At 47.6% G+C, this 121,834-nt stretch overlaps 1 protein-coding gene across 1 annotated transcript; it reads right to left on the bottom strand.

Moving 5' to 3' along the window:
* Positions 1–4,373: 4,373 nt before the first annotated feature.
* Positions 4,374–77,126, bottom strand: TCF7 (transcription factor 7). Its single transcript, XM_059825234.1, has 12 exons — positions 76,929–77,126; positions 76,765–76,831; positions 76,257–76,366; positions 25,678–25,810; positions 22,348–22,438; positions 18,644–18,730; positions 16,539–16,649; positions 16,095–16,257; positions 15,771–15,878; positions 11,787–11,835; positions 9,610–9,682; positions 4,374–4,674 (listed from the first exon to the last, which is right to left on the bottom strand). Exons 1-12 carry the CDS (start codon positions 77,124–77,126, stop codon positions 4,374–4,376), a joined length of 1,491 nt encoding a protein of 496 aa, XP_059681217.1.
* Between the last annotated feature and the right edge of the window lie 44,708 nt (positions 77,127–121,834).

Here is a 121,834-nt window from a genome sequence, read left to right as displayed (position 1 = left end):
GATTCTTACAAGAAATAAATCCATCTGTGTGTGAAGTTAGTGTTCTGGGACACACTAGTTCATCCTTGGAGTGCTGCGTTGCTAATGTAGAAGGCTATATGGTGATTGTGTTCAACGGTAGAAGCCTATATAAATTCCTTTAGGTGCTCGTCATCAGACTAGGATCCCTGTTTGTTAGCAGCCACTGCCTCACATGACGCCTCACTATGCTGTAGGGTGAGGAAGAGACAAAGACAGTTTGTCTTCCTCATTACCTTGCTTCTACTTTGGTTGCTGTACCTGCATAAGACACAGCTGTGACCCTGTGGTAAGACTTGTTCATTATTAGAACAGCTTGCCTAAAACGTAACCCTTGGTGGTGGAGTTTCTGCTGAAGCTCCAGGGTTGTGCCAGTTGGCTGCTGGTGCGGAGGTATAGCATAGCAGCAATCAGAAGAAAGGGCTAATCCGGGTGCTCAAAGACCAGATAGCTTTGACAGATTTCAATATTCTCAGTAGTCCTGGTAGTTAGGATTCCATACAACTTACTGTCTCTAATTGAAATTTCCCTGTGGTACTGTCTCAGCTGTGTACTTTGAAATTCTCAAAAGGGGGAGAGACTGTCCAGTTTCCCACTGTGAAACTTGATATTGCTGTTTAACTTGTGTGGTGCTGCCTTAAACTTTTGTGTTTTTAATGTCGTGTCATGATCAGGGATAGCTCTTGGCTGAAGTGATTAAGCGTGGGGATAAGGAAGGCAAGGTGTCAGCAGGGACTGTAGAAGAAGGTATTTTTTTTCTTGGTCTTGGTTTGCTATTTCAGTCTTACCCATTGAAAAGCATTGGAAATTATTCTAAAAACTATTCATGCATCCAAATGCTGGGGCGGTAGGGGGGGAATTCTCTTGAATGCTAAGAAATAGTTACGTGACAGTTGGATAGGATTATAACTTCCAGTGGCCTATTTTGAATAGCCAGTCTGGCAATTACTTTATTTATAAAGCTATAAACATATTTTGAACATAAAAGCCAAAAAATACAAACTCAATGAAGTAAAAAAATTACAACAAATGATGGATAGTCACTGGACAAATGAAAGTACAGCTGCAAAACATTTATCCCTGCTACATACATACAGTGGTTTTACTTGGTTTAATGAAGTGGTACTTCCATGACTTCTACATTCAAACTGATTTCAGGAATTCAAATATGTATTTCAGGAAGAGTTGAAATTGCTGTAAAAGAACTAAAAATGTAAGGGCAAGAGTTTTCCTTCTATTAAAAAAGAGTATTAACACAAAATAGTAACACTTCATATAGCATTTCTAAAGACGCTTTTTTGGTATTCATATAGGTAACTTTGTTTTGGCATTGGTTATCAGCCATAGGGCATGTAACAACAGTTGGTCATGCTCACTGTTTTCTCTTGGAAATGGGCAGCTTAAAGTTCTCTAATCTTGTGTGGTTTGGGGGGGGAAAAAACCCAAAGATTAAAAAAACCCAAAGATTAAATTTTCTCAGTTACACCAGTATAAACTGGCTGTGTTACAGTATACCAAGCGGGTATTTTGAGTTTATACTGCGGGAGCTGAAGGCATAGGGTAAGGTCTGGCTCTAAACCTGTACATATAGAGCAGAGCACAGGGTCAGAATGAGCCTGTGCCAGAAAACGGGTGTAGCTGCTCTGGCTATCGTGCCATGAGTGCACGAGGAAAGGCTCTCGGAGAGGGGGGCAGTTGCTTTCACTAAGGAGATTTTGCAGGAATCGGATGGAATGATGATGAGTGGAGGCTGTGGCACAGATGGGCCTTTGGCCGGCCGGTGTGCCCTGAGCCGAGGCAGGCATCCACAACACGGTGGAGGGGCCAAAGTGCCTTGAATTAAATGGGTGGAAGTCCCGGTGAATTCTGAAATGAGTGACGTCTGCGTACGCTAGCACTGTTTGGTCCTTGGTCAGGATACGGAGTTTAATACTGTTCAGGACTTTCCCCTAAATTTCCTCTGGTGTTATTTAGACACGTCTGCTTTTGCTTTTATACCTGCCTTTGCTGCTAAGTTACGTGTTTCATCCAAGCACAAAATGCCAGTCGGGTATTAAGTTACGCCAGCTTTACACCCAGTGTTGTGTTACGCCAGGCTGCTGTGGCTTATCTGTCACCTGTGGTGTTTACAGTACCTGACGCTTCTACAGCACCTTAGATCAGAGGGTCTCAGAGTGACGAACAGTGAGCTGAGACATAGCTATTTAGTTTTTTAAGCAATTTTTTTGCTTTTTTTAAATCGAGTGATAAAAAGAGACTGTGTCAGATCTGGGAAGAGTCTGCTGAGTTCCTCTGTTCAGCACTGGCGCGTGCTGTTGTCTGAGCTTGCTAAAATAATTTAAAAATGAGCATATTGCATATTGATCTAGTGCTATGTAATTAACCCTCTGAGTGCAGTAAGTACATGACTCAGTGTACAGTTGGCAGGCGGTTCAGGTAATGCTACTTCTCGAAGGGTTAAAATGATTCTTTCAAACTTTAAAATCAAACTTTTCAGGTTTGTGCACGTAGCTTTCATTCAGTGCTTCTGAAGTTACATTTACACAGGAGAGGAATAAAGCAATAGGTTTAGATCTTCTAAACAAAACTGGAATTAAAAAAATCTACACTACTATAAGCAAAAGTAGCTAAATAAAGGGAATAAACCCAAAGCTGCTCTACAGACTAATCAGGTTTGTTTGTTTTTTTTTTTTAAATTTTCAATCTTTCAGGCATAAACTTGTTTAAAAAGTTATGTTTAGTCCAATGTAAAAAATTAGGGTTTTTGTTTTTGCGTTAAGAAAAAAAATATAAAAATATTTTGTACATTATAAAGGTCATCTTAAATTTCTTGCAGTTCTACAATAATATTACTACATAATTTGTATTCAGTACTCTAAAACCTATTCTGTAAAGTAGAAAAAAATAGACCCCCCTCTCCCTCTGTGTGGTGTTATTTTTCTCTTCAGCAGTCTAGAATATATTTCTCTCAAGCAGGAAAAAAGTCTGGACTGGACTGGATTGTGGTCTCTGTGAGAAGTCTGTAAACCTGAAGTAAATCAACAACTTGGATCAATTTGGGATTTACATCGGTTCAGGGAGATCACGATCTGTCCAGAGTGTTTTTTGTTTATCAAGCTCAAAATATAAATAAAATACCAGAAACTGGTAAACGTTTTCAAGCTGGAGAGAATAGGTCACCATTTGGCATCACCATCGGGGTGGAGGGAGGATCTTTTAGAAAAAGCTAGAATAAGGTTTTTTAAAAAGTTACACGCCAAATCATGAAAAAAAAAGGTTCTGATCTTGCTGAGGGTACGTACAGAGGGACGCCTGAAGCGAAGAGCAGGGCAGTGTGCCCCTCTGCTGCCGGACTGCCCTGGGGAAGGGGAGAGCCGAGCGTGGCGGCAGCGCTCGCCCCTCTCCTCCAGCCCTCCGCTCAGCAGAAGGTGGCTTGTCGGGCCAGCGCGCTCCTCTGCCTCGGGTCAGCCTGCCGCCGGGATTTCTGGCCGTCCGCGTCTGCAGGGGACAATTCCTAACAGCAAGGGACACCCTGCACCTGCCTGACGCAGCGGGCAATCGACCGCCGGACCTTCCTGCGCCCGGTCCAAGCTCCGTTCGCTGTCCGGTTGGCGCTCCCTTTTCCCCTGCCATGCTGTACGCTTGCGGGATGGGACGTGTGGGCACAGAGACCTGTTACTTGCAAACAGTCTCTTCCTGCTCTCAAACAAGAAGTTTAAAAAATTCACCTCATTGGTTTAAATATTTCATTTCTCTATCATCCCATCAGATCAGAAAGTTAGCATTGCTATGTTTAATTTTCAGACATAAGGGCTTTTTAAAAATGCTCCTATTCCAGCTTTTCCAGCTCCGTGGTGTAATGGCTACGGGAGATCTGTGAGTGAGTGACTACGCTTTAAAGCAGCTCGGAAGGCAGGGGTGGAAGCCAACGTTAGGCTGACAGCACCTACCATCTACTGCAGCAAGCTGGGAGTTCGTCTCTGCTTTCTGCCATGCTTGAAGATAATGCAGTAAGAAGAAAAAAAAAAAAGAAAACCCCCAAACAAAAAAAGCAGCACAGGGCAGGGACAAAAGGCTTGTTTACTCATCAGCACTTTAAATTTTGGCAAGTACTTATTTTTTACCTTTTTTTTTTTTTTTAAATTGCTTTTCTATCTTTAACACCCACTCCCCCCAAAAAAAAACCCCAAATGAGTTTTCCAGCATCCTTAAGTCATCCTGTTGCCTAACTTGGCAGGTTTTACAGCGAGATGGGGAATTTGGATGGGCCTCTGGTCCTTTTCAATGGGCAGCGAAACCAGGTGGGAGAGAGCCAAGTGCCGGGTGTCCCGGCCACCGCGGCTGGGCGCGTGGGACTATGTCCCCGTGGAGGCCACGCTGTACGCTGGGGACTCTGCGGGCGCGGAGGAGCACCTGGTGGTCAGCCTGGAGGAGCCGGTGGCGGGTTGGAGGTGAGCGGAGACGGGGAAGGGGTCGGGCTGTTCTCTGTGTGCGGAGTCAGCGGGGGCTGCAAGCTTGTCTGAAGGAAAAGCAGAGGAGATGCATTGGAGTGCGTCCGGAGGAGAGGGAGGGGAGTCTATAGCACTTCCATCGGAAGAAACTGGGCTGGCACAGCGTCCTTCTCCTTGTAAGTACCGAATGCACTTCTTTTTCCTCCTAGGAACAGTGGAGAGAGTTATCTGTGAATAAAGGGCGAGGCCACGGTCACACACCAGGCGTAAACCAGCGCTGGGCGCAAGCCGGGGGCAGGCGGCCGGCTGGGGACTCGCGGCCCCTCCGCGCTTCACCGCGGCCCCTCCGCGCTTCACCGCGGCCCCCGGCCCGCCCCTGCCTTCTCCCCGGCCCGGGCTCGCCCTCCACCGCGGGGCGACGGCGCCGGCCCCGGGCCGCGGCCCCGCTGCGCTGCGCGGCCCTGCTGCGCCCGCCAGGCGGCGCCGTAACAGCGGCCCCGCGGCGCGGCTGCGCGCAACCGGCGCCGGCGGTGTCCGGTCGGCGGTGCCGCCGCGGGAAGAGCGCGGTGCGCTGTGAGCGGGGCGCGGGCGGAAGGGCTTCGGCCACGAAGTGCGGAGGGGCGGTCGTGAGAACAAGAAGAAACGTCCAACCCCAGTAATCGAAATCGTCATGCAGATCAGGGAAGAAAGAAAAATCAAAACCGTAACACAAGGCGAAACAAAAATCAAAATCAAATGCGTAATACAAATAAAAAATTAATCAAAATCGTAACACAGATCCAAACAAAAATCAAAATCATGATACAAATCAAAACAAAAATCAAAACCAAATTCAATACAAATGAAAACATAATCGAAATCATAATACAAATCAAAAATCAAAATCATGATACAAATCAAAACAAAAATCAAAACCAAATTCAATACAAATAAAAACATAATCTAAATAATAATACAAATCAAAAATCAAAATCATGATACAAATCAAAACAAAAATCAAAACCAAATTCAATACAAATAAAAACATAATCAAAATAACAATACAAATCAAAAATCAAAATCATGATACAAATCAAAACAAAAATCAAAACCAAATTCATAGTACAAATAAAAAATAATCAAAATCATAACACAAATCAAAACAAAAATCAAAATCATAATACAAATCAGAACAAAAATAATAAAGATCTTAATAAAAAATCAAAAATAATAAAAATCTTAATAAAAATAAAAACAAAAGTAAAATTCATAAGACAAATAAAAAATCAAAATCACAATAGATACCAAAACAAAAAGGAAAACCAAATTCATAATACAAATAAAAAATATTCAAAATAATAATATAAATCAAAACAAAAATAACCAAAATCATCATAAAAATCAAAACAAAACTCAAAATCATAATACAAATAAAAAATAACCAAAATCATAATAAAAATCAAAACAAAAGTCAAAATCCTAGCAAAAATCAAAGGAAGGCGGTCATTTCGCAGCAGCCCAGCGCTAATGCCGCCATCCAGGCTTCCCTGCCCCGGGGGGCTGAGTGGGGCGAACGCGCTCTCACTGAGTTCAAGACCACCGCGTCCCCCCTCGACGCGCGAGCCCCCACCCGCCTGCCGCAGAGCGCCCGGGACGCGCCCGTGCGCCTGCTTGCTACGCGGCCGGGTGGGCCGAGGTGCCGCGGCACGGGGCCACCGCGCAGGCGGGTGCCCGCAGACGGCCGGCCCTGGGCTGCGCCCGCTCGGACAGGGTGCGGGGCACGCGGCACGGCTGCGGTGCGGAGCGCGGGGTCACGCCCTGCCAGGACGCTGCCCTCCGCGCCATCCCCGGCTCTCCTCCCCGGGCAGCGCAAGTCGGCCCAAGTTCTTACGGGCGTCTTCGCCTGCGGCCCGGCTCCCAGCACTTCGCTCGACTCGTGCACCACACACCTACTTAGCTCGTCTTTCTCCGGCCTCAGCCACCTCTGCATCCCAAAATACTTCCATTCACCGCGACTCAGCGACACAGCCGAGTTGAAAGCGCTCAACAGATATTTAGGAAGAGGGAAGGAAACGGCCTGGGACCGGCGGGAGGAAGACGTGGTCCCAGGCTGGCTGAGGTCCTGCTCTGGCTGTTAGACCAGTCCCGAGCCCTTCGGAAGAGCCGTTGGGCTTCAGCGGGTAGACCACCTTTCAAACTGCTAACGAAGCTACGTTAAAAAGTTAAAAACCAGCTCTGACACTTCAGCCCGTGGCCTTCCCAGGCAGGACATGTTTGCTGTCATCTCTCCCTTAGGAAGCAAGTACAAAATGCAAGGTAGCCAGGCGCTGGAGGGAACGCTCAGGCAGGAGAAGGACCTGAATGAACCTTGCAGCTGCGGAAGACTCGGTTCCGCGCTGCCTTTCTGCGGAGCGTGACAAACAGCGCTCGTCAGCCAGGGAAGATTTACTCACAAGAAGAGTTTGTTACAGAAAAGTACCCCATCGGTGCCAACCCTCCTCCCCTAGCCCCCTTCTTCCAGCAGGAAACCCACCGGGACCGCCGGCCCCGAGACAGCAGCGCCTGGGGAGCAGGGACCGGCCTCCCTTCATCCCCCCGGAGAAGATACTCAGGTTCCCCACTCGTTCGTATGTTATGAATTCGGGGGGGGTGTCTCAAAAATACAAGTCACACGTCATCCTTGCTGTAACTGGATTTGGACGCGATTTCTCCGCATCCCTTGACAATTCTGCTGTTTAGTGTGGAAAACAGGAATATTTAGCCCGAGTTCCAGCTGTCATCTCGTACACCCAAATTATTTTAACCACTCCTGGCTGTCCCGAGTCCGTCCCTGGCACTGGCTCCTGTTGTCTTTACATACTCTGTGTTGAGCTGGTCTTCCTTCCCTTCGTGTGACGGATCCCTCACGTCACCTGCTACGGATCCCTGAGCATCTCGGTATAGTTTGAAACAAAAGAGCTCTCAAGATGTCACCTTAATAGTAGCGAGGGAACAATTCCTCTGCTGGAGATGGTATTAATGACTTTACAGCTAAAACAGCTAAAAAGAAGACCTTCCGCCCGCCCGGCTGCCGGCCTCGGCTGTCTCATTTGAGGAAAACAGATCAAATGGAGAACTTGCTAATGCGGGCACACACCCTTCTTTGATCTTACTAATGAAAAACTAGACCGTGTTAGAATATGTATTAACTAGTTCAGTATTAAACATGACTGCAGTGGATGTGAACAAGCCAAGTGCTGTTACTGCTGTCAGTGGCATCGTTGGCCGTGGTGACCCAATTAACGCGACACGAAACACGACAGCCCTGCTGAACCGAGTGTGGAACTCGGAGGTTATTCTACACGGGCTGCAATTTCCCAGCACGGAGAAGCCCAAGGAGAAGCTGCGTTGCCCACAGACATCTCAGGAGTAGCTGCAGGACGGAGAGTTTCAATGGCCCGTTGAAGATGACACAAACCCATCCGTCCATTCACTGATTTGATTTAAAGTAATGGGGGGGGAGCAGATCTGATACTACGGATTGCTGATAATGAACCGGTCAGTGGGCTCCGGCTGACGTGGCTATTACACAGCGAAAGGGGCTTCTCCCTCTCCCTTTAGGAACTACAGCACCCTGGAGCGGTTTGCCCGGGGCGAGGGGGAGGAAGGTGAAAGCTCCAGAGCAGGAACACCCAGTTTTAACCAGTTAACCTCTCCTGGGGAGTGGAAATCCTCCGGCGGACGTTGCTCTCCGCAGGGGACCAGAGTAGTACGACAGGAGCCCGTGAGCCGGCAGCAGCACGTTAGTACGGGGGATTGCAGAACAGCTGTGACTAACCAGGGTTTGAGAGGCAAAGGTTAAAAAATAAAAGCATGCTAAGGTCTCCGAGCACGTCAGCAGCCTGTGTTAATGGGGAAGCAGTGCAGAGGAGAAGCTGAATTAAGAGAGTTCGACCGAAGGCAGAGGGAAGTTGAAGGAACTGCCGGAAGGTCCGGAGTCGCGCCCTGCGCTGCGGTACGGGGCTCTCAGCGCGGGGGCATTGCTGCGGGAGCGATGGGAGGGTCACAAAAATCCCTCTCTGGACATTCAAGGTGAAGTATTAATGAGACATCAAGGGAGCTCTGTCCCGGTTCTTAATCGGTTAAAAAATGGTGCTTGATGACATCACCCAGCACGTAAGGGGTGAGCGGGGAGGTTCGCTGTGGCACAGCACCCCGAGGTGCGGGATGCGGCTGCGGGCAGGGGAGCTCACCCAGCACCCCGAGGTGCGGGATGCGGCTGCGGGCAGGGGAGCTCACCTCGGGCTCAGCCACAGGGACCCACGCTCCCGCCGCTGCCGCTCGGGCTGCCAGCAAGGCCAGCGGCCAGGCACCGCCGGGACTCTGCGGGGCTGCGCTTCGGGCATCGGATTTGGGGAGAGTAAGTGATTTTAGTCACTTTAAGCTGCAGTAAGCAATACTTCCACCTTTTGCCAGAGTCCTCAACGCATTGGTATAAAAACGTGCTCTGAATCGTAGCCCTCTGTCCAGTCTGGAGCCTCTCCGTGCATCCGTGCCCAAGTCCAGAAGCCCCCCAGGAGCTTTTCCTTCCCGGCTGCATTCGCAGACCCCCTGAGCCAGGGAGCACTGGGGTCATGCACTAAGCTTTACTATCGCTTGGCCACGTCCGTTCCCTAGGAGCCCGAGGCACGGAGCGCCTGCAAACTGTCTCACTGCTGGAGGCTCTCCCACCCCACGGTGAGTACCACAAAACTTCAGGGCCAAGAAGAGGTGGATCTCAAAATACACGGTTAGCCCCAGCATAAATAGGAAAAATAAACCCATTAACTGCTCACTGCTGGCCCTATTTATGCAATAGGGAATCTCTAACAGGGGGAAAAAGCCCCACATCAGCGTCACAGAGGTCTCCACCCTGGAAATAAGCTTTTAACACCAGGGAAGTCCATCAGCCGAGGAACATGTACAGCATTACACCAACATTGTCCAGGGGGGGTAAGAAACCCAGGGTTCCGCCTGACCCTTGCAGCTCGAACAACAGCTCCTGACGATGCCCAGAGAAAAAAACCCATCCCCGCCTGGCCGGAGCAGCCCCCGCCGGCGCTGGGACGGCTGCAGGAGCACGCACGGAGCCGAACCCGCTCGCCCAGGAGCACCCCAGCAGCGAGGAGATGCCGATACACACCTGCACGGGCCGCACCAGTCCGTTTGTTGGTTGAGGCCAAAGCGAGCTCTGCATTTCTTAGGAGAGGCAGGATCTGAACACAGAAGCATGCGTGGCGGAGAATGGGCAAGGCAGAGGCACAAAGAGGAGGAGGAGCAGGAGGAAGAAAAGAGGCAACATCATTTTAGCCACTTTAACACACGACTAACAGACTACAATCCAATTTTTTTTCTGCAACAGACCAGTGCTGGCACCACCTCTCCTGGAAAAAAGTGATCGTTAGGCAAATATCAGTGATCACCGCTGGCAGCTGGAGAAGGAGGTTTGGGAAACGGCCTCAGCTCCGGGAAATATGGGCAATTATGGGGAAATTCACAGCTCTTTGAATTTCTTAAGTTTGGAAAAGCTGCCAAATCCCAGAGGCGCTGCCTGCCTCCTGTGTCTGCATCCTTACCTGCTCCCTGCCTTTCCAGCAGCGACTAACGGGGCTGCCAGCGAGCTCGGACTGCCCACGGAAAAGAAGAGGAGGAAACGTTGCAGAAGCAGGCTGAAAGCAGAGTTAGCACCAAGGAGACCCAGGCTCAGGTTATTCTACTCTGCCCCCCACCATTCCCCTTCCAGATTTCATGGAAAAGTTATTTTCCGTGGTCTTTCCTAAAATGTTGCAGTTTTACTGTGTAATTATGGGGCTCATTAGGGTGAAGCCCTGTTTGCTTTCAGGCACATCCTGTTTTTTTCTCTAGTGCTGTAAATGGGATTTGAACACCACATTTTTGTGCTGGATTCACGCTCCCTCTTCCAGCCACCACCAGTGTCTCCTGTCGTGTACAATCAGCAGTTGGTTTTCAATCCGTAACAGGTGAAATGATCATGTTTGTATCACACAGACAAGACGTATGCATGGATAATAAACATAAATACTACTTATAAGCCTAAAAGCTTGTATTCCCCTTATCAGTTTGGACACTGAATGAGAGCAACAGTGTTAACTAAACTGAAGATACTACTGGGACAGAGTCATGGAATTGCTTTTTATGGAAATTCAAAGAGGTCATCCAACGGCGATTCATTAAATTAATGAGATAATCTGAACTTTATGAATTAATGCAGGCTGCGGGATTCTGGCCGCATGGACGTGCGATGCACAGCCCTAACACCAGAGCTGGACTCCCATGTCCTAACCAACAACTGAACCGCGCAGATGCAGCCAGCTGTGCACCCTGGGGTCCCCAGCTCAGGCGGGACAGGCCTTTCCGTGGGTGTGCAAGGCCGGGAGAGCAGCAGGCTGACCCGGCACCCTCCCCAGGGAGCGTTTCTGGAGGGAGAGAGAACTGGTGTTTTGCTTAGAAAGCCAACAGCCTACCGTCTGGCTGGCTTAATTTCATCCACAAATAAACACGAGCGATGAGCAGTAATGAACTGGTAGGCTGGAGAGTGGGAAAAGCTCTTTGTAAGTCTACAGGCAATCACAGACTGGATGTACTGGGAAAAACAGGCTGCCTAACTTCATGTATACGTGATGCCATAGTGGGCCGGGACAGTCTCTCCATGTTCTATAATGAATATTCAGTGGTACAGATATTATTTATTCCCGGTATGGCAGCAACGCTTCAGAAACCAGCACAGGAATAGCCTCGGCTGATGGGAATGTGTGAGTCACCAGCTGAAATCTGTCAAAAGGGCCTTTTCTAATAAACAGTGTGGTGCAGGGAAGCAACTGGTACTGGGTTTTACCGGGACTTTGCTTGAACTCTGGGTTACTTTGAAATGAAACCCAAATTTGGGATAGTCCCATGGGTGATCTTCAAGCCTTTCACTGCATTTAGTCCTACACGCAATATTGATGCATTTGAGAGGAGCTTTCTTTAATTAATGGTCTCTGTAGGGCTGATGGGGACACTCACCCTGGATGTTCTGAATAGATTAAGTTTAGTGATAGTTTATATGAAGTTACGCACTTGCCAAAATCTAGTATTTTCAGTTTTCACGCACTACCCATGTTCTAATTCAAACATGTCTATGAAAAAGTCACAGAAATGTTAATTTACTGTGTCTTAAAAAAAAAAAAAGAAGCCTATTTCTTTTGTTAAGCTCAGGAGAATAAAAGAAAACACGGTAAAACATGACAACAGCTTTGCCTTCGGATTATCCCCTCTGAGCAGAAACGAAGGGACAGCCACCGAGCTGCACGCATTTACCTGAGTTGGAATCTTGCTGCTTTTCCCGTGTTCGTCTCTTCTTTTTCCCCTAGGAAATCAAAGGAAAGGCTGTTAGTCCGTGCTCCCAGGAGACCGAGGGTGCTGCGCAGGGTTTTCGGGGCTGGATCGGGCTGCCGGGGAAGGCTGCTGCTGCCCAGGCGAGCGGTCCGGTCCTCGGCTGTAACAGCCGCGGTGCCGCCCGCTCTGCCCATTCCAGGGAGAGATGAACTGGGAATCACTGCGAGGTGACCTGCTCAGGTTTAGCGACGTGGGCATCCCTTTCCTTTCCCCAGCTGCCTGGACCAGTGCTCCAGAAAAGAAACCCAGGAGGAACTGCCAAAGCAACCACCCAAAGCTGTGTTTGCACACATGCCGATGCACACCTTTTACACGGCACAAATTTTTCCGGGCATGTAGCTTTTCTCAGGCCTAACCCCTCATTTCCAGTACCCCCGGATCCGGCACCATAGGCACTTTGACTCATCCCCAGCATGCCAAAACCACTCTGCACGAGATCCATGCATACACAGAAACAGAAACCAAAACTCAGAGCAGACGGCAGCCGCATCCTTGCTACCACCCCCTGCGTCTGCTGCATCGTCTTCCCAACACGCTGCTCCCCTGCTCCGTTTTATGAGTCCACGACCACGCTACAAAAGGCAGCTGAGACCCTGATTTACACTGCAGGCTGCATAAGACGTCGCAAAGGAAAGCGTTAGTGGATGCAAAACAGCTGCAATAAACCCAGCGCCTGTGCCTGCGCTGCTCAGCACCTCTGCCAACTCCTGCCAGTCCTCCTCGGCCCACCCTGATGCGTCTCGCCTGGGAATCCCACCCATTATCACTTTAATTAATTAATAGATAATTTAATTAATAGATGTAACTAGATTAATAGAATTAAACAAGATTTACTGCATGCAATGGAGGCAATATAATCAACAGCTGATCCTCCTGGAATATTCTTAATTCTTCCTCCCTCTTTATGTTTCTAAAAAGCACTTGGCCCATTTTAGCACATTTCCTATACGTGCTTTAATGCGGTGCCTTATACCTGAACAGAAATTGCTCCATAATGTGCTACCAGGAGGAACATCCCTGATTTCAAATGGGAAAGAAAGTTTTACAAAATCCCCAGAAATTTATTTTTAAATAATACTTATCTCTCTATTTCAGTGCTTTCACAGCTCTGGACCCATCTCTCATTCTTCCGTTTTCTTCCCTCACTAACAAGAAAACCCCATTTTATCCCCAAACTGCCTCGCTGACTCACAATATGCAACAACTCCTCTCATCTCCTAATGAGTTTATTAATGAGGGCACGGCGGCGCAGGAGCAAATCTGGCCTGCGTGGAGCAGGCAGCTCGCAGGGCTGCCTTTGACCCGTGACTTTTTATATGACTCCTTGTGGTTTGAGCGAAGGTGGAAAGCTCCGAGCTGCGGTAAGCTTTTTCTTCGGTGTGGGACCAACTGTATTTCCTGCCCGATATCTGCACCACGTGCTGCAGAATTGACCTACATTCCTCCTCCTCCTCCTCCCTGCTCAAGCTCCGGAGAGAAAACCATCTCTCGCAACGACCATAAGACCCGAAGCAGCTGCTTGCTGGTGCTGGGAGAGCCAATGTGCGCCTTTGGAGCCCACCATCCGCTCCATCTTCCGGAACAAGGAACCAGCCCTTGCCGAGATGAAGGATGCTACAGGACTGAGATTTCCATGGAGGATACACTTGGTCTTGGAGGAATATGGTGCCTTGCTCTCAGAGATGCTGCTGCCCTCCAGATGCTGCCGACCTCCGGAGCCCCAAAGGTGCTGCCCCAGTTTCTCTAAGGGTGGCTCTGGAAGTTGGCAGCATCCAGCATGGATCCTGCACAGCTGCATAGGGATGCTGAGCTCCTGGTCTGTGCTTGCAAGGACGCAGGGATGAACATGCTGCAGCCGGGAAACGCAGGCTTCCCGTAGCCTCTGCTTTCTCTACATCACCTCTGACCTCTCTTTTTTTGCTTTTGGGGGTTTTTTTTGGTCTGTTTAAGGGTGTTTTCTCACTCTTGGTGGAGTTTGGGTTTTCTGGAAGGAGGGCTCGGGTCAGGGTGGGCTGGATGGGTGCTCGCTGTGCGGCTCCCAGGGGAAAGAATGTGGCTGCAAGAGAAATGACGGACCCTTAGATCAAAGGGCAGAGCCCTCGAATGCATGGACGGACATCTGAAGACTTACGTGTGCTTTGCTTCAGGTCTCTAATGAGCTCGTTAGGCATGTAAGATCAAAACAGTTGAGAAAGCCACTAGAAAAGACTCAGAGTGTGGCACTGCTACACCTATGCAACCTTGTTTAACACGGTGCTGCTGAAGTGATTAATATAGCTAAGAGGAAACTAATTTTTTTTTAAGAGTAACCTTTAAATGTGCCGTGCAGTAGCCCGGAGGCTTCCCAAGTGCTGGCCCTACCACCACGAGCCGCGAAGCAGCTTTGTCCCTCCAGCCAGCCCAGGAGCTGCTGCTGCTTCTCCCCGGGGAGCAGCCAGCGTGGCCGCTCCACCGCAGCCCCCTCCAAAAAGAGCCTCTAGTTTAGATGTAGAGTCAAGTCGGCTCTCCAGAAAAACCAAACGCAGTTTTTTTCTCTGGTCACGCCTTGGGGATCAGTTTGGCATCGACTGCTGTGGCAATGTACGTTGCTACAGGCAAAACCGGGGAAGACCAAGGCTTGGAGCTTCCCTTCTTTCCCTTGTACACAGGGAAAGCTCTTCTGGCTACGGGAACGCACGAGCCCAACACTCAGCATGTTTCAGGACCCTCTGCCCTAGTTAATTTTTATTGCTGAGAACCACTGCTATTTGCTGCGTGGCTCAGCTGCTCCGCTCAGCAGCCACTGCCTGGTTTGGGGGCTTTTTTTTTTTTTCTTTTTTCAATATGGAAAGGGTTTTTTTTCATCCTGTCATCAACCTTGGTTGGGAAACAGGCTCACCAAAGAGCTGGGTTGAGCTCACGAGCTCGCAGAGCAAGCAATGCTGTTGTTTGCGTTTGCTCAAATTGCATTTGAATCCTTTGAATGTGACGTGCTTCATTTGGTCAGGGTCGTCAAACAACGATTGGTCAGGGTGGGATCAATGTCCCTGAGGGACAGAAAGAAACTTGTTGACTGTCATCTTGTGAGCATCGCTTACGTGCCCCACAATACACGGGGCTGTTGCTTGGGATGCAACCCCGTGGAGAGTCCGAAATCTGAACTGAGCAGCCTGTGAGACCAAGGTTTGCACTACTACCCATACAAAGCAGCTTGTACTTTCTTACTTTGCCTTTTTAACAGTTATCTCCCATTATTATTACGCTCCTGTGAGCGTGGCTCGGGCAGACACCCTGGCAGACACCCTGTGCTAGTTTTAAACCCACAGAACAGAGCCGGCAGCCCACAATTCAGCAAATCCCCCCAAACCTGCAGCGTGTCCTTGGGCTCAGCCCCACGTGGCCAGGGCTACAGAGCCTGCGGTACCCAGCCCCATGATTTCAAGCTTATGAACAAGGTGCTACCGCAAAGCGAGCGGAGCTGAGCAGGCTGCGGGTGCCTCTTCAGCCCCCCCGGCCATCCCACCCCGAGCTTCTCCTCCCGCACCTCTGCCCCATGCTCTGCTCCTGCTGGGCAGATATCTCAGCTGCTGCCCGAGATGCTCAAAGCGGTGGGTTTCCATAAAACTATATTTCCAAAGGTCATCCACAACACTTAAAAGTTCCTCTTCCTTTCTACTTGTATTTACTTGGACAACAAATGAACAAACGGTGCACATGCGTTGCAACATTTGTGCTATACATATGCAATGAGGAACAGCCAAGCGAATATTCAAATTATTGAAATATGAATTTCTATAGGTATTATGCCACCAGGAACGCCATTACCAGGGACAGGCAGGATGTTTGGCAAAGACCAGTTGTCAGCCCCCCCTGGGTCGTTTCTGGCCATGCCATGGGGAGGGGGTCCGAGCCGCGGCAGCCACTCACGTAGTTGTCTCTGGCAGACCAGCCGGGGTAGAGCTGCATGTGGAGCTGCCGTTCCTTGCGAGCCAGTTCGTAATACTTCGCCTGCTCCTCCCGGGACAGCGCGTGCCACTGCAAGGACAAGCATGGTGGTGAGCCGTGGCCCCGCTGTCCCCTCCCAGCCCATCCCACTGCGGCTGCCCTGCTCCGGGGCACGGCAGACTCTGAGTGTTTAAGGGATAAGAGCACCCGGGTTTGAAAGCAGATGCTTGTTATGTGCTTAAGAGCAGCTGCAGGGGATGGGGATGCTGCACCGGGGCGATGGCGCTGAGCCCCACGTGCTCTTACCCTCCTTCCCAAGATCTGGTTGATAGCGGCGCTCTCCTTCAGGGTGCATTCGGCAATGACTTTCGCCCTCATTTCTTTCATATACAACATGAAAGCGTTCAGGGGCTTCTTGATAGTGGGCTTCTTGGCTTCCTTCTCTCTCTTTGGTTCTGGCTGAGGTTTCCTTGGTGGGACCGAAAGAGGAGCTGTCAGCATCAGGGCCACCCTCCAGCCCAGCTGCCTGGTGGCACCAAGCTCAGCAGAAGACTTGACACCAAACCAACCCAACGGCACGAGCACGTGGCGGGGCCTGAGATCTGCACCTCAGATGTGCGCCGTTGCCTGATGCAGGCAGAGCTCAGTGTTCATCCATCCTCCCCCCCGTGCGAGCATTAATAGGGATAAATGAAATGGGCATTAAGATGCTAACTCTGTTGAGGAGCCCTGCTGGCACTTCCAACTTACATGTTTCGGTCATAGTGCTCCATCTCTTGCTTGCCGGAGTGGGGCACGATGGCGGGGTGCGGGATGCCGGTGGTGTGCATGCCGGAGCCCAGCATCAGCGGGTGAGTGAACCTGCAACAGAGAGCGGATGAGCCACGCCGGGAGGACTGCGCTGGAGATGCTCGGGATGCTCGGGCAGCCGGAGCGGTGCGTCTCACGAGATGGCACTCTGACGTGGCAGAAGCAGACGGTAAGCGGAGGACACGGAAAGCAAACCGGCAGGCGCTGCCGGGCTGGCACGGGGCAGGCGGTGCCCACCACCCCTGGGTCACCCCCGCCACGCCGGCGGCGGGCACGGCTGGCCGAGCCGCGGGCATGTGGGTGGAAAGGGTCCGGATGCCGCACAGCGGCGAGGAAACCAGCCTGCAGCGGGAGCCAGCCTGACCGAGATCAAGGGCGCTTTCAACCAGCGGCTTCAGCTACTCAGATCTCTGTTGTTGCAATACCTTATTAGCACTGCAGAAAGGAACAACAAACTCAACCCAGGGTTTGGATGGGAGAGATTAGGACCACCCCACACCTTTCTTTTAACAGAAATAGCATAAGTCTGAACATGAACCAAACTGCAACTCTAGGAGGTGCACCTTGCCTAAGCAATATTCTCCACCAACACGGGACTGAGATCATGAGAGGTCTTCCTAGCTTTTAGGCTTCATTAGCTCTCTCGAGTTTTGGAGGGTAAAGCCAGCGCAGTCAGCTTTGCCAAGCTTGCCACTTTATGACTGCAGCTTGAGATGGCAGAATTGCCCATGGGAGAAGAACTGTTCATTAGATATGCTGGCACGAAAAAAAAAAAGCTGTTTAATTTAATCCACCAGCACAGTCTGATCCTTATCTGACCAGGTGTACTTTCTGGGCTGCAGCAGCGCTGCAAAATCCGCCCCAAAATCCCGCGAGCGGGAGCTCCTGCACCAGGCTCAGGGAGGCTGCCGGGCCTCCGCAGGGAACCGTTAGCTCCTCTCTGGCCTTCGCCTTCGAGGCCGGGCAAAGCGATGCCTCGGCGAGCAAGGAGGGCTGGCAGCACTCCCTCGCCTCTGCTGCAGGGCTAAGGGTTCGCATGGATTGAGGGTTGCATGGATCAAGGTCTTTTGCACGGGTAAGGGTTTGCATGGGTTTCGTGTGGGAATCCTCTACTAACGGCTCTTCAGGACAATACGAAGCAGAAGCAAAAGCTGGTGCATGAGCACACGCAGCGTGTAGAGGCATCTGCACGGCACTGCCGTCCTCGCTGGAGCCACGGGGGCTTTGGCCACCAGCACACCCGGAGGGGCCAGGCTCTGTGATTTCTATCCACATGGGATGTATTTTGCTCACTGGGACATTGCTGGGGTCTGGGTATATTTACAGAGGGCAAAATTTGGTCCCGGGTGACCATAAACTTGCAGTACGAATGGTCCAGGGCTGTGCTATGTGGGTCAACCCGCTCAGTATTTAAGGCGGGTCGTGCCGTAGGGCCAGGTCCTTGTGGGGGGAAGTAGGGCAGCGACGTGACCGGCTCCTGCCGACCCCTTCCCGTGCACAGGGTCCATCCAGCCCATGGCCATGTCAGCCCCGTGCTGCCCGATGATGGGACGGGCGAGACAGGAGCTGCGCTTACGTGTCAGAGGGCTGAGTTGTGCCGATGGGAGGACAGCAAATTGCTGCCCACTGCCTGTCTTGCTTTTAAGGCTGAGACCAAATAAAACGGATGACCCTCTGCAGAGCAAAACTCAGCAGTGGTGGCAGCAGGGGTATATTCAGGATTAGGGTTAGTGACAAGGAGCAAAATCCTGAGCAATGGATTTCACCTCCTTTTCCCAATGCTGAGCTGAAGGCAGGGGTTTCTGGCTTGGCTTTGACTTCTGCTGATTAAAACCCAATCGTGCATCCGCCTGTGATGCTTGATATTCCCCTGACCATCCTTTGGACCAGGCACTGCCTAAAAGCTCCTTCCCTTCCCACGGTGGCCCGGGGAAGGTGCGTGGCCATCCCTGGGTGGCCGCGGTCTGCTGCAAGCTCCTACCGCACAAACTGCAAGCTGCGAGACCAGCCGAGCTGCTGCCCTGTCTCACACAGCTCATACTCACCTGGAGAAAGAAGCCCCAGCAGAAAGCGCTGACGAATACGGCTGTCTAAATCCACATGACGGGAGCGGATAGACAGACTGGCTCTGCCTGGGATCGGGAAGAAAGAGTCTATAAAGTATCCACAGCTACGTGGTATTTCCTAAAGATACCCTTTGCTAAGGGGACTCAGAGCACAGATGCCCCAGGTGCTCTGCCTGGTGGGATGCTCGGGGTGTCCCCTGGGCTCAAGGGACAATGCGGGACTTGGACTTTATTTTGGGGGAAGCTGGGCCTCCCTGCAAGGGTTGGATCCAACTCTGACCCCCCCCTCCGTCCCCGGTGTTGACTAACACTCGGTTTTGAGTTTATCCTGTTAAAATGCAAAATGCGGAGGTGTGCTGAAAAAAAAATAAATCAGGAGACGTGGCTATTGCACAGAAGAGGTTGCTTAGAAGAGCACAGTCTGACCAAAAATCTAAAGCCTGGTCAGGACCTCTCTCTGTGCAGCACACAAGGGGCTGCACCGGGAGGATGCCCAAGCACGGGAACCTCTGTGTGTCCAGAGAGAAAGCACCTACTCTGCCCTCGTACATGCTTCAGAAACGCTCCAATTTCCCCAGCGCACCCTTTTAAGGATGCCTGTCATTTTTAAACAAGCCAAAAGCTCAGTCCTACATTTCTTTTGAAAGTCGTTTCATACTGGGGACTGGGCATGTACCAGACCTGGAGCTGGAAATTATTTTTGAGATAGTAAAATAACCATGCAGGAAGTTCCTCGTTGTTCCCAGCAAGGGAAACCCCCCCGCCGTTTTCATATGGAGATTGCTCAGAAATACCTTGGCTTGTTCTGCAAACCTGCCAAAAGATGCTCCCAGCCTAAAACTGCTCATGGAAACCAAGATGCCCAAGGAGGACGCAACGCGGTGCTTAAACCTGTGCAGATGCTCGTGCTCCTCTGGCCAGCCCGCACAGAGCGGTGCCTAAGACCAGCACCAGCTATTTTCAGCTCTAATAAGCAAAAGAAGCCCATTATCATTAAGTGCGGTGCCACCCCGCTGCCCTGCGAAGGACCGAGCTCCTGGATGCCAGGGATTTTTCAAGGCTAAAGACAGTTTCTGTCCTGAAGAGGAATAACGACAGGCCCTCGAGCCGCGCTGGGGAGGAAGGAGGTTTCTGTTTCTGCCGCTCCGGGAGCTGCTGTGTCTCGGCTTGACCGAAATCTGCAGGATCTGTCTGTAGGAAAGGCAGGCGAGGCGGCGGGGCTCTGTTTACACCCTGCCAGGCAGGAGCCCTCTCCCACCCCTTAGATGTCGGCGGGTATAAACACACCAACAAACAGCCAAGTGCTACCGCACATCGGGAAACCGAAACAACCTTTGAAGTTGAACGCGGCTGCCCCAGGGCCGAGAAAACACTCGGAGCTAATCCAGAAGCGACATGCGTTACTGCAGAGGCTGAGATACTGGGATAGAAAAGGAGCCGGGCACTCGCAGCTTCATTCAAAGTGATTCTGACGTGCAAATTAATGCAATTGCAGAATCAATCCCTGATGGTTGGGAAAGAACAATTACAGCCCGTATCACCCGGTGATGGGAGGGCGGCTTGGAAAAAAGGGCACGGGACGGCTGCGGAGGGGCTGCCGTGGCACTGCTGCCGCTCGGCCCAGGGAGCGGGTGAGCGACACGGTTCGCAGGCTCCTGGCTGGTGTTCGCTGCCAGGCTCTCGCGAGCAAAACTCACTCAACTGGACTCTCGGAGGCTTTTATCTGACTGTCATCCCAGCTAATTACAGAGAGAGTGATTGCAGCTCCTCCTCCCGAAGCACTCGGTGAGAACAAAGCCTGTTTCTGCCCAGCTCCTGCCCGCCAGCTCACAGAGGAAAAGCTGCCTCCTGCACATAGCCACCCCTGCTCGGCAGCACCGGCGTGAGCATCCCCGGCACGAGGGTCCCCGGCACGCAGCCCCTGCTGCCTCCTGCACAGGGATCAACGCCGCTGCTTCTGCACCCACCTGCACCGACGTGCTGAGCCTCGTCTGAGGACTGGGCACTTCGGGAGAGGTTTTGGGGCTCTTTCCATAAATTTTGGGCAGGCAAAAGGATGAGAAAGGTTCTATTACAGACACACACGCTTCGAGGTGCTGTTCTCCACTCCGTCAGGCTGGTCTGCTGTTTGCTGCTTTACCGTATCTGCTCTATTAGTCACTAATGAACGCGTCTGATGAGGTTGCTTGAGAATGCCAAACCCTGCAGATGCTGGAGCAGCTCTCAGCCATGCAAACTCCCTCCACCACCGACCGACCGACCCACCCTCTATGCAAAGCAGATTTTTTTCCCTCCGCATGCCCAGGGCTGTCCTTAACAGCATCCCACCCCAAGAGTGGACCTTGCATTTGGCAAACGGGCTCCTTTTTCACCCCCAACTATTTCTTTCATGTTACAGCACAGTCACCCCAGTACTTGTTTTTCCTGAGGATGAATCACATCATATGAGGAGTTAAATCATCGCCCAAGAGTAGCAGATTTAGCACAGAAGGCAAAATGTAATCTCTTTGAAGCTGAACTCTGTATCAAAGGCCTCAGCCTCTGTTTCCTTGTGGTTAAATATCTGGAACATGAAATTCATAAACAAAACAAAAAGCTAACATTTACTTTGTGTTTTAATATGCTTTGCCCCTCACGTTTTGCAATACCTTCTCGTACCTGGAGGTCTCTGCCGGGCTTTGCTGGGGTTTTATCAGCCGGCGCCAGGGGGGACCCGGCCGCCTGCCCCCGTGATCTCCCTCCCCACACTCTCCCCCTGTCCCGGCCACCCCGACCCGCTGCCTGCAGCCACCAGCCTCCCCGCGAGCCTCTGCAAGGTCCCTGCGTCACCGACCGGGATTAAAAATTAATCTGAGGAGTAATGATGCCCACACAGCACCGCCTGCCAGACCTGCTCCATCGGTGTGCTTACGATCACGGTGACAAAAGCCAGTGGCAGTGACCACGGAGCACATACCGGTGTATTTTTAACTCCTGTCCCTGGGGCAGGCTTCCCAACGGGCTCTGCTTTGTGGGATGCTCCTTGGGGCTAGCCCGTGCAGGGGGGATTTTTTGGGAGCGCTCCAGCTCACAGTCCCTCCTTCCCCGTCCCCGCTGGGGCAGCAGGTGCCACCGAGCCGGCTGTGCCGCGGCCAGGCTGCAGGTACCGGGGTTGTACCCCAGAACAGGTCTCTGCCACGGTGAATTTTTTGCCCTGCATGTCAGACCCCGAGAGGCACCATGGCCTGGCAGATGGAGCATCCCGCTGGATTATGCCACGCCGGCAGCAGGCTCAGGGAAAGCACTGTGCCAAAAACCCCAGCAAGGGAGAAAATTACCTCCTACTCAAAAAGCGAGGCTTTTCTTATGATTAAGAGAGGCGGGTAGGAAGCTCTCCCTGGGTTTTCTGATCCGCACAGGCAGCTAGACATAAGGCAGGAGGCAGTCTGGAATCGGGCAGGTTGTAACCTCGCTCCAGGGATGCCCCAGCTGGTACAAAGCCTTCAGCCTCTCTGTGGATCTGCTCCCCATCTCTGAAACAGGGCTAAATCCTCCTCCCCATCACACGGCACGCAGAAGGGATGAAGGCAGGGGAAGGCACCGTGGAGATTACGGAGAACGGCTGCACGCAGTTTGTTCAGTAAACCGTCCCCCGTACGGAGCAGCTGGGCGAGCTCGCGCAGGGCCGAGCCCTCCAAACTCACCATCCCATCGACGGCGTGATCTGTCCAACTCCACCGGGAGGGAGGGGGTAGAAACCGGGGATGTCTGAGGTCTGGGAAGGACGGTGCACTCCTGGGAGGAGGGAGAAGGAGATGAGTTGGACCCAGCACCGCGCTCCCTGGGTGACCCGGACCACTCCTGACCGAGCCCCTCGCTGTTCCATCTCTGGGCACTCATGGGCAGCAGGGAATATATGTGAAATAGCTGTCTGCAAGTGGCAGGATATTTTAATTGCCCTTTTTATTGCTGTGGTTCTCTCTTTGGGGGTGTGGTGGGTTATCCATGCTGCTGCAGAATTACAAACACCTGTGTAACGGGGTGGGGAAGGCAGCTTGCTCCTGCACAAGCATCATCCCTGCTCTGTGCCCCCTGGGGCCAAGAAGCAATTTGCTTTGGGAAGGATCTGATGGACTCCAGACACCCCTCTGCCCTTCCCAGAGAGCCTGTTTGGGTGCACAACTGATGGTCAAAGCTGTTCCTACACTCCCTTTCCATCGGTCATCCCCGGGACCCCCCACGAGCGGCCAGCGGGGATGCTCCCGCGGGTATCACTACTATCTCGATTTTAAACAATTTGAGTCCCCGTTCAAAGCAATCATTTCGTGGGCTCTGTGGGTGCCAAGGAACGGTGGAGGTGGGTATGGTGCCAGGTGGGAATTCACCCTTTGCACGGGGAATCCCTGCGTGATCTTCAAAGCCGCTGGCACGGGCGGCATGGCCAAAGGAGACAGACGCAGCATCTCTCTGTTTCTATCTGGACTTGAAAACAGCCCACGGGGCCCGGGGCTGCGGGTGGGACTCAGACAACCGTGGTGCTGCTGGCAAAACCAGCCTCCGGCTGACCCCCAGACTGGAAAACTGGAGGGGAGCTGGGGCTGAGCTCTGCCGCAGCATCGTGTAACGCAGAGCCAGGCCCCCGGGAGCAGACGGATACTCGCTGCATCACCTCTGCACCCAGCTAAGCCTGCAGGACTTTTGGCAATGTAAAGCACCAGCTCTCCACTGACTGCTAATGAGCCTCGGACAAAAATTCGTGTACAGAGGTTGTCCAGCAGCTGTCCTGAGCAATAAACACATTTACTAAATTGGTGATTAGTCGCAAGCAAACTCAGAAGTCTGGATTCTCCTAGCTATATTAATGATAAATTATTAATTAAGAATGACACCAACAGATTCCAAGCATCTTATTAGGAGTTAGCTAAAATAAATATAAAACTGAACTGAAAGGAATATGTAACTTAGCATGAGATTTACCTACAGCTGTGCTCAAGTGGGACGCAGCAGCCCACTGAAGGTCAAACAAAACCAGCATCCGCGTTAGGCAGCTGCCAGGATTTCCTGAGATTTGGACCTCCAACAATACAAGTTGCGTAAGCCAGAGCACAAGTTATTCTTGCTAGCCCAGTGGTTGGGGCACCAGCCACTGACTAAGAAGATCCTGCTTGTATTTCCTTGTCTGCGTGTCCTTGGGCTACTGTGAAATACTTTAAAGGGATGCTGTGAGAATGAGTACGGTGGTGACTCTCATGCGCTTACACTAGGTGATAATGGGAGATATTTCAGTGACGAAAACAGAGATGGGACACATCCAGAATGAACGGGGAAGGAATCCCTCGCCCCAGCAGCGTAGGGATGGGGGATGCAAAGCTGATGGCAGCTGCACCACAGAGGCAGGCCCCAGCTGGGGATGATGGTCTCAACCTCTCCATAAATAGGACCTGGGGGGGTCTCTGGGATGGACAGACTCCCCCTGCCTCCGATGTAAATGTACAGGCTAAAGGGGAAAGGGGAGACTGGAAAGTTCCTGCACTGAAGGTTCTGGTTGGGTGTGCAGCCAGAGGACAGCTTCCCAGAATTACGACCCACCGCAGAGATGAACGCTTAGGGACTACTCCAGTGCCAATCGTAGCCTCCACGGAGGGATGTAACCAGCTCATCCCTTGGGCGAGCTGCTCCCATTTCGCTTAAGGCTTTCCAGGCTAACAGTGGGTCCCTGGAGGCAGCTCACGGCGAGGGGCTTTTGTGCTCTGCAAGGCATCTGCAAAGGCAGCGTGAAGGAAGGTGTGCTGTGTTGCCTTCCCGGGAGACTTAGAAATCTGCATGCTTCCTCTCAAGGTTCAGAAATCTGCCATTAGCTGAACTTTTAATAGGTTTATTTTGTTAACTCTTCACATTTTTCTGCTGAGTTTGTTATGCTCTGGTGGCTGACAAGCAATGTGCTGGCTAGAAGAAAACCAGGATGTGCCTGGGTGTCTCTTACATCAGACCTAAATCCTCCACATCAGCATCCCTGATGTGTCCAGAACGTGGCCTCTGGGTTCAAACCAGGGATAATTCAGCACGCCCGCCAGCCAAGAGCATCCTCGATACCCCATCGTTTTAGCAATGAAGTTAACACGGCAAAGCCGATGTCTCCGGGACAGTTTGGACCACTCTTGGCTGGAGGCCTTTGCCCAAATCCCAACAGTTGCCTCCATTTCCGCACTGATTTCTGGGCTCCGATGGACCCTGAAGCCCTTCCTGAACGTAGTTTGACACAAAACTGTGACTTTGCTTGCTTTCACATAAAATCAAGACCAGGTTTGTGCAAAAGCCTGGGTAATCTGAACAGATGTTGAAAAATTCTGTTGCACTAACGTCAGGTTGAGAAAAGTTTGATTTTACACTCAGCTTGCCAGTAACCCACAAAAAATGATGGGCTGGGGTGAATTCCTGTGCACATACCTATGTTTTACAGTTCAGGGTTTAACCTCTACCTACTGTACTTTCCTCTGTAGCCTCACGAGCTAATTGACGTGTCCCGGACTCACACAGGAACCCAAAGAGCCAAACCGTGTGACAACCACATAACGTGTGGCTATGGACACACACATATAACAATCCAGTTAGCTATCAGACACCGATCCTATTTAGTCAAAATATTTCCTGTTTCAAGCATTTATTTTCTCAAAATGACAACCTGACAACAGTTTGGGTATGAGTCAAAGGAAAGATTACTTTCCATTTTCTGGTTGACTCTTACGCATCATCTTGCCGGCTCTGGTCTGGTGTCAAGCTACAGGACAGCTTGCACAGAGAATTGAGCATACTTGGTCAGCAGGGTTGGCACTTTTGATATCAAACTCCTCTTGGTGAGGATTAAAAAGCATTGCCAATAAGCTAAAAAAACTCCTACTGCTAAGCAATGCCCCAGTTGACCAAAGCTCTTGACTTTTCCCATTGATTTGGGACCAGGACGGTGACAGCCTTGATCTCCGTGGTCTCCAGCACTGTCCCGCTCCCACCACGCAGATCCCCAGCGGTGCCATTACCTTGTTTCTGGTTGATGTCCGCGGGCAAGTGGGGCGAGTGGGAGCCGTGGCTGAAATGGTCGTTGCTGTAAGGGATGAGCGGGGTGAGCGGGTGGACTCCGTGGGACGGCTGCACGACGGGAACTTTGTTGGACTGCAAGACACAAGGAAGGAGAGGGCTCAGAAGTCATCGGGCTCCGTGAGCAAGGAGGGCCGGTGCCCTTTGCAGTCCTGTCATTGCAAGCGAGGCTGGGAATTACTAAAAGTCCCCAGTGACTCTCAAGGGCAAGGCAGAAAATGCCCATGTCTACTTAAATAAACACTACAGCATCCTGCAAGAAAAATCCAAAAACCAAGCAGTGACAACAGCTGAAGACGATTGCATGGGTAGGTGGAAACCAGCCCAAATCAACACAAAGTTTTAAAAATTCAGAAGAACTTTTTTTTCATTCATTTCCAGCATCTTTTATTCCAGGATGAATGCTACAAGCATGTTACCCAATGCACTGCTCTTGTTTTCTGCCTTGTGCTACCACAGGGTCTAAATCTGGACTTTCACATCCTGCACATTCACTCTGAAAGCCTCACTCGGGCTTTCCTAACTGGGGCTCTCAAGCAGGGAGAGCCATGCGGAGGGCAATGCCTTTGAAACCCTGATGCAGTCACCAGTGACCCTGATGCGGTCACCAGTGAGCCCTCGGGCTGAAATCCCCCTGGGTCCGAGCTCCAGCACTGGGAGAAGGAGCGGAGGGAGCTGGGGCAGCGCTGGGGATGCAACAAAGCCAGGAAAGTTTAAAAAAGAAAAATCCAATCTCCTCTTGCAGCTACTCCTGGTTGGCACAGCGAGGCCACCGGAGCCCAACGTCTTTGTAAAAGGCGCTTTTTTGTGAACACAACGGGGAGTACTTCTGCGTGTTGGAGCAGAGAGAGGGGAACCTGTTCAAAAGAGCTGCACGGCTGTAAGGAAAACACACACACGCACACGCACACGCTGCTGTCTACCGCCAGCCTCTTCGCCTCGAGCGTCTCAAGCTGCTCCCTACATGCCCGGTTTCGCCCATGGTTGCCTTTAAACCCAAACTGACTTCGCCTTGGTGGTGGAATGTTAGGATTTGTCCCAGATAAATCTGGAAAGAGAAACAGGACTGAGAGCACCCCAAAACGGGGAGAAAATGAGAACGGACCAGGTAAGACAGCTCTCCAGGGGCCAGGAGCTGGGTATTGCTAGCCAGAACTCTTGCGTCCCACCAGGACACCTACAGATGATTTGCTGCCTGACTTTTGACAAGTCATTTACAATCTTTGGACTTGATTCACTGGTGCCTTTCACTTTGGTAATGATTTTGCTCAGGCAGAGCGAGCATGAAACGCCAGCTGGCTTTGGTGGAGGTGGTGCAGCTGGAGCTGATGGCTCTGGAGGACCCGCCCGGGACCTCCGCCGCAACAAGATGTTTGCCCAGCAGCTCGAGAGCCCTGGGCAAGTCCTGCGTTTTGCATCCCTGCTCCGAGGAGGAAAACCGTGAAGCGGAAAGGAAAACAGACTGATGGAGACGTCGCTTTACATCTGTCTTTCCCACAAAGGTTTGCTCATGCAAATAAAAACCAAGAGGCATGCAGGTTTGCATTTAAGAATGAATGAAAACCCTAATTCCTGATGCTTACCAGGTGTAGATTTACCGTGTACAGCGGGATACTGGGAATGTAACCCCCCTGCCCAGCACAAACTGGTGTGGTACAAGCGTTCCTCTCCTGCAGCAGGGCCATGGGCTATGTGGTTTTCCCATCGAGAGCGGCGCTGGGCTGGCTCCTGCTTAGTTAAACACATGTTTGGAGCTCTGAGCTTTTACTATTCTTGCCCATGAAATGAGATGAAGAATAGCTTTTCAGTGATATTTCTAAAATTAGCTATGGTTTAACTTATTTAAGAGCCAGAAAGCCTAAATTAGGGATATGCAGTTCTACGTGTACATTTTAAGATGACACTGGAGCAGAATGAGCTCAATGCTGAGCTGGTTTGAAAACCTCCACTTAAGCATTTCTGCCATTCAAAGTGGGGCAGATCTTTCCTTCCCATTCGCACTGTGCCTGATCCACAGCACAGCACCATCCACCCGCCAGCCCCGCCGCCTGACGACTGTTAACAGCTTTCGGAGCAATGACAGAAGACACAGACCACTACAAAGGCAGTTGAACAGTCCTGATGCTGATCCACAGGATACCTCAACAGCAAAAAGCACAGAGCACATGCGGTTACAGCAAAGGCACGGGCTGTCCTTCTTCCCCATCAAAGCAGAACATGGTAGCTTGGTGGTACAATAGGTTGCAGCTCAGTTACTCGGATTTTCCATCAGTTCAGATGGGAAACAAGATGTTGCACCAGTAAGAAGAGCTGGCCTTCCCTGTGTCCTTTCTACATTTGCACTTGCCTCACTCAAAAACTCTTCTCCTAAAGTTGTAAGAAGCTGGCGGGGAAGGATGCTCAGGAGGGAGGCAAGACAAAAATCTCTGCAAGAGTCTATTCATCCTCCTCCCGCTTCCTCCATTCGGGAGTTTGTTACAGGAACGCATCTCCCGAATTGAACCAACCGAGGGAAGAAGGAAATGTTGCACAAAGATCTGGAGAAATGGAGAAGACTCCTTCAGTGTTGATCCCCAGTTTAAACACCGCAGCTGCTAATGCTTGGGGTCCGTGGCCGTGGCCGCAGCTCCTGGTCTTCACCAGATGCGCTGTGGCTGCCACACGCGTCTTTGCTGTGAAATCATACCTCGTTTATAGAAATCTATATGCCAGAGAAATGGTATCAATTCCTCTTTTTTACAAGGTCTAGATTTAGCTCCTGCAAATCAGCTGCAGCACATGAACGGTGAAGAGGCTTTTCAAAGCCAGAACTTATCAGCTGACAATGTCTTACACCATAAAATTAACCTGATGTAAATGTTTTCTGCTGAGTGGACTGATTTAGCACGAGGGCAGGCGGTGTGGTGTCCTCTCAGCAGGTCCCCTGGGATGACGTGGGGCGGTGCTGGTGGGGGCATCAGGGCGATGCGCTGCGGTTTGGTGAAGCATCTTCTCACGTCTCCTCCCCAAAGCCGTGTTTCAATACAGCTCAGAGCCGTGGTGACGGAGCTGCTCGCTACCCACCCACCCAAAATAATGCAGCTGGTGCCCAGCGTCACGGCCCCAACCCCAAGTCACCCCAAGTCACCTCCCGTCCTTTGGCAGCTGCGGTGGGACACAAAAGGGCTCTGAGGACAGCTTTGTCTCACCTCTCCTAGCACAGCCCTTTGAGGGCAGGTCAGGGAATGAGCTGTGCAGCCACGAGCTCGCTACAGAAATGAAGAGGCGCATTTACAGCAACACCGGAACGGTATTTCCAGAGGGGACGGAGCAGCAGAATGGGTTTTGCAAGCCTAGAGGGCCTTTTTCCCCTCTCAAATTTGCTAAATTGCAACTCTCCTGAGTGCCCACCTCCCCGGCGAGCAGTGCCTGCTCCGGTCCCCGTGTGCCTCGTGCCGGCAGCCGGTGCCGCTTGGCGCTGGGGCAGACACCGACCGACCCCGCAGCGCATCACCTTGCTGGCATAAATCAGCCCCCACCAACCTGGCTGAAAATAATTAAAATAAAAAAAAAAAAGACTATGAGGGAAGAAGCTCCCACTTTGAAGCCAAGAAGTGACTTTAATAACTAGAGGTAATTGGATGAGCAAAAAGAAAACGCAGTCGCATCAATTATTAAGAAAGACTAATTGTTGGCAAGGTAAAATTAGGAGACCTCACCGCTCACACATGGGTGTCTGATTGCGATAGCAGCTCGAGGCTAGCTGGAAAACTCCCCTTTCGCTGAGCACACACAAACCCAGCAGGTCTTCTGCATGAGGATCACCCTCACGATCAGAGCCGCAATGTTATTTGGCTCCGAGGTGCCCGATGGGGCACAGCATCCTTCGCCGTTGCTGCCATCCCATGTTACCCGTCCCAGCGAGGGCTGCAGCGTGCTCCGGCTGGCCGCGGGGTTATTCAAGCCTGCCGGCATGGAGATGGCTGTTCAGAACTATAAATGAGGTTTTTTAAGCAAAATGTGGGTTTTTCATTAGAAAATGGTAAAGAGATTTTAATCAAACATTTTCTGGAAAGCACCTCGTGTTAGCAAGTATTTTGACTCATGTTTTTTAAGACTGATCTATTTAGTTGTGACACGTTAAAAATGAGTAGTTTTACTTTGCTGGCTTGATGGAGGACTTTTTCTTTTAAACTTTAAAGCTAATCTTAGTGAAATGTAGCACAGAAGGTCAAAAGTCAAAATTTGAGTGAAATGATCAAACAAATTTCCATGGCTGGCAAAACTCTTCAGGTTTTTAGCTCTCTGAAAATATTAGAAAAAAATTGCAATGAATTTTTTCTGCTTGGATCAGCTTAGGAAAAGAAACAAATAAAAAAAGAGAAGTGAATGTTTTGGAACCTGTGAAAACTATTCCTTGCTACAATTGAGAGCAGCTGTTAAAAGCAGCAGTGGTCACACCAAGCTGCCTGGGCGGCTGCTGGGGATCCCGGCATCCCACCGGTGCTGGGCTCCACCGCTGCTTCTACAGCTGGGAAATTTTAAAATTAATTTTCTGGTAGAAGACAATTCATAACTAAAATAAAGCAGCTTAATTCTACCGCCCCTGCCAACACTCGGTGCTCAATTTAGTGAGAAAGGTTTTGTTAAATTTCACGATGGTTGCACCAAGCACCCAGGATCGGTCCTCGCACGGGGCGGTCGGGGCTGCGTACCCAACCTGCGCCGTGGTGAGTTGTTTAATACGCTTAAAGGAGACGAGTAAACTTCTCTGCCGCAATTCAGATTACACCAACCGAAGACAGGAGTTCATCTTAAAAGGCTGATCTTGATCTGTCCTGTTGCACGTGGGCACAAAGCATCCTTCCTAGGAATAACCCCTTCTCGGTTTTGATGACTATATTTCAAGAGTTTTTACATTTTCCCCAGATTTTGAACAACAACAACCTAAGTGAAAAGCCGGCTTTTTCATAGTTTGTTTTTAAGGCAAAGTCACATAGAAGACGCTGTTTTGTAGAGAAGAAACTTATATTTTACAGATTTCCCATATGTTTGAAATAATCGAACGAATTTAAGAATTTGCTCTCACTTTATAAAAGTCAGCCCTAAGCTCCCGGGAGACTCACTGCGCCATCAGCCAATTCTGAACGTGCAATACCACCTTCCTGCAAACCCAGGGTATCAGTCACGGCATCACCCAGCTCCCCACTCTGAGTGGGGAAAACTCCACTCAAGTTTCTTCCACAGGATTTCTGGACATCTTACTCCCGCTATGCCACTTCTGTTACGGTTTTTTACAAGATGTTTTAACAGCTACTCTGAAATGACAGAGCGGGTGTTTGCAGATGAGCCAGCTGGGGCTTCATCCCGGGAAAGCGGCTCCGGCATTTGGGCTCCAGCTGAGAGCAACTTCTGCAGAGTCAGCATCAGAGAGGCGGGGGGCTCCCAGCTGATGGGGACCCCCAATGCATAGGGGATCTCATAGGCATAGGGGATCCCATAGGCAGAGGGGACTTTACACATGTAAGGGACCTGAAACACATGGCAGACTGCAGGCCTTGGGGGGTCCATAAACAGAGGGGACCCCAATGCACATAGGGGACCCCACGCACAGAGGGGACCCCATGCACATAAGGGATTCCCTGCACATAGGGGACCCCATACACAGAGGGGACCCCATGAATATGGGGGACCGCATGCACAGAGGGGACCACATGCACATAAGGGATGCCCTGCACATAGGGGACCCCATACACAGAGGGGCCCCCACACACAGAGGGGACCCCACGCACCCAGGGGATGCCCTGCACAGAGGGGACCCCATACACAGAGGGGACCCCATGAACATAGGGGACCGCATGCACAGAGGGGACCCCACGCACAGAGGGGACCCTATGAACATAGGGGACCGCATGCACAGAGGGGACCCCATGCACATGGGGACCCTGCAGGACAGGGAACAGGGACAGACTGTCAGGACTGTGCACAGCACCAGCACGGCTGGGGCCCAGCACCTTCGGGGACATGACTCCACAGGGTGCTGCGCTCCCCATGAAGGATAACGGGGTGCTGCCTGCCTTGCACGAACCTCAGCTCCCAGCTGTGAACACATTCCACTGGTGCAAAAGCACCAGCCAACACCCCGGACAGCCGAAATCCCTGTGCTCAGCCCAAAAGCCAGCAAAACAAGGACCAGCCGGCTGGAAAGCCCAGCACCATGGGATCCACCGGCCCTCCCAGTACCCCTCCATGGTTGCGGAGGAGTTTGCAGGGAGAGGAAAGCCCCATAACTTCTCTGTGATGCCCAGAGCTGGGCGTTCCCATCACCCGGGCTGTGCTGGCCCCAGCGGCAGCCTCCCGGGTGAGGGGAGGCTGGAAGCACCTCGGGGGGTGCAGGATCCGTCCCCTGCAGCATGAAGTGCCCTGGCACATGAGCCGGCGGCTGGGGAGAGCGCTGTGGTTTCCAGCGCTCGCCGGGGAGCCGAGCCGCGGTGAGGCGAGATTAGTCACGTCACTTTCAAATTTTCCCACATTGCCGGCCCCAAAAATAGTGAAATGAAAAAGCCATGGGCCAGCCCGGCGGTGGCCAGCACGGAGCGAGGGGCCTGGCCAAGGGACGGCAGCTCGGGCAGGTGGTTGTGCCACACCGGCGGCTGTCACCGCCAAGGCTGAGGGGGCTTTCGGCAGCCGGAGAGCCCCGTGCCGCCGGCTGTGCCGTGTGTCTGGCTGCTGGGAGCAGCTCCCAGGGCTGGTCCCGGCTCAGAGCAGGCAGATGGATGGGGTAAGTGCTGAGCACGTCTCTGTGCTCCTCTGCCCTGCTCGGGTGCCTCCGTGGTGCAAGCCCCGGGTGCAGCACACGTGCTGCAAACTGCAGTCTGGCCCCAAGTCACCCCGAATGTGTTTGCTTTGATGTCACTTCTCAGAGAGGGCAAGATGAGTCGACGCGCCAGCTATGAAAAACAAAACCTATGAAGTTTTGCTGTTGCTGATTCAATGAGGAATTAATTCCTTTTCACTGCAAAATTAGTCATCGTGCCACAGAAAGAAAGGTAGAAGGTCAGGCTGCACTGAGCATGCATCGCTGCTGGGGAAGGTACCCATCCCCGGGGGGGATGTACCTTTTGCTCTTTATCCAACAATCAATCCAAATTAGCAAATTATTAGGGACTTATTATTAGGGACATTATTGGGTACATCCCGCAGCATCGGAGCAGCTCCTGGGAGGGCTCGCAAGGCAACGTTGTCATTTGAGGTGCTCGGGGACCCGGAGCCCATGACTCAAACCCAGCTCTGCACAGTTTCAGGGCACCTCCGAGTTCTGATACGACCTCCCAGCTCGGGGCCCCAGACCGTATCAGCAGACACCTTCACCCCTCATTTCCCCGTGGTGTTGCACCAGGAGATGCTGTGATAAAAGATCACCCCAAATACCCACTGCAGACTGGTTTTGGCGCTGACTGCAAGCGCTGGGGCCGGAGCCCTCGGCATCCCGCGGGCGAAGGCAGCATCAACTCATTTCTCGTCTCAGCACGCTTTTTTCTCTTTTCTCACTTTTGCTGCAGTCACATCGCCCCAGTCCGCTGCCGCAGCAGAAAGGAAGCAGGGAAAGTTAAAGCCACCCACGCTCAGGCACGGCCCTCGCCCAGCCGTGCACCCCTCCAGCAAAGCCGTATTTTAGCAGCAGCAGCATCTCCCCGGCCCCTGCCCGGGCCTGGGACACCCAGTGCGGCTGCAGCACGGAGGGCTGGATCCGGCCCTTACCCTCAGCACCAGCAAGGGCTCCTCCAGGGACCAGAAGACCACATCTCCCATGACCAGAAGAGCACCGCCGCCCTGCGCACCCCATCTCTGGCTGGCCCAGAAGTGCTTACAAGCACAAAGGGGAAAGTAATAATTTGCAGCTATTAATTCTTGCATTCATTCTGCGTATGAAATGCAGCAAACAGCTGATGGGTTTAAGACATACATCGCACATCTAGGCAAATATTGTCCTTGCTCTGGATTTTATCCCTGCACTCTACATTTTGTGGTTAATGGAATGTTATTCCCTCAACTCTTCCCTTTCCCTCTGATTTCTTTCCGCTTCTTTAAAATCCAGCTCTGCTTTGAAAATGCTAATAAGGCACCTGAGCAGCCCTCCTTTTTTTTTCACAATGAAGGGGATGTGCTTGCCTTAGTGGCAAAACTCAACTCCCATGATGCTGACTCTCCCCTGCCACTCGGATGTGCATCGCAGCGGCGTTAGGGGACTCAGCTTGGGTATCAGGGGACAAGTTCCCCGGCATTTAACATCTTCTGTGCCCCAGCACTCAGAGAGGTGGCCAAGCTCCAGACATGATGCGGGCAAATACAGGGAAAGAACTTCAAAACCTTATAAAAGTTCTCAGTGACCTTCCGTGCTGCTGCTGGTTTCTGTTTTTAAGCAATGATGGTTATTATTTTTAAGTTAAACTCCGCAGGGGAAATAGCTGAGCTTTTCACCGTTTACAGGCACAGGAAGAGCCGTTTCACTTCTCGAGTATTTATCTTCTAAGAGAAAGATGTAGGTGGTTCTTCGTGAAAAAAAAAAATAAAGGCATGGAAAAATAAAGATCAAAAGTCCCTCCCAGAGGCTGCTCTCTTACGGTGACAGGGGGCAAGCGCGGAGGCAAGCACACCGCACACTAGAGAAGAGAAACCCCCTGAAAAATGAACTTTTGGCATCACTGCCCAGTGTTTACAGTCACATTTGGCAGAAGAGCCACCTCACTCCAGAAGTCTCCTCAACCGTGCAGAAAGCCCCTTTGCTCGGCGCTCGCCTTGCTCGGGAAACGCTGCTGCTGTGACGCTAAAAGCAGCTTCACAGCGGTGCATCTGCTCAGGAGGGGGCTGAAACACCCCCCGGACCCGCAAAGGGTGGCGGTGACATTTGGCTTCATGGAAACAAACGCCAGGGCAATATAACCTGGGGGCTGCAACGCAGGACCAAACCCCAGCTATTTTCTCCCAAATGCTGGGGTAATATAATGGTGGGGCTGCATCACCCCCCCCCCCCCCAACTATTTCCCCTGTTCTGCAACGTCCATCCCTGGTTATTGCCTCTCTCGTGTTCTGGGCTACGGAGAAAAAATAATCTCCGTCCCCTTCGTGCTACATGGTTCTGCGAATTTGAATCAAAAGCTGCAAACCCTGGAGTTACCGGTAACACTTGAGGCTTCAAATGAGAAGGCACTTACTTGACCCACAGAGGCTGATAATATCTGACCTCCTTTATTTTGCTTCACTTCTCAAAGAAGAGCGGTTGGTCTGATACTCAGAATTAATCAGGAAAATGTCCAGGAGGGCAAGGGAGGAAAGCGAAATAAAAGTATGACACAGAGCCAAGGCTTGCCCTTCGCTAAGGCTCAAGACACCCTTTCCAAAAGGACCAGAGACATAACCGGCTCACGGGCAGCAGCGGGACCGGCCGAATCTCGGGGTGCAGAGGCTCGGTGAAAGGCGGAGGGTTTGCACTGTACGAGCCGTGTCCCGGTCTCAGGCACTGGCGGGTCAGGGGATTTTCACTGGTTTTGAGAAACCATTTGCAAACCCCAGGCCTAGCTGGGTCCTGGATCTGAGCCGAGGTGGCTTTGGCATCTGGTTGTCCCTTATCTCCCCACCGAGGACATGCTGCAGCAGCGGATGGAAAATCCTGTGAGATTTCTGGGTGTGTCTGCCGGCGAATCAGCCCGAGAGGAACCCTCCAGGTGTCAGTGCCGCACAGTTTTCTGGAGGCAAATGTTTGCCTACACGTCCCCTGGGCATCAGGAGAGGGCTCCCGGCTGGGCTTTTTCTTTCCATTTAAAACAAAAACAAAACCAGCTCACGTACTTGAAAGAGCGCAGGGAAGTTAACAAAACACAAAAACCCTCTGATGTGATTCAAGGTGTTTCGATTCTCCAAACATCAGAGGGGGTGAAACCTGCCCCTTCGTGCCGCAGCGGTGCCAGGGTGCACGGCCACCGTGGGTGACACCGTCCTGCTGGTGTCACCACTGTCACCCCGGGACCTGGACAGGAGACCCACCACAGGACTTTCGTCCTTGTCTCTAGGCTTGGGATGGGATGGCTGCCAGCCCCTCCTCGCAGGCACTACACTTCCTATTTTATTTTACTTTACTTCATTTTATTTTATTTTATTTTATTTTATTTTATTTTATTTTATTTTATTGTATTGTATTGTATTCTATACTATTCTATTCTACTCTATTCTGCTCTATTCTGCTCTATTCTACTCTACTCTATGCTACTTTGTTCTATTCTATTCTATTTCTTTTCAATCGCCTAGTCTCAAAGCCCAGCTTCAGGGGGGATCTCACCATGCAAGAATGTCACTGGTTGAAAAAAAAGACAACAAATCAAAAGTGCCTCACCCCGTCTGACAGTAAATCCCCGACTCAGTGACTGCGCTGTGAAAAAATAATAGTAATAACAGTAATAACAACAATAATAGTGATACTGTAATCCTGCTGACTTGTTCAGAGAGAGCTTTCTCCCGTCGCATATGACCGCCGAGGCCACGCACTCGCAGACGACACGAAGACAAGATCTTTTAACATGTCAGAGGTGGCCGTGCCCAAGCACATGCCACCGGCTAATTAACAGATAAGACGAAGCAACCGGGAATGATAATTTGTAATAGTTATCGACGTTCGTGGGTACGCATTTCCCTGCTAGGGTGAAATCCTTTGATATTTATATGGATGTCAAGCACATTTCCAACACGGATGGCCACGAACGCATGAACCATGGCTGCTCCGAGTCTTCTCCGGGGTCTCTCCCAGACCTTTCCAGAGCATCGCTGCCGGGACGGCACGGGGATGGCCAGCTGTGGCTCGGGATGTTGTTCCCACCCTAGCATTAATTTTGCCAACCAGCTGTGAAGCCCAAGGGGCGAGGGCTGCAGCGAGGGACATCCCTCCCCACTGGGATCCCCAAAACCCATCGGGGACCCCCGGGCAGGAGAGGGGAGAGCTGCCCGCTGCCCAGCCTGGAGCCGCCCCTGCATTATCCTAATCTGCGCTCACACTTATTTCCCAGTTTCCACAATAAACGGCTCTCCGGAGGACGCGGAGGGAAGATGATCCCCTCCGGAGCCGAAGGGATGCTTTATTGACACCCTGCATCTGTAAGGCGATAGCAGCTTTCCTCGTTGCTCACTTTCAAGGGTGACATGTTTACAAAGAATGCTACAGCCGCTAATCCTGGATGATACCCTGTGTCTGCCTGGGAGAAATCCTAATTTTCCTGATAGGGGGAATTAGTTCCTTTAATGCTTAATACCCCTTTTTTCCTCTGAAAGCAAGCAAGCGTTATTGTGCAGAGCGGAATAAACATTTTAATTAAAACGTGGAATTTATCTTCCAGCCGAATTCGTACGAGCCCCCGACGATACGTCAAACTCCGCTTTCCCATTTTGAATCTTTCTCTGATCTCTTAATGCGAATGGCTGAATTAAAACCTGGGCTCGGTGGATTTACATATAATTAGAGAGCAAGGGAAATGAAGAGGGAATTGAATGGTTTTCTCCTCTACCCATCTGATGTTTTTACCAGATTAAAAAGAGGTGATTTTTTTTAATGACTGTAAAAAGGTATTAAATATTATTTAACTTTTTGTTGTTGGGGGGAGGGAAGCAGACAGACTAAAGAAACAAACTTATACATATGATAATGAACGCCTCCTATCGTGGGAAGCAAATATCATTGTTATTAGGATTAGAAAGGAATCCTAATTAATCTTGTCCTGCCACTTGACTTCTAGAAGTTCCTTAAATGTTACCTCCAACGAGATGTAAAACAGGAGCAGTTTAAAGGCTTGCCAGCTAATCCCTGCATACAGCGGTGAGGAGCTGCCCTGGCCACCAGCGGCACGGGGCGAAGGCTGGCCGAGCCTCCCGGCCGAGAGCCGCCAGATGTAGGACTGAGCGGTCTGATCCTGGCACGTGAGCTGGTTGCAGATCGAAGGGGAACACGCAGCTCTGCCGCCGAAATTCCCTAATTCCCCACGACGAACTAGGTAACGAGATAGCAAGCCAAGAGAGATGGGATGCACCAAGTACCACAGCAAGCCCTGACTCCATACAGCGATCTTTTCAGATCTTTTACCACTTTTTTTTTTTCAGTATTGTCAAAATAGTCTATTTAGCAATACTTATTGGGCTCGTTTTCAGGATGGGACTCAAGGGAAGGGATGGGAATAAACAAGGAAACTCCAGCTCCATGCCATCCCCGCCCCATGCCTCGATTTCATCTTCTCTACACTGGTGATAATAAAGATTACCTACCGTGCTGGTATTAAGTCATACATATTTTAACTCAGCTCTTGTCATGTGTGTCATCAAATCCTGTTTTTCAGGTATTGAGATTCATAGATTTAATTGCATAAGATTTTACTACGGGAGTGGATGGTCATGAGATTATTTTCATCTTTGGGTCTCTGAATGGAAAACAGCTTTTAGAGAGCTGGTTTCCAAATTTCAGACCCTGGCCGAAGGTCTCATTTTCTAAATACAGCTAAATACGTGCAAGGAGGTGCCGTATTGGGGGATTATAACTTGGACTAATAATGAAACACAGCAAACTTTGTGCTTTATGCTAAGTAATAAATAACAAATGAATTCTGCTACGGCTAGGTTGGCTTCTCAGCATATTTTTTCCAAGAGCACCAGTTTTTGGCTATGGCTTTATGAGAGTGACTGTGAGTAACAGCCCGGGAATAACACGGTTAGTACAGACATGAAAAGTTTTCACTTTGAAACCAGAGACCACACAAATATGCCCGGTCTTGGATTTCATTTTAACCCAGGCTGATCAAAAGTTCACAAGGCAGGACTGATCAAAGGCTTCATGTTGAAAAAATGAGAAAGTCACAATTTCATATGGTTTTGATGAGAAAAATAATTGATGAAACTTTGCTCTTTCAGCTTGGTTTTGCTTTGAGTTTGGGGTTCATCTGAATACAAGAAGCAACGGGCGCAAACCCGAAGAACTGAAATCTTAGTACAGTTTTAATGACCTAGTTCTTACTATGGGAGCTCGCCACCTGTTCCAGGACTGCATGGGGTCAGGAATGTTGAGCAATATATTATTTATTTTTGTCAGAAAAACCCTGTCACGGAAACCACAACCCTTTGTAGGGCGCATCTTCGCCAAAGTTTTGTTGGGAGAAGTTTAGGTCCAGGACAAAGTTCTGAGCCACCTCCTGGTCGATGCACTCGCCTTCCCGGGAGGCAGAAGACCCAGATACAAGCCATGCTCATCCTGAATCTTTCTTTTTATTTTCACGCTCTGATCAGATTGCAATGGCAATCTTCTGCTGGACCGTGCCGCTTTATGTGAACCACGCTGGCTGGCCACGAAGAGGGTCCCGGTGGCCCGACCCTGACCGGGGAGAGCACCCCGAGGGCAGTGGGGGACAGGACGTGTCCGTTCTCATCACCACAAACTTGAGATATCACAATTTCATGCAGGTGGTGAAGGGGAAAATGTTAAGACACCAACTTTTCTGGCTGAGGTCAGACTTGTTTTCCAAAACAGCTCGCCCTGGGAGCTCGCCCTGCCCTGCGGTCAGCCGCGACACGGGACTGCATGAAAAAGGTTTTCCAGAAATGTTAAACAAAGCAGAACTGAGCAAACAGAAGGGCGTGTATACAGCCTGTCCCACGCTAGGTAGGGATCAGGGCTGCTGAAGCGCAGGCAGGCAGCTGCGTCCCAGCGCATCCCCCTCCATCGCTGGTGCACAGGTCTCTGCAAGGTCTGCCTCTGCCCGCGCTGGACCTGCCCGCACCGTGAGACCCCAGCGATGCCACCCCGCCGGACGCTGGTGCTGCCAGAAGTGTCCCCAAGGCAGGTGACTTTTCCTTGAGGCAGCTCATTCTGGGGGATTTGCTGGGAAGTGGAGGGTGGTTTCTTAGCTCCTCCTGGGCGTCACCTCGGGAGAGCGTGGGGGCTTTAGCCCTCTTTGACACGAGAAAAGCCTTGGGGTTTCCATGGAGGCGTTTGCTGAACCCACCGATTTGGGTCCTATTCTGTGCTGGCTGTTGCCATGAAATACAAACTGATTACCTACAACTGCCACAGCATTGACACCCATTTAGATGAAAAGAAGAAGAAGAAAAATAATTCAAGAAGAAGGAAAATGAGATGATAATCCAGGGTACCATCAGTATATCAAGCTCCTGGCATAGATTTTTTCCTAACCAGATAATTAACTAATTTAACCCACTACCAGGGATCAGCTATTTAACTGTAGGTCATTTTGTAACACAGACTTCTTTTTTTAACTTAACTTTAACTTTGTAATGTCCTCTGTTCTATTACAATAATTGACAGTAGTAGTTGCTGAATGATGAAACCAAGGTTACACAGAACATCAATTATACTAAAAAAAATATATCTACCACACCTACATTCACACAACCTCCACATGCCTACAGTGCAATTTTTTAGCTTAGCTATTATTTAGGGCCTGAGCTGGAAGTCCGTGTGTCCCACATCTGCTTTCTGAAAAGTCTGGGAATGAAAAACTTCTCTTGCTATCAGGACAATGACCCACAGGCAAAAAAATCCTCGCTTCAGCACATTACTATACGATCAAATCCTATACTAGTATTTCATTCTTTAAAGTGCTCTTCATAACCAGTGGATTGTACATTTGCTGAAAAATCCAACTAAAACACTATTTCCATTGGGTTAGGATTTACATTTTTCCCTGCAAAGTTTGCAATTAAAAAAGAAACCCATCTATCTTATGGCCATCATCTAAGCTCCTTAGAAAGCAAAAGGTAAAAACCATATAGATTATAAAGGATTACGCTTTTTTTGGCTGGCTCTTTCCACTATTTCAGGACATAAAGCAGCCTAAGACTTTCTGAAGAAATAAACCCCCAAACGCAGCCAAGACCCAGTCGATGGGATTTAGAAGGAAACCCCATCTCAGAACAGGTGAGCCCGTAAGTCCCCAGTTGAAGTGTTTGGGGGTCACCCTCCCAAGGGCAGAATAACGTGCCCGTATGCTCAGGTCGCTGCTCCCCAGCCTGCACCCGCATCTCCTGCACTGGCCCCTGCAGGGACACGCCACATCGCATCTCCAAATGGCTTTTAGCAGAAGTGTAACGACTGAGATATTAGATTTATAGGATACAAAATAAGATTCAGTCCATGCCGATGGACTGAATGTCAATGGAAGTTTTTCCACTGCTTTATCTCACCTAAGGCCAAAGGCATGCCGTTATCTCCAGTGCTGGCAGGCATTCATTCAGGTTTTGAGAGACTGTGAAAGTGGGAAACGCTATACCTCACTGGCCTGGGAGATTTCAGGCGTTTTACCCGCTGCATTTTCTTTTTCTAAATGTGAATGAACAACGCAAGGTGCTTTCAGCTTGTTGGGCACACCGATTCTGCAACACTATGTGCGGTAGAAGCACAGTATATAGAGAAGAAAATCACTCTTAAACTTCTAGTTTAACATCAGCAGGAAATTTTAGTCTGTGGAGCTCTGCAATGTTTTAGCACCTCTGCTTCGACTCGAACGTACTCATTTCAGGAACCCGCTTCACTTCCCGGCCGCGCTCCTCGGTACGAGGAGGCACCTGCCCGCGCCGGCTCTGCAGCTGCAGGTGCTCTGTGCAACGTTCCCAGCTCCGGCTGCGCAGCAGAACCACCCCGATCCCGGTTCCCAGCCCCACCACATGAAAGGTGCCGGGTTTCGAGGGGTTGTGCACTGAGCAAAGGCCACAGCGCTCCATCACCGGTTATCTCCGGCGCTCGGGCTCCCGGCGAGAGCCCCACCAGTCACCCGAAGCTTCCCACAAGATAAATACTTGTTTGTTGTGTTACGAGGAGACCAGTGACACAGCCCATGAAACGTTGCCTGTAGTCGATCTCTCTTATCTTCACATCTATCTGCCTCGGCACGACTGTTTCATATTCGTACGGGGCTATATTCAGACCAAGAGTTTAACAGCAATTGCATTTCTTAACTGTAAAGTGTTTTTTTTTAGGGCGGAGACTTGTTATCTCCTGCATCTGAACAAAATCAAGCTCAGCAGACTCGCTTCTGGTTGTGATCTTCACCATGCAAACAGTAAATATTGCTTGTAACAGGAGATTTTATATAAAATACTTCTATACATTTTATACAATAGTGTAATAATAACTACCAGTTACTGACCAAGCTCTTCCATTCAGCTCGGTGGCAGTTCTCCGTCTGTCTGCCGACGCCAGAGAGAGAAGAGGAGTGGAGAAATTACTGAGGAACAGAGGCTAATGAGCATTTTTCCTTATTTCGTCTTTATGACAGTGAATTTTGCCACTGATTTTCACAGGAGTATCATCTGGCGCTCTGTAGCCATTAGCATAAAAATTTATGAGGATTAGATATTGCTTAGAAAGAGCATTAGCACGTGGACATAGACACGCGTCAAGGCGAACACGTGCACAAACACACACGTCAAGGCTCTCCTGCGCACTCCCTGCATGCCGTCCCTCCATCCGAGCAGGAGCTGCAGCACATTCCCAGGTTGCAGGCAGCGGTCTTGTGCAGAGAGGTCTTACACCCTGCGATCCATGTGCTGCAGAAGACGTGACGCTGGCACGGAGATGCTCAGCCGAACTGTTCGGTGGGCTCGTTTCCCCACGTCTGCAGCACCGCAGTCCGCCCGCCTGCCAGGGACGGCGTTTTCCACGCTAACAGAAAACGTGCAGCCGGTGCAGCTGTGATCCGCCCCCCTTACCCATCCCAGAGTGCGGCACACAGCGTGTCTGTAGGGTGCCTGCACCGAGGAAGCATGAAATTATTTTGAACCGGTGAGAAAACGGCAATAAATCACCTGGCGCTTTACAGACAAGGCGTGGTGACCCCCCAGCAGCACAACTCCAGTGCAATATTAAATTCAACCCCGTACCGGGAGGTGACACAAAGACGCGGTCTCGATGGCCTGCATCCAGCAGCACTGCCGCACGGGAAAGGACGGCACATCGTTGCCCGGGCAGTTTTTGGATGACGGCGCTGGGCACAGCCCACAGATTCAGCCAGGCTCTGGGGATGGTGCAGCTAGCGGGTGATTTGGCCACGAGACCGAATTACTGCTGAGGCTACACCGACATCGACACAACTGCAACATGGGGATGTGCACAAACCACCAGGTCCTGGAGACCCGGCGGAGAAAACAAAGGAGGGAAGCCAAGATAACACGTGCCAGTACTGCGTCACTCCTCTAATCAACGCCCCGGCTCCCGGAGCAGCCCACAGCCCCACGCGCCGCTGGCCCCGAGCCCCCCACTCGCCTCCGAGGGGCCGGCGTGGGAGGGAGCACCGGATCATCGGGCACAGTGTGATCAGGGAACACCCCACGAGCTCCCGGCGGGGAGGGAGGAAAAGGTGCCCTGCATCCCCAAACAGGCCACTGGGCACCGGCACGCTCACCCCATCAGTCCCCGAGCACTACGCCCGACGTTACTGCGAAGCAGAGGGGGAGCACCCCGCCAGCCCTCCTCATTAATCCTCGGGCTCGTTAGGTTGTCAGGACCCAACTATCCCCATTAAACACAATCCACTTGCGTGTTCCTTTTTAAAAAAAGTATTAGTATTTTAAATTACTATAATTTGTGCTTGGGACTAATAAATCATAATTATTCAGCAGAAAACAAATTGTAGTGCGGAATTTAATCCCTCATATCTACTCTATCTACTATAAACTAGCTACCACTGATCTAAGAATGAGCTACCTGGCAATCAGAGATGACATGATTTATTTTTTTATTTTCATTTTCCATTGGGTGCCTCTGTTCTCACCCAACGTGTCCTAAGCTGCCCTGGCTGCAATGACATCTGCTGGTGGTTACAAACCTTCTCAGCTGGCCCAGGCGTTTTTATTCACCCTAGTAAAAGAAGCAGATATGTGCTCCCACACTTTTGGGTTTGTTGGTTTTCTTTTCCCCGCCCGCGCCCCCCCCCCCCCCCCCCCCCAGCTCAGTGCAGAGCTATGGAACAGTATTTATGTGAAAAGGAATAATTATGCTACATCTGAACAAGCTCAGGAGGTAAAACTCACTGACCCACCCCAGCAGCCCACGGAGCACAACGCTGCTCTGAAACTTCTCGGTGGTTTCTCTAAAATGCCCGTGTGCCACGGTTAAAAAAGGAAGGGGCGGGTTTCGCCGTAATGGAGGAGTCAGTGTAATTATAAGTTACGGGATCATGGCAAAATCCAGAGCAAAGAAAGGCATTTCCAGTGGCAGATCTCCAGCAGTTTCAAGGAAAGATAACCTCAGTTCTGTCTCTGGGTGGCACAGAGGGACGTTGGGCACAGGGCAATGGCAAAGGACCACACGGACTTGAGCTTTGTAGGGCTCCCGACCCACAGACTAGAAAACATTTTCCTTTTTCTTGCTCTGGGGGTCTGCCAACGCACATCCCCTATCTCCCAGTGAGGCTGCAGCAACCCCGCTGCCGCTGTGCTGCGTACTGCTTCCCAACGTGCCGGAGCGGCCAAGGAGCCCGTGAGCTGCTCCCGACGGGGCGAGGCTGTGCCGTGCCGGGTGGACCTGGACGGTACGTGTGCTGCCAGGGCTGCGGGGCAGCGGGACAGTCCCAGCTTCCCATCGGTACGGGGGTGCAGGAGGGGTGCAGGCACCGCTGAGAGCTCCCTGCAGTACCACACTGCACATTGGGTGCCCAAGCATCTTTAAAAAAATTGCCTCCTTAGGGTTTAGGTCTCACCGAAAGCTAATTATCTTTATGCTAATGGCTGAGTCTGAATCCCGGTTCCTGCTACCAAACCCGAGGTGTGCAGGGAACGCAGGGGAGGAGACACACCACCAAAGCCAATGCATTTCAAAATCCAGAGGCACGCTGCAGATGCCAATACGTGAAGGAATTTGTCATAAACAATCCTCCAAATAGGCCAGCAGCCACGGAGGGTGGTGTTTGACGGCGTCTTTTTGCTGAGACTGAATTCCTCATGCTTCTGCATCACAGACTTGAACGCTGATTGCAACACCCCTGCCCTGACCAGGGTAAGACAGCTGGCACCCAGGCAGGAGACGTAAGGAAGTATTCACAGTCATCCCTGTTGCTTGGGAATTTTTGCTAGAAGGTACATTACTAGAAGAAAAACACTGTAATATAATATTAAAAATTTCTGCAAAAAGTTAGTCCCCGGAGCAGAAAGAAGGGAACATAGCCTGATACCACAGCTGCTCTACATAAGGGAAATACTTCTCATCACCACTGACGGCACATGATGGGACCTCTCTCTTCCTTGATATTGCAATAAGTTAAGAGTAATTTAAATTCTGGAGATAGTCACTTAACGAATTTAATGGGAGGGGGCTGCAGGCAGATTTCTTGCAGGGAGAAACTTTTAAGTCCAGCAGCCATCCCACACCACAACGTGACCCAGCCACAATCTATGGACCTTCAGGCCATGCCAAGAAGCGAGATGATGGGTGAGATCAGGGCAGGATGGAGACTGAGGGACGCGAAAAGGGTTGCTAAATTTTGCATGGCACTGAAGCCTACCGGTCTGCGAGCTTGGGAGCTTTGAAGAGCCCGATTTGTAAAATCGAAAGAAATGAAAATAAAATAATTTAATAACTCAGATGGCAGCCAACAGACTGCTCACCTAGCATTTTCCCACCTCGGGCAGGAGCTCTGATTAATGCTAATTAGCTTATCTTCACATTAGATCCTGATGATTCATCACTTACTACCCCAGGAATTATGACGCACTGAGGAGAGATATATTTGTAGATTCCATGGGTGTATGCCATGTCTGGAACACTTAAATGATTTTGGCATGAAAAGGGACCAACCACAAGCCCAGCTAATCAAACCAGCATTTCTCAACCTACACCTTACAGTAGTTATAAGAAAGATTCAGAGCAAAGACAAGACTATGGCACTGAAGACAAATTTATCTGCCTCATCAGTGGTGTACAATCTTTGCAGAACAAAGGGCTTTATAGGCAACCTGCCAGGAGCCTGTGGCTGCTCCTCGTTTGCATATAAATTTAAAAAGAATTTTAATAAGTGTTAAATGCACATGATTATTTTTTATTTATAGCTGAAAGTAGGTGTATGCAGCGCTTTATAAAACACAGAGAAAAGAAAAAGCACCTTTGGAAGTCTGAATGGAAATCAATGGAAAAACCTGTGACTGCTTCTCTGAACTAATTTCTGGGTACGCGGCTTTATTCTCCCGTGGCCACAGGCACAGTGGGGACGGCTTTGAATACGAGCCTCCTCCTTTCATATGTGATGCATCAAATCAGAAAGGATGTGCTCACAGATGTGTGCACCTCCCGGGAGAGGCGTGCAGATGGCCGGCCTCCCCCGTACCGCGGGGTGACTGTCACTCAACGCAGGTTTGGAAATGGAGCAGCGTATCCTCAGGCAGCTTTGGTGGGGGTGGTCTGCAACACGGGGCATACAGTTTGGCGCAGACTTTGGCCTCAAGTTTCTTTGCATTCAGTTGCAAGCAAGCGTGCAAACAGCCTGGAGCTTCTCTTCTTCTGATACTTTTTGAACTGTTGATTATGTAAGTCTCAAACCCTCTTTTTATATGTAAACCAGGAGTAGCTGTCATATTCCTTCCAACTGAAATATTCTATTCTATTCTATTCTATTCTATTCTATTCTATTCTATTCTATTCTATTCTATTCCTGTTTCTTGAGCATTTGTCACCGAGCTGTAAAGAAGGGAAGGTCATTCCCTCACGCTCATCGCACCACCAGGACCTGACACCTGCCTGCATTTGTTGTAAGCAGGATAAGAAAATAAAAGTTGAGTTTTTCTGTGGGGGTTGAAGATTCAGCTATCTTTCAAAAGTGATGTGGAGTCATGAAACACAAGAGATCAAAGACTTATTTGCGAACTTTAGAGCTATTATTGGATTCAGTACCTTCACAGTCAAAGCATCTTCACCTCTTCTGGAATTCAGAAGAATTTCCTCAGAAATAGATCTTTGCGCCACTGCTGAGCTGCAGTCCATCAAAGCACCTTATTTACAGGAGGTTAATTAAGGAAACTATTCTAGCCCAGTCATCTCACAGTGACGACATCAGATACTCTTCCTTGAAGCCTGTTTTTTCCAAGGAAGACTTTTGTCAGACCGTACACCTATGGTACCAATTTTTATTCTATCCGCGTGACAGCAGGCAGGGAAATCTGGGACAGGACGCTCCCCAACTCGCTCGGGAAAGCAGCACCGGTGGCGGGAGGCACGCCGCACCGTCAGCACTCTCCCATTTTTTCCTAGCTCACGGTTCCTGTGAAACACAAGCCTAAAATAAACCCTAAACTTAATCTGGAGAACACTATTAACCCCAGACCCAACTCATGGGACTCTAGATCTTAGTTTCTACCAAAAACCCATTCTAACAGCTCCACCTGGATCCCGTTTTAAGGCAGGTTGACTATAACGTGCATCTTTATGGCTTGGATGAGAGTTTTGGTTAGGGTTAGTATTTGACAAAGGGAAAGCAATGGCGTTGAGGTTGGAGTAGGTGTTAGGATTATAATCCACGCCAGGATGAACAGATGAAGTCAGGTCATGAGAAGGTTCAGTGGAGGCAGATGAGCAAAGTAAGGGGAGAGAACACGGAGCTCCTTGAGACCATTTTCTTCTGGGCCTGGTGATGGCTGCATGAGTTTGGGAAGGTCCAGAATTACAGTTTTATCAGAAGAAACTGATGGGCTAGGATAACAAAGGGATTTGGGGGAGACAGCACCAAAATTGAAAGCTCATGTTAAGTGAATCTGAGAGTCCTTTGAAATCTGGGGTCACCAGGAGTCACTGGAGCAGTGAAAGGGCTGAGGTTGAGGTCAGGGTTAGAGTTTGAATCCAGCAGATTATACGGTGGACTCTGAATGTGCCGTCACATCTGGAGCTGTTATATTTAGTTTGGGATCTGGGAGACGTTCCTAGGGCTGAGCTGACATCGAGTGTAGGATTAGGGCTTGAACCAGGAGAAACCACTGAGATTGCACGACAGAGGAGGTCTCTAAAGCAATCTGAGAACTGCTGAGTGCCCCTGGGCCACACTTCCAGCCACGGCCAGCAAGGCACTGATGACCAAGGCTCAAGGTAGCAGGTAAAGCTCAGAGGGAAAGCGCCAACTAAATAGTCTATCATCGGAATTCAGAAGCAGCTACACTGTCTCGTGGCTTTTCTCAGCCAAATCTTAATCCTAAAATTTCCCCCTCCTATCCAGTGTCTCCTAGCAGCCCTAACCCTCATGCAGGTCAGTGCTCTGTCCTGGTCCCCAGGCTCACTTCCAGCTGTAGCTTGTGCTCATTTAGTTCCTAGGTCTCTGCCAGCCCAAAGCTTAACCCTAACACATGCCTTATCCTAACTCAAAAGCAGATTTTATTTTTTTGCTAAATTGTACCTTCAAGCCAAACCCTCACAAATTTGTTGCCACGTGAAAAACGATCATGTCTCGTTTCTCCCAACTGCACTGATGTTCTCTATTCAGCTCATTGTGGGTCTCTGCACCAATGAAGAATACAAGGAGTAAACGAGAATGAGAAACTACAGATGAAATCTGTTTTCTCCAGGGCAGATTGACTGACCTGTGAAACCCCCACATGTTGTGTTACAGACTGTAAACCTTCAACACTGCAGGAGGAATCAAAAGTAAAAGCAATTATGAATGTGGAAGGCAATTGTCTCACCCACCCCATTAATGCATAATGATAAGTACATCCAAGCGTCCTTTGCATAGAGTCTATACTGGGAGACCTCTTTTTTCTCCCAGTCCCAAAGTGGAAACTTTCCATTTCAGATGACACATTGTAGATCTGGTCAACCATACTTTTCCTCCTGCCTTTTTGAGTAACAAACAAATCATACCACCACTGAGGCTCGCATCCTGCCCTTCCTTTCACACAAGTCACTGGAAAACAGACAGCAGCCAAGACACGAAAGGACTCCTGACCCTCCTTGTATTTTCGGGCTTTACTCCCTGGATCTTGATCCTCAGCGTGTTTGGCAGCAGAGCAGAGGCAGCCTAGATGAGTCCTGTGAACAAGTAACTCTTCCCGGCTCTCAGCTCCTGCAGAAGGGCCATACCCTGCCTTTTCCCTGCCACCTCCAAGCCGGGAAGATACCGTCATCCACGTGGGATGCTGAAGTGTATAGATCCTGTATGCGCAAAAGCAAGGACGATTTTTATGCCTTATTTCTGGGAAAACACTTATAAATTAAAGACTTACAAAGACTTGAACTTGTCTACAAGGATTTGTAGAGGCTAACTGTCTGTTCAGGCTTGTACAGAATACGGCTAAGGTAATCCCCGTACGAGCGTTGACTCCCTCCCACCGCCGCAGTGAGCTCCTGCGGTGCAAAACCCACACCCCACGGCTGGGGGGGTCGGAGCTCCGCTCACCCACTGCTCGGCGGTGCCCACAGGCTGCTGCTCACTCCCAACCCAACCGCTCTGCAAACAAAAATGATACGAGGAGATCACCCTACAGCAGCGTGCGTCTGTGTGTTTATCTGCATCCGTCTGTGCGCACACCGAGGAAGTTAATTTTAGTTTCACGTCTGAAATTCTTCACTGCTTGAGCTACACGGTCTCCTCTGCCTTCAGTCTGTGTGTAGCGAAGTTCAGGTGAAAAACACCATGTCTGTATTTTCCACGGTAAACCACAAGGGGTTTAAATTCACATCACTGTATTTGCAAACAAGCAACTTCTGCATGCACAGAATCCTGTTTCATTTGAAACCCTCACCCCCAAAGTGTCTTACGTTAGAGCGCGTTCAGAGAAAAGAAAGTTAAATTCTCGACCACAAGCAAAAAACCTCACACTGGCCCCACTGTATCCTGTGTACCATTAGCGAAATAGGAGCCTGTGTTTTGATTTCCATGCCATGTTGTCTTTCTGGTCTGGCTGGGCTTGGTCTAGACTGTATTCTGAACAGAAGGAGAAGCTAATCCTTCACCTCCCTCCCCTGTGCATCTCCGTGATATGGGATGAGCCCAGGCGTTCTCAGGCACAGGAGCAGGAATAATCACCCTCCAGGACCACACATTAATTTGTTCTGCTCTGTTCCTAAACTCAGTCTCTCTGCTTCAATTATCGCTCTTGTCTTCCACCCAACCCACAGCATGAGATTTTGCAGGCTGGGTACTTCAGGCTCTAGGGCCCAGATCCTAATTCCCCATCTCTCCTCCGGGCTTCCCATGCTATGGAGCCTTTTCTTTGCTCTATACATTGGCTGAAGAATGGGAAGCAAACCCAGGGCTCTAAAAATACTTTTTACCATCCAGACACTTCATTATCTTGCTCCCTTTCAGCAGGTGCTTTAAACAGAAACATTCGACTGAGGGAAAAGAAGATTAATCCATTTGTGAATGACCAGATACTCTCATTAGCACTGGCTGCTAGTCTTTTCTTCAGAAAGTTGCACCACTGAATCTGGCTTGCCTACATTCTTTGTAGGTAATGTAATCCTCATTTAAAAGAGAGTCTGTGGCTATCCAACGTCACTTGTTACCTCCCTTCCACAAATAGCAGTGGAAGGCAGAAGATGCAGAAATTAGACTTTATCATCGGCTTGCACTCTATGACATGGTAGAAGCTTAGTTTACCATGACAGAAGGAAACTAAAACAGGGGGAAAAATGAGCTGAATTCCTTGTCCCAGCTCCTGCAGCATCAGCACTGCAGCAGCTCCAGGCAGCGATGCCCAGCGTTCGGAGGCAGGATAAATTCGGGATACACCCGGCCCTCGCCACGGCTCCCAGTACCTCCCTGCGCGCTCCCTGTGAGTAATGAGCATTATACCCTGCCGACTCATCCATTACTCACGAGTAAATCCATGTGTGGCGGCTTGGAAATGAAACATAAAAAGAGATTTTTATATAAATATCTATCGAAACGTGTTGCTGAGACCATGAGCTAGACTGAAAAGGAAAGTACTGTGCACAGCCATGTTAGCACACATTTACCGCGAGGGCGCAGGAGTTATTCCCGGCGTTTCCAAGGAATGGCTCATGGCTCGCTGATGGATCGTTTCCAGGCATTTCCACTCCTACCTGTGATTACAGCAGCTCAAGCTTCTCCCCTCCCTCTCTCCGGGCATGTTTTTGGGCAACCCAGCAGCAGCCTGGATCTCCACAGCTGGCGGTGGCCCCAGCACTTCACCCCTGCTCTCTCCATCAGACAGCAGAGCTGACTCCTGCTCCTTTCCAGCTGATTTTACCCACCCTCTTTGCAAGGGAAAATCCAAATCTCTGTGAAGCCGTTGTTTAAGGGAGCAGGAGAGCAGAGACCAGTATCCAGCAGCTCTCAGCATGCTCTGCTCATCATTTAAGAAGCAGAGTTTTAAAAAAACACATCAGAGTAGCAACATTTTGTTCCTTTTCTGCTCTCTCCTGATCTGATGCTCATGGAACGTGTTATGTCTTAACCAAACGCACCAACGGGCAGAGCGATGCAGCCTGGTGAATCACCCTAACTAGCACACTACGTCGTAAAACCGACATGACGAAGCCGACAGCCATTTCTGCTGCGTATTGAAGTCGGGACGTTCCATGCATATGAAACACAGAGATTGAAACAGTTGATATAAAACACTCCTTTCCATAAAGCTGATCAAGAATACGCTACGCTACAACGTAGGGCAACGGGCGGTGCTGTGGAAACAGCAGAACCACAGTGCGGTACCCGAAGATGCTGCTGTCCTTAGGCACCGACCTCACGCGCTCCCCCGGGAGTTTGGTACTCGGGATACTGGTGTCACTGGATTAATTCCCTGTTTTGTAAGCACCACTGTGCTGCTGCGCCTCCTCCCTTCGTGTGTGATCTACCTGCTGCCACTGGCCAGGAATGGGAAAATGGAGAGGACAGAGTGGCCCGGGGACGCAGCCGGGGAGCGAGGGCTCAGCACCAGGCGGCACAGGGATGCAGGAGAAGAATGCACTGAAAACACAGTCCTCTGCCCCAGGAAGATGCACATAAATACCCCCACTGCCACCCTGACCTGTATCTTCCCCCAAGGGGGGAATTTCTCCGTGGACTGGGGAAATCCCATGGCATCACTAGATTTTCTGGGAAGACTGGATGACAAAAAAGGCACCTGCCTCCATTCGAGTCTCTAAAACCTTAGAGGTCTCTCTGCCCGCGGAACATCAATGAAATAATACGGAGTGGTTTGTGGGACTGGGATAATTTTATGTAGAGGTATTTTGAAAAAGCAGGATCACCACCACCTAGCAATAGTGTGAGTCAAAGGTACATCTGAAATCCTCTTCAACTGCAAAAGAGGTGCTCTTAACAAACTGAAGTAGTTAAAAGGAGATACAGTTAGAGTTGCTTTCCAAAAGAAAATACTTAACTCTTTTTTCTTAACTCAGGTGGATGTGCATCAGGAAATGGCTCAAAAAATGCCCATATTGGGTTCTGTGGTTGTCAGCTTGTGATTTCATGATGCAATTCCAAGACTGAAATGAAATGGCTGGTTTTTTAATGTTAGTCATGCAACCTTCCTCTGGATCTGAATGTCAAGCTGGGTCAAGCTCTCTCCTTCCTCCACACGGTCACCAATTCTAAGGAATATATAGGTCAAATTCTATGCAGACACTCCTGTAAAGCTATTATTTCAAATTATATGTCAATTATGTATGTGGAATTTAGCAACTCTTCCTTTTAAATGCAAGCTTGCTTGAGGACTTTAAAACTCTTGGTATCTGCAGTAAAATATTTTGCCTTACAGTTGTTGTCCTGAATCCAGACAGGACCAGCAAGGAATGAAAGCTGTCTTCTTCAAGGAGTTGTGTGGTGGCCTTTGAAATCAATTTCTGATGGTCACAAAAACCCAGCCAAGAGAAAATCTCAGCACCACAATTACTCCTAACACCAAGAGGGAGGCAGAGAACTGAATGGATAGAAAAAGTAATGATGTTTGCAACCTAAAAGAAGAGATGTTGATCTAGAGCTTTTTACCTCTTCAGCAAGAACCTACCTCTTTAGCAAGAACCTTTACCTTCAACGACGTGGAAAAATTGTACAGTGAAGAAAACTATGTTCACATGTAACTCAGGTGGAGCTGGGGAGGCTGGATTAGAGTTAGGATCTAAAGAAAACATTAAAGAATCATATTCCTTGTTTTGCATAGGGCAGTACACAAGAAAAAACACCTAAAGCACAGAAATAAGCATAATTCATTTTCTTTCACCTAATCTGGTCATCTGCAAAGAGACTTGGATAGCATTACACACACAGCAAACCAAAAATCTAAGAACCTAAGCGCAGCCAACGATTTGAACAATTAAATGAAGAAATTCAAGCAGAATGAGATGAAGATGAAAGAGAATTTCTGAATGACGCCGTTCGGAGTCGTTTTGCAGGCCTTCGCAGCGTCACGTACTGGTTGGCTCCAACAGCAGGACACGAGATTTTACCACTTCTGTATTTTTCCTTCATAAACTAGAGATTATAGAATTGTGGGCTAATTAACTAGAACTAATTCTCTTTTATTGTTGAAGCACACTACTGACAAAATGACAGAAATCCGTGACTGATCAAGCAAGAAAAAACCCGTCTGAAATGCGGACAGAGTCAAACTGGGGGGCAAAGGCGCCCCCGACTTTCCAAAACAAGATTTTGTTTAGTCTGATGATCTAACTGCCCTACACTTAGTGCAGAGCAGATTGCAGGCTCCTGGTGAATCTGGAGAACACACCATAAGCCCTGCCAGCTCTCAGACCACATGAATCATGCCTTTGGATTTTCAAATTCAAAACATGCACGAAAAATGATCCCTTTTGATACCACGGAGGTCCTAAAATGTCTTCGGGACTGGGATTTTGCTTTCCCTACTCTGTCTGTGGGTGAAGTCCCCTTCCAAGTGCTAGTTTGCAATGTCTGGAAGAGCCTTGGCCCGTTGCAGCGATGAGGTGCACCAGGGTTATCACCTGGGAACGTTTCAGACGTGTAATGATAAAGAGAACAATGATGGCACTCGGGGCAGGTTTTTTCCACGACTGTCAGAGGTGGAGGTATTGCGCATGCGAGCCAGTGAAGAATTCAAGAGTTAATTTAGCAAAGTAAAGGAAGTTTGACAGGCTTTGAGGTAAAGTCAGTTAAAGTAATGGTATAGTACTGAGGTAAAATAACCGAAGATACAAACCCCACATCATCCTAATCTCTGTTTAATCAATTGCATTGAAAGAGGCTGAGAAAAAAGTGTATACTCCATTCCGCCAAAAATATACATTTTTTGAGTCTAGATTGCTGGCAACACATCATTTGAAATGTTGCATCCTACAGGGAGCTGACCTGCTGGAATATCCTTCAGTTTATCATAAGTTTAAAAATTTTATGAATACCTAGGTGTGCTCAAGAAAGGCGTATGAGTGCTTGCTATTGAAATTCAACAGGACTTATGCAGCAGAGACCTCAGAGTACCCAGTCAACCCAGCTTTTATGTATGAAACCAAAAAAATTTACAAACTAAGTCCTTGATCTTGCATGTATAAATCCAACACTTGCAAATACAAATACATACCAAAAATTTTATGCACAAATTGTTAGGCTGGTTTTGACAAGACCATCCATATATGTGAAATCCTTTACCTACGTGAGCATCTGCAGGTCTGAGCCTTACGCACAGCGAAGACTTTGGGAACGCTGCCCATGGAAGAGGCAGTAACTATCAATTTAGCAACACAAGGCATTTATGGCCATAAATCTTTAGTGTCCATACAAATCAGACAAGACCTGAGTTTTTAATAACTAATATACAGGTTGTGCTGCTTGGACTTCGGTCCTCTCTCCATGGGACCCTCACCCACTGATGGTGAAGCTGCACCAGTTCAGACCTCTCTTGTAGGCAGGTTGTGCAGTGTAAGCCACCACTTGTATCACAAGCTTATCCCAGATAGCCTGTATTCATTATTTTAGAGAATTACAGAACTGAAAAGGGATTAATCCAATAAAATATGCAGACATTAAACAGCCGCCTTCAGAATTTTACCTAAAAACCTACACTATTTTTAAAGAATGATACCCTTTGTGATGAGCATGTTAACCGTGGTATGGAAAGGAGTGAAGAATTATATATCTGAATTGTATTAGAGAATTACACTCCCCGCCACAGAAATCTGTAGGCTAGAAAAAAACACCATAAAAAGATGATCTTGGATCCTCTGGGAGTCTTGCACATAGGCTCATCCTACCTGGAAGTAAGTTTCTGAAAAATCTGAGGACACAGCTCTTTTTGGGAATAATTCATAAGCAACAAGAATAGCCAAAAAGTAGGAAGAGCTGCTGCTGGAGAGAAAGAGCACAAGTGGATCACACAAAGCAGGGGAAAACAGGGACCCCCGGGATAACGAAAGCTTCAGGGCTTTCCCAACTGCTGACAGTACGCAGAGCATGCCCATGCCAATTCACATCAGCTGAACATCCAGCCCTAGCTACAAAGGTAGGCATCCAGGGACGGCGTATTCCACCTTCGAAGCTAAAGAAGACAGACTACCCACCAGCAAAGAGATCAGTTTTGCCACTAACGTGTTTTGCAAGTGTAGGATACAGCACTCCCAGCTTCTGCCTTTACTTGTCATTTTGCGTGCATAGCAGCAGATCCAATTCTTTCCTGATGAGATAAAGCACTTCTGCGCAGCACTTGTACTAAAGGCAAATTGTAAATGCAGGGTTATAATTTATTTATGTACATTAGAAACTAGGTAATTTGCACTAGTGACTAGATACCCTATTGGAGGTTTTCATATTTTATGAATCAGCAAGCAAGCCAATGAACAAACAATTAAGGAGTGAACAAAGAAATGTACTTTGTTTGTTACTTTTAGTGAGCTCTAATAATATATTATATTAGTGAATACATTTGGTTCAAGTGATGCAGTCTAGACAGTAACCCACACCATGCACTAAGATATTTTAGAAAAGAAGTGAAATGTCTGCGCAGGGTGCGATAATGAGAAGCGAGGCAGGGCTGCCGAGCGCTTGTGTGTGAACCAAACGCCGGTGGGCGAGAGCAACAGGCAGGCAGGGAATTTCTGTCTGATGGGACGGGCAGACGACCGAAAAAGAGGAACGCTGCCCTGAAAGGTCTGGGTTTATATCCTTAAATACAGCTGTGGGTCAACAAACATGCAGCTGTTATTTGCATAGAGAAAATCAATATATTTAGAGGAGGTAGAAATTAAAGCAATTTGCACGAGGTGGTGTTGCGCTGCCCGGGTAAGCGCGGATGCTGCTGTCGGCTGATGATGTGCAGGCGGTGGGAGGGCTGCGACTCTCAGCTCCCAGAAAAGAGGCGAAGGGAGGTGCTCCGGCAGCGCATCCCCCCCTGCTTTCAGACCAGCCTGGTCCTCTCCACCCCCGGCAGGAAGCGTGGCACATCTGCACCCCACCGTGCACCCCACGGCAAAGGCACCTTGCCTTCCGGTACGGTGCTACGGGCGTGCAGGCTTCACACGAGATGCTCCTGGCAGCTCCGGGGCAGCTGGCGATGGGGCAAGCCGGGCACCCCGGCCCTGCCGCTGAAAACTGGGGTCACGGCTGCATGCCGGCGGCTCGGCTCTGCTGCCAGCTCCCGCGCCCGAAATATGCCACACAGCAAACAAGGCCAGCAGCTCCACTAGCTACCAGCAGCTACAGCTCGCCGGCTCTTTTTAGGCCAGCTATAAAGCTGGTAAACACTTGGACTCGTCTGGCAAAACATTCGAGCAGGAGGAAATGGGGTGTGTGCAGAAATACTCCATTACATATTGTAATGGCAGACATTAATTCAATGTTAATAACACTTTGCACTTTTCAATCACATATTCTAAAACCCTTTAGATAGGTGGGGAAGCATTTGGCTGATGATTACTGGGCAGAGCCCAAAGGCGTATTCTTCCCTTAGGCACGAGGAGATGAAGTGACTTGTCAGAGTGGCAGAGCTGGGAAGAGAATCTACATCTACCCATTTCCAGACCTACATTCCCATCTAGTTGCCAGAAAGAGGAGTTAATTTAAATATTACCGTTTGCTGACCTACTTACAACGCTACCATCAAAACTTGGAAGCCGTGATCAAGTATATTCCCCTCTATACTTGGGCTTTTTTAGGATAACACTATCTTTGAAGTACGCCTTTCAGCGGCATTAAACAGACGGATCATTATTATTTGCTCCACTTTCTTAACGAGTCCCTGTTTGCTGCGCCTCAGTCGCTGCAGACTTTGGATAGACTCTAGCTCAGCCTCGCAACCCTGAAAAACACCGTCCCAGCGCAGTGATTGCGCGCTGTTATTATCACCCTACGGCCATCGTCACACTTTGCCCAGGGAGCCGCTGGTACCTAAAGCCACAGCACCTGTGCAGAAAGAGCAGAAAGTTTGTGACCGTGCCTGTATCAGCTCATGTTCGTCCTCTTCCCCTCGGTTTTCTTTCTGAACAACCTTCTCCTTCCGCAACCAGCCCATTTTTGGTACTTAGTGGGCCACTTTGTCACCTTTTATTGTCAGCCTTCCTCCCCTTCACCAAAACCCCAAACCCTTTCCTGCTTGCAGGGAGAACTACAGGCACAACCAAATGCCAACAACCACAGCAAGCAACGTGAAAGACGAATTCAAAATACACGCTGCCTCCTTCCCGTCGGCCAGCATTATCCACCATGGCTCTCCTCCCGCAGTTTCTCGGGTCCGGATCCCTCGCAGCCTGCCGGGCATCCCGGTGCCAGGCAGGGCAAAACCCCACGGGAGGTTTAAGCTGCTGCACTAGATTAAAAAGCTGATTGATAGTGAAAATTTGAAGTAAGAGGACAGAGGAAATGGTTGTGCCCAGTTTCGAGGGCTGACCAGTGCTTCCTAAGTAGGTCATGTCCCGCGGAGGGGAAATCACTGTTGTCTGACCCCGCTATCGCTGAGCTGTCCCAGACAAAGTGCCTCCCTGGGTACGATCACCCCGACCACGCTCTCCTCGCGCCGCACGCTGCCTGGAAAGCCGACCCGCAGAGCCACCTGTAAGTGTAGAGCCGTGGAGGGGCGAAATCCCGATTTTAATCCCCCAGGCGATTCCATCCCGAGAGAAACGCCATCCCCAAAACTCTGTGTTTCTCTCCCTGCACTTGCCTGGGTCGCCAGGAGCCGTTAGACGTCCTCAGCCTCGCCGTAACCTCACTCTATACAAACTGTTTACAGACATTTTATCGAGGTGCACCAGGTGTGGATGCGGTTACCAACTTTGAGACTGTTTACCTCATCCTCCTTTCTGCATCACATTGTCACAGACTGTATATAAAAATCAGATAACAATGGTACTTCGGTCACAGCCAGCTCAGCCTCTGCACACTCGACGCACACATGCACTGGAGGACGCGGTGCATGTACAGTCCTCGCAGCAAACCACACATGAGCTGGTGCAATCAAGTATCTGCCTTATCTCATTTTTTGCCGAAGTAAATTACACTGAATTTTTTTTTTTACCCTTTTCAAAGCTAATACACAAATGACAGGATGTTGTTGAAGGAAAATATGAGCTTTCATAAGCTATTATTATTAGCACATGCGCACCTCTCCGCTGCTTTGATCTTACTGTAGGTTCGTGTTTATTCCTCCTGACTCTGTACCAGCTGAACTCAAACCCGATGTCTGCTCCGATAGAGATCACGAACAATTAAAGTTGGATTTGTTAGCCACAACATCGCGGAGCCAGAGCTACGGGATAATTACAAGGGTGACATTCGGCCGAATACACTATATATAGTTTTCCCAAAGTCTCTCGGCCGTGACGAGGTGTTTGCTGTAAAACGGAAGGGTGGTAATGTGTACTGAATAAGCGCTCTTTGATATTTCGCATGTAAGTTAGAGCATGTTCAGGTTTTGTTTGCAGCGGAACTGTGCTTCTTCCATTGTTTTCCGAGCAGAAGAAACCCCCCCGATGTTCAAAAAAGCCATTACAGGCTGCCTTAAAAATGGTGTCAAGGATTCACAGCCGTCTCAGCTGGTTTCAGTGACCAAAATAAGTTTATATATATTATTATATACGGGGGTTTTTAACACTTCTGCTGGCAGCGCAGAGTCAACCCCGCTGCAGAAAAGTAATTCCCAGGCTGTTTCTGCTTCGGTCACCTGGGGAGCTGTTTGCCGAGTTCACAACCTCAGCAAAGGCAGGGGAGTTGTACAGGCAATACTCAGGGAGCGATGTGGTCCTGATGCACAGAAAGAAAAAAATAACTTGACTCTTAGTCCCTGGACTAAACGTGCAAGGCTAGCAATCAGAAACAAGCAGACATGACTCTATTGTAAGTCCTGGAGACTCCACTACCTGGCAGGGTTCGTTTGTGCTTGGTGCTGTACAGGCTTATAGGACTAGAGCCCTTCGGCTGTAAAGCCAGCTGAAAACAATCCCTTTTACCAAGGTTAGTGGAGGGAATGAGTTAAAGACAATAACGTAACAGGACCGGGATAGGTGATTCTATCAACTGGCTTCATGCACAATTAGACATTAATTTGGCAGCCTGCGTTCAAAGCCTGGCCGTGCTCTAACACATCCACAGGCCACCAAAGGCAGCACGCGGGGACGAACCGCTGCAGCGGTGGGAGACCCACATCTGGAGGGGTGGACTCATCCCTCCGTCCTTCCCTGCATCTGCTGCCACTACAGCACGTGTGCCCCAGCTCCCCGTCCTTCGGCCCCACGGGGCAAATGGACATGCATTAAAAATATCCCTGCAAAATGGGGTGGGGGGTGGTATTTTTAAAACCCCACTCAGCTCATTGACCTCAGGAGGGCCCCGCCAGCATTTGCAGCCCCAGCCACGCTTGTGGCACGTGAGGGCTTGGGCTCGAGCAGAGCGATGCCACCGAACCCTCAGGGAATGCCACCAGGTTTGGAGGTGACGCACAAGGTGGCAGGTGGCTTACAGCGTTGGCACAGGTCCGCTGCAAAACCAGGTGCTCTTCGTATTGAAGGGCGATGGGAGGCTGTGCGACAGTAGCATCAGGAGGCTGGAAAGAGCTATGTGAAAAATAGATGAGGGGGAAAAAAAGTACATCAGGAAAAAAAAGATATTCTTGATGAATGTTTTTGTGAAAATTCTGACCTGGTAAAAAATGTTACCTAGTCAATGCTGAAAAACAACAGCAAATGAGCACAGGCAGTCTTTGAAAAATACCAAAGACAAGAAGTTTGCAGAACTCTGAAAATTCCCCATCAGCCCTAACGACTGTGGAAAAGGAGTTGGGAATGGCGGCAATCACAGGAGACAGCGGCTGCCAGCACTGCTGAGTGATATTTACATCAATGTCCTGCCAACAATACCATTACTGGATTATCAGGGCGGATTAAGCCTTTAGCCAATTACCCCGACTGGTAAATTGTAGATTGTCTAGACTTCTTCATGTTCGACAATACGCATGAAGTTTTTCTTTATCGCTACAGCATCACACGATGCTCTTGTGGGATGTAATCCTGCGCTTCCCCGGGAGGTTCAGGTGAGCCGTGCCTGCAGCTCTGGGTTGACTTAGTGTGGCCCTGTGCACAGACAGATTTATTTCAGACAGGATTCTCATAAATTCAGAACGACTTCCAAATTTCTTGACTAGGAGATCAAAGAGGCAAGCATTTGCTTCATGCCATCTGTGGAGCTGCTCAACAGGGCAACGCAGTCTGGGGAGGGGGGAGGAGAAGGGAAAAAAGAAAGTCTCGGAGATTATGCCCTCAAAAACAAGCTGAAATGCCACCCTCACATTAAAAAGCACTGGTTGGCAGTAACAATTAATTTCTTAACTGAAACCCGCCCAACTGTGTCCAAGTGTTTTAATTTGCCTATTGCTACAATATGCAAGGGAGCTGGCAGTAATGGATTTGCAATTAAAACTAAAACTGGCAAAGAAATCGCAAAGCTGGCAAAAGAGCTAATCTGCAAGCCGTGATCACAAGATTACAAAGTGTTTATGCACATGCTAATTACCCGAGTACATAGCTGAGAATGACTTGTAGCAGAGCATACTGGGTTTGCGTGATCTAAATCCCTGGATCCGCACGGCCAGCCCAGCCAGCACCCTACCTACTTCCCACAGCTCTCGCGAGCCGGGGAACGCAGGGGGAATCGCCGCGGTCCCTGCGTGGAAGCAGGGAGAGGGACAAGGGACAGGCAGGCAGGGTCTCCCCGCTGCCATCCCGCATCGCAGCAGGGAAGGACGGCAATTGCTTCTCGAGCAGGTCAATGCCAGTGGTCACGGCGAGCCATGTCCTCGACTGGAATATGGACGCATCGGTGTGAAATTAAAATCACCCTGAATAAACTAGCACCCAGTTATTCACCCTATTTGCTTTCATCCTGCTATCTCTTGGCTCTAAAAATAGTTATTCCAGCAGGTCCCTGGAGATCGGCGAGTTGCGCAGCACGTGGCCTTGCGCTGCAACCACCGAGGGCAAACATGCACCTATGGCCACGAGCACGAAACCTTTACAAATTACCTGCAAAGGACAGGATGGGAAGGGAAAATGACTTAAAAGTGATCAAACATCCGGGCAAATAGCTCATAACAGAAAGTGACAGTGGTCAGGGGCACCATGAAGAGCAATTTTGAACCACAAGAGAAAATTTCAAGGAGAAAACAGAGTGGAAGAGTAGTCCCAGAATAAAAGGCTGCTGGGAAAACTGAGATTCTTTAATATATAGGATTAAGGATTGCCAGTATCCTCAGGGAGGAAATGCAAATGGGCTTCAGACCATTTTTTCCATAAAAATTAGGAAGGAGAAAGAATAGACTTTGAAGTTCAACATGTTAGTAAATGAAAGCAACAGCAAAGGAGACACAAAGAGAAAGCAAGCCCTGGACGCCTAGAATTATGTCTTGAACACTTGGTACTGAAAGACAGAACCCGAGGTGATGAGGAGACTTCCCTTCATGCCACTCACAGATCCCAGAAAATCTCTAGATTAGAAACTGCCTGAGAAAAAAAGTATTGCACAACAAAGGTAGGACAGAGTACAGCATTCAAATGGGATTCTTCGTGCCTTATTCAGCCAGCCCGGGATGACGAGGCTGCGAGGCGAGGAGCACATCAATGAAGACCTGGTGCGTATGCCAGGCTGCTCCTGGATGCGCATGGCAGAGAAAGGATTTCTGGATGGTGCTCTTTGCTCTACGGAATGGTGGCTGGAGTCGGTGCGGAAGGAGGTGACAGCTAATGGACATCCGTGGAGAAGTCAGAAATCCAGCGGGCACCTCTACAGAGATTTGCAGGCTCCGTTGTGTTGACAGGGGCTGATCATTACTGACACCCTCATGAAAGCCGGACAGTTAGTCCAGGCTGCATGGAGGTGGCGAAGGACCAGAAGGACATCGTAAGGACGCACAGCAATAGTCGTTGCTGGGTCTAGCAGAGGGATGGATGGTCTTTGTGGTGACTTCTCAGAGGTATCAATGGCCTTGCTCGATTCTGGTAGCCGTCTGAGATGGGCAATTTGTATTTGGCTGATGGTCATTCCAACCTGTCTACTCCGGTAAGGCAATTACAGAGCGAGTTCAACCCATCGTTACTGGTGGCCGTGGAATGCCATGTGTCAGGAAATGGCATCCGACCATCACCGATGCAGATAAGCGTTATGCAGTTAATTAGCACTAAGGAAAGGGTGGTTCAAGGGAGAAATGCTTCAAAACTTGGCTTGGGAGATTAAGTTATCCAACCCTACCTGTAATGCACTGTCAAGCAGTTAATGGCATGTCCAGCTATTGGGGTAACTGAGTGAAATTCAGGATTCCATGGCATAGAGAAGATGATACACCATGAAAAGAAGGGATGGTATAATGTTGGGTCATTCAGACTATAAACTCTATGACTCTACAGCTGTTCCTTGCTCCAAGTGAGATGTGTGGACTGTAAGAGTTTAAAAAATATAACACAACCACAAAGTCTTCTGTTGTTTGTTTTTTTTTTTAAACACATTTGGGAGAAATTTTTCCTTACATCCAGAGATTCGGTGGGTTTCTCTGTACTTGCTAGCCAGCATCTAAGCCGGGCTCTGCTGCTGGGGTCTGCCATTCTGCCTTTCGCAAGGAGAGCCCCAGATACAACTGTTGCCTATTTAAAGTCATCTACAAACCAGTTTAATAAAAGCTGACTGCATCTGCTTCCATGTTATTAGTTCTGCCCCAAAACTCTGTTCCTGGCAACACAATGTTCCACACTAATGAGCCAAATCTTCCCCTCCCATGGCAGTACTCCTAAACCTCCACACCATTCAGTTCACAAAGTTACCACCCTGTTTTTCCCTCGGGGGAGGGAAGGATTGCAGCTGCAGAGGGGGTTCTTCAAATAATATGAAGGCCAAAGATCTGTGGGAAAATCTGCTCTCAGACAAATAGCACTTGGGGGCATCTGCAGAGAGAACCAGCCCCTCTTTACTTCTGTCTGGGTCCCACGTCCTTCTGGCAGCAGAGTTTTTTATGAACCAGGCTGCCATTAATCCCCTGCCAGTTCCTACACCCTACCATCCTCTGTGGGTAGACAGCACAGAGTGGGAGATAATGCTGCAGGGAAGTGGTATTTACTTCAGCTGGATTTTGTGGCTTCATGGGAGGGTTTCTACTCGGGGCAGTTATTTCTCACCCGCTCCTGCTGCAAGAAGAAGGGATTTGGTGTAGACTAGGATGACTTTTCTCAGCTCCTTTTCCAGTGAATTTTCACCCATTCTTGCCACTTTTCTCCCTGCAGCACCGAGCACGAGATAAACACTAAGTCGAGGTTATCGCGCTGTAGCGATGCTGCTCAGATTAAAGAGAAATCAGATAACTCTCATTACCTAACTGAAACTCGCTGCTAGACTTTTATAGAGAAATGATAACGTCTGAGAGCTGGAGGACTCTGCCGCCCTGGCAGACACCCTGCGGCACCCCGGCTGAGCTGGGGGGGCTGTGCCCTGGCTCTCCCGCCCGGCTGCCCCTGTGCCCGGCACACGGAGATGCCCGGGATGCAGAGATGCACAGCGTGCCCAGCATGCAGAGATGCCCGGGATGCAGAGATGCCCGGGATGCCCAGGACGCAGAGATGCACAGCATGCCTGGGATGCAGAGATGCCTGGGATGCAGAGATGCACAGCGTGCCCGGGATGCAGAGATGCCCGGGATGCAGAGATGCCCGGGATACAGAGATGCACGGGGTGCCCAGGACACAGAGATGCACAGTGTGCCTGGGATGCAGCGATGCCCGGGATGCAGAGATGCCCAGGACGCAGAGATGCACGGGATACAGAGATGCACGGGGTGCCCAGGATGCAAGGCAGAGCCCCAGTCACCACAAACACGTGTGGTTTTGGCCTCCGCACGCTCACACCTGGAGCCTCCAGTAAGGAAAATTTAGGCTTAGAAGTTGACATGGGCACGATTGATGGCTTTAGTATTTTACAAATGGATGCGCTAGCAAAACGGCCATCTCTACCCCATTGTGCTGAGTTTCCTCGTATTTCTAAAAGTTGGACTGAACTCATCCGTCCGCCTCCTCTAATGCTTTCTGTTATAAACCTTTCTGCACCACATGCGACAGCAGCATCTCCCTGGAAAAGATTTCATTCGCTTCTGACTTTGCCTCAAGCCATTAACTGACAAACTGGCAGCTAACTACTGTTAACAAATGATTTCCTAGAGATTACTGTTTAAGTAAAAAAGGTTCCAAGATAAATAGACTCATTCTTCATGACAAGGAATTTGAATTATGCATCCAGGGGTTTGGTACATGTGTCCAAAAACTACGCCGTGCAATCCTGGAGGTTGTTCTGATCAGCATAGTACAAGTGGGTAAATGAGAAATGACATTTTGTCCTCAGTTTAACAGCGCTGATTTGTGCGGCATGTGTATTTGAGACAACGTGTTGGACCATCCAGTCATCGTTCCCCTCCAACTAATGCCACTCTATGAAATTACCGTTTAGGCTGAAAAAGTGATTTGTTTTTAAAGCAAGAAAAGATGCCAACTGCCTTGAAGGAGCTGTGGTTTTAGGGCCACCTGCAACTTGCTAAAAGATTATGAAATTGCAATTTCTTTAGTATCTTTAAGTAAATGGTCTAATAAGCAGCACAGCTTACTTTTTTTGGCTAGTCCTTCTCTGATTGTTTCTGAAACATCCCCTCTTGCAGCAGCCTGTGTTGGATTTTACAGGTTTTTTTCAGTATCGATGGGGCTTTCCCTGCAGTGCTCTCCAAACATCGCTTAGACATGAAATGATAAAGCTTCAAAACACTCCTGGGGGAAACTGAGTCACGGAAAAACAAGCTCCTGGGGGACTGGGAGCAGAAGCTGGGATAAAACCGCGCTTCCTCCACCGCAGCCCTGCGCGGCAGTTACAAGACTATCCGGTTCCTCTGCTATAAAACTTGGTAACATGCCTCACTTCTTACCTGATTTTGAGAACATCCTGTGTTAACACATAAACAACTGGTGTTACTAATGTCTGTTTATTTGGCTATTTACACACGTCTGACACGGCACCTGGTGCTCTCCGGTAAGAGGATCGCTGGGCTCCGTATCAAACAAACTCCCAGGGCGCAGGCAGGAGAGAGGCAGCTCCCACCCACGGCAAACAGCACCGCACCCGCCCGGGAGTCAGACGTTTACCACCGCGCTGTTTTTAGAAGAAACTTTGGATCAAGAATGATGCTTTTGGATACGGGAGCTGATTTTTCAGGGATTCACCCCAGCCTGCCTCATCCCTCAGTGTGCATTTATATGCAAATCCGTGCACTAGATCAGTACAAAGAGTATATTATAATCTTAAAACATTTTATTTTGCAAAGTTTACATATATGCATGTTGTTATATACTGTTTCCAGTAAATGCCAATAACCAAGCAACTGGCACTGACATATTAGGTAATTTTCTGCCCTCTTGAGTGAAGAAATTATATTTTCTCTATGACAACTCTTGTGTTCAAGCACTGTCAGAAGCCCCAGCCAGCACACATTTACCGTTTTCATCTGAATTCTGCTCCTAGCAGGAAAAGCCGAGTTCACCAGAATAGTAAAAAAGTTACATTGCCAGCTATAACCCTGGTTTCAGCCATCAAATTAATTATGGAAAACACAAAAGGGCTTAGGCCCGATGTTAACTTCAAGCCAGAAGTGTTAAAAACTTTTTAGCTTTTTCTAAACACCAGTATCTGTTGCATTATACAGCGCATGTATGCCAACATGAGCCAACATTTCTTAGCACTTAGTTGGAAATATATCCTTAAATTACTGCCAACTGGTTTAGAAATGATGCATTTACTCTGTGAGGTTTAGATAAAATTATTGTCTTGTCAAGGTGTTCCCAAGTCCCCCCATCCAGCTGCTTTAGGGAGCTAAATTAGCCACAGCAAACCCTTTTCTGTGATATCGTTTTACAGCATTTGATTCTTCAAAGTTGCTAACAGCCTGCAAGAATTCAACTGATCGATCTCAAAACTTGGGAGCCTGCTTCCATGGGAAAAGGACTCCAGGGCTGGACAAGGGACAAGAGCTGCCCTTAAGTTAGAACAACCTGGAGAACGACTGTTCAGTCTCGGAGTGAATCACTCTGAGTCGCATTGCTTGAAGAGTTTGTGTCCTGCCCCATTACAACCACAGCTACATCTGATTTGAATGAAACTTCAGACTTAATGATTTTCATGCCAGCTATTTAGGACACAATGTCATTTTCTTCAACACCCTATTATTTCATTCGCTATCTCCAAAGATTTTGCTCCAATTCCAAAAGCAAGCTTATTTTGAGGAAATAGCCTGTTTCCAACTGGCTTTAGAGGGGCCACACACTTAAAACCCTGGAGAGACTCAAACCACAACCTTCAGACATCCTCGTGTTTGAAGGTGTACGTCTCCAGCATCCCCATCTCTACTTATAAAAGAAAAATGCAAACACAAGATCAGCACTGAAGAGTCAAACGTTTTTCAGAAAGCTACCCCTATAGTAATGATTTCAAACAAATAACAAGCTAAAGCCAAAACACAACAGCAATAAAATAAAATCTGATGAGCTCTTCAAAAAGATCTCCAGCGATATCAATTGGCAGGACTCTGTTGTCTATCCCAGAGCTATGGCAGTTTATCCCAGCCAGGGCTTTGCTGCAAACACAGCAAAGCCAGGAGGCTGCATCCTTTCATATTTCACAACAAAAGCCAAGTTCTGATCCCTGGGACGAGGAAGAAAATTGTTGTTGTGGCTACATTACTGTATAATTACTGCAGATTTCATTTACTTTCTTTTGAATACTACAGCAGATAGATGTGGCAGCTCCTCATGTTATCATCTAATGCTCTAGGTTTACATTTTGACAGCCCTCCAAAATACCAGGGATATGTGTGTCTGCTGAAGGAAAAAGAAAGTATTTCCCCTGATAGGAGACAGGGAAATACAACTGATACTGTCACACTGATAGCAAGGAAAGAGTTTCATGTAAAATTAAAAAAAAATAAAATTATGCATTTTCTCAATAAAATCAGGGTTAGAAACACGGGGATAAGATCAGAAAGGAACACCCTGGGTAAGAGACTATTCATGGGACCAGAACGTGGAAAATTCCATAAAGCACAAATGTTGCTAAGAATATTCAAAAGTCAAAGATTTCTGTGGGTGTGCATGCATAGAGATGTCAACACAACTATTTCACGATCACCGAAATTGCTACTAGCCTGCATCCTCTCTGAATGGCTATTTTTAGGACCCAGCCTTTCATGTGGTATAATGATGTGGATTTTACAAGAGCATTTATAATGTGTTTCATATGGTGTACAGTCCTGGAGAAATTGCTTTGTATCAGAGAAAGTTAAACAAAAAGGTTTGGGTGGGTTTTTTTCCCCTCAAATTTTATTTCATATTATTGCTTCTGTTTTGGATTTAGTGTTAATTTATCCTATGTGACAGCACTGGCTGTCCCAAAGGAATACTCGGCACAGCACGATGCGATCCCACAAAATGTCACCTGGATTTCTGAATCCACGCGTCCCTTTGGACGGTCGGATTTCAAAGCTGGCAATGCCACGCTCTAAGTTACAGCAGGAAGCCAAGGCTCGAAGGCCAAATTTCGACCTCGCGTATGCTGGTGTCAGGGGCCGTGCCCTGCCTCCCACGTTAGACTCGGCCTTTCTTCTTTCAGGGCAAAGTCATACAACGCGAGGTTTGTTGCAGATGACGACGACTCCTCGCTATCTCCGCTCCCGCACCAGTAATTCCAGGGCAGAGGCACGTAACGAGAACCAACTCATCAGCCTCTCCATGCTAAGAACAACAAATTTTCATGTGGTAGATCTTATGATGGTTTATTTCCTAAACATGAAAGCAATCTCCACGGTGCCGTCTCCTCAGTGTTAGAATAAAAATTCCACATTTCTGACCCTTTCTGAGCATTTTGCTGGGAAGAGCATCTCCCCAGCACCTCTTCCACAAGCGTGTTTATAATTGTATCCCCCTCGTGCTGAGTCAAGCATACTTTATGATCTTGGGCTTTCACATTTTGCTTTTGTGTAAGTCCCGTCAGAGGAGAACCTCTGTTTACACTCATGTATGCTATTCCTCAGAGCAAACCACAGCAGAAAACAAATTCAACATAGAGCGTACATTTGAATCACTAAAAAAAAAAAAAAAAAAAAGTCATCGTCTTTTTTTTTTGGTCAGTCCATGATTACTGCGTAGCTCTTCAAGGCAGACGTGTACTTTGTATATTATAGTTCCAGATTCTCAATGGAACAAAGGAGATACTGTTGAGATGTTTTTTTGCCTATCATTTCATCAAATGTAAAGTTGTTATAACCGGAGGGGAAAAGTGCTCTAGATTCTAGTATCCAGCTTTACTTTGGTTTCGAAAACTTACCACAGCATTGTTGAGTTTATTGTTTTGTTTAACAAAATACTAATTTGGGGACCCCATGAAACACAATGAACCAGATTCTTTTCGTTGCAGCTGAGCTGTGTTTAGCACAGAAGCAGCGGACGGGAGAGGAGCAGTGGTTTAAAGCCGCTTTGGTGACCTCTTGCTCAACGCCTCCAGCCAGCAGGATGCTCTGGATGGGTACCGCTAGTTCTGCCAGGTTTTGCTAGCCCTCCTCATCCTCAGCATTGACCAAATGTCCCAATTCCTCCATGAAACCACCTCACAGAGGCAGTGGTGGTGGAATAGTCCTTCATAACTTTGGGAAGGGTCATAAATTAGAGAGACCCAAAGGCAAGAATCAGAGAAGGGGCCACAGGACAGAGCAGCGATAAGTTGCTCCATAAGGAGGTGAAGGCGAGAGCTCTTTGTCCAAGATCACTGGGAGGTGAGCAAGAAAAGATCCTGCCGTGATCAAGACTCAGAGGTGCGTGATGTTGCAATCACTTCCTTTAAGAAATGAAGTAGGTGGGTTTGTGAGCCAACAGCATGTGCTGAACCGGCAGTCCCAAGGCGAGAACGAAGACCTCGGCTGACATTCGCAGAGGGCTTGGTACAGACTTTGCAGGTTCCCAGGACATCTCATCATTCACACCACGAAACACTCGCCCTGCCTGGGGGCTGGAGGGAGCCGTGCCCTCCCGGACAGGCCGCTGGACAAGCCAGCGGACAGAACAGGCATTCAATCTTTACTGATTCAGCTGGATTAAAACTGGAAACTAGGAAAGGAACAGCTCTGTATCCTGTTACCAACCTTCTGAGTCACCCATCCTCCTACCGAACCTTTGTTCCATCCTCCAGACACAGAGACTAATGAGCAAGTATCATTTTATAGCCTATTTTTTAAAGAGAGATTTGGAAGAATAGCACATGAAAGAGCCCGTGGGGGGGACTCACACGTTCCAGCTTGGCACCAGCCTGGGATTTGGTCAGGCTGAGAAGTCTTCCCTGCTGCAGCGGCTCTGCAAGGAGTTCAGGAAGCAACTTGCACCTACTCTCCTATTTCTGTGCCCTCCACCCACCACTGGTAAATGATGAGGTAAGAGCATATATACATCAGGCTGGGAGAGATGCTGATGTAAGCCATCTCCTGGCACCGACAGCAGTGAGCTGGAGCAGCAAAGGAATGGGGAACCGAGGAAATGAGCAGCAAACAAAAGGAGAGGCGTTACGTGATGGCTGCGGACAGCCCAAAGCCTCGGAGGGGTAGGATGGAGAGAAGCTCCCGCAGTGGCAATGCCCTCTCCAAGAGGACAGTGCTGGGGATGTCTGGCATCTAGTCCCTCTTCAAATCAATGCAACAGACAGGAGAAGACAATCCTTAAGGATTTCTTGAGGAATCTGTGACTCACACGTGATGCAAGAGATTTTAGTAACTGAACAGCAGCACGTGCTTGACTGTTGCTCACCCAAACCCACCCTGTCCAGCACAGCCTCCCTGTGAGCATACACGATGCTCACAGATGCACAGGTCCTTTTTTCACCTTCTCTACAGGGTATTAGCGAGGGGGCTCAAAGGCCACCCGGTACGAAACGAAGACTAAATCCAGTCTTGTTGAATCACTCACAGCCAAAGGGCAGACAAAGAACTGCGGGTGTGAAATTAATGGCAAGCTGTAGATGTTTTCTCAAAACTCTTGATGTTTCTCAGCACTTGACTGTTCTCTGCCAATAACCATCATGTCATGTACACACACACACACAGTCCGGACCAGATTGCAATCTTAGGTGTGCAGCTCACACCACCTGTATCATGAAAACCTGCTTCATTTGCAGATCACGCTAGAGATAGAGAGGGATTCAGCCTGCGATTAGGATCTGGCCCTTCACCGATGATCTATGAGAGCAGTCAAGAGAGTCATCCCTACGGAGCCAGCAATGTCTGTTTAGTCACAGGAACGCACGCGTGGTTACTTGAACGGGTACCTCGGAACAGCGAATGCCAGCACACCCGACCATAGGGATTTGCCAGAGTTTCCACCCCAACGCAGGAAGTTAATGGTGCCTGTAGACTTACGGCAGGAGAGGGACCGCAAGCTGCAAGGCGACAGGCGAGCGCGTCCCAGAGCTCCTTGCCGCCCTCCTGCCGCTCCCCCCCTTCTCTCGGTTAAAGCTTTGGATACCAGACCAACTATGTTCTTTCATCTTGGACAAGTCGTGTGCCGCCAACCCCCCAAACCCTTTGTTCTTCACAGTTGAAATTTCAGAAATATTAATCATTAACATGGATGAGCTTTGGGAGCTTGGGTTGATGTTAGATTTTGCTTTTCTCTCCAAATTCTCAACCGGTTGAGCTAATAACGCTTCACAAACAGCAACAGTTGGAAGCTTGCAGGAATGGTGCCTTTACCATACGTGATCTCATAGCAACTCCCCACCGACAAAGCATCCCATGCCTGGGAAGCCAGTTCCAGGGTAGCCTGCGAAGGAATCCCAGTGGGAGAGCAGATATTGTTGAACTGTCTGAATCACATGCACACTTATTCACATGCACGGATTTACATAAAACTTGCTTTTGTTTCCCTGTGACATTTTTCTTTCTCTTTTTTTCATTCCAAACAATTTTAAAAATAAGGTTATATTAGACCACACACAGGCAGTGCTGTATCATGTCACTGCTTCTTAAGCAGAACTCTCTAATTTATTTCAAAGGGAAGTTCTGCTTCAAAATTGAGGGTGTGATATGAACTCAGAAATTAACACAAGAATTTTCCTTGGGGGGGAACCAAGGCTGAATCAGGCATGCAATAAATGACCTCGGAAGCCCTGTGCCTTGGTACATCCACCTATCCGACATTCTGTTTTAATATAAAAAATTATTTTCACCATTATCCTATTTCAAGCTAGGTAGAAGAGCTGGAAGAATTAGATTCGCTCTGGTCAGGAGGGAAGAAATTACTCATCTGCCTGTCTGCCAGGATGTCCATCGACAGCCACCGCTCTCCTAATGCTTTCTGCCAGGGATATTAAAATTTATGGGGACAGAGTACTGTCCCGGTGAGGTCCCATAGCTGCCAGGGAACCTGGCTGGGATGCTGCTGGCGATGTTGCTCTCCCACAGCAGCAGGCACTGTTGGGAATGTGCGGAGCTACTGGTCGCTTGCAGCTGCCCTCCCTCCACGCGCAACATCTGGAGAGGGATGCAGCAGCGACAAATCCCCATCACAAGGCGACTCCAGGCAGTTTTCCCACTGGTTTCAACAGGATCAGAACTTGACACAGGAAAAAGCAATACTAAACTATTGCCCTGACAGTGCAAGCTAGGACATAAAGACCTCTACAGAGAAGCAGCTGAGCTGCAGATTTCCTCCTGCCAACTGCTGCGGGGGCACCAGCCTCCTGCAAAGGGATGGAGCAGCCTTGGGGGAAGGGGGCTGCAGCAGAAGAAGCCGTGTCCCAGGGCTCAGCCGCTGCCTGAGCTTCTGTCCTGCAAAGGGCAGCAGGAGACTTTCAGCTCCATGCTTTTTGACCTCATGTTAGACATTCGGGACCTGTGGCCCCAGGCCAGCAGTAACTGCACTTTCATCTTGCCCTGCCCAAGGGGACATTTCAAATCCTCTGAACAGGAACCAAGCTCAGGGAGCCCGGCCGACCACAGGGACCAGGCTCTGAACGTCGGCGTCATTTCCTAGGCCTGCCGTCTCATTCGGGGACTCCAGATGTGCAGAGCTTGGGAAGGTACCACCACCCTTCTGCTCCCACGTCAGACAACTCTGAGCTCTGGCTAGACAACTCAATAATGAAGAAAATTAGGTAGTGTCTGCTTTCCAAGGAAACAGAGGCCCTTGGACCTCTGTTTCTCACACAGACAGAAAGTCCAGTGCCTTAACTTTATGTATAAAACATTTTAATTCTGCCTTCACACACCCCACATGCTCGCTATACGCAACAGAGGTGCACAGAGGTGTAAAGAGCTCCCCTGGGAGCTCTCCCACCCACTGCAGTGGGGAGAGCTTGTGCCCTACATACGGGACAGCACGGCTCATTCCCCTATTTTATAAACCTATTTACAAAAGGAACTTAAAGGAACTTATAAGTGCTCCTTCTACCATTTAACTACCACATGGTACAAGATATAACAATGTTCAGAAAACCCCCTCGGGTCTAAACTCAATTATACAACTGTAGCAAGAAAAATATTTTAATCTGATCAAAGTGTTAACATGTTTGACCATGTCTGACCTCTAAGGTTTGTAACCACCTAAAAGGCTGATGTTCTTACTAAGGATGTACCTTAATTTGATTTAAAGTCATTTGTACTATTTAAAAAAGGATATAGTTTTATGATTTTACATTTCATTTAGAAAAACAGTTCCTCAACTTGTTAATATTCTTTGGAAGTTTCTTGCAGATTTTTAACTGGCAAATCCTATATATTCCACTCTGGGAAAAGCTGGACTTCGCAAGAGTCGGGAGAGTCAAAGCGGAGCCATGAACCACCACGCATGTGACACCTGGGAGCCGGGTGAGAAACGGTTCTCCTGGTGCCTTGCAAAATTTCGAGTTTTCAGATGCGTGCACAGCCTGCGTTTGAGATGCTCTTAACACCCTTCACCGAGAGCGTGCCCTCCCCAGCGCTGGGGTTCACAGCACGCTCCCAAAACACGGGACGCCCAGGCTCAGCCCGCTGCCTTGTCCCCCCCAGCTCCAGGAGCACCTTCACCTGCACACCCTGGCCACCCCCCAGTCCTCCTTTCTCTCTCTGATAGCTCTACTGCCAGTCCAGGCTACTTGTGCATGCCCAAACCAGCATCGCTCTAGCTGAATTACCCGAAACCAGCATTTGCCACCTGCAGCAAAGGTTGGCCCACCGAGACGAACGCTCGGGATCTGCCCACAGCGGGGGGGGCTCCTGCCCACATCCTGCTGCTCGCTGGGGACGTCAGCCGGGCTTGGCATTGCTGCTGATGTCGGGTACCCAGACACGTTCAGTGCATCACTCCGGAGCGACATCAGAGCATGTACATAACACAAGTGGGTGTGTTTTGGTTAAAAAGAGACAATTTTGGCTGGGGAGATGCGGGCAGCCTCGCAGGATGCCGGGGTGAGCTGTGTAACAGTTAGCGGGCTACAACCGCCTTGAGGGAAACAAAGCAAAAGTGATGCTGCTGAGAAAACAAGAAAGAAAAAAGGAAAGCAGCACACCGGTAATGCCGGTAGCGACACACCCACCCAGGCAGGCGCTCCGGGCTGGCTCCGGCGCCGCTCGCAGCACTGGGGTTCGGAGGGAGCCGGCAGAAAAAAAATGTGGTTTTATGGTGCGTCGCAGGGCGGGGGTTCAACCCGCAGCCTCAGTGCCGGCCACCTTTCGTCTGTCAGGGAGCTGTGTTATATTTTTCAATCAGTTAAATCTAAAGCCCTGATGGTTTGCCAAAGTACTCCTGGGTTAGTTTTTAAAAATTTTTATTTCTGAGGATTCTGAAATTAACCCTAGCTGCAAACAACCGTTTCCAGGAAGCCCCATTAACCAAAACACAATCTCCACTACCAAGTGCACGCATGACTGCGGTACGTAATCCCATTCACTCACCGAACCCTCCTCCCCTAGTCTACTTGCGCTAAAGTGTTAATTAAACACACTTTTATGGATGGTTAAGTATCTGCAATCTTCGGTCACAGATCTGACCTCCTCAATTATTGGAAGCAGCCACCAGATTATAGCCCGCACTTTATATAATATACACAGCTGTAATAAATCTATATGAGAGCAATACATAATTTACTATGATAACCTTTGCACAGTCAATATAAATACAAAATTGCCCAGGAAGATATATCAGAATAGCAACTGTACCAAGATGAAAGACCAAGTCAAGGAAGAAATCTTCCAGTGTCTGTTAGGTAACCAATTTTTAGCTGAAAACATCAAATCAGCCTTTTAAGTCACGCAACATAAACCACCGCAGGATCCGAACAGGCCTAAGTAAAGCCGGCTGACAGTGGATGATTTCTGCGGCTCCCAGGGGATGGGATCATTCCTTCTCCACTACTCAGTTTTCTCCCCTTCCAGTTCTCCACACTCTATTTACTCCTCTCTGTCGCTCCGACAGGAACCTCTTAGGTTTGTATTACATTATCAAGGGGAAAGGCGATTCCCAATCCACAACCTACTTTTTGGCTTAATTGCTAATAAATAGGCTATTGTACTTTGTGGCCCTTCTAGTAAGGGTTTAAGATTAAAAGAAGTATTCTACTACAGCAAATAGCTGCTGGGCTAATGTAACTCTGAATTTACCCAGATTTTATACCAGGGAGCAAACTAAATGCGTTTAAAATAAGACAAATTTAGTAACATCGTTTAAAATATATCAAGGAGAGAGCAACTTAGTATTTTAGAGGGGGATACCTGGCACCTGGAGGAAGGGACAGGAGGTGGGAAGCAACAAAAGAAATACTTATTTGGATTACAACACTGTACATTGCCCCTGCCTTGCAAACGCACCTTTTCTTGCTGTAAACTGAAGGAAGACTTCAAAGTTTAGGGACAGATCCTCAGTATCTGCGAACCGACTTTGGCAAAGCTACGGCAGTCTGCAGCGGGGGAAATCGGCTCCCCCAAGAAGGGCCGTGCTGGGGTACGGGCAGGCTCACGGAGGGACCTGTCTCCTCCTGCCGCGCAGGCCAGCGGGGCCGGGCGGGAGGACACAGCAGTCGTTTCAGTGAACAGTATTTCATCGCTCCGAGTTTCATACCCCACGATCCTTCAATTTTTCATAACGCCAGTTTAACATCCTACCCCTCCAGCGAACAAATGGTTGAAATCAAGGAGGACATTATATATTCTTTTAAACCTTACCCCTTGAAAGGTTAAAAACTAAAACTGAAATAAACCGAAGGATGTTCTGTTCTTATTTACCGACTGCAAATGCAGAAGAACATCTGAAATGAATGTAGCAATGCCAGCTCCCCAGGAGCGACAGGAGCACTATCTGCTGCAATGTCATGACATTTTCTGAAGTTCTGATAGAGAGGGTGATGGGAAATGACAGCTTTTGCAGAGAAGCCTTTAGTTTAATTATTCAGATAGCAAAACTTATAAACATTAGAATATAGAGAATTACTAAAGCTCATTTGACCCAAGAGGGAAAAAACTTTACAGGAAGAAGAGGGGGTCCTCCAGCAGCATTAAGCCTTTTCCTAAAAACCTCTACTGCCATTTTAGAAGCAAAAGATCCACTTTCTGGGCCGTCACCCGTAACAGAGCCCTAACCGAAGGCAGACCAAAACCTGGCCATTTTACAAGCAGATAATGTCGAACTAAAGTTAAGCTGCGGGACCTACCCCTGAACACAAACGCCAGAAGCTGCTCGCCTCCAAAGCCTGTGACCCAGAAAAAGGAAGGGGCATTCTTACACTAGATATTAGGGTTTGATTGCTGGGGGATTAAAGGCGGACCTAGAGGATGGGGAGATTGGAAAAGAAGCTCCTCCAGCAAACTTGGAGTGAAGCAAGGCGCTTGCTGCCGAGCGTCTTTCCCCCTTCCCCACTCCTTCTCCCTTCGGCTCGGACAGAAGAGCGCCCGGGCGTTTTAGAAACAGGGCTGCAGTTTCTCAGGATAAAAAAAAACCAACATGTGTAGGTGCCTGCCCGATACCTACAACATACTTCAGCACTGAGAGAGGCCACGAAACTTCTCCATAAGGAGAGGATGAACTCACCAGAGGTGACATAGATCCATTTGGCAGGTAAGGGTCTGAGAGCATTAGGAAAGGGTAGCCAGAATACGCAGATCCTTTATACATCCCTGGGTCCTGATGCTTCATACCTGCTAAAATCAAAGTTCCCCGTCAAGATTTGCCTTATGACAGGTGATTCCTCCACCTGTCAGGGGCCGCCGAAGAGGTTACGCCACGTTTTGGGAGTCTTTTTGCCCCGTACTCCTCGGAGAGGGTGCCGGGGGGGTGCCAGAGCCCCCCGGGGCGCGGGGTCCCGCAGTGGGTGCACTGGGAAGCCTCGCTGCTGACAGGAGCGGCTTTCCGCGGGGGGGCTGCGGCGGCCAGGCCGGCACCCCGCACTCCCGGGGGCGGCAGGGCTGGGGGCCCAGGGGGCTCAGCCACCCCGGGGGTGGCGGGCCGGGGCAGGCCGGCGGGGCCCGGGGACGGACACACACACACACACACATACCCCCCCCCCCCCGCCCCGGACGCGGGGGTCGCTGCCACTAACCATCATCCATGTGGTCCGGGAGCTTCTCCTGATAAACCCTCTGCGGATCCTGCACACGCCTGATGGCCTGCATGGGGAGGAGAGAGAGCGGCAGAGCGGGGGCTGGCGGGGCGGGGGGCGCGGGGCCGGGGCGGGGGCGGCGCGGCGCGGCCGGCCGGGCTCACCTCGGGGTCGGCGGCGGCGGCGGCCGGGCTGCCGCTGCCCTCGGACTCGTTCACCAGCGAGGACTTGAGGTCGGCCAGGTCGCGCTCCGTGAAGGCGTTCTCGGGGATCTTCTCCTCCTGCTCGCCCTCGTCCTTGAAGGCCAGCATCTCGTCGGTGGCCCCCAGGTCGTCCCCGCCGCCGCTGCCCAGCTGCGGCATTTTCCTCCCGCCGCTCCCTCCCGAGCCGCGCAGCAACTTTCCCGGCGAGTATTGTTCTCCGCCGCCCGGATCAAGCCCTTCGCAATTTTTTTTTTCTCCCTCAATTTTTTTTTTTTCCCCTCTTGAAAAAAAAAATTTGCTCCCTCTTGAAATTTTTCTCTTTAAAGTTTTTTTCTTTCTCTTTTCCAACTTTTAAACTTTTCCCTTTAGTTCTCCCCTTTTCAAATTCCCTTTAAATCCTTCCTTAAAAAAAAAAAATCAGTATAATTATTTTTCCTTCTTAAATCTTTTCCTCCCCCCCTCCCTCCCTCCCCCGGCGGCTCGCGGGGGGCTCGGCAGGCTGCGGGCGGGCGTCGCGGGATGCCGGGCTCGACAGGCCCCCCCCGTGCCGCCCCCCACCCCCCCGAGCCCCGGAAAGTTTCCCTGGGAGCAGCGGGCGCCGGCGGCAGCCAAAGGCACGGAGCGCCCGGTGCCTGTGTGCGAGCGCGGCGGCGCGGCGGCCAAGGGCTGCCGACATCAAAGCGGCCGCCGGGTGATTGGCAGCTCCGGGGAGGGGCCGGGGGCGGGCGCACACACACGCGCGCGCACACACACACGCGCGCGCGCACACACGCAGACACACACGCACACCCCCCACACACCCCGCACACACGCTCCGACGCGGAGCGCCTGCCTTAAAGGGACCGCCAGCCCGCCCCGCCGCGCTATAGCGGGGTCACCCCCCCCAGCGGCCCGGCACGGGGAGGTGGGACCCCGCCGGCCCCCGCAGTGCCCGCCCGGCCCGGCCGCGGGTGGGGGGGCGGTTTGGGGGTGCGGGGTGGTCCGACGGTGGGCGGCTCTGGGGGCTCGGTGCAGCCCCCGGCTATGTGCGCGCATCTGTACACAGACGTGTACGCGCGGGCACCGCTGCTCACACATCTGTACGCACACCTGTGCCCACACGTGTGCACACACATGTCTGCACACACATCTGTGCCCACACGCATCTGCGCACGCACTGCTGCGCACACATCTGTGCGCACACATCTGTGCCCGCACACTTCTGTGCCCACACACTTCTGTGCACACATATCTGTGCACACACACATCTGTGCACACACACTTCTGCGCACACACTTCTGCGCACACACTTCTGTGCACACACACTTCTGCACACACACTTCTGTGCACACATATCTGTGCGCACACACTTCTGCACACACACTTCTGTGCACACACTTCTGTGCACACACACTTCTGCACACACACTTCTGTGCACACACATCTGTGCACACACACTTCTGCACACACACTTCTGTGCACACACACTTCTGTGTGCATACATCTGTGCCCACACACCTCTGCGCACTCACTTCTGTGCACACGTCTGTGCAGACACATCTGTGCCCACACACTTCTGTGTGCACACCCACATCTGTGCACACACACTTCTGCACACACTCATCTGCACACATACCTGCGTGCCCACATCTGCACATGCATCTGGATATGTAGGTGCTTATCTGCACACATGCAGCTGCACACACATCTGCATGCACACCTCTTCACACGTGTCCACGCATGGCTCCGTGTGCGCACGTCTGCTCGTGAACAGTCTCTACAGGTGCGTCAGCACGCATCCGCGTCTGCGCAGCCCCATGCACATCTCCACAGGTGTCTGTGTGTACATCTACACGCACATCTGTACACACACATCAGCACGCACAGCTACACATCTGGCACACGCAAGCACTAACACGCCTACACACACGCCAGTGGGATCCATACGCGTCCCCGAACATATCAGCACAAGGGAGCACACGACTGCACAGATCAGCACACACAAACACATCAGCACACACACATCTGCACGCAGAAACACATCCGTACACACAAACATATCTGCATGCTCAGATTTGCCCACGAATCTACAAGCACACATCAGCAGCACACAACTAAACACAGAGGACAGAAGTCTGTCCGTGGAGCTGCAGACACACATCCGCATGTGCATGTGTGCTCACACAGAGACACATCACGACGTGAACGTGTGCTCACAGACACACATCAGGACGTGTACGTGCGCTCAGAGACACACATCAGGACGTCTATCTGTGCACACACAGACACACATCAACACATATATGTGTGCACACACAGAGACACATCGGGACGTGTACGTGTGCTCACAGGCACACATCAGCACGCGTATGTGTGCACACACAGAGACGCATCACTACGTGTGGGTGTGCTGACAGCCACATCACGACATGTATGTGCACACACACACACATCAGGACATGTACGTGTGCACACAGACACACATGAACACGTATACGTGTGCACACACAGAGACACATCACGACGTGTACGTGTGCACACAGACACACATCAACACGTATATGTGTGCACACACAGAGGCACATCATGGTGTGGGTGTGCTCACAGACACATCATGTCATGTACGTGTGCACACAAACGCACATCAGCACGGATATGTGTGCACACACAGACACACGTCGGGACCTGCATGTGTGCACATAGACACACATCAACACGTATATGTGTGCACACACAGACACACGTTGGGACGCGTATGTGTGCATGTAGACACACATCAACACATATATGTGTGCACACACAGACACACATCAGCAGGTGTATATGTGCACACATGCATGTGTGCCCACACCAGTCGCCTGTTCCCGGCGGTGGGAGCGCGCAGCGCGCACAGGCACGCGTGGGTGCCGATGGCCACGCAGAGCGCACCCTGGGCGCAGGGGTGCCATCGCTCCCTCATCCCCGGCCCCTTCGGAGGCACAGACGTGACGTCGGATCACAGAAAATTATTAGTTTTCCTGACTGGCCCCGAGGGTCAGGAAACATGAAATTACCATCTTCGCAGCCAATTTCGAAGACACTAGACACTTCTGTGTCGGCGTCGGAGGGTTTTTTTAAGCAGTTCCCATGGAAAAGGAAACTCCCCATCTCTTCTGATCGCATACGACAGGTCCTGTGCATGTCTCCGGTAGCTTAAAACAACACACCGATATTTATTTTCCTTAATTAAGATTGCATAAGATAGCCCTGGGTCCTGGAGACTTTTCTACAGACTGTAATGACGCCATGTAAATTGTTTTTTATGACCCAATATACTACATATTGTCACATTCAGCCCTTGAATAGGAAGCTAAAAATCTCGGTCCCTATTTTTCTTGTTAATTAGGGTATTATTACTAGGGATGTAATCTCATTACTTTTTGGGGAGGAGAAGAACTAGTTGGAGCCACTTTGAAAAGTACTGAATATATTTAAATGAAGCAAAATCCGTCTTTCTGCTAATTGCTGATTTTGCATGACACAGAATTATTGTTCTGATTTAGGGGGCTCGGTTGACGCTGGGCAAAGGGAGGTGGGAGAGGGAAAGGGTGCTGGTTGCTTTTTGCCTGCTCGGCTCTCCCATCCAAATGAAGGAGCGGGCTACCCCATAGGAAACTCCGTCTGCAAATTTCCATTCTTTTAAACATCACAAAAATAAAATAAGCTGCAGCCGCTTTGAGAAATAATCATTTGAATGAAATATTTGCTACTTTAAGAGGGTTTTTTTTTTCTTTCAGATGATCCTCTTGTTTTGCATGTGAAAAAAATCGTCTGAGATTTACAGCCCTCCCAAATGGAGATAAAGCCTTGGCAATGAGTTGGAAACCTGTTGTAATCTGTGATCCAGGAAACAAAGAGCCTCATTAATGCAGAGACTTTGGTGAGCCTTTGATGTTAGCTAGCATAGCATTCACTCTCAGTTCCATTTGCATTTAAACATTCATAAAAACATCATCTCTGCTTCCTTTGCCTTAAGCAATTTGGGAGTAAAGTATAGCTGCTATTTAAAGAAACCCACTGTGGTGAGGCTTAGAATACAAATATCACATAATCTTCAAGCAGAGCAAATATTTTATCCTACATTTCTGGTGGGCGCATTTAATAATATTATATTTAAGACCCAAAATAAAAGATCCATCTTATTTTCATTACCCTTACACTACATATTGGAGTGAAAAGAGAAAAGGGGCCTTGTTAATTCTAAATATACCACGTACCAATTTGTGGAAGGAAGAGAATCCAGAGGATTTTACATTATTTGCAGGAGCTGGATTTTTGAAAACTGCACGCCTACAGCAAGGTGCCTAAATCCATATTTAGGCACACAACCCTGAAAATTTTGAACAAGGTGGGTTTTTTTTTAATATATAAGTAGTTTTGTGAACTGCAGAGTCTTCATCCTGGTTTTAGAATGGAGTCAAAAAAGATTTTTTTTTTTCCTTTTAACAAACAGAAGTGTAAAAGTAAAATAGTAAAAGATCAGAATAAGCCTAACAAGTGGAGATTTTCTTCCAAGAGAAGGCACTGTTGCTCCCAGATGGCATTCCTGAGGGAATGGCAGCATGTGGGGAATTTGGGGAATCACTTAGAAAACAAAGGCGTATCTCTGTTATTCTTTTCAAAAGTCTTATTCACAAACACACCTATGAGAAGTGGAACAGGGCTAAAAATATCGGCGTTGCCTTGACTTGGTGTTTGGGAATATTCAACTCAGTTTGTCCACCTTCACTGTACCATTAAAAATAACAGAGCGAGTTGAAATTGATCCCGTCACATCGAAAGCTCTTTATGCTTTTCACTCTTAGGAGCAAATACAAGGAAATCTTTATGTTTGGTGCTGTGAGGCAGTTCAGCCAGACTGATGTTTTAAGCATTATAAGCAAGTTTCCTATATGATGAATATCCAAAATTAAAAACTGAAATGGAAAACACTTAAAAACAACTTTACCTTGGATAAAATATTTCTGGAGCTGGATCAAAGTAAAACAAAAAGCCTGGCTTACTTGTCAGATCATATCTGCACTGAACTTCAAGGTTTGATTTGTATTATTTACATGGAAAAGGTCCCAAGAAACCAATTTGGCACTAAGTATCTTCATTACGTTTTTTCGCTTGTATGGGTGATTAAATCAATCTAGGGTTCCTATTTTAATTTTTTTGGAAAGGTGCAGCCATCTGTGAATTGAGGAACTTTTCTGATGTCATCTTTGTGCTTCAGACATACTTTTTTCCCCCTCCTTTTGTTTTTTTTTCAATAAGAAGACTTTTAAAGGAGCATGTTTGTTTCACTGTTAGAGTTTCTAACTGTCCTTCCAGTAACTGTTTAGAATTAAAGGCGTATAATAACTTTTTAGAACATTTTAACTGTAACACCTGCAGATAACAGTAAACCGGATTAAATTACAACCAAGGCTGCCTGGCTGTCAGTCCATCTATTCCTCATCCTGCATTTATCAGCATGTTCTCTGAATACCGTGTGTGAAACTCAGCACGTGCATTTTTGTACCGCGCTACGCACAGCGGCATTACGTGGCTTCACCGTGCACATTATATTAAGTGAAGCCTCTCCTTTAAAGTCAATGTAAATGTTGCCACTAACTTCTCTTAGGTTAGGGTTTCACCTTTTGTTCTTTGAAAGGGGCTTCAGAGTGAAGCACTTGGATGTATTTAATTGAGTTTGTTTGTTTTCCTCAGTTCTTTGTTCATTTAATACAATCAGTTTGGAGTAGCTCCCATTTTACTCTCTTTGGACACATTTTATCCTCTCATACAAGTTCGTTTGATGTGGGTAAGGGACACATCTATCCCCGGCAGGTTGAACGTCCTACATCTGCCTTCCTATTTCATTGTATTGGCAGCAAATACATTTCCCCGATATGCCTACACAATTCAAAGTATGCTTTAATTTAAAACCAGATTTATTTCAGCATGGTTTTTTTGTAGCCAATTAATCAATTCTCTACTAACAAAGGAACCTTCTAAATATTTACCATTCTTTTGGAGACAAACGTTTGCACGATCGTCCCATAAGGGTGGCTTGATTGATAGATTGGCAGTGCAAATGTTTCAGATGAGCCGGATGAGAAGTCCTGTGCGAGGTTCCAGCTGGGAGCAGGAGCTCCTGGAGGATAGGCTGGTACCGGCTGCACTAATCCTGGCAAGTGACCAGAGTAAATCAGGCCACTGAAAGCTCTGTTTTGCCCAAAGGGGTTTACGCTGGTGTAATTACTTCAGCATAGTCATAGCAGGAACATTTCCTTAGTCTAGACAAGCTCTAATAGGTAAAATAGATCTATCGTTTGCAACTGAAACATCTCGACCCAGCTGAGGTGAGGGCAAAGCGTCGCGTTCTTCTTTCCACTTTGCCTTTCCTCTGCTCACGTGCGCCCGGGTACAGCAGGATTTTGTGGTTGTTCGAGCATCCTCCAGTTTTGTTGGTCTGCGATAGAAAAAAGGGTCAAACGGCTCAGCCGTTTCCCTACTTGATTCACTCTGCCCATCTTAATCTTGCACGATTTTAAGTGTTTATTTGACTTCATGCATTGATCTAAATGTACTTAAAGGATTCACTGGCATTTGCCAAAAGATTGCTTTTAAAATACCAACGGAAAATTGACTCCCTGACATTGCAATATTTTGGTTGCTTTCGAATGTCTACATGCTTTTCTGGAAATGTTTCCAGCTGTTAGGACTGGAGACTCCTTTTTTCCCCCTTGGGAGGCAAGATGCGAAGGCACTGCAGTCTGCCGACTGGGGTCAGCATCCTGCTTTCTCCAGGAAAAGAATATAATCTCTCTCAAAAGACTTCATCAGATGTCAAAATCCGTAGTGTGAAATCCGTTTTGGAGATGGTGATCTTTGGACAACTCCCTGCATGTACGGCGCAACAGGGCACAAGCCATCATCAAATCTCCCAGCACAGTTTTTGGGTTTTCCTTTGCTTAGAAGATACCCTCTGTTTCGATTTTGTCAGATTGTAAGACCGTCTCTTTAGGCAATTTTCTCTTAAAAAGTCTTCTCTTTGTTCCTGATACAAGCAACACTTCAGATTATTAAAGAACTTTAAAAGACTCATCTATTTTTCACTCTGTGTGTTCTGTTCACCTCTTGCTGTTGGAACCGGACCAAGCAACTGGCATCGTGTTTAATATTTCTTATTACTTTCACCATCAGGTTCTCAGGCGCTTGCCCAATGCTGAAAGATCTGAGTTTCAAACAGGAAGGAGCATGTTTATTTGTTTACAAAAACACTTTTCCAGGGCTGCATCCTGTGGTCATACAATCATCCAAGTAGTCCCTGCTCCGATGAGTCATGCCTCTAAATTAAAAGGACCCATGAAGACGGACTTGCAGAATCACACTCATCGCTTCCACAACCGTTTTTCTATAAACCATGGGGAAAAGTATGTTGATTTTTGGGTCCATAAAACCTTATTTTAAGAAACCAAAGTACTGGGTTCGTTTTTTCTCTGACAGTGTCCTTTACATTTTATCAAGATCATTTCAAGCCCATAGAAGTAGCCCCTCGCTGTACATTTGGTACAATTCACGTAAAGTACACTTTGTCCTGGGATTCCTATTTGTACATTGGATGGAGCAAAGTGCAGGAGAAATCCAAATATTGTTCTTTTAGCTCAGGCTCTGGTCACACGTGCTATCCAGGCTGCAGCTCAGCCTGGTTAAGAGGCTGTTATCCAGAGTCAGCCTCCAACTGCTTCTTCCCTTCTTGCACATCTCCCACCAAAGGTGACTGTGCTCCATCAGACAGGGCAGCGTAATTTCACACGTAGGCATTCCCCAACCTGCTTCTGTCCGAATGAGCCCGTTTCTAAGACAGCCTATTGATAAAAGGGCACTAACAAGAATCATTTCCAAAAACCTGGGTTCGACAGACCTGACTGAGGATCATCACTGACAATGGGGCTGGGCTGCGGCAATGAACCGCTGGGTTGAGTGGCAGACAGTGAACTTGGTTTTAGTTGTCGTGACCCGGGACGTCTAAATGGAGAACTGCTGCCTCTGGGTGCTCAAGAGGGCAGTGAAAGGAATGAGACCCAAACTAGAGGCTGCTTCGCCGAGGGGTACCTGCGGGGACTGGTGCTGCTGGGGAAAAGTGAAAAGAGTTTAGGATTGTTATGACAACCTTGGCTGCAGCTCTTTCTGTGATCCCCACATTAGCACATCAAACTCCTGCAGAGCAGAGCTGGAGGCTTTGGCAGTCTCCCGCCTTACGCGAACGTGCATTTGAGTCCCACGGCAGGAAGCTCTCCCCGAGTCTCTGCAGTCTGATCATCTCCTTCCCAGTGCCGGAGCTATGCAGAAAGAAAGGGGGAGAGAAATGGAAACAGCTGGTAGGAAGTGAGACTAAAAGGAAATTGTCAGGATAATGGTGGTGGGGTAGGATGGCCAACTCAGAAGCCAAAGGAAAATGATTCCAATGTCTAAAAGCCACCCATATCATGTGGGGTGGATTGATCACTTCTGATCCATTCAGCACCACTCCAGACCCATGGCAAAAGGTGCCTTTCTCTGCACTTATTGAGGTTTTTTTTCGGCATTGTTTTTAGTTTATGATTGATGCCTGCTGTGGGAAAGAAGAAAAAATAATTGAAGAGCTGGCGGGGATAATGAAGCAGGGAAAAGAACATGGGACTAGGGGGGGAACTCTGAATTTGGTTCACACCAAAATTATTGAAAGGAGACGGAGGAGAGAACCTAACGTTATTTACAAATCTGAATTCAGTAAGTCAGAGCTTTCTGCTAATGAATGCAGAACACTTCATTTACTACTTGGAATATATTTTTATTTATTTTGCAGATGTTATTTCTTTCAGATCTTTACTGATGACTTTCTTGAGACACACTGACAACAAGCCAGGGTGAGCTTGTTAGCATCATACTTCTCTGTGCTTCAGGCTGAAAAATGAAAGGAAAGTGAAGAAAGGTAAATGCGGAAGGGAGGCTTGTATTCCTGCATCATTTATGTCACCCCCCCTTATCCTTGCTGTTTCCCTCTTGCCAACAGTTTCATCACTTCCCCTAGTTCAAATGGATGTGGGGGACCTTGTGCAAAGTACAGCATGGCTGCTCCTACCTACTTCTCTGCACTTCTGAAGTGGCTATAAAGAAACCAGATTAAAGCAGCATTAAAAGCTGTGCTACAAATCCTACCATATTAAGCAAGACAATTCTTACCGTTGTTTTGGGCTAGCTGAACAGAAGGGGTGCCTTTGAGTTGAACTACATGTTTCAACAGTATGTTGTTCTGAAAAGTGTTGTATATGTGCCGACATCCGCTGTTGGCATGTGTACAGACTGAAGCTTGCCAGCTCCTCCTAATCTGGAAAGAGGAGACATGCAGTGTTAAATACATGTGTCATCACTAGTCATTCCCCCCCTCCTCCCAATTTTATCGTTTGGTTGTGCAATATATTTGAACCAAGTCAGCCCATTTAGTTTAGATGAACTTAGGCCAAATAACTGTCCCGGGGCTGACTTCAGAGGCTTGAGAGGAGTTGCTGGAGTGGCTCTTCCATAAGTAAATGCAAACACTCTGTTATGCTCCTTATTCTACTCTGTAGACAGAGGCCTTTTGGTAGGGTTGCAGTCAGAGGGAGGGAGGGAGAGCCCCTAAGAAAACAAACAAACTGTGCAGCTCATTGCATCATACGACTTTTGACTCCCATCACATTGAATCTCATAGGCAAAACAGGGCCAGGCCTAAGCAGGGCTTACAAAGGGGACTCCAAGGAAACCCACGCTGCAAGGGATGGTTTTGGTGACTCAGTAGGTGACAAGGGTTCTTCTGAGTCAGGACTGAACCAGTGTTTTTGCATGACGTTAGCACACCCCAGCTTAGGATGTTTTTTAGACTGAAGGCCTGGCTACTCATGCAAGTAAGGGTTCTGGGAGACTTTCACACTCATACAGAAGGTGATTCCAGTCCCCTGGTCAAAGTCCAGCTGTATTAATTGTGTTTTCCCTCAGTAACTGCTTTGTATGGTGTCAGTTATTGGCCCCTTTAAGGCTATGACCATGGTCTATACCACAGCCCTGAAGTATGACTGTAGCTGGTTGTGATGCACCTTTAACTAGTTAGTTGGAAGCCAACACCTGGGCAACTACAGCGTCAGCTGCTCAGTATTTAGGCAGGGATCTCAGGGCACCCTCCTTTCCCCTGATGGTGGCTACAGCACTCGTGGTACGTGAGCTCACTCGTTTAAAACAAGCTTGTGTATGTCCATAGGGGCTGTAGGCAAACCTTTGGGTTTCTGGGGTGACTGGAGCTCTCTTGTGTGGCTCTGCGCTTTACCACCAGCACTTCGCTGATTGTGGGGTACGCTCAGGGGTCACCCACAGCTCTCTTCTGTTTTTCTTCAGTGGCTTTGGTGCTCCTTATCTTATCCAGCAAGTGAGGTAATAACAGAAGCCCTGAATACAGTCAGGAGTCCAGGGTACGGTTTGGTGGATCCTGGTCCAGACTTTAGCTCTTGAGACCTTTGGTTTTGGACTGGTGTGTACGGGAGTTTATGTCCTTAGTTCTGCGGTGAACCTGTTAGTTGTCTGCTTGTGATGTGTATGGATACAGGAACGATGCAGCAGTAGCAGATGATGAGTTTCTGAAGGCTATGGAGATGTGGAAGGTGCGCAGTTGCGATAGGCAGCTTGGTAACAGACAAAGAGAAGTTGCTAAAAGTTTTGGTGATTAGAGGAGAAAGCGCAGAAGTAGAGACTTTAGAAGGACAAGAAGAAAAAGTATGTAAAAATATGATCACCCATTTTAATGGCTAAACATGAATTATGTTATGAGATGCTTTCATCTTAGTATAGGTTAGCATTCCCCAGCTTTTTATATTTGTATATAAATATTTTTCTTGAAGTAAAGTCAGCCTAATTGGAAGTAAGAGCTATTCTATGTCATTTATTTTAATACTCTAATATATTTCCCCTAGTTAATCATTGCTATTTCTAAATATAAATTTCCTTTCCTTTTCTTTCAAGTCATTTAAAATGAAAGGGCCTGCTTTACTCTTTGACCTTCTCTAACAAGCAGACCCTTGAAATGCAGCATTTCCAGAAAGCAAGCTGTAGGAACAACAGATGGATTTAGTAAATTACAGCCTGCAGATGAATTGTATGAGGAGTAAGTTTGGGATGGAGGCTTAAAATACACAGAAATTTTCTATGCTGTAGCTTGTTTCTTGCTGTCAAACACTGCCTGGTAAATGCGTAGCTTGTGTGATGTTGGCTTTCTGTACTGATTGATTTGTAGAAGCCGTTCCGTCCCAAATTACCAGCTATTTGGGTCTCAGCCTGCAGTCCTACTCAGCCAGGAGACTCTGTCCTCTAGGTACGTTTCAGTATTTTGCATTTCTTTTATTTGCTAAAGCTATTCTGACAGACTACTTACACTGATCAGCAGATTCTAAAACCTGTTTGTGGTTTCCCAGGGATTTCATAGACAAATTAGTGCATGTGTATTTGCAGGACAGGTGACTCCTAAATGATAAAAATGTAGTTTATAATCAAAGTGCCTTTCTTGCAACAATAATCTTGAGCTAGGTATTTGCTTATCTTCCAGCGTGCTAATCCTTTTCAGGATTAACAACTCATTTTTCAAGAGTGTGGTCTTGGTTCTGCAGACCTTGCTGACATAACTAAATCTTACTGAGTTCACAAGGTGTAATTGTGTGCGAGGACTGCAGGAATGGACGTTCACCTAATAGGTTTCTGCGATGTGATTTAGCTATTGCTCTGAGGTTTGAAGCTCCATAATGTATTAGATAAAGAGTAGCAGCAGTAAGTTGTCATTGTGATCAAACACAAAGCTTTTGTGGGGAAGAATAAATTATTTGCATGGGTGGGATAAATGCTTGAAGGGAATTTGATAAGTTGCATGTTGAGCACTGGGAAAATTTCTGAAAATGATCCACGTTGCTCTTTGCGGTGTCAGGAACTTAACATCGAAAAGAGATCGTCACTAGCTCTGGTTATTGCACAGTATTATTAAAGGTTTTCTGAAATGAATACATCTAAGATAGCATGGCAATCAATACAAGATCAGGTAAGCTCAGAATTTTTTACATAAATAAGGATTTCTTTCTACTCTTATATTCATAAGATGGTCAACACATTTTACAACAAGTCCCTCTGCTGTGTCTGAGTTTGCAGTCTTTGAAGTCACTTGCATTTAAATCAGTCGTGTGACAGACTTCAGTGAATCTCTGCATCAGGGTTTTGCATGGAACCAACGTTGTTCAGTATGGGACTCGCAGGAATCACGTCTGCTTTGGCTAAAATACGATTTCCTTTTGCAAGGAAAAGATGCATATGGTAATAATGAGGATGGTAATAACAACAATCTTGTCAACGCTTGGGAAACTTGTGCAAAATGTTCTTTCTTCTGCCGCTTTCTCCTTGCCCTCTGAATTGCGGCTGCAGTATCAGCTGCAGTTCATTACTGCCCGCTGCTCTGGTCCCTGACGGTACTGACTGGGGACCTCTCAGCATGCAGCTCGGCTCCCAACCCCAGGCATGCCCTGGCTTCCGTACAAAGGAAACCAGTGTGTGTGGGGGACGGGCGTGCATGCAGATCTCCTCCTGAAACAGAGACGGTGTGGGGTGAGGGTGTGTACCCAGGGACAAGGATTGCAGGGTGTATTGCAGGGAGCATCTGCTCAGCAATGTAGATACTGCCTTTAGGGAACCTTCCTTTAGAAGAGTGTCTGGCATTGTAAAAGCTCTGCTTGCAGAGCAGGTCTCAGTGTCACAGTATTTAATGTGCCAGTAGCATCCAGTGGCCAGGCTACAAATGCCATGCTTACACTTGGTAATGCTGTTTCAAGAATCTGCAAAACTTTCCCATAACTCACAGATCCAAGCAGGACTGCTTCTATGAGAAGCAGTGACACAATGCAAACTTTAATAATTAATTCCAGTAAAACAGCAATCCTAACCTGTACTTGTGAGTTTCTTCCCAGGCAGACACTGTGAGTGAAAATACAATCTCTTTTTTTTTTCTCCTCAAAAGGTCCATCCCACAAAAGTTACTTGCACAGTAGGTTTCACTGCATTCCTAGGGCTACTCACTTGTAAAAGGGCTGCAGCAACGCACGGTAACAGGAATAGTTTTTCCGTGACGTGATTTGTTGCTGCTCTAAGGTTTGCAGCTCCATAACATGAGTCGTTGATGCAGAGGATCAGTGAGTTGTCACAGTGATCAAACAAAGTCCTTTTCTTAAGCCACTCACAGCAAGGCTACATAACGGTTTAAGATCTGAAATGTCCAGCTGAAACCCTACAGAGAACTGCTTAGGGAGGCAGAATGTAATTATCCATGTTGGAGTCTGGCCAGGTTTCCAAGGTTAGCACCTTTCATCTTGACATCAAATCTTTAATGACCGCATGTGGTAAAGACATTTGTTCAACATCTCGTTTGGGAATATAGCATATCCAGAGTGACTGTGCCTCTGTTGTCATGCTGGAGTATTGGTTCAGTATTGGTCTAAAAGAAAATTGCCGTCAAAGTTGCCAGCAATGCTTCACGGACAACCACGCATTTCCTCTGGAGACACTTATTTGAGTATAACCAGGACCTACTGGTCTGATTTTTCTTTCCTCCGAATGATCGGATCCTCTGTCCTTCTTACAAGCTAATAGCAAACACTGCAATTACCCTTATTTCCAGTTTGCCAAATAAAATAATTAGAGAAGTAGGCATTGCGATTTTGGAAAGATATGTTAGAAAATGAAGGGGAGTGATGACAGCATGTTCTCACAGTGCCAATTAAAACACTGCTGAGGAGATTCAACACTACTTCCTGGAGATCCAGGCAGACAAGAGATTCACAGGGATTCACTCAAACAGGTCGCAGAAAGGCTCCTTTCTGCTTCTGAGCATATGGAAATACAGCCAGGGGAATAACCTATAGAGTGACTTTCTTGAGCAGTACGTACCATGTAGGAAGTGGATGGAACAATTGGAAGCACCTTTACAGAAGATATTTGTTGTGCTATCTGAGATGGTCTAGCTGAAGCAAAGAATTATTAGTTGCATTTACCTATTAATTAGTCTTATTTAGACTCTAACAAAGACTTCTCTTTATGACCATTAAAGACATTACACTTTCTTAACCTCTGCTTACCTGTAACTTTTGCTTAAAAAAATAATCTAGGCTATGAGGGTTTGAGGCACATTGACTAAAAGCACAAAAAGAATGTGTGCATGGGGGCAGAGGAGATCATGGATCATAGTATACTGAATACAAACCATATCCAGGCTGTAATTCTTAATGGATGTGGAGAAATAACTCTTCCTCAGCAGCGGTTTTAATTGCTGAATGAACAACTGGATCCCAGTTTTCTCTCCTATAATGAACTATATGATTGTCTCCACGTGCCAAGGTGGTGCATAAGGCTTCAGTCTAAGTCCTGGGGTTTTTCCCTTGATTGCACATCCATGATCTGAAGGTCTAGTCCAGCACTTCACATGCACTGTCTTCAGGTACTTTGCAGTGAAGGTGTATAAGTATTTTCATTTTACATGTTGGAAAAGTGAAGCTTAGATGTTGCTTGTACAAAGTTAGTCACAAACTAAGTTTCTTAGGCTCTATTCCAACGCTGATACTGGAGCACACCGCTGTAAAGCATGGGGAGGTTGGGTTTGTCCATTTCTAATAGCACAGCATCTCCTGAGCTCAATGTGAACCTTCCTGGGTTCTGCACAATGTATTTCTGTTCATATGAAGCAGCATTTGAAGTGCAATAAAATTCTAACTTGTGACTGAAGCTAGATAGGGCTAAACTTGGGTTAGACTCTCCCCTTCAAAAGGCCATTTTGTTTTCAGATTATTGACATGTATCTGTTTCTTATCAGTCCAATTGGTAATCTGCTAAACAAGTCAGTCTCATTTCTACCTGGCATCTGTCACATTCAAACAGCTATCTATCTCCTCTAGAGAGCTCAAATGCTCGCAGGTGTTAATGTCACTAGCTATGCCGTTTTCCTATGCCCCTGTTTAACTGTTTCTCTGGACTCTGTGATGGGGTCTCTTCTTAGTGGGTGTAAACCAGCAGGACTTTGGTGGTTTCTTGCACAGAGTGTGACCGTGCACTGTGGCACTTAGGAAGAAGTGATGTAAGCCAAGATAGAGAAGAGGTTTGTAAAAGCTTTGGCTGCTTTCCCTTAAGGCGTGTACATCCCGCTTAGCCAAAGCAAAGCTACAGTCGTTCTAGCAGCAGCCGTACCTGCTGTGTGCCACCCCTTTTGGTGTGCTGCAACCTTGTTGAAAGGAGTGAGAAGACTGCCATGTTCTGTGCAGGTCTTGCTGGGGATGCCAGTAACTGTTCAGTCTTGGTGGTGTATTTTGCAGCAAGATGCCATACTCTTTAGGAACATGTGAGTGCAATGGCTCTCAAATACTAAATACAGAGGTGAAAAGAAAGGAGACTGGAGCATCCAGGGCAATATAAGTGATAGGTCATACAGAGTTGACCATCTAGAGCCTACATCAAGGTCAACTTGTCTATTATAATAGAAGTATCTGCTATGAAACAGTTTTCCTTCCTCATGGTTAAATGAATGCATGCCTGTATCCAGACAACGTTTGGGATGTGGTCACTTTTTAACCTCCATCAGAATCTGGTCATACGCTTTGTTTCCCATCTTTCTGTCAGTGGCACGTCAGCAATTCAAAATGTCTGGGTTAGTACATTTTTGGCTTTTTTTAGAAGTAATAATAAAAGAAGCACATGCTCTTCTTCAGTGGGTATTATGCTATAGCTCAGTACAAGCTCATGAACATGCTTTTGATACCACAAATAGCTGCGAGGCAAACCTGGAGCTGCTACCTTATGTCCCTAGGAAAAGGGAAAAGTTTTGTAAGCACTTTTGTTTTAAGGTATTGGAAAACACAAAGTTTCCACCCGATTCTCATTCCTGAAGCCGAAAGCCTCTCAGCAATGGGGAGACAGTCGGTTGAGACCCATGCTGGCTCTGAGCCGCGGCTGTCCTGTTCCCCTGTACTCCCCGCTCTGCTAACCCACTTTCACCCATCTCCTCAGGCACTGAGTGCTTAGGGCATAAAATGTCCGTTTTGCTTTTTGCAGCCAGTGTTTGTCTTAACGGAGTAGGAGACTCCTGACTGGGCCCAGGCCGAGCCTTGTGCTGGCAGCAGCTGTGCTGTGGCAGCAGCACTCCGCCAACCCCAGGTGGGTCTCGTGGTGCCGGACAATGGCATGTGTGGTTAACCTGCCTCGGACAGGCTGCCTGCAGCTGCACGGACTCCAGCTGGGATGGCCGCTGCCTTGTAGGGATGCTCATGGGGCTGAGGCCGGCAAAACGGCCACCCTTCCCCTCCAGCCAGTGCCTGCCACCCCCTGAGCAGGAAGACAAAATGGCCGACGGCCAGGTTGGGAGGAAGGCTGCGAATATACACAGGCCTGCGCTCGTGGCAGCCCTGTTTCTCCAAACCTTCAAACCTGCGAAGGTTAAATGCAGAAAAGCGAGGTGTTTCTTGCTCTTCTTGATGCTGCGGGGTTGGCTGACAGGCGGGGCTGGCAGGACTGCGGGGGCTCACTGGAGGCCGGCACTTGCCGAGGAGCCACCTGTCCCCACAGGGCTGGCAGAGGAGGAGGCGCGGGGACAGCCGTGCCCCTCCGTCCGGCTGTGGGATGGAGCTGAGCCGGCCTTGCCCCCTCCTCCTGCCCCCATGGTGCTTCTGTTGGCCTCCTTCCACATCCAGCGGGCTGCTGAATTTCAGCGCGGCCCTACGGAGGGCTGCTCGGCTGGCAGGCGGCAGCTGGCGCGGGAGGCCGTGCCTCAGCAGGCGCTGCGCCTTGCTCCCCGACGGCCCGTGCCCAGTCCTGCGCAGCTCCTACACGCCACATTTTATCCGGAGTCTTGGGAGACTCTATGAAGTCCTTGCTCCTGCAGTCCCAAGGCTTGGCTTGCTTTGTGTCTTTTAAAAAAAACCATAGTAAAAATTCTAATTCTCATGACTCCAAAGCAAACCTTGGAAGAAGAGACCCTGATGTCTGAACCAGAAAGGAAGAGAAAGCCTGAACATCTTTATCAGTTTGGGGGCTTTTTTTAATCGCATGATTTTTTTTAATCGCATGATTTTTTTTAATCGCATGATTTTTTTTAATCGCACCTCTCTTTTCTTTCTTTCTGTGTGCAGTCTGACTAATGACTTTTGCAAACTTGTCTTGGCAGAACTAACAACAGCTTAAATAAAATGACTAATTGTTTTCATTCATCAGCTATTCATTGCAAGATCAATTATAGTTTCAGTGTTCTGCCCCCAAATGAGGGCCGGATCCTGCAGTCATGTATTATTTATATTACCTGTCTCCCTATTTACATTCTTGAGCACATAGATGGCTTTATTGAGTGTCCAGGCCCCTTCTTGTAAAATCTGGTTGCTTCACATTCAGGTCAGAATTTGGGCAATCCAATGTACCTGCAGCTCACTGTGATTTCAAGCAAGACATAAATTACAACCTATTTTTGTAGCTTGATTTGCTCACCTGGTGGTAGGTGGCTACTAAAATGGTAAGATGCCCTCACTTGCCTTTTTCTGTTAAGCTGAAATTTAGCACCAAAGGCAAGTTGCCATACTATTGCCAAGACATCAGGTTCATTTTGCGAAGCGTACTAAGTATTTCCAGCTCATTAGTAATTTTTTTATTTTCCCACATACAAGATATAAGAAAAAAAAAAATCCCCATAGCAAACCTCAAGTTTCCCTGGCGAAGGACACCCAGTCTGTGAAAGAACCAGAAATGGTTAAATTCGAAATGGTTAAATAAAATACTAATCTTTCACCTGCCTGTTTGACATGAGTCGTAGGACAGACTGAGTCAGCTGCTCTGGGAATGGAGCTCGTGCTCCCTGATGCCCTGGGTAGGGGTGAAGGATGAGTCTCTAAAGGTCTCATCGTCTGGGATTTTGTCGTAGTTGTGTGGTTAGAAACTGTACCAGGATGGAACAGCTCAGCAGGGATTGAAGTCCTCTTTCCTCCGTAGGTCCACTTGTGGTTGCGGATGCTGTCTGCCTGGAGCGCAGGGAGTGTTCAACCCGCGGGAGCAGTGGGAGAAATGTGTAGGAATGGAGTCATGTTGCTGTAGGCACCTCCATCCGTGAATCTGTATTGCTGTTCATGCCACTTCACTGCAACATGGAAGAGGCACAGAAATTATCTGCTTTGGTTCTATCTTAGAGTTGAAATTGAGCCAAAAGCCCAAGTAAAGACAGCCTTACTGGATTCTGCTGAATTCTGGACGTGGATTGAAAGTTTGTAATGTTCCCTTGTCTTCTAGTGGGCAGAAGAACAACAGAGGCTTTGAAAATCATTGAAGCCTAAAATAGGTAATTTCTCCTCTAATCCGGACTTCATAGCTTGATCCTATTTCTGCTACTACAAACTAGATTTGTGTGTATGATACCCTGAAAGCGACAGTATTCACTCCTAAATCCCTTATCTGCTTCTTGTCCACAAAGCAACTGTAGTTGATAGCAAGTAGTTCCTGGGGGGGAAAAAAAAAAATCAAAGTGAAAATGGTAATATCTTAACACTCTACTTTGTACTTGGCAGATCTCAAAACACTTCACAAAGTGTTTCGTGCCTAATTTTAAATCCTTCAGCCACCCAATGTGCTAGTTAAGAGGAGGGAGGAGAAAAATTTGTTTGTAACTGAGCTATTAAACGTAGGATTTGTGTCTTATAAAGTGGCAGTGTTGCTTTTCAAGGCTGATTAGGAATGGTGGATAGATTTGGGTTCTACAGCCCTTGAAATGAATGCAAAACTCACTCCACTTCAATGGGAGATGAATAGAGAAAGTTGTTCCTATTCCAGTGTTTTCCCCTGTGAGTGTCACGAGTAGCGCCGTCTTGAATTGCACAAATATTGTACCTATGTTTTGAATATTCTGGAAGTAATCCTTAATGCTAATGGGTAGCAAAGTGATACAAGAAATATGAATCTCCTAAGAATTTAATTTTAAACACTGCATCTGACAGCAGTGCAATTCTATTACAACATCAAAACTACTTTGCATATATATGTATTTCTCTTTTTCAAGGCTCTCAATATGATTTATGAGCAGCAATTAACTAAACCTTTTAACACCATGTGACAGAGGTGTTGCTGGGCCCGTTTATGAACTAGGCAAGCTGAGGCACAGAGGTGTCAAATGTAGCTTGGCAGCGATGGTATTGCAAAAATCATAGCCCCTATTCTAAGAGCTGTCCATTTATTCTTAGAAGAGAAGATCATTAAAATCCACTGGGCTTGTCTGGCAGACTTTAGAAACTTAAACATGCTTTTAAATGCAGAGGGGTTATCTTTATTAAATGATGAATGTTAGCTGGGTTTTAACACAATGCTGAAGAAATACGTCTAAACTATGGTGGAATGAGAATCAATATAAGTCATTAAAAAAAAAAAAATCCTGCTGGAATGGATTTTTCCTGATCATTCAGCGATGTTTATATTCTGTGTTCCCTTTTTGCTACTCTACCTATGTAACAAAAGCCTTTTAAAAATGTAAATGGCAGATGGCTTGTAGAATCCTGCACTTCAGGGCTCGCAGACCATGGGCTTCCTTCCTCCTCTGGTCAGCAGGACTGAGATGGTATCAGTATCCACCCTTCAGTGGAAGGGGGAGGCGTGGGCTCTCTCTTCGTCTTAGGCTTATAGGATAGTCTGGGTTTGCAAATTCCTCTTGGAAGACTGGCCCCCGTGCTCTCACGGGGAACCTCATAGGTTGGTATAATGCTCCTGACTGGGGGAAAGCTGCTTGGGAAAAGGCGCTCCAGTCAAGGTAAAATTTACCCCTACTTGGCTGAGACCACAGCAGTGCGCAGACCTTGCAGTGTCCCTCAGATACCATGTTCAGCCTCAAACGCACCGCTACTGGCGCGGCTGTAATGCTACTGAGGCAGAGCTGGAATTACAGATAGGAATACCGGCTTGCAGTCATGGTCCCAAGAGGGTCCACGAGGCATTCTAGGTCGATAGAGGAGGTGCGCTAAGTATCAGCTAATGCTGAAATCAGGATATGGCCAGGTGTTCTAGAAAAAAAATGTGCATCTGAACCTCAATTTTACAGCACTAGGTACAAAAGAAAAAGAAATTCTTAAGGTATCTTGTACTTTCTTACCTGCAAGTGCATTCATATTAGTAATACGGTAAGAATTCCAGAAGATCTACCTTGCTAATTGTGGAAGGATAGAAACATGTGAAAACTTGATAAATACAGCATGGGGACTTGCCATGTGTTTAAATCTTGGAAAGGGAAATGCTTTATTCACATCTGAAACTAACAGCTATGTAGTAGTGGAAATAGTACTTTTTTTTTGTTGTATGGAGATTTCTGCTGCATAGCTGGTGACTTAATCAGGGGATTTTTTTTAATAAAAAAGGAAAAGTAGAATACAGATGTGGGTAATTAAATATAGAAGATCCTATTTCTGGTTTTAGTGTAAATGCATTTATTATTTGTAAACCTGACTCATTTGTAAAGACACACACAAAAAAGGCACACATTCAGAATTATCCAAGTCTTTGTATGAGTGCGAGCAGTACTTCATAAGCTGGTATCAAAATGTTCCCCAGTAATGGTCTGGGCTACCAGTACAGTTATTGCTGTCACTGATAGACGTTCTGTATGTTTAGTTTCAGATGCAACTATCTGTATGTTTATTTTCATATGCAACTATATGAAACTCTGGGCAGTATTTTATCCTTTGCAGATAAATACTTAAAAGAGAATCGGGTAAGCAGATAATATTGCTGCAAATAACCTCAAAGACATAAAACCCATTCTCAAAATCAAAACCAAAGGCAAAACAAGTACTTTTTAGGACCCTGTAATCCAACTCAAGCTTTGCAACCCATAAGACTGCATGGTTTGACGATCCTCATGTTGCTCTGGGCACCTGATTCAACCCCAAATCCTGCAAAACTGTAAAGCAATCCCTGCCTATTGTTTGTTTGGTGTGTTGGGTTTTTTTGCCCTGGCTGAAGGTGCAAAGCAAAATAGGTCTGTGGTCCCGCTCCCATTACAGCCTGTGAGAGTTTGCTTACACTGAAGTCACTGACAAAACCCTCAATAGCTTTAATGGGGGCAAGAACAGGCTCACCGTGATTTAGTCTAAAGTGTTCAGCTCAAGGCGGAAAGACGGGGGCTCTTTGAAAATGACAACTTGTGGGTTTTGGAGAGGTCATTAACATATTTGTCATGGGGGAAAGAGGGTAAATAAGGAACTTGAAAAGAAAGACAGATATTAATTACGCTTCAGACAACATTGTTGTGTGCTGATGACATACTGTAGCTCTCCAGACGACTATAATTTGCAAGTGAACCCAACGAGTATGAGACTTTACAACAAGCCGAGCAATTAGCTCTTCCTGAGTTGCAAGAGTGACATCATGTGTGCAAAACATGCCTTCGCCTTCAGCTAACAACACATACTCATTTATTCTTCCTGTAGGGTCACTGTTTGCTGTGAAGGCCATTAAATCATACCTCTGATGGATGCGCTGACTTTCAGAGTCTAGTGAATAAGGGTCCCTGAAGTGCAGATAAAGAAACACGTGTCTAAAGCACCAGCTATCAACAAAAGCAACTCCAATACCCAATTTTATACCCTAAGCTGGTCTACAAAATTGTTGTTTTCTTCTCAATACTTTATTTTCCCAGGGTCCTGAAAACTTGTCCCTGTTGAAGGGGTCTGACTTGATAAGTGTTTTTTTTCTTTTGGTTTAGAGTTTGTCAAGATGTTGTTGGGAAAGTTGAGGGGTTGTTTTTATGAACTCTTGATACAGACTTCTGAAAAAAACATGGAGTTTATTTAACTAGGAAATGTAATAGAAATGAAATACTTGAACAGTAATGTTAATATGTATCTGGGTATAGATTTCCAGTAGTGTGTGTGTGTGTGGTTTCATAGGTTGGATCACTTAATGTTTTGCACTGCATGGGTTTATCAAAGAGACTATAAGGATCCATCTGATGCTCAAGGAGGAATAAATTATGGCATTGATCTATAGAGACAATTACATTTATTCTTTAATCAGATATGTAGTCCCACTGGAGCCACATACTACTTACCTGCAGTAAATTAAAGCTTCTGCTTAAGTGCTTTGTAGAATCAAGAGCCAAAAAAGTCTCATGAAGTTTTTTCAGCTCTTTTGTCTGTTAGAAGTGTGATGCAAGTTGTCATGTCATTTTTGATATTTTTTGCTGGATTAATGAAAAAGAAAAATGGGATATGAACGGGCTTGACTTTAGAGATATATTTCAGTGTGAGAAAAGCTGTTTTATCTTTTGAAGAAAATTGTTACTACAAGTGCAAAATGAGCATTTCACCACTACAGTTTTCTCTAAACATAGCAGTGGGCACGAAGATTTGGCAGAGCAGATGCAGAATGGGGCCACAGCTAGCACAGCATGGAGAGCTGAGGAGCCTTGCATCAAATGGGAGCAAATTTCTCCTACTGCAGTGAGGTGCCAGACAGGGCTGTACACATATCCTCGTTGCCTTTCCCCAATCCTGATAGTGTTTGATGCTCAGTGTTGGTCGCTCTCGGTACACCTCTATCTATCCCAAGTTTGCTGTCTCCCAGTGAAGTAGGTGGGAAAGCTCCTTTTTTTAGCAGCAGCCCGGTCAGACGCACCATACTGCTGTGCTGCACTGTGCTCTGCAGATCCAGGGCAGTGACTGCAGTACAGCAGGGTATTTGGATCTGAGCACCCACCCCATGCTTTCAGCAAGTAATCTGTATGGTTGTCTTGTTTGTTTCTAGCTCACATGTTTACATAGTCCCCAGAAGCTTCTAAAACTAGAACCTGAGGAAACCAGAAACCTGTTCTCCAAAGCCAGCAGGATGTCTTAATAGGAGCTGTTATTGCTATTATTGAGAATATTAATAATCTTATGTTAACCAAGGCAGGAATGAATCTGTTGCTGGACTGCGCCTGGGTTGTGTGACGTATCTTTAGGTCCTTACAAAGCTGTGGCAAAAACCGTCCAAGAGAAATGGTAAAGCTGAAGATGGCTGTTACGTAGAAAGCCATACAGCAGGGAGCTGTGTGGGGAGCGGGGCAGCCTTTACTCCCTGCCAACACTGAAATTTCTTGGTATTTCTTCTGTTTGTGACAACTCATCCCAGCAGAGAGAGATCATGTACAGCCTTCAGTTTACTGCAGGATAGTTCCTGTTTCGATCGCAGCAATGAAGAAAGGTAGACATAGAGAGCGTGACGGTAGAAGTGCCATGCAGAGCCCAAAGGGAGGAAAAAAATTCTGAATTCTGTGAAAAAGTTTGAACTGTGTTCCTCAGCTTCAACTGCAGGGACTTTCCTCTTAACCGAAACCTGAGGATCCCTTCGTATGAGCCTATTCGGTTAACTTCTTTATCTGTAGCTGCCAGCATGGCCACAGATGCGATAGGGGAAACCATTGGTTTTGGTGGTGTGGTCAAATGAAGAGTAAGGCATGTTTGCATGAACTGTCTTTTTGGCTAACAAGCTCTGCACAGCCTGAAGAAGCGAACCTCCCACAGAGCCAGAATCTGCCTGCTTCATGGACCATTTTGGTTGAATTATTCCTCTGGCAATGCACCCCCTGAGCTCAAGTTTAATAATGTAAAGCTGGTGACACGCTGGTTTAGGGTTTAAGTGCATGGTTTTGATTAATTCCCCACATTTCAAGGGTAAAAAAATGTGTAAACTCGGTCTTTACTGAATACTACACCACTTCCCATGTGTTGTTGACCTACCAAAATCGTACACCTTTTGTTGCCTGCCTGACATGCTTTTCCACGTACTGGAGGGACAAAGCTGGGACACTCCACATTTAAATCAATACTTAACAATCTCCTTGAAGTTGCAGAGGAAAACTGAGGTTGTGTAAGAATTAGGTTGGAAGCTTTCAATCTCAAAAAAATGAGTGTGTGAGCAGAAAGTGCAACTATTACAAAACATACATTCTTGTCTTCTGTTCACCTTGCCCTATTGACACGTGGTATACAGAAGTAAAAGTTCTCGCTCTCCTTTCTTCTCTATACACACATACATGTGTGCCTGTGTGCCCCGGCACATACCCACCAAGCTCCCCACCCAGCATGTAAGAGAGAATCTACTTGGTGGTTTTAAGGAAAATGCAGTTTCATAGCTGTAATGATCAACAGCTGGGAAAATGCATGCTTTTCTCCTTCATCTCTAGACTTACTTGAAAGATTTTTGTTTTGTGGCTTTACTGGGTGACTTTCCTGATGAACTGATTTTAAAAAATAATTTAATTTCTTCGAAGACCATGGTGGTTACCATAGAAATACGTTAGCTGCAAAACAAGGAATAATTAGTTTATGTTTGTTCCTTTGTGTCTCCTAATTTCTTCCATTCAGGATTTTTAAGCGTATAATTAAAGGGATTATTCAGCTTTGTGATTCCCCCCCCCACAAATTCATTTAAAGACAAAACTCTGATGTCTGTAGAGCATAAATAATAATGATTATATGTAGTAATTAGTCCAACCTGTTTGTCCACATAGCAGAAAACAATGTGTTTTCTGTCGAAAGACTGCAATGCTGACTCGTGGTCACTCTCAGCTTCGACTGTGGCATTCCCAGTTATCTATCTCATCCTTTATGGCTACTCAACTAATTACCCTTAGCAAAACATGGTTTGGAAGTGGGCCTCTCGAGAGCACTGCAGGACACCTTCTCGTGTCATTCAAGTTCTGGGGCAAACTAAATTTGACGAGAAAGGCATCAGCAGGCTCCAGAAGTCTCTAAGGTCAGGTGACAATTGAGCAAGGACGGGGAGTATTGCGACACTGGGGTTGAAGGTAGTTATTTAACACCTCTGTACCGGCAGGATTTGCCGAGTAGGCAAAGTTCTGCCTGTCTGCGTGGAAGGGCTGAAACTTGTAGGACTTCTTCAGCAACACTTGGGATGGATTGGGCTTTTTGCAAAATAGCAGTTTTCCCTGAATGCAGGAAAGGGTGTTGGAGCCCTTTCAGTTCAGAGGTTAAATCCCTTTGCAGCAATTCTCCATTGGGAGAAATGCTCTTTCTTTAAAGCTCCAAGATGAATAAACCGGAATAAGTCTTACCCCAGAGCTATGCAGTCCTGTTCCCTTTCTCCAGGCCGATGGGTCTGGAAATGTTCCATACTAGGTAAGGGAAAAACATCAAGAGCAGGACGTATGTGCGACCTTCTGTTGCCCGTCAGACCAGCCTGCAGTTTGGTAGCCAGGGTGCTGCCTATGGAGGTGAAGAGGTATGGCCATATGCTCCTGGCATCCCGAACCAATGTCCTAACCTCTGAATTCTTCTATGGAAAAGAAAGGAATGCTGGCAAGTATATTCCAGCAACTCTTCTGGATCAAGCCTTTCAGGAAAAATAATAACAGTTGGTGTCATGTGGCTTTCGAGGGCTCAGATCTGAGCTAGGTTCGGAGATGCTTTGGCCTAGACAGAGGGGCTTTGGCTGTGTGTTAATTCAGTCACCTGCAAATGGATGGGGATTTCGAGCATTACTGGTTTGGGTGTTGGGCTTTAAAGTCTACATTAGCCCCACTTTATGTGTTTGTTCTTTATTTGACCATAATTTTCAAGCTTCTCTTTCTCTCAAGCATTTTACATCCTCCGTATCAGCTGGGAACAAAAGCACTCAAGTTCACCTGAGTGTCCTGAAACCCATTTTCCACTCTGCTCACCCTGCACCCACCCATGCCTTCGTCTCAAAATGCAGCTATTTATTTGAGGGCCTAAATATGATTCCACTTGTGAAAGTCCAAGCTGGGACGGGTCCGAGGGCTGGGACCCCCCGAGTGGCACAACCCCCCCTGCGAGGGCTCACCCGCTATTTGCTTTTTGAGCGGCTCCACGGCTGCTTTCGCCCGTGGGTGTTGCGAGAGCTCCCTTCACCTTACGCGGGGCGCAGCCGCCCCCCGCGCTGCCCCCGAGCCGGCGGTGCGCGGAGCGGGGCCCGCAGCGCGGGGGCGGAGGCTGCGCGGCTGCCCGGGCACTGCGGCGCCCTCTGGCGGCCGCCGGCGGGTGCTGCCTCCCGCCGCCCGCAGCCGCGCCCGTTCCCACCGCAGGTGTCCGGGGCGATGAGGCTGAACGCGGCAGGACGGCGGGGCAGGGTCGGTGGTGATGGGCTCCTTGCGGAGTGATCCTACCGCTGGGCACGGCTTCTTTCCCACAGCTAGTGTGTCGGGCAAGCGTGTGATGGCTTGCTGGGCAGGGCTCGGGGTTCAAACCGTGGCCGGCACGCCGCCGGCTGGGTGAGCGCTCTGCTCGGTGGGGTGCAGGAGCTGTGTCTGCTTCGAGTGGTCGAGGGGCAAAGCCCTGCTTCTCTCTGACGACGCCTTCAACGAGTTCTGGTCTTGTACAAATGTAATTTGCACTTTGACATCACCTCTGATATTCTGGACTTAATTTCCAGTGGTTTTTTTTTATGTTTCGCATACATGCACCGTCTGCTTTAGCTTCTTGAAACATAAAATTAACTTCCTAATGCAAGGATGACTTTTGGTAATGGAACATAATATCCGGGAATGGACATTCAGGATAGAGCATTCCACTTAATGTAATTCTTGCACAATTATGAGTTGTTTACCTTAAACATTATTCTGAGGAGTAATAAAAAAAAAGTAAAGAAAATTCTGGTTAATAACCTGGGCAAAACAATTATCCTGCTAAGACTCTTTATTGAATCATGTATGCAAAATACAGGAGGTTTTCATAAGAGATGTATTTAATCTTGATGCAATGCTTGGTTTTAACCCCACAGTGTCTTGCAATTCAGTCAGAGCTGGACAAGTTCTGGTGTGCTTGAATAGAGGAGACTGAGCCAGAAGCCTCTGGGATCACAAACAAGACTTTGCTGTTGTGGAAGCCCCTCAAAGCCGTGTTATTGTCCAACAGAAACCATAATAATGAAGCCCTGGAAGATCATTTATATAATAGTTGAATGGCTTGGTTAGTTTTCATAACTGTCTGCAACAGGCTTTTGGAAGCTCTCCCAGTGTTCATTGAAACAAATGTCAGGCGAGACTATTGTGTTTGTGTCATAGATGTAAACTCTGGCAAAAGGAGAATAACCTAGTGGCATGCATTGCTCCAGAGTTTTACCCTTCTAGGGAGAGGGCAGCATCTGGCAGCTCCTGATGCTCTTTGGTTGCTATTCAGAGTAACACTGCTTATACTTGGCTCCTGCTGTCATTACTACTAGTGGTCAAGTGTCCTGGAGCACAGCAAAAGCTTGAGCCTGTGGAGCTGCGTCAAAGACTGGCCACGTGGAAGCAGAGATATCAAGAAAAGCGAGTGCGTTAGACTTAATGCGTTGTATCCCATGATGTGGTCGGGTATAAATAGAGCTGGCAAAGCATTAGTGGGTCACCTAGACAATTTCCCTACTTCACAAAGGCTGATTCTCCTTGACGAATATTTATTAGGGCTTTATCATGCTTGCTTTTGAATTCTTCAGTGAAGGAGTTTCTACAAATGACCCTTTTGCCCCCAAACTATTTCATATTCTAATTTTCTTCTTCAATTTTCTTTCCTCATGTTGAGCTTAAATTTCTCTTTATTCAGTTTCCTATAATTGCTCCCAGTTATCCATCCTATCCCACCCCAAACGCTTCCCTCCCCTCTGTAAAGCTGATACCTGTCAGATATCCCCGGAGTGTTTCCTTTGGTCAAAGATATACATATGCAATTCCTCTAATCTTCCCTCTACCATCCATTCCCTCAGGCTCTCCATTATTTTGCTAGCCCTGCTCTGAACTGCTTCCCATTTATCAATACTATTTTACGATGATTTCTGAACTGCTCATGCTGCCTTGCTGGCATTCGTCTCTCCCCTGCCCACATACATGCAACCCACGGAGGTCGTGTTCCGTGTACAGACCTAGCTGATCCCGCTCCCTTTGCTACGGAAGCTTTCACGACCGGAGAATACCCTGTCCCACCATGTAATCATACACTCTGCAAACGGGAGTATGGCGTGTCAAATACTACTTGTAGTTAAATATTTACCCAAACTAAAACATTAGTGCCAAGCATGACTGATGGGGGAAGAGGACAGTTTTTCCTGATCACTTAAAAATCCTTTTCTGAAGACTCCTCTAGTGTCTGCGATCTTTGCTTGCCTGGCTTTTGTGCAGGCAGGAGCAGAGAGCAGGAGCAGTCGCTGAGACACAGCTATAAGTCATGTAACTTGCTTTTTAAATCACTATTTATTCTCCATCAATATTATCTGCTGAGTGCAGAGTCTGTGCTTTCAGTGTGTCTGTCTCCTGCGTGCTGGGATTCTTGCTATCATGGTATTTCTTGCGACAATAACGGAACATGATGCGTTTCTGATGGGGCATGGGTTATGTGCCTGTATTGTTGTTTTAAGGGCTTTTAAGCTTATCTGGAAAATAAGCAGTTAGCGTCTGCAAGTGAAGTTGGTTTTGGGTAAGAACATTTTGAGACTTGACTTTGCCTTAGTCTCTTTGATATAACATTCAGGTTTCATTCTGTAATGGACAAGGAAGACTGGAGAAATATATGTTTAGGAGTCTTTTTATAGTAAACAAATTATGTTAATATGTAGAACAGAAAGCAACTTTTAAAACCACTAAGTGCTAGCAGTGAAATACAGTGACCACCAAGTATTTCATTTCTGAAAATAGACCACCAGAGAATTATATTTCAAAATGTTTTGCCAGCTGAATGTCTTTCTAAAAAGTTAATCTTTACAAGAACAAAAGAAAAGGCTTGAACAATAAGTCTACATGAAATAATTGTGTAAGTAAATATCAAGCTAGTTAAGGGAGTAAAACTTGAGTAAACCTCATGCACACAGCGTGTGTGAACAATAAGCCCGACCGTGACTGAAACGAGTGGCCAGACTCTCCTTTGGGATAAATCACTGGCATAATGTGAGGATTGGGCCCAGGGTTTATGATTACAATGTCTTGCTCCTGGTTGAAGTGCAGGATGTTCTGTTGGTTGTTTACCTTTGCCTTGACCGATGCTGAGAAGAATAAGGGAAGGACATGGGTGGAAGGCAGGAGCTCCTGGGACAGCCGTCGCTTTGCTCAAAGCACGTGCAATTCTGCTGCCTCTTTGGCAGTTATTGTTACTCATCTTTTTGCTGCTTAATTTATTCTTTTCTCTTAGTGCTTGGAAAGGCTGATCTCAGAAATGACCTCTCTATAACAGGCAAAATCTTAACGTTCCTGTCAATGCTCAGATGTTATATTGATGGAGGAGCTCGGAAGGTGGTGGGAGAGGGTAAGGGACAGCCAGATGGTGGGTGGTATAAGATCCAAGAGTTCTGTCAATGCTTTTTTTGCTGGTTTTGTTAGACAAAAACTGAGAAAGAAAATAGGAGCCCAAGCGTGCCATGGAGATCATTCCGTGGAAGAGTGCTGGAGCTCCATCCTTCTCGCTCAAGCCAAGCCAGTTCCTGGAGAACTCTGTGGCTCTGGAAGTGAAAAGCAATCAAGGTGGACTCTTCCTTGTTCCCACCATACATCTCTGTCAGCAGAGTGGAATTGCATCATTTCTGTGGACCTTCTGGGCAAGGTTGGTCACTAACTGTTGTTGAGGGTTTAAAAATCCAGAAAATTGTATCATTACAACATCCATGAATCTGCAGTTGCATTGTGCTTGGTTAAGTGTTTGCTTTGATCTTCCCGGAGAACCTAACCATAGCTAGCTGTTTAATAAGCAAGGAAAGGGCTTCTTAAGTCTTCTGACCCACCCCCTGAACCACTACAGGAAAAACTACCTTTGTCGTTCTAGTGAAAAACTTTTTAATCTGCTCTTAAAGACTTCCCATGATGGGAGCTCCACAGCTTCTCCAATCAGCCTATTCCAGCACTTTCCTCTTACCAGAGGGTTTCCTTGACATCTAACCTGACTCTTTCTTGCCAAAGTTTAAGTCTATCCTCCTCACTGTATCATCTGTGGATGTGCCCAATAAACTATTTTCTTGTTTGGATGCCTTTTAGGGACTGTGATTGTGTCGTTCCCTTGCTGGTGGCCCATTCACTGAGCTCAGCAACTTCAGTTTTCTCAGTCCTCTCCTATGGGCCATGTTTTCAGGTTGTCCGATCATTCCTCTCTTTGGCTTTTGCACTCTCTCCAGCTGCCTCTCTGTATCCTTCCTAAAGTTGAAGCCCCAAAGTGGCTTGGTAGTACAGCTGAGATGCATTTTTTCATGTATCCTACAGGAAATATTGCATATATATGCCAGTCTGATGTTCACTTTTTTGGAAACAACCTGCAATTGTTGACTCCTATTCATTATAACCCTTTCACAAGGTGCAGCTGCAGGTCTGTATTAGTGCTTGTCTATATTGAACTTCATCCATTTTTATTTCTATTGTAAAGATCATGTTGAGCTTCAGTCTTGTTCTCTGATGTGTTTGCAATGGCTTCCACATTCACATCATCTGCAAATCTAAACATGCCCTTTCTGGTTTATCATCCCAGATTTTAGGGAAAACATTGAACAGAATTGGATCTGAGACAGTTTCTTGCAGACCTTTGATGAATCAACTTGATAATGAGTTGTTGGTGTTCACCCTCTGGGTGTGGCTGGGAACCCAGGTACCTGGGAATGGGTAGCCACTTTGGCACCCCTGCTGAAGAATCACTCAAAGCTCATGAAATCAATAGGGCTAAAAGTGGTCAAGTACCCCCATATGTTTTCTCTAAATCTGACTAAATCTGAGGCTCTTTTGTGCCTGAAAAATTATGTTTGTTGCCAGTTCAGAACGGGAGTTACTGAAACCCCCCGAGGGCAAAAACATTGCCTTCTTTGGGAACTGGAAACAACGTGAGAGCCACAGTCTCATGAGATTTCCAGCTCATACAAACTAGCTTCTGTGTGGGTAGGAAGCACTGCGGTAAAGGGATTTGAAGATGAGAAGGGGCAGAAAACTTTTGAGCGTAAAGTGTGAACCAAAGCTCGGTGAAGTCAATGGAAACTCTCTGACTGGTAGCTCATGGGCATGTGGAAGGCTGTTAGAAAAGCCAGAGAAAGAAAAATATACTGTTGAAGCACAAAGATTGTTAAGATAGGAGAGGAAAATAGATTTCTGTAGAAACTTTGAGGGCTGTGGAAAGATATCCTTCCAAAGGCTACTTGGAAATGTTTAGAGAAAGCCCTTTCCAGCTAAGTAATAATGATAACACAGGACCCGAAAGAGAGAGAGGAGGTGGAGCAGAATAAAACCAAAACAGAAATATAACAAATGTAGAAAAAAATTGAACCAAACAAACTGCTAGCTTTCTGAAACTCCAGGTGGGGTGTGCCAGCCTTCCCACGTTTTAGGGTTTCTGTTTTTGAAAATTTACTTTCTCCTGTCTGGGTAGTGAGCACATCATCGGTGCTGCAGGAGGAACTGCCCTTCAGCGCAGGAGCAGCAGCTCTGTCAGCAGCAGAGAGCTGGGGATGATGGAGCTGTGGGCTCTGTGTGTCTTTGGCACCCAGTGCCATGCAGCTTCTTTCCCGCTCTCCTCTTTACTTGTGCGTTTTGCTCCCATTCAAATAAAGGTGCTGTGATGTTGCTGGTTGGGTGCAGCATTTTCCTCAAGCAGATAAATACTCTGCCTCCTGTCTCGTCCTGCTAATTGCTATTAAAAGTGGTGCTGTCGGCGCCTTTTGTGGGCCTGCATGTGTATGTGTGTTTATTATAAAAGTCTGAAGGCAGAATTTGTCTGTGCTGTAACATTTTATCAGCAGCAGGGTAGCAATTGGAGGAGAATTAGTCCCTGGCTGCTGTTTCGTTTCTAGAGCCTGTAGACTGACTGCTTGTTAGAATAATGAGAAATGCAAGTAAGCAGCATCGCATCAGCACTTGCAGTCCCACTTTCTATTGCTGTCATCAAAGGGTTTAGGAAAGTTTGTATTCAGACTAGCTTTTTTTTTACCATGCACATATGCATTTGCACAATACTGTTTGCGAAATCCTGTACTGCAGGTAGCAACTTACGGGTAAGGCATGATTTGGGTTTGGGCACTCGGTTGAGTGGTCATGGCCAGGTGAGAACCAGGATTGGAAGCAGAAAGTCAAGGTCAGTCCAGATGACCCAAGAAAGAAGTGTGGCTGGGAGCTGGATCATAGCCAGAAAGCTAAAAAAGTGACGATGTACCACCGGGGTGTATCAAGCTGACGTGGATTTTAACCAGGAAACTGGAATCATCCCGACTCTCAAAAATCACTTAGAGCAAATAGACTTGGAGGATTGTAGATGCCCACACTTTATTGCATTGCAGGAATAGAATTACTGCTTTTAGCTTGGATTTCCAGCTACTGAAGAGTTCGTGTTGAAATCTGGAGGTAAAATTCCCCGGTCATTTCCTAGCATTGGATTTCACGCAGTGCTTTCAAGTTTACCAGCCACACAATAGGCTGGATAAAATGGATAGTGATAAAATTAGCAAGAAATGTGTTGCTATAAAGGAACCCGAAATGGCATCAATAGGAGCCCCAGGAACACATCAAGGGGTTGTGAACAGCCTCTATTGTGGCCAAAAATAAAATATTTACACGATACAGACCCTGAAAGTGAAAATCACAGAAACGTTTGCTAGGAATGAGAAATTCATCAACTGAAAAGTGACATTTGCAACCTAAGAGTAACCTTTTGATTTTAAGAGCAAGGATTTTTTCTATTAATCCTTTTTGCTTTATTTTTCTCCTTTTTGCTTTAGATTGTCCCTCCAGCCTGGAATAAACTAAAGCGAGGGATTGTCACAAAATCTGTGCAGCTTTTATAGCTCGTGTGAAGTATGAAGACATAAACAGGAGATACGGAGCTGGCCTCATCTGAGTGCCAACTTTCACTTCTAGTGAACACTCAAAATTTGTGCTTTGCATAAGATGAAACACAACTGCATGTTATATTAAAGGATCTGACCTTGTTACTTGTGTACCTAGCTGTATGTTAGACGTCGTCCTACACTCGGAGGCTATTTCAGATGTCCAAGAAGTACTGAGGTTTCGGAGTACTGCTTCAACCCTCCAGGAATGCTTTGGTAAACAGGTTATGCACTCTCTGTACCAGAACAATCTCATCGTACCAGTGTACTGGATGGCATTTGAGCATTGTCATTGGACTTTGCTTATCACTAGATTTTTATTCCTTTTTTTTACCCACTTGTAGGTTGCCGATTTTACAGTGTTTTAGATCACATGCCCTTTCTTGGTGTTCTCCAAGAATATATATATATTTTTTTCCCCCCAAACCCACTCCCATGCAACCCTTCCCCTACCTGGGCACCTGGGGGAAGTTTACTGGAGAATGGAGTGATAAACTTGGAAAAGCCTTCAGCCTATTAATTGATGTCTGGTTCACATTCCGGTTTTACAGACAAGTTTCGTTATCAAAGTTGTGCTTTCTAATCCTTTGTTACAAAGACCAAGAAACCATCAGCTATAGTTAAAGCTGAACTCTATTGATCATAAGAGAAGGAGAAGGCTCTTGAAGCCACCGGATTTCTTTAAGAAAGAAAAGTTAGTCAGAGTCATCATCTGGATTTTATTTGATTTATTTATTTCACTTCATTAATTTTTAAAGATTGGTTGCAAAGAAATGTATATCCTCTTTGGAATTGCATAAGTATCGGGATGAATATTTAACACATGATTCCCAGAGAGATGGGGTTTTGAAACACACAATGTTGTAGCCATTACAAATTAATGAATATTCTCTTAAATATTTCTGTTTTATATCTTTGCTTCCTTAAAGCCTTGCCACTATGAGGGAGAAGAAAGCTTAATAAAAATAAGGAAATTGCTTTTCAGTTTGCCAGAAGTGGTTGATTTCTGTGGACATTTGAATGGCTCTTCCAGCAGTGCTGGGAAACCACTGCATGGATCTCACGGGCTTCTGAATCGGGTCCTATGGTCTGCAGCAAATCTTGTGTGAGTTGATATAGTCCTGCCGAACTTGCCAGAGCTTTACTGGTTCCCACTAGCTGATGATACAGTCTCTCTTCCCCCCAAATGTGTGCTTAATTTTTTATAAACCGAGGCGTTAGGTGTGTTAGAGGAGCATCTTCACTGCAGGCTTAACCCGAGTTCTGGGGTTTGGCACAAATGCCACATGTCCTCTGGGCACACAGAGCCACAGTCCCCAAAGCTGCGGGGACAAGCGGTGAAATGCGAAGGCTACGGGTGACAACCTCCAGCCAAACAGGGGTAATAACATCTCACCCGACTGCGGCTGTTGGTTTCAGGGCGTATAAGCAGAGTCCTGTATCAAAGCATCTTGCAGCAGCAACGGCTATTGCTGGTTGCTGGCAATGAGCCTGGGGCTAGGTCACAGCAGCAGCACGGTAATAAGAGACAGAGAGACGCAAAAAAAGAAAGAGAAGGACTTGGATGTGTTTGGTTTGTAATCTGGTAGGTATCTGTTTTCTCCAGTTTGGAAAATGTTTGACTCTTCCCATCTAGAAGCACTTGGAGAATGATCCTGACTTCGCTGAATATTCGTTTGACAGCAGTGAGAAGGGGAGAACGGACCACGGAGAGCAGGACTGCTCAGGGAGCTCCGTCCGTGACCGAAGGTCCCATCCAGCACCCTGGCCATGACACCAATCATAAACCCCTATTTCTCAAATTTTACCTTGCTGCTTTAGTTCTGCTTAAGAGCTTCCATGTAGCAATCGCCTCACTCAGTAGTTCAGAAATTATTTTTCTGCTAAAAAAAAAATAAAAATCCTGTGCTAAATGCCAAAGAAATGTTTGAATCAAAGATAATTATTGCACTTTTATATGTTTCGTTGTGCTTTAGTGCAGGTCAAAGCCAGGTCCAGAAGCCCACAGCTGTTGTACCACACACCGGCAGCGCTGGATGCTTTGTGATCAGCTGTAACTTATGGAAAGCGTATAAAAATTTATTACTAAAGAATTAAGAGAGAGAAATACAGAGTTCAGTACACTCAAACTATGAATTTTAAAAGTTTCCATTGTTTACTTATCTAATTAAGAATCTATCTCCATATAGGCACACGAACGGCAGGTACAAATATATCTAGATGTCTATCTTTGTTCCACTGTACGTTTGCCTGCAGGTCTCTATAGATAGAAACATAAAACGGCGTGTATATCCTGCTGGCTTTTGAAACGTACAGAAAATTACCAACAGTTTCTTTTCTCTAGTTTGCTCAAATGCTTGTGGTTAGATATTCTGAAAGTATAGAATCAAAAAAAAAAAAAAAAGAAAAGAGAAAAAGACAAAAAGATTTAGACACTTTGAAAATTAGTTGCTTTGTTAAAAATGCTTTCTTTTTTTCATAAGCCAACACACTATTTTGATTCTCAGCCTCCGTGTGTCCTATTTGATAACATAAAATCAGGTAACATTGCTGATAAGTATTAATTCAGAGCTGGAGTCACATACGGTGTGTGGCACCTGATGGCTGGAATTTAAGAGCAATATGGTGGGATTTACAGAGCAGGGCTGGATCGTGTCTTTGTTACCAGGAGAGTCTGGATATAACAAATTAAGCTTTTGCTCAGAGCACACAGGGCCCTATTGCATCTTATTAACTGTCTCAAAATCCAAACTAAAAGGAGAAGTTGAAAAGAAAAAAATTAAATAAGAGTAAGAGGACTGTTCCTTGTAATTATTTTATTCAAATAAAAATCAAAACATTTGATAGCAGCACTTAAGCATGAAGAGTTACATAGAAAGGGAAAATTCCTTAATGAAATTGTACCGAATGGACATAGTGAACAGAAATAATCTTTAATAATTGAATTAATCCGGCTTTCTTATCTCTTGGTTAAATTTGATTACCTTCCTGATTGTCCATTCATATTCAAATTGTACAAAGAGTATGAGCACACCTGGCCTTATTATTTGCTAAAACAAGACTGAATCAATGGGGACAGCACTCTGAATGTAATAATTCACATCAGTGCTTGACAACTCAAAGGAACAAAAATCTGTAATGTGTTATTTTAAGCAGTTTCGCTTTGAAAGTTATTCCAAAATTGGCCATAGATTAGTATTCAGTTAAAACAAACCCTTCACTCTTGTGAATTTATGATTCTGTGGTGCTGTGAATGAACAACCAGTGTTCCCATTTTTAAATTTTTTTTTTTCACTGCTGTGTCATGTAATACTGAACTAATTTGATATTATTTCTAGTTATGAATCTACTGGGTTTTCTTATTCTTCATACTGTTAGCTTTTATCTTATGCACTTTTAAATTATATAAGTCTATTTCTAATGACATTGGTATGAATTACTACAAAAAAGTTAATGGCTTAATCCTGACATCCTCAAATAAATGACTAGGCAATGATTTCAGTGACAGGAGGATTCCTCCAGCTTTCTCTCGTGATTTATAGCCCTGATTCAGGAAAGCTCTTAAGCACAGGTATTAAGTTAACCATCCTCTTAGGTCCCAGTGATTTCAGGGGAATTTCAGTATCAGACCATTGGGAACATATTGTTAATATTGCATTTGTGTCAGCTGCACCAGAACAACCAGTTAAAATCCAGCTGGCAAAATCCATCCAGTCTTGTGGGGAAAAAAACTTCCCTAAATTTACAAAAATTAATATAGAAAATAATGAACTTGTCTGAAAGGGTTCTAGCTCAGAAATGAAGACAAACCCAATAGCCACTGTTTTAAGGGGATAATTATTTGCTGCGTTTCTGTTCCTCCAGCCGTGTGCTCGGAGGGGTTGAGCCGTGCATCAAGTGTCTAAGGAACTTCCAGCCTTTTTTCTGCTTCAAACTTACTAGTTACTACCAGTAGCTTAGCTTAGCTTAGCTTTTGGAAGCTAAGTGAATTTATGACTAGCCCAGATCTGAAATCTCAACTGGTATTTAGCTGCAACTGGCTAGCCCTGTTGTAGGGAATTGTTCTTCTCAGTTGAATGGTTTTAATTTTCAGTTCACTTCCATGTGTATTACAGCATGCAAGCTGAAAACTTGCTTTCTGGGAGCGTTCGCTCTAGCAGATGAGGCTCACACACGTCGGTTGGAAAGATAAAACTAAAAAAAAAAGAAACCCATGAGAATCAAACAGTAACAGATCTGTACGGCGTTGTCTTTGGTGAGCCTCTGTAGCTGTGACCCATTCCTGTCCTTGGGCCTGTAAGGAGATGAAACATTTAGCTCTGAGGTGCCACGGGTTTTTGAGAGGAGCTCACTGCCGCTGTCTACCAGCTGTGGGTTTGAGGATAACTACGTGCAGGCAGCCCTAAAATCGGCGGTTTTGAAGGTCTGACCTTGTGTGGTGCTGAGCACTCTCCCCCATCAGCTGGGGACCCCCTTTGCTGCCCAGGGCACAGCCCAGGAGAGAAGTTCAAACAATCTCCTGGTAATGTCTTGGCGTGGTGGTTTCATGGTAATGGATCAAGGCGTTGATGTTCTCCAAGGAGAGCGTTCCTCCTGAAGGACTGTGTCTCCTTCATCGGGCGCCTATGCAGAACTGCCTCTGGTTTCAGTGGAAACTCTTTGTGTGGACTCAGTTTGGGCTATGAGAGAGCTGATGGCATGAATTTGGGATCCACAGTTGTGAGGAGAATTTTGCCTCAATGAATGAGCCAAAGCAGCTCTAAGTTATTCACATATTAAATTGTATCATGGAGCTATGAACTAGGTGTATCCCCCGATATCACTTGGGTTAGCAGAGATCTGGAAGGCCTGTTCTTAGCAGAGTTTTTGAAAAAGATGGTTTGCATTAGAACGTAACTGGGTTTGTTCAGTCTAGAGGAGAGGAAGCTGAGGGGAGACCTCATCGCTCTCTACAGCTACCTGAAAGGGGGTTGTGGGGAGGTGGGTGTTGGTCTCTTCTCCCAAGTGACAAGTGACAGGACAAGATGAAATGGCCTCAAGTTGCGCCAGGGGAGGTTCAGGCTGGATATGAGGAAAAATGTCTTTGCTGAGAGAGCGGTGAAGCAGTGGCAGAGGCTGCCCAGGGAGGTGGTGGAGTCACCATCCCTGGAGGGGTTCAAGGAACATGTGGCCGTGGCACTGCGGGACATGGTTTAGTGGTCATGGTGGGGTTGGGGTGGTGGTTGGACTTGATGGTCTTACACGTCTTTTCCAACCTTAATGACTCTGTCATTCTGTGACATTAGGGGTGGTTGAAAGGAGAAGGCATCGCAAGCGTGCGAGAGCAGATGGAGATACTGGAGCTGGAGATCTGCTTGTGGCAAGAAAGGGACCAAGCAAGGCCTTGAGCTCTTCACTTCACGTCTGGAGACCTGGGCTGGAGGGTGAGCCGCTGTTCTGCGGATGGCCGAGCTCCTTGCAAGGTGTTTGGTCAACTGTTAGACTTTATCCAAAGGTATGAGTAAAGAGAAGTTTGTAGCGGTTGATCTTTGAGATGGGAGGAAGCTCGTGCCGTTGGCTGGCAGGCTGTATTGCGAGGGAGATGGGCTTTCAGCTGCGATTTTGGTTGATCGCTTTGGCAGAGCATGTTGGGAAGTCCTTTACAAACGGTACAAATCTTACCAGCACCTCTTAGACCTGGGCTGGACATCAGGGTCCGCCGAGGGGTCTGCCTGCAGCATTCTCACCCAAACCTATTCGCTTTCCTTTCCGCTGCAAAAGAGCCTATACTGCTCATGCAGAATCCCTCCTGCCTCTCCTTGCTGCAGGTTTCCCCATCGGGCTTCGGAGCTCAGAGGAGCCGGCAAGCGGGCACGCCGGCATCGTCCCCCATCCCCCCGCGGTGTCACCGGGGACGGGTGGCACGCAGCCGGGGCAAAACCAGGATGTTTTAAGCCATTTTCTCCAGCATCTAGTTTCCTTTGCAATTGTTTGGGTAGTTCTGTTAGTGAAAATCATAACGAAGGAAAGTTTTTAATTTGAACAGTCAAACAGACACACACATGAAAAAAAGAAGAATGATCTGGAAAAAAATCCCCCAAACTCCTTTCGCCTGCCACGCAGCGAGAAATGGAAATAAAGGTGGCCACTGCCTGTACTCGACAACGCTGTGACATGTGATATTTTCGGAGGTATCTCGGGAGCATCTACCACATTTTACAGCATGTGAGGCATATCATCTGGAGCCGTTTTGATCTCCTGTAACCTGTGCACAAATGCATATATTTCATAACAGGCCCTGCACCCCGATAAGGATCTCTGAGTTTCTTCTGCGCGGTATCTGCAAACAATTCAAAGCTGTTCCACACAAACAAATGTGAGAACCCCCTGACCACAGACTGCCTTTAGAGCAGACCAAGATTTGATGTTACTCATATCTTCCAGTACCTGTCAGAGTTCAAACAGGAAACCTGGTTTTTCCTCTCATGTCAACAACTTTTTTTTTTTTCTTTTTCTTTTTTTTTTTTATTTCTGAACAGGCGTTCGGCAGCAGGCTCGCGCTCGAGCGGTGGAAGTCCTGTATTTCTTCAGGACAAACAAGTACTTGCTCTGGTACGTCATTGCTGACATTAACAAGAGCTGAATATGTGGTTTTCAGTGATCCTGTGGGTGCTTCTATAGAAACGGACATGCTGGCTTTGAACAATCACACAAAAAAGGAATTCATTCATACAGGATATAGGTAACGCGCAGCCGAGGACTCGCCGCAAATAGTGCTTTGCTTGGGAAAGGTCAGAAAAAAACGGGGTACTCTTTCTCCTGGTACCGCTGTATTTTGTGCTTACACGGTAACACTTTTTATCGCTTCAGCCTGTTTGTCATTTATATGATATCCTGCTTGCCAGTGCCCCAGTGATGTAAAGTTTAAACAGAATAACTACTCGTATTTACTGATGAGGAAGTTTCATCCGAGCATCTCAACTATTAATTAACTAACGTGTCCCCAAAAAGCATGAAAAAAGCCTCATGCTCAGGTCAGAGGTTTGGCTGTAGGCACTCATGTATGTTTTGGCACTGCTGGGAATAGAAATTAGGAATTATAGATGACATACATCCCCCTTAAGCGGTACTCATTACTTGTCTTTCATACTGCTGATCAATAAATGTAGTCAAACCTGAAACTCTCAGCACTTTCCAGTCCAGGGTTGGAAATGCTTTAGTAACACTTAACTTCACCTCCCCATGAATGTGAGAAGTGGATGTTTATGGCAGAGAATAATTCTTGACATCGGCTGCTGTTTGTGACAGAAAACACTGACTATCAAGGAATGGGCTAGTTCTGAGGATCATTTTCCCTGTTTGATTTATGCTTGGCAGATGCAAAACCCATCTCAAATACAGCTGCGTTAAGGAAAAAACACACAGGCGTTTCCATTACTTTCATCTTGCTTTGTATTTATATCCTTATAAAACATGCTTTTGTGGCATGCATAATCAAGGGGCAGAACATCTGGTAAATTCTTGTTACAGCAAAATTATCCATGAAGTTAAATATGATAGTTATTGTCGTCGTCTTTTTTTTTTTTTTTACAGCATCAAACAGCTGAATAATATTATGAGTAGTAATAATACTTACTGTGAGTGATACATGCTGAAAAGATGGTTAGAGACTCGCAAGATGGAGAGGCAGAGAGAGGTCACGGAATTTCTTGGTTGTGAGCTGGGGCAGACGAGTGTGCGACAGTGGGTCCCTCTGAGCTGCCCTGCAGAACACCAGGGAAAATGGCCTTTGAGAACCACCAGCCACCCTCGAAATCACACAGGCCAGTCCAGTAATATGCTTTGTTTGCTCTTTACTTCTACATTGCCAGTAGGGTTTCTGCCCAAATGATGAAGTTATTTTGATTCCATTGCATTTTTTCCCGTAGCCATTTCAGGATCCAAGCGCTTTATCTAAAACCTGATGTATAAAGGCTCCCAGAAAATGGCACTGTTGTGCTGTTTGTGTAACCTGGTGCTGGTGTTCAAGATGCTCCCACTGATCAGCTGCAGACCTGAAAAGACCTTCACCTCTTGCTCCCTCAACCCATCTCTGCCTTAAATGCTTGTAGACCAGCAGCAAGAAGAAAGGAATTATTTGCATTCAGTAAAAGAAATATTTGCTTTCTAGTTTTCTTTTTAACTCTTAATATTCCATGAAACTTCAGTGAAAAAAAATCATTCCAGGTACGGACTACTTACAAGCCTGATTCAGAAAAGAAACATGTATGTAGGGTACATGGCTAAAGTCAAGTACATGCTGTAACATCCTGCTGAATAAAGAAGTACCTGTGGTTCAAATCAGCAGCTCATATCAGAAATGGGTATTAACACATCTACAAACTGTTAATTATTTGCCTTCTGCTTTACAAAATATCTGTATGTGCCCACTCAGTTGACACCCCATGTTATCCATAGAATCTTTACCTACTGACCGCGATTCTCCCGGGGCCAAGCCTGACTCTGAGAATGCTGGTGCATGAACACGGGTTCTGCAGATGTGGCTGCCTGGACTTCCCTCGCTGCAGGGTGACGTTACGCAGGGTGGCAAGAGATGGGCTGACCGTGGGAGCCGGCCGGCGTCACCTGGGTACTGATTAAATGGACTAGTTCTCGGTGCTCACATTCCCCAAAGGCAGCTAAATGCTCCATGTGCACCACCATGTTCAGAGGTATCTTCATGAAAGTGCTGCTGATCTCTGCTTAGGCAGGGGTGTGATGAGCTGCAATTAGGTAAATATAAGTAATTACAGTCAACTACTCTTTTAGGGCACACTGAGTTTTACCCAGTAATTGTAGGTATTACTTTTACCAGTATGCATACAGTGGTATGTATTTTTATGGTTATGAAAGCTCACACTAGTAATTGAATGATAGATTATTGCTACTAGCCTGTATATCTGGGAAAAAACAGACGATTCTGTTGCTTATTCATGGGTTCTGTTACAAACAGGAGAACCGATCACTCCATACTGTTTAGAAAACAAATGGGTTCACCTTGCTGGAGAGTAGCACATGCATTAAGAGCATACGCTCATGTAAGCCAGCAGCCATAGCAGTTGTGATGAACATATGCACTTGGATTTATGGAGGGTTTTAAACTGATTGAACGGGCCTATGGAGAACATAACATCATGCCCCAACGAGTGGGGTGGCTTGCTGACCCCCTGCCATGTGCAGCGGGAGTGCCCCGAGCTTTGAACGCCACCAAATTCCGCTCCCACCAGAGCGGCCAAGCTCTGGGAATTCACTTGGTATAAAAACTGTTTGTAACTATGCTTCACGCTTTTTCCAGGGTCATCACACGTTTAAATTGCCAGGGCCTGGCCTAACAGCCTGCCTGGGCGGTGGTCTTACGGGGGTGTCCCAGGAGGTCTGGCACTGGTGGGTTATCTCCGCCACGCTTCCCGTTAGCACAGCCAGAGCCTTGGCAGGGTCAGCCGTATCCTGGTGCTGCCTTTGTCAGGGAAGGAGCTAACCTGCTGCCACAACCTTGTTTACATTGGCCATTAGATGGCAATTCTTTTGGACTCTGGCTGATTTTATCTGTTTGAAATGGAAAACTCTATACCAATATCCTTCCCTTTAGCTACCTGTAGTATCCTACAGTACAGAAGGGAAAGAGACTTGAATTAAATCAAGTGTTTTCCAGATTCTGCTCAAGAGTGATGGTGAAGCCTTTGCTTGATTTCTCAGACTCCATAGGGTAACAAAAGACGATTTGCTGGGGAGCCCTTGGCCCCCGCGGGAGCTCGGAGAGGGATCCAGGCTGGTGCACGCGTGGCAGCACGCGGGTTCCCTTGGGAGGGAGTGCTGTGAAGCTCCTCTGTGGCTTCCACCTATGGTGATTCTGGCACTACCTGCTCCCTTACACACTCGGGTTTTTCATTTTGCCAAGGTGGCAGACCCTGGATTTTGGGGCAGCACACGGTATATGCGCTCACAGCAGCGCAGGGAAGGACTCGCAGCTCTGCGACGCGCGGGCCACTGCTTGCTTTACGCTGGCTCAGCAGGGCAGAGGGAGGTACAGGTGGGAACTCACAGCCTGCCTCGTGCTGGGTCGGTTGCATTGGGATGTAGTTTGGGGAGGGTGCGGAGCTGCTTTGTGTCTTCAAGGCCATAACCTCGGTCTAAGATGTCGGGCTGGCATGTGGTGGGGGAGAAGATGGTCCTGCTTTCCTTTTCTGCTCCCACACGTTCGTCTGTGCAGCTCCAGCCGCATCTGGACAGGCTGTCTGCAACGTGCAAGGATTTCACCGGGGAAAACCGAGCACTCCTTGCTGCGGGGCCGAGTCCCGCTAATATCAGTCCCATGCTGTAAGATCATCACTCAGGCCAGTGGCAGTCTGCTGAGAAACGGAGCTCCTTAATAGTCAAGATAAGAAGATAAGGCACTGCCGCACTATTTAAAGCAGAGTATTTATGCCTGAATAAAGTTACTCCAATTTTGGAGCTGGGTGTTTGCCTGGAAAGCTGGTATTTACATTCCACCCCAGGGACTGCAGCACCCTTACACACTTTTCATGTATCTCCTTTCTTCAAAGTGATATGCCTTACCTACAGCTTCATTACTGCCTACAATTACAACGTACAGCTCCCATCAATCGTTCTGTAGCTTTTTTTTTGATAAACAGTGGCGGCATGCACAGAGGCATGTACAAGCTAAGTTTGTACCTCATTACCCCAGTCAAATAAAACGTTGTACGCTTCGGGACAGCCCTGTGAGTTAGGAAAATGGGGTGTTTTACAGATGGGGAGTTGAGACAAAGAGCGGATGAGCGCCTTGCCCAGGATCCCACGGGATGTTGGCAGCAGGGAGTTGTATTTCTGTCTAGTGCCCTAACCACTGAACCGTCCTGTCTCCTGCTTTCGGGCAAGAGAGTCTGAAAACACCATTGATTAGAAAGTGCTGGTGAAGAAAGGTAGGACTGACTAGACTGTACTGGGAGACATGCAAAAATAAACAGAAGACAATAAAGAGCGGGATGTAAATTAGCTTTGTAAAACTTCTTTCTGCTTTAATAATCTCAGGTGCTATTTAGAACACACAGGCAAGGAGATGTCTGTTTCTTTAAAAAAACAAGATATGATTTTAACCGGATAAAATCCCTTTAATTAGTCTGAGATTTTTGCTTACGTTTTATAGCAACATATTTCCATGTGCATGCCGGAAAGTCAGGGAAACATGGAAATCATTGACAGTTTGCAGCATTCACTGCTGGGATGCAGCAGATTATTTCAATGAAACCTAGATAAATTCTCTGCTTGTAGAAAACATTTGTTTGGTGGTCCCTTTGCTTTGTCATCTTCCCCTGCACATCTGTTTTGGGATGGAATAAATGAGCGCATGCTTGAGAATCAGGTTGTTTATATGATGCAATATTTAAATGAATTTTGTTTTTCATAAGTCTGGAAAAATAACTGTCATCTTGGTGGCACGGGTTACAATAACGAAGCCCTCCTGTTATCGCGGGTGAGCTTGGGCTGCTACGGAAAACAGTTTTTTCCAAAATAGAGATGCATTTGCACTCAGTTGAACTGATGTGGGGACAAGGCTTCTCCTAAGGCTGCTCAGCACCAAGGTGATCCTGAAGGGAATTTTGGGGTCTACCATGATGCAAGCGATGGGGATTATTAATTGGAGTAAAATCGCAAGACCTCTTCATTCATGCTCGTCCCTGGGTGATGCACACAAACGGGTGATGGGGAGGTGCTGGGCCCTCTCCGGCCCTGCCACAGGCGTGGGGCGCGGGAGCAGCTCGGCCCCTGCCGTGGGGCCAGGTTCGGGGTGAACACGTACTGGGGAAGGGAACGATCTTGCGTATTTTCCATTTAACTAACCACAGGCAGGTTTTTTTTAAGCACTTCGGTTATCGCGCTGTGGTAGGAATGGGCTGCATCGCCACGTACCTCCTGTCGCCGCTTCCCCATCTGACACCCCGACACGCCGCGGGGCTCTGGGGCCAAGAGCTCAGCCCTGGCTGGGGAAC

This window comes from Gavia stellata, chromosome 16 (assembly GCF_030936135.1).
Source record: "Gavia stellata isolate bGavSte3 chromosome 16, bGavSte3.hap2, whole genome shotgun sequence".
NCBI lineage: Eukaryota > Metazoa > Chordata > Aves > Gaviiformes > Gaviidae > Gavia > Gavia stellata.
Note: the sequence above shows the minus strand (reverse complement) of the source record. Positions and strands in the feature narration are given on the sequence as shown.

Excerpts from the sequence above, each read along its gene's own strand:
- TCF7 (XM_059825234.1), bottom strand. The coding sequence starts at position 77,126 with ATGCCGCAGCTGGGCAGCGGCGGCGGGGACGACCTGGGGGCCACCGAC. Across the intron at positions 9,683-11,786 it reads GCAGCAAGATTCCAACTCAG|ATCCTGCCTCTCCTAAGAAA; the intron begins GTAAATGCGTGC and ends TTCTGTGTTCAG. Across the intron at positions 4,675-9,609 it reads GACTGGTGCGGCCCGTGCAG|GAGGAAAAAGAAGTGCATTC; the intron begins GTGTGTATCGGC and ends CACTGTTCCTAG.